The sequence below is a fragment of the Eucalyptus grandis genome, chromosome 3 (assembly GCF_016545825.1).
Source record: "Eucalyptus grandis isolate ANBG69807.140 chromosome 3, ASM1654582v1, whole genome shotgun sequence".
NCBI lineage: Eukaryota > Viridiplantae > Streptophyta > Magnoliopsida > Myrtales > Myrtaceae > Eucalyptus > Eucalyptus grandis.
The window spans coordinates 51,292,957-51,402,191 of record NC_052614.1 but is presented as its reverse complement, the minus strand read 5'-3'; the positions used below and the strand labels follow the sequence as shown (position 1 = coordinate 51,402,191).

The following is a 109,235-nucleotide window of genomic DNA, read 5'->3' as shown; positions in this document are numbered from 1 at the left end:
ATTCTAGGTCAAAACCAATTGTTTTTCTCAAAACAAATAAATGTTTACCCCAAAAATTAAGAAAACATCACAATGAATAAGAGTTTCACAAATTCATCCATATGACGAAAATTTTCATGATAGGACCAATTCCCACATTGACCACATGATCTTTGTAACTCATTAGTAGCATGTATTTAGTTAAAGAATCAGTTAACAATAATTAATTGCGAACATGTTCAATGACCACTTTGTACTTTTTTAACATGTTTTCATATGGTTAAATACTTAATGTTAATGTGCTTGCTTCGACTATCACTTTTGTGGTTTTTAGCCAAGAAAACCATAATTGAATTGTCACAAAATATCCTTAATGGCTTAGCAATGGAATCCACAATTCTAAACCCAATATGAAATTCTTCACACACTATGCGAGGTGGCCTCAAAACAAGAAACGAACTTTGTCTACATATACATAAGCATATAACTTTTTGCACCTCAAAGGTAGCTTATTATCTTCTTTGCAACTTTTCAGTGGTTCATACTGGATTCTCAACATTCCCACGGCAAATGCAATGTCAAGTCGAGTACAAACCATATATCAAGCTTTCGACAGCGGAAGCATATCGAATGTTTTTCATTTGTTCCCTTTCTAGACATTCTTTGAGCAATAATTCAAATTGAACCTGTCACCATTTACAATGAGCGCTATACTTGGACAATAATCTTTCATCCGAAATCTTTCTAAAATTTTATTGATATAATTTTCTTGAGACAGTCTTAATATACTTTGAGGTCTATCTCCAGGGATCTTAATACTATTCAATAAGATACCTCACCTATATTTTCATGTCAGAACTTTTAGAAAGAAATTATTTCACTTCATGTAGTAACCATTTATTATTGGATGCAAGTAAATTATATATAGAGTTAATAATCCCCTCATCCAATGATAAATGTGTGAATATCTTTTTTAAACTGGTAATGAATCTAACCGTGATCTTTCGAATATTTGACTCGATTGCATGATTTTTCTAATGACGATGACAATTGGCGGCAAACTCTCCGACTGAGCAACAACTCCACCACGCGAAGATTAATGCAGAGAGCCTTCATTGTATTTTTGTTTTTGGGGATGAACAATGCTTATTCTTCCTCGCTTTACCAAAAAAAAAAAAAAATCTTTACCAAAAAATGCTTATTCTTCCTCAGTTGGACGACTCATCAGGCGTGGATAATTCAAGAAACTTCTCTGCTCTTCTTCTCGACCACCCCTCAAAAACTTGAGGAACAAATTGTTTGGACAACTTTGGGGGAAGAAGGTAAAAAAGAAAAAGAATTTTTTGTTGAATACTATACGTGATAAATTTGACTTATATGAGACAATCTTAGCTTGCTTGCATGATATTAGCAAATGGTATTAGAAGCTTATATCTTTGGAAGGGAAAAACAATTGTCACTGAGAAAATGTTAAAAAAAAAAATGGGAGAAAAGAGTTTAAGATGGTAATCTCGATTGAAATTTGTAATTCAACATTCGTGTCGACTTGCATCATTGTCCAGTGTCAAGCTTTATCATTTTTATAAGAACATAGATTGAACTTTTAGTTTCAAGTGATTAAGTTTGAAAAGAACCCTAAAGAATTTTCAAGTAAGGAGGGGTGAATTTTCTAATTTTTTTTTTAATAGGATTGTTGAACCATTCGTGAGGTTATTTCTAGAATTTACCTAAACTTTTCACAAAAAAGACAAAATAATTGCAAATCCCAGTCAAACGAAAACGCATCTAACGATTAGTTAATTATTCCAGACAACAGGTGTGGGTATCAATCCCATCTGTGATCCTTATTCACTCACGCCACTCTCTCCCTTCTTCTCTTTCGGTTATGTGAAAAATAAATGTTGTTAAATATATTGAAACCCCCTTTTTTGAATTATAACAAAGTAACAACATGACAAATTTTTGTTTTATCTTTTATATAATTAATTATGTTCAATATAAAGTGCAGGGTAAAACAATTCATAGTTGGGTAGTTTTAATACCTCCATCCTTGTACTTGCAATCTTATTTGACATTCGAGTGCATTCATCATTTAACAAGTGCAGGGTAAAAAGAAGAGCTTCTAAGCTATTTATGCTTCAAGCTCCTCGTCCATGGGACCTAGTCCCTCCCTATGACCCTACCAGACTCTTCGATAGTCCAGGGTGAGTAATCACCCATACTCCAAATTAGACGGTAGACCCGTCAGTATTTGGAAGAAGCTACCGAGACACTCATACTTCACTTCATGTAGCCCTCTTCTCCTTGCCTGACAATCTCCCATTTAGGGACCTGAAAAATTTAGTTTACAACGGGGTGAAATCACATCTCAGCGAGTCTATCCCTTAAATTCTGATTAGGATAAAAGTACACTTTACATGCAATCTAATCACATTTCTCACAACTCTCTTAATACCAACATTTTCCTCTATGTTAGTGTCAATCAAGTCGTATATAATAGTATCGAGATCACATATCATATGAATATTTAACATGTGTATATGTAAAGGCATAAATATCAACACAATTACATGGGCCCCTAATTATCAAACTAAATTGTTATGGCACGTCACATACCGCACCACACAATTATGTCTTCTAATTAGGTTCCTCACTTTCAATCGTTCATGGATCTCAACTAATTTCATTTCACTTGCCCTAACCAACGCAACAAATAGCGATCTTCTAGCACAACCGAGAATCGTCTCGCACCATCGAGTATGGCAACATCTATATCTAGACGGCATTCCGATTAAGAGTATCGGTCCAGCCTCCACTACGACCGGCATTTGTTGACTTAGGGCATTTTTTGAAAGAGCATCGTCCGACCTTGAAGGCTCGTGATGGGTTATCATGTCATGTATGCATTCACTTAATGTCATAATTCAATAATCAATTGCATATTTCATTCACAACATCAAACAAGCGAATTTCGAACAAGTAATACCTTAAGAACGATTGCAATTTACTATCAACCGAAACCAACATAAACTGTCTATTTGCGCACTTTCAAGTTTAACATCAGAAATCCAATCAAACAAGTTCGAACAATTCTCAAACTTGAGTATATTGTAATGGACACATAGATGAACATTTTCCATGAAGACACCGAGACCAAGATCCTTCTAGATTCGGCACAGTAAATCACTCAATCCAGCACCAAAACTAGGTCCATTTTCAAAATGTCTATTATCCAAAACTAGCTTGGTTTGGGGTCTAAAATATGTCTGTTTGATCTGAAATTTGAGTATGTTAAACTATAAGATATAACAAACAATTTTTATGAGGAAACCATTTGAAAATTCTAACTCTAAGGGTTGGTAAAAACCCCTGGAACCCCTAAATGTCACAATTTCCAATACAGTCCGAGTTTATGTTTAAAGATAACGAAGCTGAGACCTTTTTTGAAATCCCCAAAAATCCTAAGAAAAATATATGTGATGGCTGAAGATGTTTAAAACATTTCTTAAGAAGAAAGTATCCTCAAAATCGCAATACATTTTGTTCTACAAAAATGACAAATAGCAAACGTCTAGGAATTAGTTCTGTAAAATAGCCTCTGTTTTTGACTAATCCATCTCCTAGGGTACTAATCTCATTAATTAAACTAAGACTAACCTATTCTAAGGCTAATCTAACTTTTCTAAACTATCACTAAGCTATACTTAATCTAATCTAAACCATTCTTAATTTATTTAAACTCCTAAATAGGTGTAATTAGCCCCTAATTAAAATTTAGGAAAATAACTTACTTAACCAAGGAAATCCAAAGCTACAGTTGCTGACTTAGCGGTAGCAGCTATACTGTGACCTCCAAAGACGCCAGAGTGGCTCCATTCAACTTAAAACAGGGCTGAAAAGCCCTTGGCTCACGGTTGAGAGAGCTTGCCCTCTGTCAGTGGAAGTCGAGCAGTGAAGGAGTTGCAATCGCAAGGGCACAGCTATGACACGACAGCGTTGGCTCGCTTGTTAGTGGGTTGGTTTAAATCCACTTGTGTTCCGGTAGCTAAACGACAACACAAGCGGAGGTTTTGGGCTCTTTGGTGACGAAGATGAGTTGAAATAGAGGAAGGGTGAGTTGAGGTGTTGCAACAACACCAATAAAGGTAGCTACAAAATTTTTGACACAAGGAAGCTAGTATGGTGCCTGTCCTAGTGAGATGCCGGCTTGCTGGTGAGGGGGTTTGATCCACAAATAAGTGCCAAGACAAAAAGAAGTGGAACATAAAGGACAATTCAAGTTGTGACCGATTGTTGCACCTGGTTTGGCGAAACCGAAACAGGGAACTCCTCTGCTTTTTTTGCTGTTGTTTTGAGCAAGTCAGCCAAGAGGAAGCCGAAACAATGGATTGTAGCTTGATGAGGAAGAATACAAGGGCTTTACGGCTGAGAAAAGAAAGGGAAAAAGAAAAGGAAAAGAAAGGAAAAGGAAAATGAAGTGTTGCACGCTGCAAGGGGGGAAAAGGAACACACGGATGGGGATGAGAAAGAAGAGGAAAAAAAGACTATGGGGGACCACTTCCCCAAATTCCACAAGGCATGAGTCCTTTTTTCCATGGAAAACTTGCTCCTTTCATTATCAAGTGACCCACCACATCCAAACAAGCTTATACCCTCCAAATGAAACTCAAATGATGATGAAATTCCCATTGGTTTACATAGCTCCGAATTTACATGATTTCTAGAAGCTTTCTCTTTTTCCATTTTACCATTTCACAACTTAGTTAATAAGGACAAAGCCTCATTTATATCCTTATAATTCCTCTCTCCCAATGTTCCATAATAAAGGCCAAAAATCCATTTAAAATATGGCCTCTCTCCCATTCCTTTAATTTGCTGCATTTGAATCTTTTTCACCAAAAATTTCGATTGTCAATGAACCTTGGAAAGATGTAACAATATTTCTAAAATTAATTGTGATACTTTAAAGTTCTCAATTTCTGAAATCGGAATAAATTTCACAGTTAAATTCAGTCAGATGTGGTTTTAGTGCGACCTTAACTATGGGGTAGTTTTTGGGAATTTTCGGTGCAATTGACCGATGGTTGATTACTTTTGAACCACAATGTACATCTCTGACTCATTGGCTACTCTCAATTGTCATGAAAATCTCAAGATTTCATATACGAGCACAAGGTACCAAAATGACAGAAAAATCGGTTTAGTGTCGATCAACGAGAATTTTGTAATTAAGTGGAACCACCCATGCCTAATTACATACCTTAGTTGAATCAACATATTTCCGGTCTCTGATAGATTTTTAACTGTGCCACAATAACCTTTGTAGAGTAACACGGTCGAGCAGCCGCTTTCTGGTCAAATTCTCAAGTCTGTTGCACCAAAATCCTTTAATGACTTGCCCAACTAGTCTAGTTATCTCATGAGTGATCGGCTCATAGAATAGCATTATAGGCACGTCGATGAAAAGCGCAACTTATTCTATTGAAGACAGAAGTAGAAAATCAAACTGTCACAGTAATAAGACAATTAATGCACCTTTGAAGAAAGTACCCCATTTTATGTCTTCTAGAATTCTCTTCATATTTCTCAGTCGCACATCATTAAAAAAAAAAAAATTCAAAGTCACCACCTCTGGCCTTCTTTAGAATTCTCCATCTAGATGTAAAAAAATAATAATAGATATTTGTATTAGAAGAATATGGAAGGTTAGAAAGTTTGTTGAAGCACCAACTTTGGCTGCAATATAAAGGAGTAAGGGCTTCATATTTGGTGTGTGGAGTAGAAAAGGCTCCATGATGGGTGTATGTTGAGTATTTTGTTCTTATAATAATAAGAGAGTTTATTATAGTCACATTTTTTAAATTCTACATGTTAATATCCATTTTAATTTGAGAAGTGAAACCAACCATTGATATTCTCCAGGCTAGATCGTAAAACTCATGGATGTGACGCTCTAATTCAAAAAGCTCAATGCACGAGCTTAAATGAAGAGCAAGGAAATTTGCAGCTCCACCTAGTTGTGTGATTTGCCCATAGAATTCTTCAGGACATTCTAAGTTTTCTCCAACTGAGAGCATGCTATTGAAAAGGTGGGAGTACTTGTCTAGGAATAATCCTAGGCTTCATAACTCAAAATGCAATTTCCCATCGTAGGGGGAGATGCATTTCGTGAACTTTGTGGACAGAGCATCGTCACTATGACTTTCCCCTGAAAATGTTTTCCCTCTTCAGCAAAACTATCTTTGATAGATCTCGCGTTGATGCTTATATTACAGCCACACAAAGTTGAGGTGCTCCACTTGTGCATAGATAAAGAATTGCTTGAATATGCATTGGCTAGTTGTGTCCTCAATTGAGAAAACATTGATCGAGTTTTGTCTTTGTTGGATATAAGCTCATAAAATATCTTTTGTGCAACTTCTGTCTCTGCCGAGTTATGTCTATTTATTATACTATTTAGTACTTTAGCCTTCATTCATTGGATCATACTAGAATTTCATGTTGCTTTTTGATGATTCTAAATCTATTATGGCAATTTCAACGTGCTTATGTCTTTTGGCTTTTTTAGTTTTTATACAAGAATTTGGATCTTCTCAAAGTCGCTCTCAATCATCTCTATCTTTAGTGAACTCAATTTGGGCACATTTGGTAATTTGCTTTTAGAATCGGGATTCCTTATGCTTTACAAGTGTCCTAATTGGAGTCATGTGAAGTTCATTCGAGGTATGCAATTGTCCTATCCTTATCGTTTCTAGATGATTTTTACTATCAAGATTGACCCAACTAACACGCAAAAGTGATGGATTAGGGCATTTATGCGGAGTCCGAAACAGTCCATGGGATATTCGATCCTCATCTCAGTGTTTCTTGTCCTCGCTTTAGGTGATCAAAAGTATTTACTTTGAAGCTGGTGATGGAGCATTCTCAGCTATAAGCATTCTACTGAGGACTGCTGGAGTTTTGGAGCCTGGAGGGAATTTGCTGCAACTCCTGAATGGGTTTTTTTTGTAATAAATTGAGGTGAAACGTATGCGTACCATGAAAAAGACAATGAAATTAGTATCAATGTAAACTTTTGCTAGGTGTGCGAACCCTTTTTCCATGCCTAAGTGTAGAAGTCAAATTTCTGTGATTCGCAATTAATAATGAGATCACATTCAAGCGGGATTATAGATTTTCTTTTGTCGAGATTGATTGTTATTATTCTACCTAATCAACTTTTGTCTTCATTAGTATCCTTAGGGTGCGTTTGGTAACATTTCTATTTAAAAATTGTTTTTGGGAACATAAATAAATAAAAAAAAAAAAAAAAAAGTGTTTCGTTCCCAGGGAACAATTTTTGAACAAAAAACGCGTTTGGTAAATCCGTTTTAGAAATATAAAAAGAATAGAAACACGTTTAGTAAGTTTGTATAATTTTTTTTATTTATTTTAATTTTTTAATATTTTTATTTTTATTTTCTATTTTCTTTCTTATTTTTCTTATTTATTTTTCCTTTTTTCTTTTTTTTTCTTTTTCCTTTTTCCTTTTCCTTTTTTTTTCCTTTTTCTTTTTTGGCCGGTCGCCGGCCGCCCCCTCGGCCATGGCCGGCGACCGGCCGACGAGGGCCGGCGGCCTCGCCCGGCCACGGCGAGGCTCGCCGACCGGCCGGGCGAGCTCGGCCTCGCCGGATCTCGGGCGAGATCGAGCTCGCCCGGCCAAGCGTGAGTCGGCCTCGCCGCGCCGTGCGACGGTGACCCGAGCCACACCGTTGTCTCCCTCCACCGCATCGGCGACCGCGCTCGACACCTCCTTGCCGCCACCGCATCGGCGACCGCCCCTCCGCCTCACGCCCGATCGACGCATCTGCAGGTCTCGAGCCTTCGTTCACCACCGCCGCATTAGATCTCACCACGCCGTGACCCACGACTTCGAGATCCGCTCGATCGTCGACCTCGTGCCGGCCCACGACTCGACCGGCTGTCCTTGCCGCTCTGCTCGTAGACGTCCGCCGCTCAAGACCCCACGGCCGAGCCCCGCACCGCAGCCGCCGTCGCCGCCCAGCGACCCGCGACCCAGCTACGTCACCCGCTCACAGGTGGAGACGCTTGCAGCGGCTGTCGGTGCCGGAGAGGTCGACGGTGGAGAAGCCGGATGGTCTCGAGACAGAGGCGGTTGTCGGCGCCGGAGAAGACGACGGTGGAGACGCTTGCAGGAGGAGAGGGTCGCAGGAGAACACCATTTTGTTTCTTTTTTGTTCCTCAAATATGTTTCAGAAATAAGAAACAAGAATTTTTTGTTTCTTATTTCTGTTCCCTTTTTGTTTCTGGGAACAAAAGAACAAAAAAACAGAAATTTCTGTTCTTCCTTTTTTCCCAGAACAAAAAAACAGAAATTTCTGCCAGCCAAACGCACCCTTAGTGACCCTTTTCACGTCATTACCCCTACCGGTTCGTGAGATGGAGCAATTTACACGACTAGGTCAAGAATTGCGTGATCATCCCCTTGTCTTTTTTTTGCGCAAGATGATGAAGGCAAGGATGATCCTAACTCGATCCGACGAGCTTCATGCCCCCTATCCTACAGCTGAAGATGATCCTTTTACAACGAGACCCGTAGGTTGTGCTCAAGTGGTCGTCCCTCGGCAAAACTTCCACCTTGCACTAAATCCATTGGAGAGAGCAACCCTGTGACTACTCCACAAAAATCAAATGCCAATTGGCCTTTAAGATGCAGCTTGATTGTGGCCCGTCTAAATTAGACCACCACTAGTTATGACAAGATCACCGGTTGCCCAATCAAGCTACCACATATCTCAACCAAGCCACCACACGTTGACAACCAGTTGTTGAGGTGCACTCATACATGAAATATTGATCAAAAGACTCGGTAAACTAACTTGAGCAAACTCAAGTCAAGAATCTCGGCCCCTTAGCCTCTATCCGTGTGTGCTGGTCCATCTCTTGATAGGAGCTACGATTGACATACGTAATGAACAAATGACTTTTAAAAAATGAAAGTTCGGATCTCTTCATGGTCAACGTTCAGTTCCTCAGACACGCATACATTATGACATGTACGTTAGACTTGTGATTTCATCACTACACGCTTACATAAAAGGTGTTGTTCTTAACTTAGAAGTGGCAAACGGGTTACATAACTTCTCCAATGGACGTGTCATATTTGAGTTATTGCACAACTTACAAGCTATGTCTTAAATTGGAACTAAGTCTAATGCAACACGACGATGATATGACATGAAAATACAAATCAAATTCCTGAAACCCCTAATCTCAAAATAAATGTCATATATGTTTCTTCTTTATCTAATCTAAGCTTAGAGGAAAATCATGTGATTTATGTTAGAGAATGCATCACTCATCGGGTTATGGTTGCTCATTTCATTCGTCTTACTTATTTTTCAAGTTATATCACTAACGACAAATAGGACGAGAGCGCTTACATTATGAGTAGGACATTTTGATATTGTGAATTTTTGGGTGTAAATTGTTTATGTTTGAAGTGAACTTCTGAGTTTAGTTATTGGTTGGTGATATAGAAACTCTGGGTCATGAAATAATCATATGACTCATTTAGCAATTATGCAAATGTATATATTTTGACAATAGGTTGGTGATGGTTATGTTTGAGGTTACGTGATTTGGATAAAAGGATGGTTGTGTCATTATCCCTTTTCTAGTAGAGTTGGGGTTGTGCCACTACAACAAACCCGATGACATATCTTACCCTCAAACTCTCATAAGAGGGGAGAAGAATACCAAAAGTGCCAAAACCTTCGTATGATGTTCACTTGAGTGTCAAAAAAAAAAAAAAAAAATCGTTCACTTAAGTATCGCATTGGAGTAAAATCGATCATTTGAGTGCCATTTTTTACCAAACGTTCTATGTGAATTTTTTTTTATTAATTTCCCATTCTAGCGTGGATTTTTTTAAAAAATTTTGAATTGATTATTAATTGTCTACATTAGGGCCAACAATGTCACATAGGACAATCAATGTCCATGTCGAATTTTCTGACGAGACAAATTGGAATTGGCACTCAAATAATTGATTTTTCAAATTTGTAGCAATCAAGTGAGCACCACACGAAAGTTAAGGCACTTTTAGTGTATTTATTACAAAAATGCTTATATATGTGTCCTTTGAAGGAGTGATTATTTAAACATTTGAGGAAATTATCAATTTAGTCTTATACCTATTGTCACGCCCCGAACCTCGAGCGCGCCAACATCCCACCATGGTCATGCAAATGCGACCTTCCCAGGTAGTGTCGCCGACCCCATACATTTATTAATGAGCAAGCGGAACGTATTATAAAACCCCTGACAATAAAACACGGGATAGAAAAGCAGGAAACAAAACCACAACAAACACTTCCATAATTCAACAGAGTTACAAACAGAGGTCTACGGCCAAAAGTCTACAAAAGACCAGCTCTTAAAAATGAATTGTCCTACGACCTACAAGTCGGACACGTTCTCTAATCTTACGACTTCACATCTGCAACTCCTCAATGCCAACCAAAGCTATCTGGCCACTCCGTCCACCGGGGACCTGAAATTTTAATCCCACAACCGGGATGAGACGATGTCTCAGCAAGTTCAACCCCCTAAACCCCTATTAGAAAGAAAATACGCCCCGGGTGGCCTAGCCACATCACACAGAAGACTTACCTCGCCTCAGCCTTCATCTGCAGGTTAGCACAATTTATATAATTCAACCACGTACAATTATGATAACCAAACAACCATGGCTCAATCACATTATCAAACAATTCAACCACTTGGATCGTCTCAACGATCAATCAACTCGGCCAATTACATGTCACTCTAGCAATTCAATTACCACTACCCATCTCGACCTGATAGGAAGATTTAGTAACCAAAGTGACAATCACGGCCCCACTGCACGATCAATCGGTGATAATTCACGGCCTCATCAGGCACGACATCTAATAGGTGGTATTTCACGGCATCATCGAGCACGACCTCTAATAGGTGGTATTTCACGGCCTCATCGGGCACGACCTCTAATAGGTGGTATTTCGCGGCCTCATCGGACACGACCTCTAATAGGTGGTATTTCACAACCAACCGCCCCTCAATTTCCACATTTAGGATTTTATAAAGAATCATCATAAATCGAAATCACATTCAATTCGCCACAACCAATCATAAATATCAAATTCTAAATGCACAGCAACGATCGGCACGAAATTTTGAGCAAATAAGGTCCCAATGAAAATTTTCGGAATTTAATAGACAATTAAATTTATTCCGAAAATTAATTAAATAATAATATCCATAGTTTTCGAAATCCACACTCAATTCATAATATCCAATCATCAATTTCAAAATCCGAATGTACCGTAGCGACCGGCATGAAATTCTGAGCAACCGGGGTCAAAAATAATTTTTCTGATTTTTTTTTATAATAATATTTTAATAATTTCGGATTATAATATAATATAATATTTTCCAGAATTTTGAAGCACTTAAATAATTCAAAACTAAAATCATTTTGTGTCACATCAAGGCTTAACTTTAAATAAACTCTCTTAGCATTTAATTAAACATACTTTAGATTAAACAAACATCTTAATCTAAATCATAATTAAATCAACTAAATTAACCACCTAAGCTTAATCAACTTAAGCTAAGCACACCTAAAGCATAATTAACCCTCTAAGCGAGGTTTAGTGAGCTAAACTAACCGGATTAGCGAGCCGAGCGGACCAAAACGACGAGGGCGACACGAGGATCGACTTTCCTCAAAGCGGGCCGAGCATCCGGGCTCGGGAAGGCAGCCAAAACGGCCCACGAAGGGGCTGCCATACCCATTTTCGCAGCTACTGATTTGGGGCTGGAGGAGGCGGATCCGGCGCCGGTTTGGGCGGAGGAACGGCGGAGTAGACCGGCGAGGGCTTGGAGCTACTCGAAGAAGCTGCTGGATCTCGTTTGAAACAGGGGCGACGGCGTGAGGGGGCTGAGACGCGCGGGCAGCACCGCGCGCTAGGGCGACGAACGGCGACGGGCGGAGGCGTGCAGCTGCTCCGACGGTCTTTGCCAAGGCGTCCATCCCGGATCTAGGATCTCGAGCAGAAACGAAGATGGAGAGAAGGCTTCGACGGTGAGCGGACGCACGGCCGCGCGCGCGAACGGCGGCGACAACGACGGCATCGGCGGCGGCGAGCGACGAGCGGCGAAGGAGGCGGACGGCGAGGGACTGCTTCGGCTTCTTCCTCTGCAATTTTCTGGTCTTTCGCACAAAGAAAATTGAGGAGAAACCAACGGAAGGGAGAAGGAGACAAGAGGGAGGAGAGAGAAGGAGGGGGCCCTTTTTATTTTCTTTTTCTCTTTCTTTAATCCCACCCAATGGCCCACCATGACATCAAGTGATGTCATGCCCCACTATCTCCAAACCTCTCACAACCTTTTCCAATGGTTGCAATTCCATTTTCCGCCGAGGTCCAATTCTTGTACACTAATTTCTCCAATTCCATTCAATTCTCTTCCAATTGAGTCCAATTGAAGTTCATAAAATTAATCCAATGTTACCACACTTCAATTCACATCTTCACTTGTCCATAGAACCAACTTAAGTCCCAAAAGTACGACCGAAAGCGGGCCTACTAATTTCTCGAGCCAAATTAGCCATTCTCTGATTATTTTGCTGAAAAGCTCGGCTTGCATGAAAAATCTTCCCAAAGATGATTCAATGATCTTGAAATGATTTGTGACACACCCAGACTTCCAATTTCTAAATTCGATCTCAATTCCACGGTTAATTTCACTTTGGCACAATACTAGCACGACCTAACCTACCGGGTAGCCTTTAGAAATTTTCATGCATTTGACCTGTGGTTGATCATCTCAAGCCACAATGTACATCTTTGAAACATTGGCGACTTTCGGTTGTCGGGGTAATCTCAAGGTTTCAAATACGAACACAGGGTACCCAATCGACAGAAAAGTCGGTCCAGTGCCGATCGACAAGAATTCTGCGATCTGGTGGAATCACCCACACCTGATCACATGCCTCTATCGAGTCGACCTATTTCCGATCTCTAATCGATTTTAATTGTGCCGTAATGACCCTTGCGGACTAGCTCGGTCGAAATGTCGCTTCCTGGTCAAATTCTCGAGTCTGATGCATTAGAAACTCTTAACAGCTTTCCCCCGATAGACTAGTTTCCACATGAGTGGCCAATTCAAGGAAAAGAACTATATGCGTGCCAACGAAATGCCCGTATCAATTTATTGAAAATAGAATTGGAAAATCGGGATGTCACACCTATGGTACGGATGTCAATTCAATTTTAACTTCCCTATTTTGTCAATATAGTCGTACACATTTATGCAATATTTAAATGTAATCTTTTTCGCCAATTGTCATCACAAATTGCGACATGGAAATCAATAAATTGCCCATGTCAGCACGCCACTTAGGATGACTGGTATTGACTAGACACCACATCAGCGATTTTAGGTGGCAATTAACGAGAAAAAGTACATTAAAATATGGCGCAAAAATTAAGGATTACATTGACAAAACAAAAAAAATAGGGCTGATTAAGCAAAATAATTAGTTGTTGACAAAATAATTATGACAATTGTAATTGCATTATAGAACAATCTAATCAAACCTTTGGCAAACACTTTTTTTTTTTTTTTGTCAATTCTAAATGCATCATAATTTCCAAAGAAAGAGAAGAAAAAAGGTAAGAAATAATTTTAAATATGGGACTTGTAAGAGATATTATGGTCAATTTAAGGTGAAATGGAGTGTCGGGAGTCGAAAAATGGATGGAAAAAGCACAAGTCTTTATGCATTTATCCTTTTTACATCATTGTTCATTAAAATGTTAGACCTAACCTACTTATTTATATTTGAGTTGATGCAAGTAATATAAGGAGATAGTGTAATGAACTTCTAGAGTCAAGGACTATATGGTGGTTTGGAAAAAGGAAAGGTGAAGGAGGTAATTTATAATAAATTTTACTTATGTATTAATACATAATAATTTTTTTAACATTTTAATTTTGATCTTTGTTGAAAAATAAATTTAAAATATTTTGAATTTTATATACAATGGGCTTCATACATGAGAAGTATCTAGTTTTATATAAGTGGTACTGCCTTTTATTAATATGTCTTATAATGAATTAATTAATGTAAGGCATTTGTCTAGGTGGGACCCTTATGGTAAAGTTAGTTGCATTGGCCCTCCCCAACCTTTTTTACTTATAAATAAAAATGTTGGGATAAGTATAGTAGGAGTGCCATAACTTTTATATGGAGCTTACTTAAGTGCCATAACTTTTCGTTTCGCTCACTTAAAATGCCACTAAAATCAATCATTTTAGTGCTATTTTAGGCAAATCGTCCTACGTGGATTTTTTCAATAATTTACCATTCCCATGTGAGTTTTTATTTTTTAAATTTTGAATTTACATTAATTTTCTAACGAAGCCACGTAGGACAACTGATGTCCACATCGGATTTCCTGATGAGGCAAATCGGAATTAGCACTTAAGTAATCGATTTTTCAAATTCGCAGTATTCAAGTTAGCGAAAAAAAAAAGTTTTGGCACTCAATTAAGCGCCCTACGAAAGTTTTGGCACCCCCGATGTTTTTCTCCCCTCATAAGAGAATGCTATGAGAAACTTGTGTTTTCTGTTAATATACCTAGTGATAACAAGATATAACAAAATGGACGAAGCCATAATTTAAACCGTCGAAGTTGCAGATTATTGTCAATTAATCCCTTAGCATCTCACTTTCCAAATTGAGTTTAAATCTCCCTCATCTTATCATCATTCAGGTTAATTTATTTTCTAGTTAAATTTGCATCTTTAAACTTTTTCCTCTTTCCATATCTTAATATAAATTATCAAAAACATACTAGTGTCACAACCAAGAGGTTCCCGTGGCTAAAGGATTGTGCATTTTCAAAGAAGATCTCTCGAGATTGCCATGGTTTCTGCCAAGAGAGCTTCTGGAACGTTCCAAGGGCGTGTGATATGGTAATTGTGCCGAGGTCTAGAACTCTCTTGCCATTAGTGTCGGTAGTTGGTAGGTTGGGCGGCACAATCATGTTCGCCGAATGAAATCTTGATCAATGATTGTAATTGAGGGCCTCAAGTATAAAAAGGGGTGCCCTTCCCCTCATTTGTATCAATTTAACCATTCAGTAATCAAATGCTCCTTTCTCTCTTCCAAAGGTTCTCTAATCCAGGTGAGCGAGCGAGCGAGCGAGCGATCGATCCGAGCAAGGCTTGACTTAGGTGCCATAGTCACGATCCCAATCGATTGGCCTATGACACTAGCATGTGTCTTCTAAATAGTCCTATTAACATCTGTGCTAAACTAAATTGATATATTTATCAATCGAGGGTTGACATGCGGAAAAAATCAGTATAAAACTAATTCTAACAATACGTTTCACTCATTCAATGGGAAAATTAGCAAAATAAATATAAACCCTATTGCATGGATGCCAATTCAAAATCTATTTTATTTTATTTTTTGTTGGAGTGGCTGGACTACCGTTTATTTTAGCTTTAATAGTTTTCTTCAATTTTTACAACTCCCAAGTTTGATTTTAATATTTTTAGCCAAAAAAAAAAAAAAAAAGCTTGACTTTAATATAACGGAAGGCACTAATTTGTTTTAAAATAAGCATATATCGGTATACATTATATGTAACAGACCCTAACTTTTATCCTCCATCGTCTTTTCTCTCTATTTCAACTTTTCTTTCTCTCTTCTTTTTTCTCCCATTTGCACCCCAAGCTGCTTATCTTTACCAATTTCCCCCTCGCCGTCTATATGGCCTTCTTCCTCCTCTTGCTGAGCCTCGCTGGGCCTACTTGCGAATGTCAGATAGGGAAATACTGATGGGGTTGTGGCTTCCAGGATTAGGCATGCTTTGGAGATTTGGACTGTAACAGATTCCACCATCATAAGGTATGTATCTTCTTTCTTCTAATCTTTTTGCCCTTTTTTCTATTATCATTTGACATGTGTATGCTTTTTCTTATAGACGTAGACAAGCGATGTACCCTCTAATCATGGGTATAGCCGAATACATGAATGCATTGGGCCTCAACAGTCTTGACTTTACTCAAAGGCTTTATAGATGTCTAGCCCTCGAGCCCCCATTGTCAGAAGATGGGTGAGAGCAACTATTCGTGGGGGCGGTGAGATCCCAATTAGCTATCACGATGCTGCGAATCAGCAGGGGACGAGGGTGGCAGCGATGATGGCACTCAACTCTAGTAGACTATCTAATCGAATTGGAGATGGATCCAACCGATTTTATGGCAAGATCAGTTCAGAGACCTATGGGAACGTCTCATTTTACATGCATGTGGATCATCTCCTTTTATGAAGTTTGGCTGGGATGACTGCCATCCCAGCCATAAAATTGGTCATCAAGACTTTGTCATCTCATTTCACTTTTTTTTCTTTTTGTCATCTCATTTCACATTGTTTCGGCATGAGCCTTCAATACAATTTAGCTGGTGGACATCACCAATTTCTTGTCATCTCATTATGAAATGAGGCTGGGAGGTTGTGAGGTTGGATTTTGAAGTTAAGTACAGTTATTATAACTTCTTTGTTTACATTTATAATAACTGTAATCAACGGCATTTCATCTTCTTCGTAGGAGTCATTCTAAAGGTATTGGCAGCTAACTGTGTGAATGAATCCATCGAGAGAAGTAGGTCAAAAAATCGACGGCGAAGACGTGACAATTTGTTCAATAAATAAGAGACTTGTGGAAAGATTAGGATGGTGGACGATACGCCTTTTTTTTTTTTTCTAATTGGACCTTCAAGTTAATGGGTGGAGTCAACCTAAAGCTTGGCCGCAAACTATGTTGAAGAATCCATATACAATATAAGGTCAAAAGATCTAGAAGCGCAGGAAGTGCCTTTCTTTGGTTATGATTAATTGGTCCTTTAAAGAGGGAAAATGTTGTTATTACTAAGGATTTTTGTAAATAAATGTTTCCAAGACACTTATCAACCATCTCAACAAAGAAAAAAATTGTCATATTAAATGCATCGTTTTTCTTTCTCGCATGATAAATATATCCAAAACAAAAACATCATAGAAAACGGCCAGTAAGTATCCCTTTCATTTCTTAGATGCATATTATCTTCTTAGCTTATAACTCCTTCAAAAATTATGTCCTCTTCTGATTAGGGTGCGACATTGTTCATGAAAAATTTACGAAGGTATGAGACATTGCACAAGATGGCCTCTATTGAGTGAGAATCCATGCTATGGGAAATTCATTTTCGCAAGCATATGTCAAATGTTACTTTTAAAGAGTGATGTTTTCCTCCAACCTGGCTGAGAAAATTGCGTGCTTGTGTTCTTGACATCAAGTAGCAAGCAAAAGAGCGCACTTGACGCACAAACAATTTGGATGTGAGATATATCTGAATTGTTTAGCTTAGAGCATAAATAGGAAAGATTTGTCACTTATGGCTCTGTTCGTTTCGCGGAAAATAATTTACAAGAAAACATTTTCCGGATTTTCCAGTGTTCGTTTCACGGAAAATGAATTCTTTGAAGAAAATGTTTTCCATCAAAGGAAAAATGTTTTCTAAAGTAGGGAAAAATGTTTTCCACTTTTAAAAAGTGAAAAACATTTTCCTTACTTGATCTCTCTTATCTCACACCTCTACAAATCCTCACTTCCTCCTCCCATTTCTTCTTTTTCTTCTTTTCTTTTTTATTCAAATTATTTTTAATTTTATTTTTCTTTTTTAATTTGAATTATTTTTAATTTCCTTTTTTTCTTTTTTTCCTTTTTTTTTTTCTTTGTTTCCATTTTCTTCTTTCTTGACTAGTTGTTGGACTAGGTGAACCTCAAGCTCGTCGATTTCAAACTCACGCTCGTCGATCTGGTGAGCCTTGAGCTTGACGCTCGCGCTCATTAATCTAGTGAGCGGAAAATATTTTCCTTACTAATACATCGGAAAATATTTTTCGAAACATTTTCAGGTTTTAGCCAAACACCAGAAAATATTGTCATTTTCCTAGAAAATGACTTTCGAAAAATATTTTCCAGAAATGGCCAATTTTCCGTGAAACAAATGAACCCTTACATTTGAAAAGTCTTCAAGATTTAAGAAATGATGATTTAAAGTATTAGAGATTCACCTCACATTTAAATTTTGATCTTGTTCCTCCTCAGCTGATGATATACTATTCTAATTCACGTCGACTTTTCATGAACTTTTAAGGTTTTGGCACAAGCTCAAGCATTCAGCTTTTTGCTTGGTGTCATTAAGAAAAATCATAATTCACAATTCATGATTGCGTGGAGATACAGTGTAATGATATTATCAATTGATCATTAGTATGGGAATTAGGGCTTACTCGATTCATTCCCTTAGCCCAAGCCACTTACCTCACGTAGGGGAGGCGATCTTTTTATATATTTTTTCTCCATTTTGTTTATCTGCTCAATGTTCCACGAATATCTATTTAATATTTTGGAGTGGCTTGACCACCGTTTCTTTTAGCTTTAATAGTTTTCTTCAATTTTTACAACTCCCAAGTTTGATTTTAATATTTTTAGCCAAAAAAAAAAAGCTTGACTTTATATAACGGAAGGCACTAAATTTTTTTAAAATAACCAAATATCAGTATCTAACATTATATGTAACAGACCCTAATGATTTTATTTATTTATTTATTTTTTGGTGGTCGACATAAAAATGGGGTTAATGATTACAGAAGTTAGCCGGATGTTGAGGGATCTGGGGAGGCCGCATCTTGGTGGACCTCAGCGGTGGTCGATCTTATGGGCCGGGCTGATGCTGGGATGCACAGATATGGGTCCTCCTGGGCTTGAGTGAAAGACTTGGCCCAACCCAAGTTGATGGTAGGACGTTGGATTAGCTTGAATTGAAGGGGAAGCACGGCGCATCCACGGGGCACGGGGCACTGTAATTGAGCTATTATTCCGATCGGTTTGAATTTTGAAAATGCTTAGAAAAGCATTCATTCTTTCTTTTTCATTCATGTTAAGGGAAGGGACTTTTTTTTGTCCTTTGCCGAGCTGGCGTCATTTTTAAATTTTTAATCATAACATTTCTCGATTTATTCGTATGCGTTAAAAAAAAATTCAAATCAACCCAAAAATGAAGCACACGCCTATTGTAGCTCTTATTCATAACCCCAATCAAGTAAACCTCTATTATCCCATATTTATCATATTTATTCGAACCCGAATAAAATTATGTAATTAGATTTTTTAAATTTATCGTGCTACTTCAATTAGAAAAACTAGGTATCATTATATCATTTTTTTTTATTATGTGGTAGAGAGATAAATAAAGCTACCTTGTTACTAAAGGTTAGAATAACAAAATGATAGAGAGAAGGAAGGTTTATGTAATGACCCGATCCGTCGAGGACATGAGTGATCACTAAGGTTCTGGGGCTTGGACAAAGTGCAATTCCAACTCGAGGATGGCAAAGGGGTCAGAAAATGAACCAAATCCCTCATCGCCTAGATATAGTAAGATGAAATATCGCATATGTGATAGCACTTGTTTTAACTTGCAATGAGTTTTGAGCGAAACCCAGAAGAACAAAACCATGCGGGCTATGGTCCAAAATGGACAATAAACTTGGGGTTAACATTATGGTTTCAAAGCCAAAAGCCCAGCCGAAATTGTGTGGTTTGGGACAAACCAATTGGAAGTTGAGGCTCAAACAAAGTGCATCCAACTCAAGGATGGCAAATGGGGTAGCAATAAACCGTGGGATGAGGTAAAGTATCATATATGTGATGGCACTTATCTTAACTTACAATGAAACCTTTTTCTGGACGAAACCCAAAGAAGAAAACCGTGCATGCTGTGATCCAAAGCGAACAATATCATTACTAATGAGACCTGGGTTTGACAGTAATTATTTGAAAGAAAAGATCGATTCTCAAATGAAAATAATGAGAGATAAGATAAAACTATTTGGTGAGTATCAAGTATTTGAACGCCCACAAAATATATATATTTTGACGGATTATTTATGATATATATATATATATATATATATATATATTTTCGACGGATTATTTATTCGGGCAACAGCAAAATCCTGAGAAAATGTATGTGCAAAAGGGGTAGCTCAGTAATAAGCAAGGGAGACAAACTAAACATGAGTGAACATCATCCCAGCCACATGCGTCTATCCAAGGTTGTCCGAAGCCCAAATTGTGCGTCCGAGGTTCAATCCATGCCTGTGTTCCGGCCCATATCGGGCCCAAGATTGACTCCCCTTCTCTCTCTTGCTGTAATGAGCAGTGAGAATCCACGCTCGAACTCTTGCAACCGGCTCTCTCTCTCTTTCTCTCTCCTTCGATGGCTCCGATCGCGAGATCTCTGCCGGCGCTCTCGGCTGGATTCTTCTTCCTCATCCTCACCGTCGGAGCGGCTGTTGTGTCATCTGGGTATGATCTTTTTCTCATCCAATTGCTTTCCCAAGCTTAAAGTTCTGTTTTTAGCTCTTCCTTTTTGGATCTCCTTGGGTTCCTTCCTCACCCGATCGAAGGCAGGAACTTTAATGGCAACGGAAGATTTTAATTGGGTTTCATCTTATCTTAAGCGGACCCCAGGAATTATGCTTCTTGTCCAAATTATATGCTGCTTCTCGTTCGTTCGTTCGTTCGTTGGTTTTACTAAGTCTGCTGCTTCTCGTTTGATTAGCTGTCTTTAACGTGGTTGGGTCCGTCCTCGTTTTGCAGGCCTACCGATGGTTTCACGATTAATGGCCGCGTTAGGATCCCCGGTACGATGTCGAATCACCCTTGGGGCTGTCCTTATGTTGATTTTCGTTTGCTAATTCGTTGCTTTGTGTGCGGAAGTTTTCGTTTTTGTAGGGGTGTGATTCTGATTGTAGTTTGAGTATTGCATCGGGTAGAATTTGCTGAATGCTTGATTCTTGCGTCTGGAACCACTTAAAAGTTTAAAGTGCATATTAGAACTTTATTTTTCAGCCACATGTATCTATCAATCGTCCAAGACAGACGATGCGGTAGTGACGACCATTGAGAGTATGAGCTAATGCTCGAGGTAGCATTGGGAGCTTACCAATTTGGTGCTTGAGTTTCTTTTTTAGGTCTTTTAGGGCTCCTGGGGTTGGGATGAGGCGGGTCTTTTTGAGTTCAAAGAAATTGTTTGGGCATCGTCATGTTTTCCGCATAGTATCATGTTTAGAGCAATGTGTTTGATGACATCTTCTGTATACGTAGATTAGTATGGGCTTGTTAGTATTTGACTGAGATATAATAAATATTGCTTACAATCAATTATAAGATCGTCTCTTTATGGAATCATGTGATGGTGAATTTACTCAATTTACCATCACAAAAGAGAGGGAAATGTCCAACCTTGCTGCAAATAAGTTTTCATCATATATGATAGAAGTAGAAGAGAAATAAAAGATAGGTAATGGCACTCAAAAATATAGCCTGCTTGGTTACTCAAATGGAGGCAAATAGTTTTCACTGGAAAATTTTGATCCTTCTGCTTTTAGTTCTCAGTTGTGGTAATTATATATTTAATCTTCCTTTCAATGCAACCACCCTTTTTCTCTTCTTGACCCAAATTGCAAATGCTTTGGCAGGAGCTGGTGCATTTGGTCTTCCGGGAAAGATATCAGATGCTAAAGTTACACTCAATGGTGGCAAGAGAATTACTTTCCTTAGGCCAGATGGATATTTCTCATTGTATCCTCTTCTTCAACTGTAGCTGTTTTGTTCCCAATGCTTCCTATAACACCTTCCACCTCTCCTACTTTGTTTCACATGAATTCTTTTGACTTTTTAAAGCCAAGTTCATAGGGCTTCCTTTCTCTGATTCTTTAAATGACTTGCTCTATTACCGTTTTTAAGCTGTACTTAAATTGTCACGAGCTGATATGGATGAAGATGATGGCAATATGCTTGTATACGATCATGTCTGGCATGAGAATGTTCCTTAATTCGTATTTTGAAAAAGCCATAATATCTCGGCTGGGACGCATCTGATTGAGGTGGCTGCCATTGGATATTTCTTTTCGCCGGTGGGTATGATCTTAATTTGCTAGTTATCCACCAGATTCAATCACTGTCTAACTTCAACAAATTCATTGCTTTATAAATGCTCAGGTACGAGTTGATGTCAGTGCTAGGAATCCTGGCAAGGTGCAGGCTGCCCTGACAGAGAATAGGAGGGTCTTGAATGAGTTGGTTTTAGAGCCATTGAGAGAGGAACAGTACTACGAGGTTGATTTGACCAGAACCTAGTCTTATTGATGGTTCTACTAACATGTTTTGTTAACTTCTTTCCTTCAAATCTTGATTTAAACAGATTAGAGAACCCTTCTCCATAATGTCCCTGGTGAAGAGCCCGATGGGTCTGATGGTTGGTTTTATGCTGATTGTTGTTTTCCTAATGCCAAAGTTAGTTGAGAACATGGGTAAGTACTCATTCTTGATATCATAATCCCAGCATAGTGATCTTAAGGATATGCAAGTATTTTGCTGGTGTGCATCATATAATTTGCTGTCAACCTAGTGATATTGTGTTATATTTCAGCCTCTTTAATCAATTTTCAGTTAAGTTGGCTTTCAAACTTTTTTCATCTTGTTTGTCCTTTGATCAATTTGCTTGTTTATGGTAATAGATCCCGAAGAAATGAGGCGAGCTCAAGAAGAGATGAGGAGTCAAGGAGTTCCATCTCTTTCAAACTTGTTGCCTGGAGCGGCAAGGAGCAACTAAATGTAACACTCTGATTACTAGGGACCTCTCATTGTCTTTGGATGGCATTTAAATCGCCAGGAGGAATCACGTGGCTGAAACATTTACTTGTGAAGAACTTTTACTTAGGGGAGGATCTAAAAAGCATTTATGGAAGCATTTTCTCTCAAACCTTTTAGTGGATGTTTTGATTCTTGCTGGTTAATTTAGGGATGAAATTGTTTATGTTGGTGGTTGAGGCACGCTTTGAGTCACCAGTGGTGTACCTTTATTAGTAGATTTGTACCTTTGCTATGTTGTACAATTAGCCACAAAACAGGAGATATATACGGTAGTTGATCCATTTCAAAGAAGTTTGCGACTAATGTCTGATTGGTGGGTCAGGAAAGACACTTATATTTTTGTGAGTGATCCAAAGCATTACTGGAAGGGAAAAGTAGAACCATTCTGGCCTGTCATAAACACTCTGAATTTTATTAATTGACTGGCCTTCACTTGCAAATGAATCCAATTTTACCTGTGCTTGTCACAATCTCTCCAGAAAGTCATTATCTACGAGGGTTGCCTCATAGTTATGATTACAAATAGCAAATTCACTGTGCCTATGGTACTGGACTATATGCATGCGGGGACATTCATACTAGGAATCCGAGCAAATACCACAGAGAATGGAGCCACCGTGATTGGATCTGAGTGGCTTACATATATCGGATCGAGGGAAGGAATGTTGCCAGATGAGTCTATGTTTAGAACTTTTCGATTGAGAAGCAGGACTTGGCTCTGTATATTTCCTTCTTTGGCATTCAAGTGATACTCTTCTCTGATGTTCCCATCATTAGATGATCCTCTTGACATACTGGCAAATCTTGTCCTGTGATTTTGGCTCTCGTGTTTCAGAGTCACTGTTCCTTTACTGGTTACATTTTCAGTTGAAACGTGAACTTGGACAGTTGTTTTACCATCAAGGTTGATCAGCAGCAAAGTGATACCAGGCTGTTGATATCAAGAAACAGAGTATTAGCCAAATACACATGGTTTATCCTCTTGTTTCAAGAGTAGAAGACACTTAACAGAGTTCTTTGAGCAATGAGCATAAGCACGGATCTTATCTGTGCCCGAGAAGCTAGTTAACAAAACTTCGCTCCCCATCAACTTATGCCAAAGAAGAGCACTGCAGAGCACAAGTGAAGCATTGGCGTCAGCTTGAACGTTTTCTTAATTCATTCAATTTGTTTGTTCATTTAACACGATAATGTTGTCAATCAGATGAATCTGGTTCTTCCGCTTATCTCTCTTATCAACTTTGGATTGGGACCGGCCTTAATACTGACCAAAGCTGGTTATTTCTTAGTTTAGTGTCTCCACCGATTTCGAAACAGTTTATCTAGTATTAGAATTCTAAGTTGAATTGGATTAAGGCTTAAGCTAAAATAACACGACTAGTCTACCTGTAGTAATCTGGGTTTGGGAGAAATGTTTGAGTGTTTAGCAAGCCATAGTTTCCACCGATCAATGTCTGTCTGCAGTATGTTTTTGTATCGTAAGTGGCCGCCATTCCTAGTTGGTCCAAGTACCTATACAACATAGACGGCATAAAATTCCTTAATCTCGTGATCTCCTCATCAGAATCATCAATGTAAGTAGTTGACGTGTAAGAGTCTTATTTTACCAGAAACTGAACACAAAGGAGTTAGTGACAAGGTTGCGGCCGCTATTATAAGCGCCTCCAGCTTCACCAACCCATGCAACTGCCGAAGTTCCAGAATTCTTCAGAAGAGTCTGAAGACTGCTGAATGTTCGCACCGCACCATCGAGATAAGAAGGATTGAGGATCTTGTAAATAAGGTGATCATCGACTCCTACATAATTCAGTTGAACTTGATGAAGATGAAGCACAATGTCTCAAAATAGTATGGTCCAACAAAGGTCTGATCCTGAAGTGATATTACCTGGACCAAGGTTATAAATGTGGTGGGTGACAACTTGAAGAGTTTTACTTGTTTGATCTATAAAATGGGCAAACCAATCTACATCAAAGAATCCCCCTGGTGCCAGGACTAGTGGCTTAACTTCGAAACCTGCGTATATTTCTTCCACTAGGTGTTGAAGGGTTTTTATATCTGATGCATACTGGTGGGCTGAAACTCTTGCTCCAACTCCGTGTCCACTTAGTTCATTGCCTAACCAGCAAGAAAAGCACAGATTTTAAAGACACGGTGCGTCACAGTTGACAAAACACTACAGAAAAACTTCAGGAGTAAATGTTCATGCAACCGTATCTTTTCCACCTTCACTACGCTTACCAAGCTCCCAACCGAGGATAGAGTAGCCTTTATTGACAGTGTACTGAATAAGAGATTCGGCATTACTGGAATTCCAGGGCCCATTAACAAAACTGTCCGAACCTATTATCCTGCCGTATAATGCATTCAGCCCAAATGTGACGGCTGACCTGTAATATATGCACAGCACCATCAATGTACTTAGATATTTAGGACACGAGAGGCTTCAAATTCATGCCATTTGTGGAACAAATGGTAAACATAATCTTAGCCTTAGGCCTACCCCGTCTGCTTGAAAAAAGAGTTCAGCTCATCCCATCGGGCCAAAGGTAAGCATCCTTGTGAGAAACCAAGAAATTCTGAGCTGTTCTTGGTGAAGATGCCGCAAGGTCTGTCATCACCCTGTGTTTCATATACTACTTTATCTTGCAAGGTCCCCCCTATTCTAATCCTCAGGGGTGAAAAGGCTGCAACACAGCATAAATGTCTACAACTTTAATTTGAAGTACCAAGATGATGTGACATGTTGAAATTGTTCAATGAGGATCAGCATGCACGTTCGTATACCTTTTACGGCATTTAGCAGAAGTGTGTTTTTCAGATCCTGATGAGAGACGATCACGTTTGAGAAGCCAAGACTTGCAGAAGGAAAGTTATAATAAACAAAGGAAATGCTAACGCCATGCTTGTCAAATACTCAAATTAATCTCTCTTGATTACTTTTTCTCTTTTGGTGGTTCTGTGCGAGCAGGTGGGCAGAGTCCAGACCTAAACTCAAGTATCTGTACGTTATTGAAGATCCTCCTCCTCCTCCAGAAGCTCCATAATTCACATAACCCCACAAAAACCAACACAGAGAGAGAGAGAGAGAGAGAGAGAGAGAAGAGAGAGAGAAGCATACCAAAGTTTGGAGGGTGGCTCTTCCCCAGCTGCAAGTGCCATAATCACATTTTTCAGGAGGCCACCAATCCAAAGTGGCACAGATGTAATCATCGTCTGTCTTAGCAACGGATGCTGTTCCATTGATGAACAAAATTCCGGCACTCTGTGAAACCGGTAAGCTGGAGTTGTAACATACCCAGAGCACCAAAACACCCGACCCCACGAGAACAAGCAGAGACGCTGCCCTGCAGTACATTTAAACGATGGCAAGAACAGTCTTAGGCTCCAAACAAACTCATGGGTTGAGGAAGCATGAGTGCTTTAGTTGCGGTCTTCTTTTCGCAGTTGAAGAACCATCTTTGAGACAGTGGATGTCAAAGGAGAGGAGAAGAAAAAGCTGAAACTTGAAAGCTGTGTTCTTTGAAGGGTCCGCAGAGAAATAGTAGTTTTCTCGATACTTTAGATGTTCTACTTCCGGCAATTAAATTGAACACTAAGCATAATTGTTTATTGAAGCTAGTACCACCGTTGCGTGCATGCTTAAGAATATGAATTTGTAATGGTATTATACAAATATACACATATTTTTTCCAGAATTTTTTGGATAATGATGAACTAGTGGTGGAGTGCCGGTGCTCGTGATTGGTGTTGAGAGAATAGATGCTGTGTAGATCAAAGAAACGAAAGCTCAATGGGCAGAACCGAAAAGAAGGAAAAAAAAAAAGAAAAAAGAAAAAAAGGAGCATAGAACATTCGATTCGTCCAACATGTAATAAATCATGCGGATTTAAGTCTGCCAAGTGTCTTATCATGGAAAGTGAGGTCACTTGTGGAAAGTGATTCGGACAAAATTGAACAGGGACCCAATGACTTAAAAAAGCAAATTAGGGGAATCTAGTTTCATACAGTGAAATATAAAAGTCAAGAGAATGAAATTATAGGGTGCAAGGCAGATTAAAACCCCACATATTTTTAGTCTTTTTGTAGTGCCGCATCGCCAGTTTCATGTTTCCCTAAATGAATATACATATAACAGTACCCTATATGCATTTTGTTAAATCAATTTATTAAACAAAAATCCAAGGAAAGGTCAAATTTATGCTCTAAGATATACCAAAAAGTTATTGATCTCAACCAAATAGCACGCCTTTCAAAACAATAAACCTAGAAAGGTTTATTATTACACACCAAAATAAGGCCTTGAAAGATCCTTTTAATGTTCATTGATCATGTTTATCTTGTTCAGAGCTCTTCCCTTTCCAATTAGAAAAAATTGGATGGAACATATCACAATCAAATCACTAGGGTGAATTCTCTGAAAGCAAACTGTCCTAGGCAAAGTGGTCGCTTCTCAAATGAAAGTCATATTTATAATGACAGAAACAGTCTTGGATTTTAAAGAACTCCAAGAATCAAGAGGACCACTATCTAAGAAAAATGAAAAAGGGCTATACTGCTACCGACTCAAGGTCCTTATGATCATTTGACCCAAAAAAATTTTAAAAAAAAGGTCCTAATGATCACTACAATTTCAAAAAGGGTCTCTATTTCATAGTTTTGCCAGTTATAAGCAATCTTAAGGAGAGGAAAAGAACGAGTGAAGTATGCTTAATGCAAATGGACAACCCAACATGATTGAAGGATGTAAATCTTAAGTGGTAACATTTTTCATTTTTCCTTTTCATTAGGAAACAGAGGCCTACCACTAACGCAGGAAGGTTGCAACTTCGAATGACAATTTGAGTTCGTCAAGTTCTAAGTGTGAATACCTCTAGATCCCAGGTGGTTTTGGTGCTCAGCATCAAATAACATCTGTAACCACATTTGCTATTGATAAAAATCGACAAGAGGCATCTTTCGGAGGGATTGTGCATTCAAATGGCAGTTATTAACTGTGCAGGTAGGTTATAGAAATCATTACTTCACATTTGACATCTTTCATCTACGTTGAGAGAGACAAATCATCCTTAGCTTCTTCCTAGACATAATGCGCCAATCTGATTCGGTACTTGAAAGTCAGAGTCAGCCAATTTTGCTAACTGGGAAGGTTAATTCATATGGTTGTATGCAACTTTTCTTGGGCATTCGATCTGTTTGTCAGGATGGAAACATTGCTAGCACACCAGATGTGCAAGGTCATTAAAATTGCAAAAAATTTGAAACTCCAGTGGCCAGTAAGATTTGATAATGGCAAGTAATTTCTCAGAGCGTAAATCTGCATTATAATTTATTGCACCAGAACCAGAAGCTTTACTCATATGTCACCCTTGAGTTGGGATATACACATAACAGATTGATAATTCCATCATCCCCACGACACAGCCAAAACAAGCTATATGCAGTTTGACTTGTAATGCCAACATGGAACATACTTACGTCACCAATTTGGAGTACAGCTGGTCTTTATTAGCACTATTAATCGTATGAGATGTGAAATGACATGCTAAGCCAATGTAATGACAACAATATGATCACTGCACCCATTTCCGAGGACTTCAATGAAGATTGAACATTAGATCTAAATCATAGACGTGGAACAGTTGACTTTGGACTCTAGACTAGCGCTAAGTGGTATGAACATCTCATCAGAGAAAGCTCGTTCAGCATTAGCAGTCTCTTTAATATTTTTGATCTTTTGGCAGGTTTGGGAGGTTTAGGGATGCTAAAAAGGATACTCAGAACATAAGTTGGATAAATTTACAGATTCAAGAAGTGATCATGATGCAGATAGTGATTTGCTTATGTGTATAACTGAATGTGTGTGGATCTGAATGCACACCACTTTGCACAGAGAGCAGATTGGTCTGACGTATCCAAGAAGAAGAAGCTGGCTATGAACTTCTCACAAACTTACATAAATTTGCATAGCAAAGAAAGGAAAAAGAAAAAAAACAGCAACCAAAAGAATTTTTATCTGTAGATTACAGCAATTGAAGATGCTACAAGTATCTACAGTTCAGAGAAGTAATTCCATTGTGTGTGTGTGTGTGTGTGTGTGTGTGTGTGTGTGTGTCTTGAACTATCTGCAAGCTGTGACATTCATGCTAGAAAACTGAGCAAATACAACAGAAAATGGAGCCACCGGAATGGGACCTGACATGCTCACTTTTGTAGGATTTAGGGGAGGAATGTTCCCAGAAGAATCAACACTAAGAATTTTCCCATTGAGAAGAGTGACTTGGCTGTGCAAGTGTCTGTCTTTAGCTGTCAAGTGGTACTCTTCTCTAATGTTTGCATCGAATATCAACCCATTTGGAATGCTGGAAAATTTACTTTTATGGGAACGGATTTGTGGTAGCAAAAGTATTGTCCCATTAAGTATGCAAGGCATACTTCGTGAGCCACTGAAGGTGTTCTTTTTTCATTTACATTTGTACCTCTGCTATGTTGTACTATTAGCCATGAAACGGGGGATATATACGGTAGTTGAGTCACTCAGAAGAATTTTGCTACTAATGTCTAATTGGTGTGTTAGGAAAGGCACTTTATTGTGAGTGATCCAAAGCATTACTGAAAGGGAAAAATAGAACCACTCTGGCTTGTCATGAAACACTCTGGATTTTATTAATTGACTGGCCTTCATTTGCAAATGAATTCAATTTTACCTGTGCTTGTCACAATTTCTCCAAGAAATAATTATCTACAGTGGTCACCTTATAGTTACAATTACAAATAGAAAGTTCACTGTGCCTATGGTCCTGGACTATTTGCATGCAGTGACATTCATATTTGGAATCTGAGCAAATACAACGGAGAATGGAGCCACTGTAATCGGATCTGAGTGGCTTACATTTATCGGATCAAAGGAAGGAATGTTGCCAGATGAGTCTGTGTTTAGAACTTTTCCATTGAGAAGCAGGACTTGGCTCTGTATATTTCCTTCTTTGGCGGTTAAGTGATACTCTTCTCTGATGTTCCCGTCATTAGATGAGCCTCTTGACATTCTGGCAAATTTTGTCCTGTGATTTTGGCTCTCTTGTTTCAGAGTCATTGTACCGTTACTGGTTGCATTTTCAGTTGAAACGTGAACTTGGACAGTTGTGTTACCATCAAGGTTAATCAGCAGCAAAGTGACACCAGGCTGTTGATATCAAGTAACAGCAGATTAGCCAACTACTTGGTTTATCCTCTTGTTTCAAGAGTAGAAGACACTTACAGAGTTCTTTGAGCAATGGGCATAAGCACGGATCTTATCTGTGCCCAAGAAGCTAGTTAATAAAACTTTGCTCCCCATCAACTTATGCCAAAGAAGAGCACTGCAGAGCACAAGTGAAGTATAGGCATCAGCTTGAACTTTCTATTAAATCATTCAATTTTTTTGTTCAGTTAGCACGATAATATTGTCAGTCAGATGACTCCAGTTCTTCAAATTATTTCTATTTCTCTTTTCAACATTGGATTTGGACCGGTCTTCACACTGAACAAAGCTGGTTATTTCTTAGTTTGCAGTCTCCACAGGCAAAGCTATTCCATTACCACTCGTAACAGTTTTGCATTATGTGAAATATATCAAAGAGAGAAATAGGACTATTAGGAAAGTATCTTTTATCCCTTTCCTTTCACTCATCTAGGGGTTAGTTGAGTTGGATTGAGGTTTTAAGCTAAAACCACATGAGTAACCTACCTGTAGTAATCTGGGTTTGGGAGAAAATTTTGAGTGTTTAGCAAGCCATAGTTTCCACCAATCAATGTCTGTCTGCAATATGTTTTTGTATTGTAAGTGGCTGCCATTCCTAGTTGGTCCAAGTACCTACACAACACAGATGGCATAAAATTTCTTAGTCTCATGATCTCCTCATCAGAATCATCAATATAAGTAGTTGATGTAGTCTTATTTTACCAGAAACTAAACACGAAGGTATTAGTGACAAGGTTGTGGCCGCTGTTATAAGCACCTCCAGCTTCTCCAACCCATGCAACTGCCGAAGTTCCAGAATTCTTCAGAAGACTTTGAAGGCTGCTGAATATTTGCAACTCACCGTCAAGATAAGAAGGATTGAGGATCTTCTGAATAAGGTGGTCATCGACTCCTACATAAATCAGTTGAACTTGATGAAGATGAAGCACAATATCTCAAAATAGTACTGTCCAACAAAGGTTTGATTCTGAAGTGATATTACCTGGACCAAGGTTATAAATGTGGTGGGTGACAACTTGAAGAGTTTTACTTGTTTGATTTACAAAATCAGCAAACCAATCTGGCACAAAGAATCCCCCAGGTGCTAGGACTAGTGGCTTAATTTCAAAACCTGCATATATATCTTCCACTAGGTGTTGAAGGGTTGTCATATCCGATGCATACTGGTGGGCTGAAACTCTTGCTCAACTCCATTTCCACTTAGTTCGTTGCCTAAACAGCAAAAAAAAGCACAAATTTCAGAAACACAATACTCAACAGTTGAAAAACACTGCAGAAAAACGGGAGGAAAAATTCTGATGTTTCTGTCATATCTTTATGCAGAGTAAGTTAATTCGATGGCTCTACAGTAATATATTAAGCTGGCTGGAAAACATATATTTTCCATCTTTCCTGGTCCATGCTAAGACAAGAACCTCTATACTTACCAAGCTCCCAACCAAGGATAGAGTAGCCTTTATTGACAGTATACCGAATGAGAGATTCAGCATTGCTGGAATTCCAGGGCCCATTGAACAGAACCATCCAAACCGATTGTCCTGCCGTATAATGCATTCAGCCCAAATGTGACGGCTGACCTGTAATATATGCACAGCACCATCAATCTACTTAGATATTTAGAACACGAGGGGCTTCAAATTCATGCCATAATCTTAGCCTTAGGCCTACCCTGTCTGCTTGAAAAATGAGTTCAGCTCATCCCATCGGGCCAAAGGTAAGCATCCTTGTGAGAAACCAAGGAATTCCGAGCTGTTCTTGGTGAAGATGTTGCAGGTTGACTGATCACCCTGTTTTTCATATACTACTTTATCTTGTAAAGTCCCTCCCATTCTAATCCGCAGCGGTGAAAAAGCTGCATTACAGTGTAGAAACTAACTTCAATCTGCAAGTACTGAGATGATGTGACATGTTGAAATTTTTCGCATGATCGCATACCTTTTACAGCATTTATCAGAATTGTGTTTTTCAGATCCTGGTCAGAGAACATCAATTATGAAATGCCGAGATTTGTAAAAACAAAACTGTAATTACAAAGGAAAATGCTAATGCTTATGCCATTCTTGTCAAAAACTCAAATTAAGCTCCCTTTTGATTACTTTTATCTTTTGGGGGCTCTGTGTGCAGAAATTGTCCAGCGCTAGTCTCGAGTATCTGTACATGACTTGAAGATCATCCAGAATCTCCCAATTCCATGTACTGCACACACACGTGCCCACACACCCACACACACGGGAGAGAGAGAAAGCATACCAAAGTCAGGAGGGTGGCTCTTCCCCAGCTGCAAGTGTTATAATCACATTTCTCAGGAGGCCACCAATCCAAAGTGGCGCAGATGTAATCATCATCCGTCTTAGCAATGGATGCTGTTCCATTGATGAACACAGTACCAGAAAGAACATCCCCAGAAATTCCGGTACTCTGCGAAAGTGCTGAGCTGGAGTTGTGATGTATCCAGAACACCAAAAAACCCAACCCCACTAGAACAAGCAGAGACCCCATCCCCCAGTACATTTACACAATGGCCAGCACAGTCTTAGGCTCCATACAAATTATTTGATTGAGCAAGCATGAATGTCTTTGTTGCTATCTTCACTTGGTAACTGAAGAACTTCTTGGGAGACGCAGGACGTCAAAGGAGAGGAGAAGAAAGTCGAAACTTGAAAGCTGTGATCTATGGAGGGTCCGTAGATAAACAGTAGTTTTCTTGATATATTATATTTCCTCTACTTCCAGGTCAACTGAATTGATCACTGTTCTCTCGCGAATCCTAATTTTTTTATGAAGCTAGTACAACGTGCACAGTGATTGGTTAAGAAGATGCTTTTCTAATGACATTATGGAAATATATTTATAGATATACTTTTTGCTGAATTTTTTTTTGATAATGATGAACTAGTGGAGGTGTGCTGGTGCGCATGACTGGTGTTTGAGAAAACAGATGCGGTTTAGGCCAAAGAAACGCAAGCTCAAGCCTAGAACATTTGATTCCTCGAACACGAATGGAAAAAATTATGCAGATTTAAGTCGCCAATTGTCTTATCATTGAAAAGTGAAGTCACGATTGAAAAGACATTTTGACGAAAACATTGAAGGGGGACCCAATGACTTGAGTGGATATGTGGGGGAGTCTAGTCTCACGCTGGGAGCTAGAAAAGTCAGGGAATAAAATTATAGAGTGCAAGGCATGTTAGAAACCCACACATTATATAGTCTTTTTGCAGTGCATGTATCCCCAGTTAGATGTTTCCCTGAATGGATATAAATATGACGGTACCCTGTGTGCGTTTCTTTAATCAATTTATTAATAAGAAATCCAAGGAGAGGTCAAACTTGTGCTCTAAAATATACCAAAATGATACTGATCTCAAGCAGATGGCACACCCTTCAGAACAATGGACCTGGAAAAGTTTATTATTCACGTTCATTGATCAGGCTTATCTTGTCCAGAGCTCTTCCCTTTCCAATTAGAAAAATTCGGATGGTCCATATTACAATCAAATCACTAGGGTGAATAATTTGTCGGTATGCTCTTTGGAAGCAAACTGTCCTAGGCAAAGTGGTCGCATCTGTAAAAGGAAGTCAATACTCATGATAACAAAAACGGTATAGATATCAAAGAACTCAAAGAATCGACCGAACAACTATCTAAGAAAAATGGAAAAAGGCCATATAGTAAACATCTTAAGGTCCTCATGATCACTAAAATTTCGAAAAGGGTCTCTATTTCCATACTTTGGTCAGTTAAAAGTAATCTCAAACGGAGGAAAAAGAACGAGTAAAGTGTGCCTAAGGCAAATGGACAACCCAATATGTTTGAAGAGCATAAGTCTTTAGCTTTAACTTTTTTCATAATTCCTTTTAATAGGAAACAGAGGCCTAACACTAGCAAAGGAAGATTGCAACTTGGAATTACAATTTGAGTTCATCAAGTTCAAAGTGTGAATAACTCTAGATCCTAGGTGTTTTCGTATGTACACCACATTCAATATTAATAAACATCGATGAAAGATGTATTTGGGAGGGATCGTGCATTCAAATGGCAATTGTTAATTTGGGCAGGTAGATAATAGAAATCATTACGTCACATTTGGCATGTTGCAAATATATTGAGAGAGCAATCATCCTTAGCTTCTCCTAGACATGACACACCAATCTGATTAGGTACTTAAAAGTCATACTTAGTAGGAAACAGAGGCCCAACACTAACACAGGTAGGTTGCAACTTTGAATTACAATTCGAGTTCATCAAGTTCAAAGCGTGATTATCTCTAGATCGCGGGGGTTGTACACCACATTTAATATTGATAAACATCGACAAAAGATGTCTTTGGGAGGGGTTGTGCATTCAAATGGCATTTGTTAATTGTGCAGGCAGATGATAGAAATCATTACATCACATTTGCCAACTTGCAAATATATTAAGAGAGCGAAATCATTCTTTGCTTCTTCCTAGACATTACACACCGATCTGATTAGGTACTTAAAAGTCAGTCAGCCAACTTTACTTACTGGGGAAGGTTGGATCATATGGTTGTATTCATATTCATCTCATGCAACTTTTCTTGGGGAACGTGATCCATTTGTCGGGATGGAAACATTGCCAGCACACTGGATGTGCATGTTCGTTTGCAAACAATTTAAAATTCCAGTGGCTGGTAAGATTTGGAAAATGGGTAGCAATTTCTCAGAGCTAAATAGGCAGTATAATTTATTGCACTAGAATTAGAAGCTTTTCTCAAATAGCCCTCTCGAGATGGGATATACATTAAATATAGATTGATAATACCATCATCCACACGACACCCCCAAACAAGCTATATGCAGTTTGACTTGCAATGCCAACATGGGACGTATTCAACTCACCAATTTGAAGTACAGCCGGTATTTACGAGTTAATACTTCTATTTGTATTGAGGTGACATGCTATGCCAATGTAATTACAGCAATATGATCAGTGCACCTGCTTCCAAGGAATTTAATGGAGATTGAACATCAGATGTAAATCATCGAAGTGAACAGTTGAATTTGGGCTCTAGACTAGCGCCAAATGGTGTGAACATCTTATTGGAGAAAGCAAGTTTAGCATTAGCAATCTCTTTCTTATTTTGGATCTTGTGGTGGGTTTGGAGGGTTTAGGAATGCTAGAAAGAGTAGTCAGAATATTAGCTTGACAAATTTACAAATTTACAAATTTAAAAATTTGGGAAGTGATTATGATGTAGATAGCGATCTGCTTATGTGCATGATGTTGGAAATTTCCTATAATATGGGCTTACATTAATTAATTGATTTTATATTTTAAATAATCGGGTTAATGGATATTTTAATATTTGTTGAATCCTAAAGTGATATGATTGAATTGGGTATTGGCATCTATTAATAACGGGTCTAGTTGAGCAGCAAAGTGTAGGCAATTGTATTTGACTGAAGCCCGTAATAGAAATGGCCCAGTTGACACGCTGTTGATTAGAGTTTATTATGTCCCATCTCTAGCCTATAAAATGGTAAGTTATATCTATCAGTTACTTGAATCCCATTGAAAGCTACTATATCGAAATAGGTCATAAAGAGGACCTGCATGAAGCTGGAATCGCTAGTAATCGCCGGTCAGCCATACGGCGGTGAATTTCGACCGCCCGTCACACTATGGGAGCTGGCCATGCCCGAAGTCGTTACCTTAACCGCAAGATTTGCCGATTTTGAAGTCATAACAAGGTAGCCGAAGGTGCGGATCACCTGGCTTGTTGGGTATTTTGGTTTGACATTGCTTTACACCCAAAAAGCTTTTCGAATTCCGTTATCATAGTTTTATTTTTCTGAAATCTCTCAAACAGGTGTTTTTACAATTTTACAATCATCTATGGATCCGTTTGTTCTTAACTAATTAATTGTTCATGAGAATAATTTTCTACACATGAGTGATTGTGTGTGGATCCAATTGCACACGGCTTTGCTCAAAGAGCAAATTTGTCTGACGAATCGAAGAAAAACAAGCTGGTTAGGAACTTCTCACAAACTCTCATAAATTTGCATAGCAATGAAAGGAGAAAAATACTTTATACAGCAATCACAATAATTTTTATCCATAGATTACAGTTATTGAAGGTGTTACAAATATCTACAGTTTAGAGAAGTATTTCCATTATGTGTGTGTGTGTCTTGAACTATCTGCAAGCTGTGACGTTCATGCTAGGAAACCGAGCAAATACAACAGAGAATGAAGCCACCAGAATGGGATCTGACATGCGCACTTTTATAGGATTTAGGGCAGGAATGTTCCCAGAGAATCAACACTAAGAATTTTTCCGTTGAGAAGGGTGACTTGGCTGTGCAAGTCTCTGTCTTTAGCTGTCAAGTGGTACTCTTCTCTAATGTTTGCATCGAATATCAACCCCTTTGAAATTCTGGAGAATTTACTTTTACGGGAACGGATTTGTGGTTGCAAAATTAATGTCCCGTTTCCTGCACTGTCTTCAGCGGAGACATGCACTTGTGCTGTGGTGTTTCCATCAAGATTGATCAACAGCAATGTGACGCCAGTCTGTCATGCGTGGAATTTTAAGATGTTAGAACATAGTTCAGGATATGATGGCTGTAAATTTAAGAATAGACATTACTCACTGAATTCTTTGAACAATGAGAGTAAGCACGGAGTTTGTTTGTGCCGGTAAAGTTAGTGAATAGCACATTGTTTCCCATCAAACGGTGCCAAAGAAGTGCACTGCAATAACGGTAATGCACTCCATCAACACATCCTTATTTCCTGCTTTCTCCATTATTTTTCTTCAGTGTCATCTTTTGTTTTGTAAATAAGAAAAGGACAAAAAAAAAAAATCCCTTTAATCATTTTGATCTCATGACTGACCTGTAGTAGTCCGGGTTTGGTTGAAATGTGCTGGAGTTGAGTAAACCATAGCCCCCGCCAATCAATGTCTGTCTACAGTATGTTTTGGTGTTGTAAGTCGCTGCCATTGCAAGTTGGTCCAAATACCTAAACAATTTTCAGGGAAAATCAGGCGTAAACATACTCATTGACTGCTAATAAAAATCATGAAAAGTTTTTCTTGAAAATCTTGGTAATATGGAAAATGGATGAAGAAATGTGTAGGACAAAACTTACCAAAAACTAGACACAAATGCATCGGTGACAAGGTGATGACCACCACCATAAGCCCCGCCTGCTTCTCCAACCCATGCGACTGCCGAGGTTCCTGAGTTCTTGAGGATACTTTCAAGACTACTGAAAGTCTGAGCCATGCCATTGAGATATGACGGATCCAGAATCCTACTGATGAGGTTATCATCGTATCCTACATGGAACAGACAATTAAGATACTTCACTATATCTTCTGATGTTCACTGAAGAATGTGTTAAACAAGCTAATCACACAAAATTGGGCAGTCGAATGTCCAAGATTAAACAAAAAGTAATAGATGCAATTTCCTTATGGTGAAGTACCTGCACCGAGGCTGTAAACGTGATGGGTGACCACTTGGAACATTTGCGTTGTGTGATCCACAAAATCCTTGAACCAGTTGGCATCAAAGAATCCACCTGGTGCTAGGATTAGCGGCTTAACTTCGAAACCTCCATAGATATCATCCAATAGGTTCTGGAGGGTCTTAATGTCAGATGCATATTGTTGTGCCGAGATTTGTGCTCCAATTCCTTGCCCACTAAGTTCATTTCCTAATAGACCAGGAATATACTTGGTCAGATACAAAGATATCCATCCAACTTATGCAGGAGTATGTCAGACTCTCCAATTTTTGACATCATAAGAATTTTTCAAAAGTAGACATGAATATGCTCCATCATTGGAGAAGTTAACTCTTCAAATGATATACAGCAGCTAAATTGGGAAAGACAGATTAATGTGCCTTGACACTTCATGGCACACAGTGAAGTACTAATTCCAGGAAAGCTTCATCCAGTATGAATAATGTGAATTGGAGCCTTTGATAAAATATAATTTAGAAGTTTCTGGTTTTCATGCTATGGAAGCTTTTAAGTATAAAGAATTTGCTTCTCCGTAGGACTATAGACTCTTGGAGTACCTAACTAAAAACAATCTTATATGCCTCAGGCAACTACAAGGCCAATTGCTTTTGCCTTTTGGTAAATTTGAACCAATTTTTCCTTTTTTTTTTTTTCTTTTTCATTTTTTTTTTTTTTCTTCTTTTGGCCGGTCGCCGGCCAAGGCCTTGGCCGGCGGCCGGCGGGGCCGAGCTCACCCGGCGGGCGGGCGCGGCCTCGCCGGCCACCGCTGTGCGAGGCCGAGGCTCGCCGCCGCCGGGCGAGCTCGGAAACAGAGGCCGGATCGAGCTAATCAAATTCTATCGTATATCATATTTGGTAATGCTAACCTATCCTTTTGTTGATTCCAGAAAAAAGACCTTTGTGTTCCGAAACAAGAAACACAAAATGAAACACAAAATTTGTGTTTCTTGTTTCTGTTTCTTTTTGTTCCCGAACAAAAAAACAAAAAAGGAACAGAAACGCACCCAAACGCGTTTCTTTCTTTTCCTAGAACAAAAACAGAAATTTTTGTTCAAAATAAACAGAACGAGCTAATCAAGTTCTATCGTATATCATATTTGGTAATGCTAACATTTTTGTTGATTCCTCTGATTCCCCTTAGAAGGTTGGAACAACATATTGGATTAAGCTTCTGAAGAAAATTTTTTTTTTTCTTGAGCTGAAATTCTGTTTAGAGTTCCTAGCAATAATTTATGTTTATGAGAGCCAGTAACGAGCATCACTACGCGTACCAAGCTCCCATCCATGGATGGTATAGCCCTTATTCACAGTGTAACGCAAAAGAATCTCAGCATTGCTTGAATCCCAAGGTCCATGGACAGATCCATCTGAATTCACAGTCCTTCCATACAAGGCATTCAAACCAAAAGTGACAATAGCCCTGCATTTCACAGAATTGACAGACTTTAAATCAGTTAACAAAGAGTTAAAATATGCGTCAGCAATGTGAAGGATCTTATCCGTACATGATCGTTAAATTTCTGAAAGAGGAAAATTTGTTTTTACCCTGCACGCTTGAAAAATTCATTAAGCTCGTCCCACCTAGACATGGGCAGGCATCCTTGAGAGAAACCAAGAAACTCCAAACCATCGATCGATTGGGGCTTGCAGGGTCCCTCATCTCCTTGTACATGGTATATCAATTTATCTTGTAAGGTGCCTCCCATTCTGATTTTTAACGGTGAAAATGCTGCAAAACATTAGTGCTGTTCAATAGAAATCAAACAAAATGGAGACAGCACGAAACATTCACTACGCCTGCAAAATTTGAAGAAATGACTTCTTACCTTTGATTGCATTCAACAAAATGGGATTGCTGAGGTCCTACGTATAGAGCAAAGATAAAGAAAGTGAGTGAACCAAAAGAGACAGCAAGATATCGGGCAAATACCAGAATCAGTCACAGGTTGCAACTTCCACACACACATGCACACATACTCATTCTCTCACAGACACAGAGAGAGGAAGTCCTGACCAGAGTGAACAGAGTGGCATTGCCCCAGCAAGTGCCCTGGTGACAAACATCAGGAGGGCCATAATCCAAGGTGGCACAAATGAAGTCATCATCAATGCTAGCAATGGAAGCAGACCCATTAATGAACACACTCCCATCAACCACAATCCCTGAGAGACCTGTGGTCTGTGAATCCACAGAGTAGTGATGCAACCAGACGACCAAGAAACACACACCCACAAGAACAAGCAGAGACCCCATCCCACAGGACATGTAACTCTTGGATTGGATCACTCCCAATGCCTATTGCGTAAATCTATGTCCCTTCTCTCCTTTGGTCACTGAAGACATGAAGGGGTCACAAAGAGGAGAAGAGAATGAATTAACGTTTGAAGCTTTCGTTTGAGCTCTTGCTTTGGCGAAGGGACAGATAGAAATGGCTCTCTGTGTTGCCTTTATATATTTTTGGGGGATTCAACGTTGGCCCATGGAAGTCTTTTCGCGCTTCATTTGACCTCATATTTTATATCAAGTAAGTGGAACAACTAGATATAATTTGTTACGATGTATGTTTAGCTATCCAAGGATAATTGTCCAAAATATCCTCAATTTATTGTGCAAGGTCAATTCAATCATCAACCTTTTGATTATACTAATTTAATCCTAAGCATTTTTATTATTTACCAATTTAATTTTAAATATTTTGACGAATTGTCAATTTAATCCTTTCGATCAATTTTTGACTGGAAATAGTTAATGTGAACAAAGTTTGCATTTTAAAAAAAAAAAAAAATTTATCCTTTTGGCCTATGGCCAATACTAACCCATGGTCAACAAGGGCCTCAATGCCCTCGCCTTCCCCCATAGCCAAGTACCATGATGACTGATCACAAGCTAAAGGGAAAGAAAAGATTAAAAAAAAAATCTTTAAAAAAAATGCAAAATATATCAACATTAGCATCGATCATACCACATAAAATTATCTACATCTATGTCAACAATTTCCAATCAAAATTGGCCAAAATGATTAAATTGACAAGTTATCAAAAAATTTAGGACTAAATTAACAAATTAAAAAAATATATATATATGATTGAATTGATCGCCATATAGTTAGTTTATGACTTTTTGGATAGTTTATTGAGCTTGTTCCTTTCAATTGGCCTTTGGACTTGGAGGATGATTGTCAATGAGATTCTTTTGTTTTGTATTTTCTTTTCGTTGATTTTTTTTTTATCAAAGATAGTATTGTTCGACAGGTGAAGGAGCTGATGAGAAGTTTCATTTCCTTTGGCCACTATTGGCCTTTGGAAATATCCTTGCGAATTCTCTTTTAACATATTGTTTTCCCTATATATGCTTATAGAAACATGATGGTGTAAGCATGATGGTGTTATAATATTTAAATAATAAACCCCGCATTTATTTAACAGTTCAAACTTTTAGAATAATTAGCAGTAATCTTATAAAATAGCATATGGTGTCAAAGTTGGAGGTCTTGAGTTCAAATTTTTTCAGACCCCATTTACCACTCCAATGAAATTTCCACACTTAGTACTAGTTAAAAAAACCAGACTAACCGTAGGAGGAAATGTTAGAATATTTAAATAATAAATCATGCATTCATCTAATAACTTAATTTTTTATAATACTTGATAGTGATCTCATAAAATCTCACATACAACTTGCTACAACTTGCTAGAAATTGTTTAAAACCTTCGAAACTAGAACATTAGGTGAAGCACATATATTAAAAAAATTGAAAATAAAAAAATATTCGATGGAGGATCCCATTTCTGGTTCTTTCATTATCTGAATGTAAAGAAAGGCATTAGAAACCAGTGAAAAAGTGCTTGATAATAATGTTAAGACTTTTCAGAGCAATAAGAACCCAGTAAAGACTCATGTGTCAGATAAAATGGCGAGGAGTGGGTCTATTTTGCTTGCTTGTTTTCATTAACAAACCGTTTTGAGTACATCATTCTATTGGAACGTCGCGGTTGAGTCGACTTGTCTCTTCTTCTTCAAGAGTCTTTGCACCACACTCGAACAGCCGTAGCAATAAGGAAAAGCTGCAGATGTATCATCGCATGTCCAAAACCGAAAATTCCAATAAGGAGCCCCTAATAATTGAGAAGGGAATGATGTCAAGTTTTGCTCTTCCTCGTTCGCGTTCGAGATCAGGAATCCCCAGATGGAATCTCCACTGATTGGATCCTCAGTTAGGATGATTACTTTCTCTAGGACGATAATTAGATAAAACTGTAGTAGTTGATGATTGTTCAGGCAGAGATGAAGGAGAGGTTCAACTTGGAAAATAAACAACCGGCGCTTGTTTCTTCTCGAAGGACGTTGAATCATGCGTTGGCGATCTGCAAGACATCCCTTAAAACGGGAACAAAAGCTTCAATCTCGATGGCTCCCGCACTCTTACACGTCAAAGCTAACCTAACTCTTCAATTATGATATCAGGAGTCTTCGGTACCACATTAATAAAACCCTATTGAACGTTGCCATTTATACCAAACCCTTCATGGTTTTTGAGCCAGAGAAATGTGCCAACCTTGTCGTTCATGTTGTGATTATGGCATTAAAAATTTTGTTAAGACTCATTCTACTATTCTTTCCCCCCATTGTAAAACCAAATATGCATTGGCATATGAATATGAACATCGTCTCACCGCATATAATTAAGGGGAGCTTGTAGTGGGATAAAAGGAGAGTTTGAAAAATCGAACTTTTGAGAGCATTGATAAGATGAAAGTGCGGATGTTGCAAAATCTAAGCGTTAGAATAGGGTGTCCTTTACATTTCGTATGTTATTGCAAAGGATTACACAATACAGATAAAAAGGAGTTTTCACTAGAATCCTGAAGTAAATAAACAGCTACAAAACGGATGAAATCACCAATTAATTTAATGCGTCTTATCTTACACGAAAGATAAGATACCTACCGCAACCGGGAGTTTCCATGCGATTTCTGAAGCCTGCTAATTTGACTTGGATTAAGAAGCAGGATTAGGTGACTCAGGTGTTAACATGTTGAAGGCGCAACTGAGGTATCATCTTCTGGTGCATATCGATAATTTAGAATAATCTCTTCATAACATGGGTCAACGTTTAAACCTTGAACCAAAGAACTTAGACAAGGCTCTTGTCAACAACTACCCTTTAGGCACACATTTTGAAAATTGAAAATACCCATTTTCGGAAAAAAGATACTTGATGGCCAAAGAAATAACTTTACTTACTCCACATAGCAAAAAAATTAGATCTCCAAAGCATGTTTGGATGCCACTTAGCAAGTATAGTAAGGGCGTCATTTGACATATGTAAGAATCCGCCGGCTGCGACTTGTCAACCTTATCGCCAACTTTGAGAATATGCATGAAACAGATGAGGTCGTGCAATAGCCAAGGCACATGTTTAGCTTTCTTCAATAATGGTGGCCTCAGAAAAAGAAAAGAGCTCTCTTCAAGAATTGATTCCTTTAAGAACGAGGGTTTCTAGGATGTCCCCTGGTCAAATGCGTTCCTAAGAAGGTATTTTGGCACGAAGATGGAAGGCCATTATTCCCCATGACTAGTATTAAAAAATTACTCCTCATCTTTATCTCCGGCCCAAACTAAAAGTTTTACTTTGACGAAATCCAAGGCTCAAACCACAAAAAAAGGGGGAAAAATAAAATTAAATGGAGGCTTCCATTTACGTAAAGCGTGCTCGCAAGGGGGTGCATGGGACTGACGATGGCAACATAAAATAAAACTTGACAACTGTGCAGGAGATAAGATGATAATGGTCTTCCCTAGATTCGCTCCAATATTCAGATCGTGGCGTGAAAGTCGGTGAAGAAATCTAATCGTTCCCATTTGGGGAAGGTTCGATGCTTCTCTTCTGTATATTCCGATGATATTCTTGTATTCCCGCCCACGGTTTGACCATTGAGAGAAGTGGAAATTACAGTTTTTTTAGTACGCAAGTCATCCTCATGACAGCAACTCGCGTTCAAGTTTGCAGCGTGCCGCCCTACACACTTGAGTCAACCCTGACACGTCTTGGTTGGCCGAACAAGCAAAAGGGTGTTCTAGGAAAGCTTGATCCGAGACAGGTAGAAAGAGTTCTTCAGAAAGTTCTTAGAGGATACGTGTAGGGAGTTGTATTCAGCACATGTAGTGAAAAAGGACCCGGTGGTCTTTTATTCTTTTTCCTTCAAGTTATAGCCTATTGAAACCAAGCAAGCATTTATGGAATCATGAGATTTAGAATCTCACCTGGCCCGATAATTATTTCGTCTAATTGATTATGAGGTGAGAAGATTGATTTGAGTCATGAGTATCAGTTGAATAGGCTAAGAACACGTAGACGAGTCATCTAAGGACAGCCAAATTGGTCAGGTCAATGGGTAATCAAATCTTTCCTAGGGTGAAATTCGAACTTTTCTTCTTAGCTCAACTGAAATGGAGTTTTCACCTTTCTGACCCTGATAAAAATAGTCAAATTTGGCCGGCGTTGAAGCTTGTAGGGAGAACGTGACTTTAAAGAGAATGATGCCTTGTAAATTGTATAATTTTTGTGACTTTTCAAAGGTCTAATCTAACGGAAAGAAGTTGGTGAGAACACAAACCCGATCTGGACACATCACTTGATAAAAGATGAGGATGTCGTTAAAGCTAGTGTGCATTTTATAATATGAGTAGAATCAGTCAGTTCGAATCTTAGCTGACTTCAAACGTAACTAATTTGGTTTTTAATTCCAGAAAATCATAACTAAGACCAATAGGGTTGGTTTTAGGTTTCAGCAAAATCCTTGTGGGAACACGGGAATAAATAATATAAATATATGTAATCCTTGCGGGTGAGTTCTCTTGTTTCCCACTTTAGGGTCAATTTTGCATTTTGATTGGGGGCATTCTCATGCAATGTGCGGTCTTCTAGGAAGTGGCCCATTTGTAGCCTCTTGCTGCTTAAAAGACAATAACCCAACATTAAGTGAGCCCAAAGAAGAAAAGATCTAATCATCAACGGGCCTAAAGCCTTGAAATGAAAACCATGCACAATGCATTAGTGACCTGACAAGTGACATAATAATCTAGAGCAGTTATTGCATTTTCCAAGCGTAAATGTGGCTACATCTTTAGGCCTTTTTGGACCAGAGCAGTGGGTATAGCAGGACAAAGGGCGAGAAAATTGTACAGACTCGTTCCATAGGTGATAAAATGGACAAAACCAACAACTCGGCATCGCTTGTGTTAGATCCCGTGCAGTTTAATAGAAATAAATGTGGATTTTAGAGATTTATGATATGTAATCGCGTCGATCCTGATAAGATGAGTTTAGGTTATACTTGCTGGAGATCTCTTTCGGTAAAACCCCGATGCATGCTCATGTAATTTCTAGTTCAACTTTTGCTTCTCTTAGGTTTTCTAGATTTATTAAAAAGTACGTATTTTTGTAGGTTAAATATGTGTACATGTCTTATAACGCATATAATATTGTACTCATGTAAATGTTTTCAATTTTTCAACTCCTTTCACATACATTTTTGAGTCATGTAAAGTTTGTAGTTGTTTACACACATAAAATCCAATATAGTTACGTCAAAACTATATAGCTAGATATAGGGGAAATTGTTCAATCAATTGTAAACTTATTATATGGTTATCAATTCTAATTTTGCCCATTTAGTTCTAATTTTTTGGGTGAAATTTCAATATAATCATTCTGATTACTTTTTGTCAAAAATCATTGACTTAGCGGTGTGCCGCATAAGACGGCCAACGATAACTAGGCTATCAGGTCAATGATTTCCAATGAAAATTAATCGAAGTGATTAAATTGAAATTTTACACAAAAGCTTAGGATTATATTGGTAAAATTGAAAAATTTAGGATTTAATCGACATCCATAATAATATGTTTAGAACTTATTAGGTAAATTTCCCAATAGACATATTTTTTTGCTAAATATAGATAAAAACACATACTTTTCTGATATATTATTAGATAGTGATGAATGGTAGGGAAATTCAGCATTTCTTTACCTTCTATGGTAATGATAGTATAGCATGCATGTTTTTTATACGAAAATTTATCGAATGTAAACTCACTATGATGCCTATTTTAGATTATTATCATATTGTTGCTCTTTCTTTTCCGTATCTTTTGTACAGAATTGATGATATATTGTCCACGAAACATCTTCGTGTCTTATACTTTCCTAATAGAGCTCGAGACGACTGTCATTTGTCTGAGGAAAAGCAAAGAAACGTCGTGGGGATCCAAGATTTACGCCAGGTTCTGAGTCAAATTCAACTCATCTAAGACTATCATGCGCGATGGGCGATCAAAGAAGGAAACCCTAATCAATGCTAGATAACTTTCTGGTTTATGTCCTTCCTCTGGCGGGAACTGTACTTCTATTCTTTTAAAGCTCTCCGCAAGCTCCACATTTCTGTGTGCTAGACAAAGCGCAATGGCAAGAATCGTCAGCGTCGCTGCTCGGTTCGCCATTTTCATGTTTGGTCTCCCTTTCAGAGGGGAGAGCGATTAACGTTGCCCATGGTTCTTGATTTCGAGGGACGCGAATGCTGAGGTTTTGTCGATGTTTCTTTTCAGGGACATGTTCCATTCCAGGGGCTACTGAGATTCAGTGCGGCCACACCGTGCGCAACATCGCGATAACGCAGAAAGAAGAAGGGATCGGCAAGGGCAAGAAGCCCGAGTGGAATGTGACCATCAGCAACCCATGCCTGTGCACCGTCCTGGACTTGACCGTGACCTGCAGAGGGTTCGACCCGTGGCGCAGAAGATCGAACCCTCCATCCTCGCGAAGCAGGAGGACGTTTGCCTCGTCAACAACGGGGATCCGATCCATATGAACGATGCCGCAACTTCACCTATGAGAATGATGTTTCTTTCCCGTTTGAAGTCAGCGACGGCCTAAGCGGATGTTCTTGAACTTTGTAGGGGGTGGCTTGATTTACATGTTGCAGAAATAAGATGTTGGTTTATGCAGAAATAAGATGTTGGTTTTTTCACTTCACTGCTGCTTCTATCTATCGTATTTCCTTTCTACTGTCGACTTCTTTTTCTTTCTAACATTTTTTACCATGCTTTCGATGATGTTTCTTGACTTTTTACACGAATAATCACACAACTATATTCGATGTTGGTATAATATTAATCTCCATCTTAAAACTTTCTGAATTCTGAAAAACTTTCCAATTTATAGGATCCACTTAAAATGAAAAGTGGAGAGCATTGTTGAAATAAGCTCATGCCATCAGATCAAAATTAAAATTCTATCCTTCGAATGTCACTGAAAGGGAAGAGGCTTAGAAGAACCTGTGAGAAAATATTGGGAAATTTCCTCTTCTCCCAACTTTGCATCTTATTCAAACGTTGACTCGCCTTATATAGCTAAGATTAAAGGTAATACAAAGTTTTTTCCGACCAGTATGTCCAACAAAGCATATTACACAAGAGTGGCAAGAAATATTACAACTTATTAGACTAAAGCTGAAAAGAGTTGGTACAAACTCAACAAAGTTTACAACCTTAATTTTATTAAAGTAGTCTCCTCAACTCTGAAAGATTCCTTCACTTATTGATGGGTTCATGACTTGAGTCGAGATTACGATTTTCATTGGAGCTGAAATCGGGTTGCCACATGTCTTCAACACGAGATTCTCCGATATCTCCTGGGTCTTGCAAAAAATCCATTGTTTATGTTTGATTTCACTTGTACTCATCTAATGTATGGTGGATGGCATATCGGGACATGCCATATTTATGGGAATAGTCCAGTGACATTTTCTCTTGATAAATACTCATAAACTTCAAAATAATTTAATTATCTTCCCATAAGATCCTCTGAGATTCGCAAGCATCCAAAAGATATGCACAATTTAGCAATTGGACAAGGACGATTGCTTCGTCTTACTGGGCAAAAAGTGTAAAAGCTTCCACTATTTGTTGAAGAAAATATTGGATGACTTCAGGGTTTGGATTCTGAACCTTTGTACTTCAGTTTAGTGGAAAATAAATTTTGCCAATAAAGCGAAAGGAAAACCATTTAAGAACGTCTGCAGAATGTTTAAGATAATATTTATAAAGACCTTCAGTGAGAAAAGCGATAATGATCCTATAGACAATGGCTGTGGAAACTCAATGGGAACGGTATAGTTATGAAACAAAGAACGATATATCTATTATTCCACTAGAAAGTCAGTGATGTCGAATGTTAAGACATGGATGAATTGAACGGGTAGTCTGGATTCATTCCTAATTGTCTGAAAATATGCTCATGTAGAGGAATTATTGATGGCATCAAATCTTTCTCTCTTTTTTTCCTCCTTTAAAAGTTTGGGACTAGACCCATCAAATAGATAGGTGGGATCAGATTTGAATTGAGTTAAAAATGGTTCGGCTTAACAAATTCAGTGACCCATACCAGCATATCTAGGAAAACTTATAGCCAAACTAAAGTGAAAGTGCGAAGTGAGTTAAGATGAGATTTAGGGAGGTCGAGATAGGATGAAAGAGAGTCAAGTGAGTTGCTTCTAAATAAACTATAAACTTATTTATTAGCCATTTAACATATATATTATGTATAAACCCATTTCTGACTCATTTTTTGGATAAAAAAAAAGGGTTAATGTCCTAAAAAACCCCCAAATTAGTACACATGTGACAAATTTATCCAAACTAAGTTTTTGACCACCAAAAACCACAAACTAGTATACATTAGACAAATCTACCCCAAACTAGTATATTTATAACAAATTTATTTTACCGTTAAATTGATAAGTTTGACTATCATGATGTACCAGATTGAGATTTTACTTTCCATCTGTCCTAAACTAGGACTCCTAGTTATACAATTTTTGTGGTTTTTTATGGTATTAACCCAATTTAACGAATGGTATATTTTTCACAAATTTACCAATTTTGGGTTTTTTGGCGGTCAAACAAATTGGTTTTAGTTTCTACCCAAAAAAATGGTTTCGGTAAATTTATTGCAAGTATACCATTTTAGAATTTTTTTGTAATTATTTCAAATAAATGTGTTACAAGTGTACCAATTTGAAGTTTCTCGTAGTCAAAAAATTTGTTTTGGATAAATTTGTCACACGAGTACCAGTTTAGAATTTTTCAAGTATTAACCAAAAAAAAAAAAAAAAAAAAACTCATACAATAACTTAGCCCATTCGATCTAAACCCATTTTGACAAGTCTAACTCCGGATTCATTCTCATACTAAAACAGTTATGATGCTTTTAACTTCAATTATTAAGCAAACTCAATTGGAAGGAAATCAATATCAACCCCAAGAAATATGGCACGTACGGAAATATTACACTTTCTATAAACACCATAAATAGGCCAATAATCTCCCATTCCATGTCATCGCAGAGAAAGGAACCTAGGGAAGGGGAGAAAAATAAGAACGGGGCTGAAGATACAATGACAGGCATCAAGTACTTGCTCGCAATTCTTCTCCTCAGTTTCATCACCAAAGGTAGAGATTGCCCTGCGGCTCTAATGATCTGGACATTTCACGTCCGCTCTTCAATTGCGATATGTGTATTCATGTCGAGTGCTTCTTGGTTTTTGTTCGATTTCAGGGCTGTGCGCAAGCTCTTTGGAGAACATCACCGTTGGGACCGTCCGAACCGGGGAGATCATACAGGGCAAGCCGCAATGGAGCGTGACAGTGATCAACAACTTTGCCTGTGCCCAGAGCGGCATCAAGCTTGAGTGCGCCGGGTTTCAGAGCACCGAGCCGGTCAATTCCTCAATTTTCGCAGAGCAAGGGGATAGATGCCTGGTTAACAGTGGAAAAGCCTTGGCACCACAGGGCTCGGTCAGCTTCTCTTATGCTTGGTATCCTCCGTTTCTTTTGAGGCCAGCCGAGTCGATCGTGGTCGGTTGCTGAAACCAGTTGATGCAGAAAAAGCGACAAGAAAGTCTCCATGGTTTCCCTTCATATCCATTTGCCATATTTACCCATGAATAAATTCTCTCTCTCTCTCTATCTCTCTCTCTCTCTCTCTCTCTCTCTCTCTCTCTCTGTGGATTTGGGTCGACCTTTGAGTCAAAGATGTCGAGGACGTAATGCTTCTTAAACGTCTCTCTCATCATAAATTATAATTAAGTGCCGGAAATCGCTACCACTGTATGACATAACGCTTTGCCATCATTAAATGTTTCATTTATTGTAGCTACGCAAGGCGTCGTAAATCACAAAGACGTTATCGTAAAACAAGACTCGGTAAACACGTTACAAAGTGTCAAGACTCTAGACGATGTTCCTCTAAGCACCAGACAATATCCTTCCACGAAACTTTAGAAAGAAATTCCTCAACAAGTCCTCAAGCTATCACTCCATACAACTTCCGAGAAGACGTTCACATACATAGAAACTGTCGAAGCGCACTGCTTGGTATCTTACAGTACTTTCGGAGTCCATATCACATTTCAGTACAATAGCTTATTCTGCCGAGGACCCACTGGCAAGCATTTGATCAAATGGAGGAAGAAAAGTAACAAACTCGTCCAGATAAAGAGAAAAGGAACAAACCCATCCGCGTAAAGTCAAAGAATTCAAAACCAATTTGCAGCTCATCTTTTAACAGGTATAGGAACAATCTAAGAAACTAAACATGGTAGATGAAAAGAGAGAAGAAGAATGATCACGACGGTAATACAGCGACTACTACAATTATTGAACAGGGGTCCCAACAAAAAGCTAAGCGTCTCTTCTAATGCAAAGAGGCAAACATACAAACCCAAATCCCCCAATTCTAGCCTAATACTAGCAAAAACCTTCCCTCCAAGTAGCAAACACCACATTAAACACGAGCCACTAGAAGCATAGTACAATCTCATTGTCTCTTCTTTGCTGGAGGTTGAGGTAACTCATCCTCATCATCATCATCTTCATCTTTCTCATCGTTATCCTCTTCCTTCTCTTCACCAACATCATCGTTGTCGTCATCTCCACTTCCCCACTCTCCATTGGCCTCAGGCTCATCCCTGGATCCCCTTCACCCTCACCCTCTTCACCCGAGCCATCCTCTTCCTTGCCTCCATCATCATCCTGGTCATCACCTTCGTCGTCGTCCTCATCTTCATCATCCTCAGTTTCGCTGCCATCTGTGCTCTCGGGACCTGGTTTCTTCCTAGCGTGCAGCTCAGAAATGGCAAAGCTGAGGAAAAGGCATCAACGTCATGTTGCCTTTGGTAAGTAATCCCGAAAGAAGGGAGACGGCAGTTGCTTCACTACTAACCTTTGAGATGTGTCCAGCTCTTTTGGAAGGATGCTGACTGCACCAGTCAAAGGTTTCATTTGACATTTTTTACCACGCTTTCGGTGATGTTTCTTGGCCTTTTACACGAATGATCATATGACTATATTCGATGTTGCTATAATATTAATCTCCATCTTAAATCTTTCTGAATTCTGAAAAATTTCAAATCTATAGGATCCACTTAAAGTGAGAAATGGAGAGCACATTTGTTGAAATAAGCTCATGTGTTCGGATCAAAATTAAAATTCTATTCATCAAATATCACTGGGCCTAAAGGGAAAAGGTTTAGAAGAACCTTTGAGAAAATATAATAAAATATTGATAAATTTTCTCTTCTCCCAACTTTGCCTCTGATTCAAACGTTGGCTCGCCTTTTATGGCTAAGATAATGGGTAATACAAAAAAATTTCACAGCTAGTATGGTCAATTAAGAGTATTACAAAAGACCGCCAAGAAATATTATAGAGTTATTAGATTGAAGTTGAAAAGAATCAGTACAAACTCAATAGTATAATAAAGTTTACAACTTTAATTTTATTATAGTATTCACGTGAATTCCAAAAGATTCTTTCACTTATTCACAGCACAGGTGATGACTTGAGACGAGATTAAGATTTTCATTGGAGCTAAAATTGGGTTGCCACATGTCTTCAACATAAGATTCTTCGATATCTCTTGGGTTTTGCGAAAAAACCATTGAATATATTTGATTTCACTTGTACTCATCTAATGTATGGTGGGCGGCATCTTGGGTCATATGATATTTGTGGAAATAATCTGATTGCATTTCCTCTTGATAACTACTCATAAACTTTGAAATAATTTGATTCTCTTCACATAAGATCCTTTGAGATTCTCAATATCGTTCATGAATTTCAATAAAGTTGCATCCAAAATATCTGTACAATTTAGCAATTGGACAAGGACAATTGCTTCGTCTTACTGGGCCTATGGTGTAAAAGCTTCCATTCTTTGTTGAAGAAAATATTGAATGACTTCAGGGTTTGGACCTTTGTACTTCAGTTTAGGGGAAAACAAATTTTGCCAATAAATCAAAAGGAAAACCATTTAAGAACGTCTGCAGAATGTTTAAGATAATATTCGTGAAAACCTTCAGTGAGAAAAGCGATCATTGTAATATTTGACTTTTCAAATTAAGTGGTGGGACCCACTTTTGTTTAAAAAATACAAAGAAAAGAAAGAGGGTTGAAAAAGTCAAATAAAAGGGGGGCGCTTTTACTCTTTTAAGCCTGAACCATTCCGGGAAGAGAGAGAAGAAAAAGAAAGAAACAAGGAAGAAGAAGAAGGAAGAAGAGAAAAGAGGTTTCTCTTATGCACACTTTTGGGACCTCACCGCAATATTCGATAAGCACTCGCAACCTTCGTTCTTCCAATCGAAGTAGTTTTGAACTTAAGGCTTGAAATTTGAACTATTGGATATCTATGCGATGGAGTTTAATTTTTGAGCCGTTAAGCTGCGTATACATAAAACTGATAGTTTAGGGTATTGTGGAGATATAAGATCAAAATCTTGATTTAAGTTTATAGTTTGCCCGAAATAAAATTTCAAAGTTTCCCGGCATGCCATGAACAATGAGCGTCTAGCAGATTCAGGCCGGTATTTTGTCGGTTTTCGATTTGATTTTAGAACGGTCAAGTTAGGCTTTTCATAGTATATTTGAAGGACCTTCTATTAACTATAAGTATGTTTGGAACGGGATTTGGTAAAGAAAGTTATAGGATCATCAAGTTTTGTACTCAAATTTTGTGTTGCGAACAGCTTAAATAATTACTTTGAATATGTGACTTATTAGTGCATAGGGATTGTTTTGTTAACGTTTCAGCATAGTATAGTCATTTCATAGAGGAGGTAGCGTATTACCTAAATTTAATGTTGTTTCTCACTTATTTAATAGGATTGCGAGATCGACGGCTCAAGTAACGTGTGTTATTTGATTTTGGGACATCCCCAAATAAGTAGTACTGATGTCTTCTTAGATTTTATGAAACTCATGTATTAAGATAAGGGTAACTTGACATATACTTATGTATGGAAGTGAGGACCCATTTGTTATATAAAGATGGATGGAGTATTTGGTACTTTTGAGTTATTGTAGGATGATTCAACAAAACTTTATGTGATGACTATTGAAAAATGATATGTGTTGTGTTGAGGAAATCAAGTGTGATATAAACAGGTAAAAGACTAAATACTATACAATAACAAAACTTCATGTAAATCACCTCTAGAACCTTGTAGTCAATGGCTAATTGTTACATGGTGACTTGAGTCACTTATGAACCACATCTAGGGCCTTGCACTATTGACATGCATGGTAAAGAGTTTACACGATAATGTAATTTCGTTGGAGCTACCTCTAAGGCCTTATACTACTGTTGTATGTGAAGTAAGGACTAAGTGCTACACAATAATATAAATTTGTGAGAGCCACTTCTAAGAACTTGAGTTAGATATTGAGTGTGGAATAAATTGTAGATATGAGATAGGACGAATTCGATTATTGAACTAAACCAGTTATACCTATTTTGATATTATGAATGAAGGGAAAATTCTCCTATTTGATATAACTTGGTTGAAATCATATATAACGCATTTTATTCATGCAAGCTATTATATTTTGATTTGACATTAATGAATCATTTCTTTGAGTTGGCAACAACTAGGATGAGAGTGCCACTAAAAACTTTTGAGAGTTATATTTTGGGGTATGGCTTAAAGAGTTGTTTATATAGTTGTTGTAAATTGTTGGGTTGGCTGAGTTCTAATTGTACATATTCTTTTCGGTGAACTATAGAAACTCCGATATTATAACCGAACTGTTGGTTTATCTGATATGTATATATATTTAGAGATATATATTTTAATATCAAGTAGTTGGTTAAATTTGAGGCTATGTCATTCGTGTGGAAGGATGGCCGTGTCATCCTATTTTATAATAGTTTCGGGCTGTGACAATAATGATCCTATAGATAATGTCCATGGAAATTCAATGGGCATGATATAGTTATGAAACAAAGAACGATACTACTGATGTCAAATGTTAAGAAATGGCTAATTGAATTGGTAGTTTGGATTCACTGCTAATGGTCTGAAAATATGTTCGTTGACAGTTTTAAATTTAAATTTCATGCAAAGAGTAGAGGAATTATGATTGTGTCAAATCTTTTTTTTCTCTCTTTTAAATGTTTTGGACTATTTTTGAAGGGCTTACTCATACTTCGAGTAGACCCATCAGATGAGGATGTGGGATCATGTTGGAAATGATCTGATCCAAATAAACCCATGTAACCCATTTTAACCAATTTCTATTCAATACAAATTATAACCAAACTAAAGTGAAAGTGCAGAGTAAGTAAGGGTAAAGAGAGAACGAAGAGAGCATGTAAAAGTGAATTGAGTTTACTTGAGTGTTAAACTCATTTATGACCCATTTAACGTCAATATTATATTTAAATCCATTTATGACACATTTTTCTTAAATATAACTAACTCATACAACAACTCAAACCAAAATTCATTCTCATATTAGAAGAGTTATTGATGCTTCAACCACAATTATTAAGAGTAACTCAATTAGAAGGAAATCCATATCACCCCAAGGAAATATGGCACGTACCAAAATATCACTGTGTCAATACACACCATAAATAGGCCATAATCTCACTGCCATGTCCTCGAAGAGAAAGGAACCTAGTTAATGGAAATAGAATAAAAAATAAAAAGAACAGGGTTGAAGATAAAATGACAGGCATCAAGTCCTTGCTAGCAATTCTTCTTCTCAGTTTCATCACCGAAGGTAGAGACGACCCTCCGGCTTTAACGATCTGGACATTTATGTCCGCTCTTCAATTGCGATATGTGGGTTCATGTCGAGCGTTTCTCGTTTTTGTTCCATTTCAGGGCTGCGCGCAAGCCCACCTTCAGAGAACTTCATTGTCCGGACCATCCGGACCGGGGGATCATACGGGGCAAGCCACAATGGACGGTGACAGTGATCAACAACTCTGGCTGTGCCAAGAGCGGCATGAAGCTCAAGTGCGCCAGGTTATAGAGCACCAAGGCGGTCGATCCCTCACTTTTCGCAAGGCAAGGGGATTATTGCCTGGTTAACAGTGGAAAAGCCTTGGGCACCACAGGGCTCGTTCAGCTTCTCTTATGGTTGGTATCCTCCCTTCCTTTTGTGGCCAGGCGAGTCGTTCGCAGTCGGTTGCTGAAAACAGTTGATGCAGGAAAGGGGAGAAGAGTGTCTCTATGGTTTCCCTTCAAATCCGTGTGAAATACTTACCCATGAATAAATTCTCTCTTTCTCTCTGGATTGGGTCGACCTTTGAGCAGCAGAGGCTATCGAGGTCGTAATGCTTCTTAAATGAACGTCTCTCTCACCATAAACTCGAACAAGTGCCAAAAATCGCTGCCACCGAGGGACAGAACGCTTTGCCATCATTGACATGTTCCGTGTATTGTAGATCAACGCAAGGCTTCCTAAATCACAGAGACAATATTGTAAAACAAGACTCTGTAAACAATTTACAAAGTGTCAAGACTCAGGACTAAACTTCAGAAAAGAAATGCCTCAACAAGTCCTCCAGCTATCACTCCAGACAACTTCTAAGAAGACATTCACATACATACAAACCGTCGCAGCGCACTGTTTGGTATCTTCCGAGACTCTCGAGTAGACGTCACATTTCAGAACAATAGCTTATTTTGCCTAAGACCCACTAGCAAGCACTCTGGGATTTGACCAAGTGAAGGAAGGACAGTAACAAACTCGACGGCATAACGCGAAAGGGAACATATCCGTCCAAGTGAAGCCAATGAATTCATAACCAATTTGCAGCTCATCTTTTAATCTGGAGAAATGATATTAATATGTATAGGAGCAATCTAAGAAACTAAACATGGTAAGCGAAAAGATCACGACGATAATACAGCGATTACTAGAATTATTGAACAAGGGTCACGACAAAAAGCTAAGCATCTTTCTCTAATGCAAAGAGGCAAACATACAAACCCAAATCCCCCAATTCTAGCCTAACACTAGCAAAAACCTACCCTCCGAAGAAGCAAACACCACATTAAACACGAGCCAATAGAAGCATAATACAATCTCATTTTCTCTTCTTTGCAGGAGGTTGAGGTGACTCATCCTCATCATCTTCATCTTCATCATCCTCATCATCTTCATCTTCATCTTCCCCATCATCGTCATCGTCATCATCGTCGTCGTCATCTCCACTTCCCCCCTCTCCATTGGCTGCAGGCTCATCCTCTGGATCCCCTTCCTCCTCACCCTCTTCACCTGAGCCATCCTCTTCCTCGCCTCCATCATCATCCTGGTCATCACCTTCATCGTCGTCCTCATCATCATCATCATCCTCAGTTTCGCTGCCATCTGTGTTCTCGGGACCAGGTTTCTTCACAGCATGCAGCTCAGAAATGGGAAAGCTGAAGAAAAAGCATCAATGTGATGTTGCCTTTGGTAAGCAATCCAGAAAGAAGTGAGACAGGGCAGTTGCTTCACTACAAACCTTTGAGATGTGTCCAGCTCTTTTGGAAGGATGCTGACTGCACCAGTCAAAGGTTTCATCTGGGCAAGTCATAAGCAAAAGAAATGAAAAAAGCCCGATGTTCACGAAATTAAAAAAAAAAATTATATACCCACACCAAATCATAAGCATCTTTACGGAAAGCCAGTGTTTAAGAAATGCACCAACATCACAGTACCACAAAGGGAATGCCTTAGATAACTTCATGAATGCTGGAGAAGAAATTATTTTGCCAACAACGTAAGACCCCTAAGCTACCAAATGCTATAACGTAAATGTAAGTGTATAAGGGAAAAATGTTGGAAGCTAAATCCAGATGATATTTAAGAGACAAATGTAGATGCAAACAAGATCAAGTAATGTGAACAAAACTCTGTAATATGTACAGAGACAAAGAACAATTTGCTGAATCAATTTGAAAAGACCAACAAGAGCGCCTATGTATGCCACTTCTCCAGGATAAAGAGTATAAGGCACAAGCACAAGATACAGTGCATAATGAAGATTTTGTAAATAATATTGATTTATTGCCAAAAACAGTGATATTAATTTGAAGCAAGACTTCATCCTTATCTTGTAAGTTGAGGATGTTCAGGAAATAGTAACCCAATGGCAAGCATAGTGTTTTTGAAACAAATTCACTGGCATAGAAAAAACAAATAAAGAAAGCAATTTCCTTTCACCCGCTGGACCTTGATTCAATCCATGCACAGACATTGTTCTTTTAATTCTCTAACATGTCACATTATCCAAATTAAATTTTGAATTTTCAAAACTTGTTAATTATCACAACAAAGATGACAAATGCTGGAAGATAAATGGTGCTCGTATATAGATTTCACACAAAGGCAGTGGATCAAAGTAAAAGCCAATTATGTACGATAAAATAAATAAAACTCATGTCAACCAAAAAATTATGAGAGAAAACATTATGACATGGGACAATGAGAATGCTATTTGAAGTTTTTCCACTGAGTTAGCTTCATTCCAGCATACAGATTATTATCATAGGTTAAAACTAATATGGCAGGTGAGAAGGACTAAAACAAACTGCTCTGCCACACAGGATTTCAGCAGCATATTGAATTCACCGCAAGATGTATCGCCCGCAAAAATTGAAGAAAGTAGACTGACATATCGACTCCATTTGCAAAGGATTTCTTTTTAATAAGATTACAATGCCTTAAACCAGCAAATCTATTTACGTTGAAGTTCTCTCGAGAATAGTAGCTGCGAGATGCGAACCCATCAAATATTATCTCAAGGTACAGACATCCAGTAAGATTCCCCTACCAATTACGCATTACAACATGATAAAATATACCTGGGTCTACTAATTTAATGAGCTCTTTCTTCAATTTGCAAAACTTGGGGCTAACTTTTGCTTTGACTTTTTTTTTCCTTTTTAGTAAAAAGCTCCTCACTTTTGACTGGCTATAAGTACCAAAACAGCATGGCGACCACGTATAATCCCCGAAATCACCTCCAGGACCTAAATTCACGCTAACAGAGGCTCAAGCAAGCGCAGAATCGCGCAGAGTCGCGGCCAGAGCAAGAGCAAGAGGCAACGGCAAGGCCCGAAAACCCGAAAACTCCAGACCTAAACTCCAAAACATAATAAAGACAGCGAATTCGCCCACAAGCAGTAAAAAGAACGAATACCCAGAAGCAGAAAACCCATTTCTCCGGAGCACAGAGCAGAAAGACAGTGCATCGAGATAGCATCGAAATGAGCTGAAAAAAGTGGACCGTACCATCATCAGGAGCGAGCAAGCGAGGCCGTTGACCGCGACGACGGCGGCCTCGGCGGCCAGGGCCTCGGCGACGGAGCCGAGGAAGCCGTCGGAGACGGCGGCGTTCGAGCACACGGCGTCCATTTGCTAGGGCAGCGGCCGCTGCGGCGGAGAGAAGCTTCGCGATGTAGAGAGAGAAAGCTAGAGAGAGAGAGGAGGGGGGCCGCGGATCGGATTAGAGAAGGAGCTGGACGGGATTAGGGTTTTGCGAAACGGGGGTTTTTGCTTGGGACACGGTGGAGAATACGCCGAACTCCGAGGGCAAAAGAGGGAATTGGCCTCCGGACCCGGGTGGGCTCACTGCGTCGCGGTCCAGTGAGTGACTCGGTGAGTGGGGGTTTGATGTATAATAAACAAAATATCTCTTTACTAATTAAAAACAAATAATATCTACAAATGAGAAGCGCCAAGAAATGTGTCCTATGCATTGGAGCGTCAATCTTTTGCCTAATCATAATGATGAAGAAAAGGGAAGATCATTTTTTGCATATTGTAATATCATTTATGTCAAATATTAAATTCTATTATTTCTAGATGATCTTTTTTCGAGCATCAATTCGTAAAAATTATGAAAAAAAATATGATTATTGTAGCTACTGATTGGAAGTTTCCCAAGGAAAAAAAAGTTAGGATGAGAATGTTGATAAGGGGGATGCAATTAGAATTTAGTAAGTTCACTATGAGATAGAGAGGGGCTTGAAAAAGGGCATTAAGATTTTTTTTTTTTTTTGTGTTAGAATAAAGAAAAAAGAGATACATTTTTTAATCTTAAAATAGCAATACTAAAATGTGGAAAGGACAAGCTCTAATAGATTCTCGTATCATTTTTTTCATAGTAGAACTAGCATAGGAAATAGAGGTAGGCATGGTCTCATAATAGAACCTGGAACTTGAGAGCTAGACCGATAAGAACATGTTTGATTCAAAGTTCCAAAGTATATAGAATAGATTATATGTTCCAAAAATTAAAAAACATATTTTGACAAGTAGATTTTAGGTTCTAGGTTTTAACCTAGAACCTAGACTAGGAACCTATAACCTCAAACTTAGAGCAATTTTTGTGTTTTTTTATCTATATATTCACACAATCTTTCGGTATTCTATGACATTCAATGATAAATGTATAATTTGAAACCACAAATATGAACTTTCATTTTATGATTGGACTTTTATTTTGTTAGTATTCCATATATTTAGTGTGGTTAAATATAAGTTATAGTTAGTGAATTGTAACAATAAGTATTCATCATTAAAGGCGATAATTTACTATGATCATTTAATTAATAATATATGTGAAACTTGGATAAACCCTAGAACATGTAATGGGGTAAGTTCCAAGTTCTAAAAAATAAAAAACCTATTCCAATAAATAGGTTACAACTTCCAAGTAGAACTTATATGAAACCTGGAACTACTAACTTTTAATCGGAAGATTGGGTAGCTATAGTAAAAAAGATGGTGATGCGAGATAAAAACATCACAAAAACCATAACTTTTGTAAGACGTTCACTTGAGTTTCATTACTTTTTTTTTACCACTTAAGTGCCATAATTAAATAAATATATATATATATATATTTATATTTTAGGAGCATAACTTTCAATTGACCACTTAAATGTCAAGAATTTAAAAAAAGTTCACTCAAGTGCTAGAAATCTAACATAGTATATACACTTTTGTTAAATATTTTTGAAAAGTTATGGTACTTAAGTGGTTGATTAAAAAGTTACGTAATACTTTAGTAATCAGTTATAACGCTCAAGTAAGTGTAAAAAATAAATATATATATATATATATATATATATATAGCACTCAAATAAGTGACCTACAAAAGTTATTCCATTTGTATGTCCTTTTTCCATAGTGATGTTTAAGGAGATTGTTTCATTTAGCAAGCATCTCTCGTGACTTTCACAATCAACCGATCTAAATTTACTAGCACAATTTTCTTCATATATTGGGAGTAGAGATTTTTTTTTTTTTTTTTAAAAAAAAAAAAAAAAGAGCTAAGAAATCTTAAGAGGATATTCAAGAACAATAAAGGCTCTAACCATATTTTAACTAGTGAAATGAAAAGATATTCTAAAATCTAGAAAATAAAGTAATTATGGAAACTCATGAATACTATAAAGGACCGTCCTACGTCGATGGAAAGTTGAAAAACTGGAATGCTTTATAAACCCAAGTTAACTAGTAAAAGTGAGCGATCTAGGGTCGGTCCAAGTTCTACTTAGAACCTACCCGATCATGACAGGTTCTATATTTTTGGAACCCAAAATTTGCATTACATAATTTAGATCTTAGAACCTACTCTATCAATCAATTCCAAGATCAAGTCTAAGGTCTACTCAAGAACTAGCCAATTTCTTTTTCTTTTGTTTCATTTTTTCTTCTATTTTTTTCTTTGTTAATTAAGCAAAATGGAAAGTGAATGCAATAATAAAAGTGTGCATTTGTCAATACCAACAATCTACAAAAGATGAATACGTAAAATAAAATAAACAATAAAAAATTTAAAACATATAACATAAAAAGATTCCCAACCAAGCTCTTCGATTATTGGTTTGGTCCTTACTTAGGAACGGAGAGCCGAACAACCAATTTGTTTTCCTTTTTTTTTTTTAAGAACCGTGGGAACTTGAAATTGAACTGCACAATTTTAGTTCCTTTTTTTTTTTTTTATGGAATCAGGAATAGTGAGAATGTGAAACTGGACCGGTTCCTCCGGCCGATTTGGTTCAGTTCGATGTTCCATTATGAACCCATGCTTACCCCTAATTAGATGTATTAGAATTCAAAGTATCGTTGCTTGGGCCATCAATGTATGGCTCCAACTCATAAGCTCCATTGAGCTGTACACTCTGTCAAGCCCACTTGAAGGGTTTTAGCCCAAAACACATTGCCGAAACCCATTTTGGCTTTCCACTCGCAATTTGATTTTAGTATATTTACAAATTTCGAGACACTTTTCAATTTGTTAGTATTATCTAGTTCTAAATCAGGTACTCTCTCTCTCTCTCTCTCTCTCTCTCTCTCAATAAAGATATGGAAACGTTAATATATATATATGTATACTTCGGAAAGGTCCTTTCAAATAAGACTAGTACGCGCAAGCAAAGAGTAGAACTTCAAATCCAATATGCAGTATCTTGTCGTCCACCCTCGACATGATGAATGGCTAGGCTTAAGCCCAAAGAATATGAACAACAAGCATGCATCCGGGTATTTACGTGGTAGACGGAAAGGTAATTCCTTCTGGGCTGAATTTCACAAGCCAATGGAGATTAAAATTGTGAATGTCCAATTCTTCTCTAAAGAAGGATTGGGTCAATAAAGAGATGTGATCCATTTCTTAGGAAAAAATACAAATTCCTATATCTATTGCACTTGTATCAATTTAGTTCTAAATATTTCAGTTTGAACCAATTGAATACTAAACATTTTGATAATTTTATAATTTAGTTTATCCGGTCAATTTTAACTAATAATCGCTAACGTGGATGCCGGCTGTACTATATGATGGCACGGCCGATGCTGACATTAATAATTTTTACAATATCATTTTTAAAATTTTATTTTCTCTTTTGTTTTTTTTTTTTTTTTTTTTTTTGTTCATTCTTTCTTTGCTAGTCTTCAGACCTTGGTGATGGCCGGCAACTAGCCAAAGGTGACAATCGACAAAGGTTGCCCTCATCATATCCGGCAAGATTGAGCCTCACTAGAGGTTAGCGAGGACCAACCTCGAAAGCTTCAAACAAAGGCAACCCTCGCTAATTGTTGCTTGTGGTAGGTCGCTGGCCATAACCAAGACCCAACCACCAACGGAGGAAGAACCCAAAAAATAAAAAATAAAAAAATTCAGGAAAAAAAAATTAGTCAAGTCAAACTCCGGCTGTGCCAATAAGATGGTTGGCATCAACGTTAGTGATTTCCAAAAAAATTAGCCGGATAGATTATATTGACAAATTATCAAAAAAATTTAGGATCTAATTGATTAAATTAAAAGTTTTAGATTTGAATTAATACAAGTGCAATTGGTTTAAGACCTTTTTATAATTTTTCCCATGTCTTCTAGGCGGGCCTCATTTGACCAAGATGAAGATTGATCATTTGAATCATCTAATCTCAGCTGGCCTTTTCTCTCAGTTAGTCGAAGACTCTCATCTCAAAACTAGAATACCAAAGCACGCGAGCAAATCCATCTTTGGCCATGGATCACGTATTCTCTGCCCGGATAATATGGAGATACCATGGACATCATCTGACGATCGGTCAGCTCGCTTCGGAGATAACATGAACCGATTCTGTCGGCACGAAACTTGTGACATGATTTCAAAGAAAGGAAACTATAATCCACTAGACATCCAAAGCGGAAAATGATCATCAAGTCATATCATACAAAGTGAGATGCAAGCACGCATATGTCTCTATAATACAGATGAAGGAAACAATCGAAAGAACCAAACAGAAAAACTGTCACATGACCCGGAAAGAGAGAGAGAGAGAGAGAGAACTAAGCCAAATTAGTTCTTGCCGGTGGTCTTCTGGTACTTCTCCTTGATCCACTGGATGCCGACGGAGGTTCCTTCTTTGACCTTCTTGACCCCGTCCGAAGCGGCGGTCTTGGTCTTGACGAGGCCTTCCCCCATCTTCTCCTTGTACTTGGCCGTCGTGATGTTGCTCGTGGTGCTTTTCTTCTTGTCGTTCTCCGCCGGAGCTGGGTCCGGGTTGTTGTCCCACTGGTCCGCCCACGACGTGCCGTACGAGTCGCGCCCCTCCATGTTCAGCAAAATCCTCCCCAGAGAGAACCTCAAGACCTGCAACTCTTGAGAAAGAGAGAGAGGGAGAGAGAAGGGAATTACTGTAAATGCTTTTCTAGATATCAAATAAAAGGCATGTGAGTTAACTAGACCCTCTTTGTCAATCCAAATAAGGGTGAGAAAAATATCACCATTGACAATGATGGAAACTTATCCACGACGTGGCATTTGCCTCGGATAGAGAATTCAGGTTTGCGCAAAAGGATATGCCCCAAACACCGGAATGGGAATAAACATCTAACTAGGAAAACCCTAGATAGGAATGTTCTGTATAAGGAAGCAAATCATCGTGAGTTGTTAGAAAATCCAAATGTAGTAGGGAGAAGAGAGTCGTGCCTAGATATCCAAAAATGAGAAGAAAGGTGTGTCTTGTGTGTGGTACATTTCTTTTCTCCCTGTAATAGATATATGCAATCTCAATCATATGGTCCCCAAATAAATGGAGGATGTTCTCGTGGTGCTTATTTGGTAGTAAAACCTGTCCTTTGGATTACGCTTTGCCCAATTACCATTCCAAGAAACCAATATTAGGATGCATATTCATACTCGATCAACTCAGACCATATCTCAGCTAGTTGCCAAAAAATTATGTCCAAACTCGTCCAAATGAACAAATTTCGCTACAGTTCAAAGTTTAAAAATGAGATTTCCATAATAGAATGCCATTAAAAGAAAAAAAAGCTCCAAAAGCGATCTAAATTTTTACAAATATTTACAATGATGTAAGAACAAAAATTATGTGGAATTTTTCCCATTGACTATTAGGAAATAAATTTTCAAAAGCAATCTTCTCCGCCGGACAAGTATTAAGTAAACGGTACTTGCATCGAAAGAGATTAACGACACAAAAATTGATGCCGCTTGTGGAAAGTATTTATCATTCGTCATACAAGTGTTCAACTACTTAAATTACATGACATGGAGAGTGATATTGCTTGCGGAAAGTATTTCCTCTTTCGCGGTAGAAATTCCTAAAGATATATGTAATTAAAAAAAAAATTACGCGTGAGCAAATCTTTCAGGACACCTGACAGCAACGGAACCAATGTTTTGATTGTTCCTCTTTTTTATTTTCCTTTTCTATATGAAAACAAGAAAGCTTCTCATTAAAAAAATATGAAAAATGATTATATAATGATCTTTAATCTATCGTAGAATGATAGTCAAATTTGATTAAGAAAAATCAAATTATAAATAATTATAAAAGTTATTATAGGATCGAATTTTTTAAAAAATTTGTAATTTACAATAGAATTTTATTCTCACATTATCTCTTGTTGTGCTAGCAAAGTTAGGCTGTGGCCAAATCTGGTGTTACATGTCAGACAGTGTCCACGTCACCCTTGCACAGTCAGACTGTGCATATATAAGCGCCTGTGCTTGCGTGTAAGAAGCACAGTGTGTTCTCTCTGCATATTTCTGTGCGAGTCGCCAACTTTGCTTCGCCACCGTCACTCTCCCTATCTCAAGCTGAAATTTTACAGGGTGCCGTGAGAGAGATCCACAGAGAGATCTCTTTCTTCTAAGACAAAAATTCATCGACGCTAGGGTTTGATCATTCTCGTTCTTGTTCCAGGTTACCTTTTTCCTTGTTTTCTTGCCTGAATTTTGCCTTCTGACCCAGTTCCCACGCTTTTGTTATGAATTTTCTTCTTTCATTTGACTGATCAACCCAAGAATTTTTTTTTTTTTTTTTTAGAGGAAAAAAGGCCAACTTTTTATGGCTTTTGCTGCTCGTTCTTGTAAAAAAAAATGAGGCCTTTCTTTGTCTACAACCCCTTAGAGATGATGCTTGCTTGATTCTTTTTTCTTTTTTTCTTTTTTCCAGTCATGAGCGCTTCGTAGATCCTTTCACTTTGATGATGATGGGGCTTCTTAGCTTCTTTGGAGATCATTTTTTGTTCCGATCATAGAGTGTACGGCATGTCACGTTGATTTTGATCAAGTTTGAGAAAAAGGATTTGAAAGTTTTTACTCAGGATGGACATTCAAATACATGTTCGGGTTTTCGCTTCTTGGTTTCTTCTATGTTTGATCAGAACAGTTCCTTTGCCGATAAATCCGAAGATTGACCAAAATCTAATAATGCACGGCTCTTTACATCGTACAACTTGCTTGAGGTCGGAATTTTATATGCACTAGAGATAAGTAAGAGATGGTCACTTTTTATGTGATCGAACCACCATTTTTTGTTTCTGGTAAAATGGGGGGAAAAAGAATTCATCTCTTGTAAATTTCCTGTGCCTCGTTTCGATGCGGAGCGTGCACTAGACGAGAGTTCATTCTCCTTGACGAAAAGAACACTGATTTGTGTATCTTAAAATTTTCGCAGCTAGGAGACTGTCCAAATGGTATTGCCTGATACGCCTGGAATGCCTCATCTTGGTGCCCATCTGATCTTGATTATCTTACAGTTCTTGAAAGAGCGCGGCTACAAAGAAGCTGCACATGAGTAAGTTTGTCGATGGGGATTGTCTCTCGAATCTAAGTCAATATAAGCAGACTTCTTGTTTCTTATGGACCAGACTATTTTTTTTCTCTCTGCTAGGTTGGAGCGGGAATCGGGTGCGTATTTTGACTGGGATTATATGGAGGAGCTTATACTGGAAGGGAGGTTGGAAGAGGCAGAAAAGTACCTTTCTGGTTTTACTCAGCTGGAGGACAACAGATTCTCAATGAAGATCTATTTCGAATTGAGAAAACAAAAGTACCTCGAAGCTTTGGACAGGTAATATTGTTGTTTAAGGAATCTAACGATTATCATGCATGGATATGTCACATGTATGTGTCTTTTCCATATCCGGTTCGCATCTAAATCTCGACGTTCTGATGAATTGGTCAAATATTTTGGCAGCAATGATGTCCCAAAGGCAATGAATATACTCAGGAGCGATCTAAAAGTTTTCAAGGCAAATAAAGAATTATTCGAGGAATTGACTGAACTCGTGGCGTTGGATAATATACGGTATTAACTAGTTCGAGTGATTGCTTCTCCATATGGTCATATATTTATCTAACTTAGCATTTGTTATGGGATATATTTGGATTCAACAGGAAAAACAACAAACTTGCCTTGTACTCTACAGAGGATGCGAGAAGTGCAATAAGGTGGGAAATAAAGAAGGATATTGAGCTAAATCCTGCTCTGCAGGGAAAACTTATTTTACCTGGATTCGAGCCATGTAGGTTGGGGTACATTATAAACCAGAGGTGATTTCCTTAACCACTATCCAAGTTAGGTATCATCGCGCAGGAATTACTTTTCCATTTTGATTCACATCGGCGATAGTGGAATGGGAACTATTAAATGCAACCATTCTTTTCTGACTTTCCTTAATCACATTTCCGCCGTGGCAAATGTGGACATAACAGTGATGTTGCCTGGAAATTTACAGCTTGAATTGGCAGCATTCCCATTGTACGTATCCAGTACCAAATCCTGTGATACATACGATTTTGGCAGACCACTGTTGCCAACCTCCTAAAAGTCCGGTTGTCCCACCAGCAGATGATGCTTTGGCAGTGAGTTCCTTTTCCATTGGAAGCTTATTTTCTATCTAAATTTTCTAAGGAGATAAATGGTCCTGCTGTGCTTAATGACCTCTCTGGATAAATTCATGATATCAAATGTAGTTAAGTTAATCCAATCCCATTAAAACATCTTTGAAGATGGGGGAAGAACCACCAAAATACCTTCTATTACATGTGTAGGTAACATCAACGGATGCTCATCCTGCTCTAAGCCAGCAACCAGCATCAGAGGTCCTTGATGACCTACCCATGAAAGTTATCCAGACATTGAAGGAGGAATTGTACCCGACAGACATCGATTTTAGTCCCATTCAGCAGACATACCTTTTAGGTTAACTTTGATAAACAGGCTGCTCTTTCTCTTTTTTTGAGCTTGCAATAAGCGTGATCATAAGTTCAAGCTCTGTAATTCAGATTTCGTTTATCTAAACATTTAGTTGGTACTGGAAATGGAGATATCGGGATATGGGAAGTTGGTTCTGGCGTGAAACTGTTCTCTGACAACTTTAAGGTCTGGAATATGGAAGCATGCTCTACCAAGTTCAAGGTATGTACCATATTGACTAATATCACCATCCATGTAGTGAATACAATCGCATCCATCTTCATGAACTAATTCTTGAGAGTTCTTTAATTATTTAGGAAGCTATGATTGGAGATTCAAGTATTTCTATAACTCGTGTAAATTGGAGTCCAGATGGTTTATTGTTTGGTAAGCAGACATGCAAATTCAAAGATGCTTCTTCTTAGAATATAAGAATAATTACTTACTTTCTGTCTTGGAAAAGGCGCTGCATATTCGACACACTTGGTTCAGATATATGTTTTTGGCTGTGGCAATAATGTTAAGCCACAACTGGAGGTATAATGCTCATTTCCTTATTTTGAACAAGTATTTGCGGGCTGAGCATACTAGTTACACCAACTTCTGATGTCTAGATTGAAGCTCATGATGGCCGTGTGAATGATCTGGCATTTTCTGCCACCAACAAGCGGCAGTCTCTCATAACATGCGGCAATGACAGGACTGTCAAGGTTTGCTTGAACCTCTATTTGCATGTACATAAATGACATTCTTCTTCATTTCATGACATGAATAATCAGCAGTGTATTTGACAATGCTTATGCAGGTTTGGGATGTGATGGATGGAGTCAAGCGTTTTACTTTTGAAGGTCATAATGCCCCTGTTTATTCTATCCGCCCACAGATGAAGTCAGGCATTGAAGTGAGAACAGCAGTTCACCTGCTTTTCCATTAATCCTTTACGATTTAAAATATTAGCTGACATCCTTGTGTTTTTGGCGAAATTTTATTTCCTCAGTTTATCTTCTCAACATCTGTGGATGGCAAGATAAGGGCATGGCTATATGATGATTTTGGGGCCAGATTTAATCACAATGCACCTGGCCGTGCATGCATGGTTATGGCTTATAGTAATGATAACAGGAGGTTTGTTGTGCTGGAGATTGAACTGATCAATTTTAATGCTGTGCTATTACGTAACTCTTATGGATGCTCCAATTTCTTAAACGTCTACACTTATCACTTTTCAAGGCTTTTCTCTTGCGGGTCGAATAATGATGGAGAGTCATTCCTCGTTGAGTGGGATGAAAGTGAAGGTTCCGTAAAAAGAACCTATCAAGGGTTGGGGAAATGTTCTTTGGACATTGCACACTTCCATACAGCCAAGAGCTTGTTAGCAGCCGGTGATGACCATATGATCAAATTCTGGAACATGGACAATGTCAAGCTTTTGGCAACTACTGATGCGGAAGGCAGCCTGCCAGTAAGTTTGAGAAATGATTTTCTGTCACTTCAAAATGCTTTTGTGTGTTTGTGCATGCACGCTTGTGGGAGCATTTAAAAGATTATTAGTCATATTTTTCGATAAAGCTTTCCAATTACCTTTTTGGAATTATTTCAAGGCAAGGCCTCGCATCCGCTTCAACAAGGAGGGAAGTCTACTGGCTGTCATTGCAGATGGAAACACTATAAAGATTCTGGGCCCTAATAAGGCTTCTCAATTGCTCAAAACAAGCAAAAGTGGCTCTCTTATTGCCGCTAGTGTTGCTTCAGAATCTCCAATGATGGTCAGTGTTTTCGAATCTCGTGATGCTTCTGTGCGATCATTTCATTTTCTGGCCTAATGCTTTGATGAACATCAATACCAACTCCAATATAAAATAACAGTATATAGATAGAAAGGGAGATGAAGTGTGAAGCCATACATGTGCATGTGATGAAGGGGTGAACATGCCTGAAGTCTATTTTGCAGGATGTGGAGGTTCATGCAACTCAAGGTGGCTCTTCTTGACACATGGTGAAGCACCAACTTCTTCAAGGTCTGTGTTTCGCGATGTGATGTTGAGCGTGGTCTGGGCGGCGAATATATTAGGACTCCGTGCATGTTTATTAGCTTGTTGCAACCCGAGAAAGAGAGATCTGGTGAGAGGGTTGATAGAAATAGTGTGTTGTAAGAGGAGCTACCTTTTGCTAATTAAGCATGTAATTCCAAAACTTTGCGGACCAGGAGGATAAACATGGTACAAACCCTTGCAAGATGCAGCTTCAGATGTAATCCTATTCGGTCCCAAATCTTGCAAATTTCAAAATGCCGTGATCCGGTAAGACTCCCATCAACGATCATGCATTTTATGCAACACATCCGTGTGAATCGAGAGAAATGGTACTGCTATCCATAGAGGAACCAACAGTCTGAATCAAAATCCAAATGTGAGAGATGACTGCACGCTAAGCAATCTTGAAGAACAGGAACAGCTTTGCCTCTCTTATGATAAATTACCCACTGCAACTCCACAGACCAGCTTTGAATAGTTGTACTCCATCAACATTTTGCTATAAATCTAATCCAAACCCCCTTTGCAACTACACAACCCATGAATAAATTGTCTCTCCTTTTGAGATGAGAGCTGCGAAGCACACGGGTTAAATCCATTATGCCATACTAGTTGGACATACTATGCTACATGTTTTCATTTTCTTATGTGAAAACAAGAAAGCTCCTTATTAAAAAAAAAATGAAATACGTTGTCACCAAATTCTATAGTACCCATAAGACAGCGTCCACGTCACACTCGCACAATCAGTGACTGTGTATATATATAAGTGTGTGCGCTTGGGTGTAAGAGGCACATTGAGCTTTCTCTGCATAATTTTGTGCGGATCGCCAACTTTGCTTCACCACCGTCGGTCTCCCTTTCTCAAGCTGCAATTTCCAAGAGTGTCTATGAGAGAGCCACAAAGAGATCTCTTTTTTCTAGGGAAAAACTCATCGACGCTAGCATCACAGTTTTCTTTCCTCCTTCTTCCTTCTCCCTTATCCGCATAACTCCACCATCGCCATCTGCGCTTGCACATGTCCTTCACCAAACATCATCATACCGTGAACCCTCGTGCACCTTCGCCCTCCTCGCTGCCGTGGTTGACCCGCCGTCCACCTCCACTATCTCGCACTGCCCGCCCTTCTCTCTGTCTCTCTACAACTCTTACTTTAGGCAGCGCGGCCTCGGACTCCGATGTGCGGCCACGGCTACCTCAGGCTGCGGCGGTCATGACCTCAAACCTGAGGCCATGCTGCCTCAGATCTCAGGACGCATGGCGCTGACCTAGGGCCGAGAGGGGTGTGATGGACAACGCAGCATGGTAGTGATGGATGGAGGGGTGACGCGGCATTGATAAAAAAAGAAATTTACATTATCAAAAATCCTCAGCTATTTTTCACAAAGAACGAAAAACTCGGTCAAATAATTTTCTGATCAGTCATAATTTCGTTTTAGAGTTTCATGAGATCTAGTACAAGATAAGACTGTTTCTTATTATTAAACATGACGGCGGTGGACGATCATTCTCAAGAAACGAAAGCGACGTCAGAAGCATATGATAATCTCTCTCTCTCTCTCAACAATTTCTTTAGACCTTTTTTTCTTAACTTTACTATTTTGATTAAACTGGTTGAAGGTGATTTTATTACAGACCCATTAAAACCAATCTTTTTTTATTATTTTTCTTTTACAACCTATATTTGAAAGGTGAGGTGACTCAAATAAAACCTGACTAAATAAATTTGTGTTAAAATATGAGTTTGTGATCCATTTTTGACATTCCTACTTTGATTTAGATATGACAGAGCCTATCAGTGTATATAAATCATCACATCGCCTACTTATAAGTAACACTAGGAGGCTGCACATGTCATTCAATTGATGCAACCATAACCGATGAAAAAGATTATATTCTAGTAGTGTTAGATTCTATGTAGTTTTCATGCGAATATGGAAGGCTAATCAGCTCTTTTGAGTACCAACTTAGATAATTAAAATAAACAAGAGTTGCAATGTTATACATATATAGGAGCATATAATAAATAGGCGAATTTCTTTGGCTCTATTTTACGGTGATTGTTCTGACATCAACCATTTTGTTTCCTTCAACTACTGTCTTCCCTCTTTAAATTGGCAAAAGATACACTTTTTAGTTTGCAATACGCATGGACTTTAATAGTGTCCTTTGAAATGGCACACTCTCAGATGCAAAATTCATGTACTTCACCTAAAGGGCAAATGCATGACAGATTATCTCAATTGGTGTTTACATCTCCCATCACAGGTGCTCATCAATCCAAAATCAATGGGGTAAATGACAAAATGCATGGTTAATAACATAGCACGAAGGTCAACAGAGACTTACATCATTCATTTTAGATGGATGAACACCTGTAGTACGAGATGATAGCGCAGATTAAGATAATCCATCTTGCACTTGCTCTTTGGCTGAAATAGGTAAGATTTGCAACTTAGGATTTGGCATTTCCAATGAAAATTGTTAAATCTCCTATCATCAGGTCACTAATTTTCTTGACCTTCCAATGCTAAACAAGCATTAGCCTCCATACACGGTCTTACGATTTTGTAGAGACCTATGTTTTTTATAAACAGTCACCTGGGATTGGTCATATGACCCTTTGTGAGGAGGCCCTTTCTTCCGAAGTTATGAGGCTATTTTGGCCTTTTGACCTCATATTGTCGGTGGATCTTGAAAATATGAAACAAAGATCCTTCTCCAAGTTGTACATACGACTTTCACTAGGACTGAGTGATTGTTTACCAAGAAGGCATGTGTCCACAAAGTCGTAAGGCCATGTATGAGGGCTAACGTGTGGCTAGTGCCGGAAGGTCAAGGGAGTTGATGATGAACTCTCTATTCTAAGTTTTTGGTTTAGATATGACAAATCCTATATTCAAATCATAACTGTGCTTTCTTAAAGTAATATAGAGAGCCACACATGCCATCTTATTGATGGAGCCCTACCCAATGTATATGAACAAAGCAATTGATAAGCATTAATGGTGATTATCGTGTAGAAATATTCGGATATCATGTGTTTCTCCAAGGTGAATGGTGACAACATACCTATTTATCAGCATTTCAAGATATGTATATGTCTTGACCAAAGAGAAATAAGAGTTGGTTCCTTTGCTTGCATTGAGCATTGCATTTGCATTGACAATAAGATATGTTGGCCATCTTTATTATATTTAATGGGGATAAGAACACTACAAGGGTCATAACTTTTATATGGCGCTCACTTTAGTACCATAACATTTTAATCTATCACATGATTGCAATGACTTTGAGAAAACATTCATGACAAGTTTGAAATGTTGGATTTGCCAACAAATGATGTGAAGGCTTTTTAAAAGTTATAGCATTCAAGTAATCAATTGAAAAATTATAGGATCAAAGTGAATGTTGCATGAAAATTATAGCATTTAGATTATATATGTACTGTCTTTTTCCATAGTTAATTTGATCGTATTAAGTCTTAATAATACTTCAAAAATTGCAAATGCCATTCATCCAATTGATGAAGCCTTATTTGATGTACATGGACCAAGTGCTTAGCATGCATTCGTGGTGATTAATACGACTGAAAGGTTTACATATTGAGTGCTATACGTTCCTCCAAGGTAGACATAAAAAACATGTCTACTTATTAACATTTCAAGTAATGTATACGTTTGATCATGTAGAAGTAAAGATATATTTCCTTTCTTGCACTAAAAAAGGGGTTGTTTGCATTTTATAATAAGATGTCACGACTAATGAATGAAATAATGAAGCTAAATTGATCGTTCGGTATGGTTAATGTAATTAAGTTGTTTTTGATGATGCCTCACAAGAAGCAAAAGCCATTTATGGAAGTCAAATACCCAGAATCTAGCATTAATACTATAGTGTAAAGAGCATTTAATTTTTTGTTATGATATACTTAAAAGATAATGATCAATTCATGTCCTAAAATCTCACATTTGAATAGATACATCCATAAAATTGTTAGTCTCTTGATTTTTATCCTAGTTATAGTATTTCTAATCACGCGTCCACCTATTTTTGGCATATAATTTAATTGTCCACCTAAATATTATCAGTGCTAGGTCACATTCCTTAAATTTGATTGGAATTCTCGATTTTTTTTTTTTTTTTGGCTATAAAAGAGGAATTCCTTATCAATTATAGATAATTGTATATTGTCAAATCAAGTAAAAGTTTTAGAGCATCCTTGCTACATTAGAACTTGATCGCTCAATATTGAGATAATATTAGCAAATGTCCTCTTCTTCTTCTTTTTTATTCTAGCATTGTTTCAATTGATAAGCTAAATTAAAAAAATTCATTATTAAGTATTCAAGTTCCATTTATATTGATTTTTTTTTTTATTTTCTTCAATAAATAGAATGTGGATCAGCATTGCTTTCAAACGCAGCCAAATTGAATTTGATAAACTTCATTTTCAATATTTTAGGAAAAAAATGGCACAAAAGTGCATTTATGTGTTTTTCCAAATTTCACTTGACCCAACTCATTTCAAGTTTCCTTGGCAATAATCAATATACCTAAGGTTCATGTATTAAACATTTTTATGGGGTTTTTACATTTATAGAAAAGACTCTATTCTAGAAGGGTTAGATTCTATTTAGCTTTTTCGAAAAGATGGAAGGTTAATTAACTCATTTGGTTACCAACTTAGGTTATTAAAATACATGAGATCTATAATGATGTACTAATATAGGCAAGATAATAAATTGGCAAAATTGTTTGGGTATATTCATCATGTTAATGTCCACCATTTTCCTCCCTTTATATACCATCTTCTCCCTTTCAATTGGCATACCACACATCTCTTGGCTTCCAAAAAATATCGACTCTCAAAGTGACTTTCAAAATGGCAAACCTTAACATTTCTCCCTTACCAAAAGAGCAAGTGCAGGATGGATTGTCCCGACCTATGGAATCTTCTCCTTTGACAAGTGTAGGTCCACCAAAAACGAGTGAGGTAAGTCTTGATTGACTTTCATGCTAGGTTACCGGCCATGTATTTTGCGATTCAAGTACAAAGAATTTGACCCCCAAAAAAAATACAAAGAAATGGATTTTCTACAACATATATTTAAAACAAAAAAACAAAAGTGATGAATGGTGAAAGACGAGATTAACATTCCAATGCTCTCTAGGTTCTTCTTTGGTTTACATTAGAACTAAGAGTTGAATTACTCAAATGATCTATCATCTAGATCTATACATTGATTCTACAAACCTCATATAGATTGGAACATCTATCATCTTAAAATATATTTTCCTTGTCTAAGTGCATGTAGACCTAATTGTTTACATACTTTGTGAAACTAACAAATAATTGTTGGTTGAATTTTACAACGTATAAAATGTCTAAAATATTCTTAAATCTTTTGTTGACAAATGAAAATGCTTGTATTTAAATGAAAATGCTTATATCTTTTCTTTTCTTTTTATGTCCAAATCTTATTGATAAGTATGTAGAATAAAAAATTTATGTGTACAAGAATACGATTTTGAGAATGACAAAATTGAAATTGCCAATAGGTTTCTAATATACATTGGAAGAATAGATAATATTGTTATAGGGTTGAAAGTTTGGACGTATTACATTTTGCAAAGATTGATGCATGAATAGTTATTCGTTGAACAATAAAACTAACGGCAGTTATATGAAATGACAAAACCGTTATTAGCTTTTGTAGGTAATTAGACCGTTAATTTTATTATGGTAAGCATTATCAATATGTACGAAATGTTTATTTCTTTGATATCGTGAGTATAGTTGAAGATCCTATTTTCTAACATATACCGTTTCAAATCGGTTGGAAGCATTTAATGATGGTTATAATTGTATATGCACAATTATTTACTTTACTCATGTTTTGTCATTCTCTGTCTCTTTCATCCTTATAGGTCAATTGGTCTTTCTCTACTTCAAACAACTCTTGTGTTTTAATAGGAGCGAATGAACCATGTGGCTCAAAGAAGCTAGACGTTCTTAACCAAAGACGTCATGATCGTTTGTATACATCACTTAAGGCACTAGTCGATGTAAGTGTAGTTTATATTAAGTTTTGAAAATATAAATGACTAATGTGAGTTTTATGTTATCCTTCGCAGCTTTATGAGGTAGAGCATAACATAAACTCAATATTACCAATATATAGTATGGTTTACATTACTAAGAATGATAGTCAATGTAGTGTAAATTAATTCTTTGTTAAGTTTACATGAATACACGTAGTTGATGTAATTGTTATGTGATATTTTGTGAGATAGACCATGATATAAATGAAATTTTATCATTATAGAATAATTCATTTTTGTGAGGTTCAACCCTTAGTTTTCAAATGCCAATATCCTCATGAAAAAATTGATAAGTGACATATACGATGAATGATCCACAAATTACATTGTGAGGCGCTCAATTTCTTTATCTTGATGCCTATGCATATTTGATAAGCTTACTAAATTTTATTTGTAAGAAGTTACAACTGCACAAATTAGGTATGAACATAATACATATATTTCCAATTCTTTGACTTTGACAATAATTCAAAATAGCACATGCTTCAATGATAAGATTTACCAACATTGATAATTTGTGATTGCAGAAAGTTGTTTCTCAATTGAGAAAAAGTATTTCAAATCATGTACTTGACTCGAATCGAATATTGTATCAATTACCTCAAGACAATGCAGGGGAAAATGTCTTGACCTTTAAGGTAATATTATTTAAATGATTTGTTTGAACATTATTCATGTATGCATTTTGGAAAGCATCTCTTTAATTAAAGTGTATGGTGATTTATAGTCAACATTGATCTTTTATTCATATTTATGCACACTTTTTTATAACTAATGATATTTAACCAATGCTCATTACAAATGACAAATGATCAAATCCTAAGTACAGACAAATCCATTTGTATCCATGGAAGTCAAGACTAGGGCCAAATCCATAGTTGTAGGGCAAGAGATAGTATCTTTCGTACTCCCCCCGGACTGTCTAGCAGACTTAGACAATGTTACTTCTTAAATTTCTTCTTTTTGCTTTTATGTTTGAATGCATATAAATACCGCATTCTATATATCTAATTATCTAATTATTTTCATTTATATGATGTGACTATTATTTATTGATTGTAGAACATCCACCATCAATCTTCAATGGAAAAAAGGCTTCAAGGGTGGAATATTGTATGTAGACAACGTGCAAATGGAAAAATAGACATGGTAATCATATATTTAAGAAATTTCATTGTTACTGTTTTCCTTTAAAAGATTGACAATTCGAAAGAAGTACCATAGATAAGATTGATTTGGTTTCTATAAACATTACAAGAAGATGAAATGGATCATAGTGATATATGTTAGTTGAAATAAGTAATAAAAACTTAGTTTTACGTTATCAAATATTTTATTATTAAGTGTACTTTACTACCTTTGCACATAACTCTTATAATTTTCGGATAGTAATGAAGACAACCAAATTTTATTATCTTTGCAGTACTATCATCATGTACGGTCGAAAAGGATGTTTCGCTCAACTGTTGAGGTTGTTAAGTTTATAACAGAGGCTTTCATTGAAAGTAGTTATCTACAGGTGAGTTATAAAATCATAAAATAAGCAAAATGTGAATCAAAGTTATTTTTACTTTACGATTAGTGTGTGACTTCATTTGAGTGACAATTTAGGAGCAAAGTCCTACTTCTACAATGAAAGGTTCAAGGAAAAGAAAGATATCTTCCAAGAAGAAAAAAAAATTCCTCCCTCCAAGCCATTGAAGATCTCTAGTGCAGAGAAAATCGCTGTTGAATGTTTTTTAAAAGAATCGTACAACAACCTCGAGAATATCCATGGTAATATATGGGCAGAACCAGGTTTGTCCTCGCTAAACAAACTTAACAACTTAAATAAAAACATGAGCTCATTATATCTAATTATTTATTTGATTGTCTTTATAGAAAATGAAGAATTGGAGAAATATTTGAGGCTAACTAGTGAGAATGAGGAATTGGACATTAGAACTTATTTGTCAGCCGATAATGGAGAAGGTGGAAAGGTACTCAATCCGTTATTTTCTTTCCTTTTGTTGTTGGCAACTTATGAATTTGTATGTATCTATATTTTTATGTTTTGTGTGCATTCACATTTGTTTTCTGATTATGTAGAATTATATAATTTATAATTCAAGAATGTGATTTTGCGGATGAAAAAATTGAAATTGACAATAGGTACTTTTTGCTAATATACATTGGAAGAATAGATAATAACGTTCTAGGATTGCCGAAATGATTGTATTATCTTTGCATAGTTCGATATATGAGTCATCTATTTTTTTTACATATATTGATCTTATTTCCTTTAATCATGTTGACAAAGTTCATTGTTCTCTAGTAGTCGTAATGTTCGATATGAGGAATAATATCAATGAAAGGAAATGAGTTTCGTATACATTAATAATGTACACATTTAAACTGGCAACCCCAAAATATTAGTATATATTTTTCCGATATATAGAAATTTAGTCCAACATATAGAAGTTATCAAAATGCATAAGTACAATTGCATGATAATGTTCAAATAAAAAGAAATCTATATTAGGGTTATATAATGAATATAGTTGAAGATACTATATTGCAGGATATATTTTCTCTCGTTTTGCATCATTAGGTAGCATATACTAATGGACGTAATTGTATATGCTTTAATAATTTCTTCACTCATGTCTTGTACTTTTCCTTTTCTTTCATTCTTGTAGGTCAATTGGTCACTCTCTACTACAAACAAATCTCAGGTTTTAATTGAATCAAATGAAGCATGTGGTTCAAAAAAGCTAGATGTTCCCAATCAAGGAGGAGAACAGGATCAAGTGTATACATCAGTTAGAGCAATAGTCGATGTAAGTTAATTTTCTATAAAATCTTTCTAGATGCAAATATTGTATAATGTTTATTTTGTTATCTAATATTTAATGAGATAGACATTAAAATAAGTGCAATTTTACCATTATAGGACACTGTTGTTTGAAATCCACATTTTATGGAGTTCAATACTTGTTTTTGAATATGGATATCTTCATGAAAAGATTGACTTAGTAATATATTGCAATGCACATGATTCATTCATCTTGATTTTAGAAGTATATTTGATAGACTTAGATGTATTAATGAAGTAAGTAACTAGATTTCATCTGTATAAAGTTACAACAATAGAATTCATGTATAATAAGAGTACACATGTTTCCAATTCTTATGACCCATTCATTAATAATAAAGTGTACTACTGATGATTCTTTATTGTAGAAAGTTGCTCCACAATTGAGAAAAAGTTCAAATGAGGTGCTCGACCCGAATCCAATATCATATTGTTTACCTGAAAATTATGGTGGGATAAATGCTGCTAAGGAAACATTAATGAATTATTCTATACAGGTGAGTTATCAAAACCCTAAATAATTAAAAGGTGAACTGGCTTTTTTTCTTAACACTTAGTATGTGATTTCATTCGGGTGCCAATTCAGGAGCTAAATATAACTTCCAGTGAGGAAGAAGAAATTCCTTCATCCAAGTTGATTAAGATCTCTAGTATAGAGGAGTTTCCAAATGCTCCATCTGAGACTAGCAAAAGGGTTGACAAGAGTGTTGAAAAGGCAAATCCAGAAATGGACATTAAACTTTTTCTGGAAGAATCAAGCAACTACCTCGCAGACTTCTTATCTACCGAATTGGGGGCACAAGGTTATTCCTTTGAAGCCAATCTTAGAACTTAAGAGAAAAATGCTATCCTTATATCTACTAATTATTTGATTATTTTTGTTAAAGAGAGTGAACTTGAAAGGCCGAAATATTGAATTCAAGGAGTGAGAACAAGGATGATGCATTCAGTGATGAAGAGGCTCATACATGAGGCAAATCTACTTGAGGGGAGGATTGCTTTGATTAGTTGAGAAAGACAACCATCACTTTGCAGCAGCTCAAGCATCCATAATTCAAGAGAAGAGGCTAAAATGACATGCATTAGTTCGAATGTTTCTTCACAAATATCTACTTTGGTTCATCTAGTTGGTGCAAGTAAACTGAGTTTATTTACGTTTATTCATCATACTCGTTGGAGGATATCTTTTTCTCTGAACTTTTGTTATTTGAACTATGAATATTAAGCCTAGTTTGTCAACCGAGAAAAGAGAAAGTGGAATGGAATAAAGCCTTGTTTGAAATAAAAGAAATTGTCTCTCATATAATATCTCAATTGGTGTTTACATCTCCCATCACAAGTGCTCATCAATCCAAAATCAATAGGGTAAATGACAAAATGCATGATCAATGACATAGCACAAAGGTCAACAGAGACTTACATCATTCATTTTGGATGGATGAATACCTGTAGTACGAGATGATAGCGCAGATTAAGATAATCCATCTTGCACTTGTTCTTTGGCTGAAATAGGTAAGATTTGCAACTTAGGATTTGGCATTTTCAATGAAAATTGTTAAATCTCCTGTCATCAAGTCACCAATTTTCTTGATCTTCCAGTGCTAAACAAGCATTAGCCTCCATACACGGTCTTATGACTTTGTAGAGACTTATGTTTTTTTATAAACAGTTGCTTGGGATTGGTCATTATGACCCTTTGTGAGGAGACCCCCTTTCTTCCAAAGTTATGAGGCTATTTTGGCCATTTGACCTCATATTGTGAAGTGAATCTTGAAAATATGAAACAAAGATCCTTCTCCAAGTTGTACATACGACTTTCACCAGGGCCAAGTGATTGTTTACCAAGAAGGCATGTGTTTGCAAAGTCGTAAGGCCATGTATGGGGGCTAACGCATGCCTAGTGCCATAAGGTCAAGGGAGTTAATGATGAACTCTCTATTCTAAGCTTTTGGTTTAGATATGACAAATCCTATATTCAAATCATAACTGTGTTTTCTTAAAGTAATATTAGAGGGCCACACGTGCCATCTAATTGATGGAGCCCTACCTAGTGTATATGAACAAAACAATTGATAAGCATTAATGGTGATTATCATGTAGAAAGATTCGGATATCATGTGTTTCTCCAAGGTGAATGGTGACAACATACCTATTTATCAGCATTTCAAGATATGTATATGTCTTGACCAAAGAGAAATAAGAGTTGGTTCCTTTGCTTGCATTGAGCATTGCATTTGCATTGACAATAAGATATGTTGGCCATCTTTATTATATTTAATGGGGATAAGAACACTACAAGGGTCATAACTTTTATATGGCGCTCACTTTAGTACCATAACATTTTAATCTATCACATGATTGCAATGACTTTGAGAAAACATTCATGACAAGTTTGAAATGTTGGATTTGCCAACAAATGATGTGAAGGCTTTTTAAAAGTTATAGCATTCAAGTAATCAATTGAAAAATTATGGATCAAAGTGAATGTTGCACAAAAGTTATAGTATTTAGATGATAAATGTACTATCTTTTTCCATAGTTAATTTGATCGTGTTAAGTCTTAATAATACCTCAAAAATTGCAAACACCATTCATCCAATTGATGAAGCCTTAGTTGATGTACATGGACCAAGTGCTTAGTATGCATTCGTGGTGATTAATACAACTGAAAGGTTTACATATTTAGTGCTATATGTTCCTCCAAGGTAGACATAAAAAACAAGTTTGTTTATTAAAATTTCAAGTAATGCATATGTCTAATCCTGTAGAAGTAAAGATCCATTTCCTTTCTTGCACTGAAAAAGGGGTTGTTTGCATTTTATAATAAGATGTCATGGCTAATGAATGAACTAATGAAGCTAAATTGATCATTCGGTATGGTTAATGTAATTAAGTTGTTTTTTTTATTATGCCTCACAATAAGCAAAAGCCATTTATGGAAGTCAAATACCCAGAATCTAGCATTAATACTATTGTGTAAAGAGCATTTAATTTTTTATTAGGATATACTTAAAACATAATGAGCAATTCATGTCCTAAAATCTCATATTTGAATATATACATCCATAAGATTGTTAGTCCCTTGATTCTTATCCTACTTATAATATTTCTAATCACACGTCCACTTATTTTTGGCACATAATTTAATTTTCCACCTAAATATTATCGATTAGGTCACATTCCTTAAATTTGATTGGAAATCTCTCTCTTTTTTTTTTCTTTTTTCTTTTTTGCTGTAAAAGAGGAATTCCCTATCAATTATAGATAAATGTATATTGTCAAATCAATTAAAAGTTTCAGAGCATCCTTTCTGCATTAGAACTTGATCGCTTAATATTGAGATAAGATTAGCAAATGTCCTTTTTTTTTATTCTAGCATTGTTTCAATTGATTATGAAAAGCTAAATTTAAAAAAAAAAAATCGGTATTAAGTATTCAAGTTCCATTTACATTAATTTTCTTTATTTTCTTTGATAAATAAAATGTGGATCGGCATTGCTTTCAAACGCAACCAAATTGAATTTGATAAACTTCATTTTCAATAATTTAGATGGAAGGTTAATTAGCCCATTTGGTTACCAATTTAGGTTATTAAAATACATGAGATTTATAATGATATACTTATATAAGTGCAAGATAAAAAATGGGCAAAATTATTTGGGTATATTTCATCGTGCTGTTCTAAATGTCCACCATTTTCCTTCCTTTATATACCATCTTCTCCCTTTCAATTGGCATACCACATATCTATTGGCTTGCAATAAGCATCAACTCTCAAAGTGACTTTCAAAATGGCAAACCTTAACCTTTCTCCCTTACCAAGATAGTAGGTGCAGGATAGATTGTCCTGGCCTATGGAATCTTCTCCTTTGACAAGTGAAGGTCCACCAAAAATGAGCGAGGTAAGTCTTGATTGACTTTCGTGCTAGGTTATCGGACATGTATTTTGTGATTCAAGTACAAAGAATTTGATCCCAAAAAAAAAAAGTACAAAGAAATAGATTTTCTACAACATATCTTTAAAAAAAAAAAAAAAAACAAAACAAAAGTGATGAATGATGAAAGACGAGATTAACATTCCTATGCTCTCTAGGGTTCTTCTTTGGTTTACATTAGGATTAAGAGTTGAATTACTCAAATGATCTATCATCTAGATCTATGCATTGATTCTACAAACCTCATGTAGATTGGAACATCTATCATCTTAAAATATATTTTCTTTGTCTAAGTACATGTAGATCTAATTGTTTATATACTTTGTAAAACTAACTAATAATTGTTGGTTGAATTTTACAACGTATAAAATGTCTAAAGTATTAATAAATCTTTTGTTGACAAATTATGAATTACATATATGTTTGTATTTAAATGCAAATGCTTATACCTTTTTTTTTAAATGTCCAGATCTGATTGGTAAGTATGCAAAATAATAAATTTATATGTACAAGAATATGATTTCGAGAATGACAAAATTGAAATTGCCGATAGGTTTCTAATATACATTGGAAGAATAGATAATATTGTTCTAGGGTTGAAAGTTTGGACGTATTACATTTTGCAAAGATTGATGCATGAATAGTTATTCGTTGAACAATAAAACTAATGGCAATTATATGAAATGACAAAACCATTATTAGCTTTTGTAGGTAATCATACCGTTAATTTTATTATGGTAAGCATTATCAATATGTATGAAATGTTTATTTCTTTGATATCATGAGTATAGTTGAAGATCATATTTTCTAACATATACCGTTTAAAATCGGTTGGAAGCATTTAATGATGGATATAATTGTATATGCACAATTATTTTCTTCACTCATGTTTTATCCTTCTCTATCTCTTTCATCCTTATAGGTCAATTAGCTTTCCTCTACTTAATGGGAGCGAATGAACCATGTGGCTCAAAAAAGCTAGACGTTCCTAATCAAAGACATCATGATCGTTTGTATACATCACTTAGGACACTAGTCACTGTAAGTGAAATTTCTATTAAATTTTGAAAATATACATGGCCAATGTGAGTTTTATGTTAGCTTTCGCAACTTTGTGAGGTAGAGCGTGACATAAACTCAATATTACCAATATATAGTATGGTTTACATCACTAAGAATAGTAGTCCGTGTAATGTAAATTAACTCTTTGTTAAGTTTACATGGATACATGTAGTTGACGTAATTGTTCTATGATATTTTGTGAGATAGACCATGATATAAACGAAATTTTACTATTATAGATTAATTCACTTTTGTGAGGTTCAACCCTTAATTTTCAAATTCCAATATCCTCCTGAAAAGATTGATGGTGACGTATAAGATGAATGATCCACAAATTATATTGTGAGACACTCGATTTATTCATCTTGATACTTATGCATATTTGATAAGCTTACTAAACTTCATTTGTAAGAAGTTACAACTGCACAAATTAAGTATGAACATAATACATATATTTCAAATTCTTTGACTTTGACAATAATTCAAAATAGCACATGCTTTAATGATAAGATTTACTAGCATTGATAATTTGTCATTACAGAAAGTTGTTTCTCAATTGAGGAAAAGTATTTCAGATCATGTGCTCGACTCAAATCCAATATCGTATTGATTACCTCAAGACAATGTCGGGGAAAATGTCTTGACCTTTAAGGTAATATTATTTCAATGATTTGTTTGAACATTATTCACGTATGCATTTTGGAAAGCATCTCTTTAATTAAAGTGTATGGTGATTTATAGTCAACATTTCATCTTTTATTCATATTTGTGCACACTTTTTATAACTAAGGATCTTTAACCAATACTCACTACAAATGACAAATGATCAAATCCTAAGCACGGGCAAATACATCAGTATCCATGGAAGTCAAGACTATGGCCAAATCCACAATTGTAGGGCAAGAGATAGTATCTTTCATACTCCCCCCAGACTGTCTAGTAGACTTGGACAAGGTGACTTCTTGAATTTATTCTTTTTGCTTTTATGTTGAATGCATTTAAATATCGCATTATGTATATCTAATTGTCTAATTGTTTTCATTTATATGATGTTACTATTATTTATTTATTGCAGAACATCCACCATCAATCTTCAATGGAAAAGAGGCTTCAATGGTGGAGTATTGTATGCAGACTAGGGGTGATCGGGTCCAGGGTAGGTAGGGTCCGGACGCAGACCCTATACCCCAACCATATTATAATCGGTTCCCCTTTTTTGGACCCTGTACTCAACCCTGTTTGGGTTAGACCATGTACCCGGACCACCCTGTTTTTCCAATCCGGTTCTAGGGTCAACCTTGTTTTCATTGAACCTGTTTTGTTACCGTCTGATATCCTATACGTGAAACTCTCTCCACCCTGCTCTTTCCATCTAACCAGGGCTGCCCACTCTACACATACATTTCCGATCAAGCAAAAGGCAAAGAATCAACATGGATGCAGTGAACAAAGGCGTAGCACGCTATTAATACAAACCTAAAAATTAGTAAAAGAATGCACTTAATTTACCAACATAGAGAAACAGCATCAGAGAGGAAGCTCATTTCCAAGACATTCATTCGAATGTGCAAAATAATACATCATAGCAGACACCCATATATGCAAATTCAAGAACAGCAATACACACATTCAGAGGGACTTGCAACCACCTAATTCACTTGTATAAAAAGGACAAATGGCAACGTGCAGATAGTTTTCAATTTTAAAAAATAAATGATTTGATATTACAGCTGCAACTTCATATCACAACTGATTCCAATTCCATTTATTCTCTCAACATCATTAAGCAAAATGATTGAAAAGAAAACTCAGCTCAGAGGATACTGCGGGTGAGTTTGGGAACTACTTTTGGGGAAAGTCCTTGGGAAAATGCAAAAACCTTAGAGTTAAAGGTGTTTTTTAAAATGCAACCGTGTTTGGTAAATTGTACTTTGAAAGCCCCTTTGTAAAGTACTTTGAACAAAATAATGTTTGGGGAATTGCATTTACAAAGATCTTTGTGATAAAAAAAAAAATTGGCAAAAGAAAAATTAAAAAAAATTGACCGGCAAGGGCAGCGACCGCCGGCGACCTCCGGCGACCTCCGGCGACTTCCGACTACCTCCGGCGACCTCGAATATGAGGCGGTGAGGTCGCGCGACGCCGTCGCGACCTCCGGCGACCCCGGATCTAGGGCGGCGAGGTCGCGCGACGCCGCCTCGACCTCAGGCGACCCCGGATCTGGGGCGGCGAGGTCGCGCGACGCCGCCTTGACCTCCAGCGACCTCGATCCGGGGCGTCGAAGTCGCGGGAGGACCTCGCCGCCCCGGATCTGGGTCGCGGCGGGGTCGCGCGACCTCGCCGCCCCGGATCTGGGGCGGCGAGGTCGCAGGAGGTCGCACGGCGCCACCGCGACCCAGATCCGTGGGCGGCGAGGCGCGACCCAGATCTGGTCGCCGCTCGAGCCTCCGGCACCAGATCTGGTCGCGACCAGACCTGCAACTAGGTGGGTCGCGCGGCCCCGGTGAGCTTCGTGCGGAGGTCGCGGTGCGGCAGGCGACGGTCGCCGGTGACCGCGTGCCTTTTGGCCACCAGAGCTGCGACTTGCGGAGGTCGCCCGAAGCTCCGACGAAGATCACGTAGGTCGCGGCGTCTCTTTACGCCCGGAGAAGATGAACAGTGTCGACAAGGGCACGCATCCGGAAAATCCAAAAATTCGTGAGGATAATTTTGGAAAAAAAAAAGTGTGAACAGTGCGGGCGTGGCATGCCGAAAATGCCGAAAGCCCAAGGCAGGTCTCCCCCTGCCTTGGGCTTTCAGCCTTCAAAATGCAAACTTTCAGCTAAGGATCTTTAGAAATTTTTTTTTTTTTCCCAAACGCCGTTTTTAGCCCAAAGGGCTTTGGAAGCCCAAAGTAGCTTTGAAAAGTCGAATCCAAACGCAGCTGCTTAGCTTTCGACGACGAAAGCTATGTCGGATCCCTGCGGATTTCCACCTCACTGAGCGTAGTAATAAGCTGAACCCGAGTCTCGACCACCTATAAACGCATCCCTCATGAATCCCTCACGACAACACGCGTGAAACTTCAAAGCTGCCGGTTCTTTGAACCCATACATCAATCAGCCAAACGAACAAGACGACAATCGATGGAATCAATGACGTATTTCGGAGGCAGAGGGCTTACGTCGGCGGATCTGATGGCTTTCCCTCGCGGATTTCCACTTCACTGAGCGTAGTAATAAGCTGAACCCGAGTCTTGACCACCTGCAAACGCATCCCTCGCGGATCCCTTGCGAAGACATGCGCAAACTTCGAAGCTGCCGATTCTTCGAACCAAGACAGCGATCGGCCGAACGTACAAGACAACAATCGATGAAATCGACAGCAGATTTCGAATGTGGAGGGCTTACGTCGGCGAATCTGATGACTTTAATGGCGTAGAGCAGCCCAGCTTCCGGGTCGATCGGGATCTTACGAGCTTGAAGAGAGATTGAGAGAGAAATACTGCTACAATTGAGAGAGAGGAGGCAGCAGAGAGGGGGGGCAATTGCATGAAAAGAGAGAGACTAAGAGGGGGGCAGAATGGTTAGGGTTTTATTTTTTTAGTAATTTCTGAAAATCGGGTCCAAAACCGGTCCGATTCCAGGTGGGTCTTCTCTCGGAACCGGGAACCAGACTGGTTCTAACAGGTTCCCAAAATTGGAACCGATTCTTGGACCGGTTCTACCAGGAATCGGTTCCTGGACCGGTTTTCTGGGTGGTCCGATCCGAGTTCCAGGTAAACCCAGTCCGATTGCTCACCCCTAAATGCAAACGACATGCAAATAGAAAAATAAACATGGTAATCATATATTTAAGAAATTTCATTGCTATTGCTTTGCTTAAAAAGAGCAACGATTCGAAAGAAGTACCGTATGACTGATTTGGTTTCTATAAACATTACAATGGGGAGCAATGGATCATAGTGATGTATGTTAGTCAAAATGAGTAACAAAAACTTAGTTTTACATTATCAAATACTTTATTATTAAGTGTACTTTACTACCTTTGCACATGACTCTTGTAATTTTCGGATGGTAATGAAAACAACCAAATTCTATTATCTTTGCAGTACTATCATCATGTACAGTCGCAAAGGATGTTTCGCTCAACTGTTGAGGTTGTCAAGTTTATAATAGAGGCTTTCATTGAAAGTAGTTATCTAGAGGTGAGTTAGAAAAACCTAAAATAAGCAAAATGTGAATTAAAGTTATTTTTACTTTACGCTTAGTGTGTGACTTCATTTGAGTGACAATTTAGGAGCAATGTCCTACTACTACAATGAAAGGTTTGAGAAAGAGAAGGATATCTTCCAATAAGGAAAAAAAAATTCCTCCATCCAAGCCATTGAAGATCTTTAGTATAGAGAAAATCGCTGTTGAACGTTTTTTTGGAGGAATCGTACAATAACCTCAAGAATATATGTGGTAATAGATGGGTGGAACCAAGTTTGTTCTCACAAAACAAACTAACAACTTAAATAGAAACATGAGCTCCTTATATCTAATTATTTATTTAATTGTCTTTATAGAAAACGAAGAATGGGAGAAATATTTAAAGCTAAGTAGTGAGAATGAGGAATTGGACATTATGCCTTATTTGTCAATTGATAATGGAGAAGGTGGAAAGGTACTCAAGCCATTATTTTCTTTCCTTTTGTTCTTGGTGACTTATGAATTTGTATGTATCTATATTTTTATGTCTTGTGTACATTCACATTTGTTTTATAATTATGTAGAATTATATAATTTATTAATACAAGAATATGATTTTGCAGATGACAAAACTGAAATTGGCAATAGGTTCTTTTTGCAAATATACATTGGAAGAATAGATAATAATGTTCTAGGATTGCCACAATGATTGTATTACCTTTGCATAGTTCGATATATGAGTCGTTATCTATTTTTTACATATATTGATCTTATTTCCTTTAATTGTGTTAACAAAGTTCATTGCTCTCTAATAGTCGTAATGTTTGGTATGAGGAACAATACCAATGAAAGGAAATGAGTTATGTATACGTTAATAATGTACACATTTAAACTAGCAACCCAAAACATGAGTATCTATTCTTCCGATATATAGAAATTTAGTCCAACATATAGAAAATTATCAAAATGCATGTGCAATTGCATGATAATGCTCAAATAAAAAAAAATCTATATTAGGGTTATATAATGAATATAGTTGAAGATCCTATATTATAGGATATATTTTCTCTCGTTTCGTATCATTAGGTAGCGTTTACTGATGAACATAACTGTATATGCTATGATAATTTCTTCACTCATGTCTTGTATTTTTCTGTCTCTTTCGTCCTTGTAGGTTAATCGGTCACTCTCTACTACAGACAAATCTCGGGTTTTAATTGAATCAAATGAAGCACGTGGTTCAAAAAAGCTAGATGTTCCCAATCAAGGAGGAGAGCAGGATCAAGTGTATACATCAGTTAGAGCAATAATCGATGTAAGTTAATTTTCTATAAAGTCTTTCTAGATACAAATATTGTATAATATTTATTTTGTTATCTAATATTTAGTGAGATTGACCCTGACATAAGTGCAATTTTACCATTATATGACATTTTGTTTGAAATCCACATTTTATGGGGTTTAAAACATGGTTTTTGAATATGGATATCTTCATGAAAAGATTGACATAGTAATACATTGTGATGCACATGATTCCATCATCTTGATTTTTGAAGTATATTTGATAGACTTTGATGTATTAATGAAGTACGTAACTAGATTTCATATGTATAAAGTTACAACCATAGAATTCATGTATAATAAGAGTACACATGTTTCCAATTCTTATGGCCCACTCCTTAATAATAAGGAGTACTATTGATGATTCTTTATTGTAGGAAGTTGCTCCACAATTGAGAAAAAGTTCAAATGAGGTGCTCGACCCGAATCTAATATTTATATTGTTTACCTAAAAATTATGGTGGGATATATGCTACTAAGGAGACATCAATGAATTATTTTGTACAAGTGAGTTATCAAAACCCTAAATAATTAACAGGCGAATTGGTTGTTTATTTTTTCTTAACACTTAGTATGTGATTTCATTTGGGTGTCAATTCAAGAGCTAAATATAACTTCCAGTGAGGAAGAATAAATTCCTTCTTCCAAATTAATTAAGATCTCTAGTGCAAAGGAGTTTCCAAATGCTCCATCTGAGACTAGCAGAAGGGTTGACAAGAGTGTTGAAAAGGCAAATCCAGAAATCCACACTAAATTTTTTCTAGAAGAATCAAGCAACTACCTCGCGAACTTCTTATTTACCGGATTGGAGGCACAAGGTTATTCCTTTGAAGCCAATCTTACAACTTAAGAGAAGAATGATCTCCTTATATCTGCTAATTATTTGATTATTTTCGTTAAAGAAAGCGAACTTGGAAAACCGAAATATTGAATTCAAGGAGTGAGAACAAGGATGATGCATTCAGTGATGAAGAGGCTCATACATGAGGCAAATCTGCTTGAGGGGAGGATTGTTTTGATTAGTTGAGAAATACAACCATCACTTTGCAGTAGCTCAAGCATCCATAATTCAAGAGGAGGCTAAAATGACATGCATTAGTTCGAATGTTTCTTTACAAATATATGATTTGGTTCATTTAACTGGTGCAAGTAAATTGAGTTCATTTATGTTTCATTCATCATACTCATTGGAGGATATCTTTTTCTCGGAACTTTTGTTATTTGAACTATAAATCATTAAGCCTAGTTTGACAACCAGGAAAAGAGAAAGTGGAATGGGAATAAAGCCTTGTTTGAAATAAAAGAAACCGTCTCTCATATATTTTCCCGCACGTAATTTCGATATGCACCCTACACTACACAAGAATTTATTCTACTTGACAAAGAAAAAGATTCAATTATATTTTTTGAAATTTTCGAAAACATAACGCCATCCAAATAATATTGTCAGTTATGCCCAGAATGCCTCATCTCAATGCCCTCCTAATCTTGACTATCTTACAGTTCTTGAACGAGCACTTCATGGGATAATTTGAAAGTGAAAATGCTCACAACTCGAACAACTCAAGAAAGAAAGAGATCAAAAGGTTTTTCTTTCTTTTTATTTCACCTTATTATAAATGATCGCAAAACTTGCCTTTATATAAATCCATTACATGACTCTTACTCTTGAATGATTCATAAATATATCAAGCATTCCAAGGAGATGGATTTATGGGGAATTAACAAAACATTAAACTAGACAGAGAAACATGAAACTCTTAAAGTAACACTACAATACGACTATCAATTTGTGCACCAGTCTTGAGAGAGTTGAACAGACATCAATATCAAACTTGTAAATAGACAACCAGGTAGCCAATCGACAACCATGAAATCGATCACTTGTCCACTGAATCAATAACCTTTCTGCATAATTGGAAACTTCAACTTGTTAAATTATAGCCGAAATGAATTTGGTTTAACTACCAACAGTACAGGGACAAAGAAGCTGCATATGAGCAAGTTTTCTGACGGGGCTCCTCACTCGAATCTCAATCAATATATTAGTAAATTGGGTTTATACTAAAGGGCATAATTGTCATTGTATTGTTTTAGCCCTAAACCCTATGTATATATTGTAAATTACTTAATCAATGCAAGTGAGTTCGCCCAATCTCTACATGGTATCAGAGCGGCGATTCTTGGAGCCCATCTCTCACGTCTCGAAGAGGCCGTAGCATTGATGTCGATCAAGCGCTAAAGCTTTTTTTTTCACTCCAAGTTCAAGGCCTCCCTCTCGCTCAGCACTTTGCTCTTGCAATCTCATCTCAAGTCTTGACTTTTGCCTCTTCTCACAAGTTCTTTTTTTTTTTTTTTTTTTTTTTTTTTTTTTTTTTTTTTTTGAGCCTCTTCTCACAAGTTCAAGAGCCAATTGTGAGTCACAATTTGTGATGACAATCTCATCAGAGGCTTTGTTCATCTTCCTCCTAACAAACATCCCATTGGATGTAAATGGGTTTACCGAATCAAATATAATTCTGATGGCACCATTGAGCGTTATAAGGCTCGGCTCATTGCAAAGGGTTACACTCAAACAAAGGGGATTGATTACCATGACACATTTGCGCCTGTTTCTAAAATGGTAACTGTTCACACTTTATTAGCTCTTGCTTCAATTCGTCATTCGCGTCTTTACCAATTAGATGTGAATAACGCTTTTCTGCATGGTGATCTTGACGAAGAGGTCTACATGAGGTTTCCACCGGGTTTTCATACTAAGGGGGAGAATTTAGTTTGTCGACTTAAGAAATCACTCTATGGCCTTAAATAGGCATTGAGGCAATGGTTTGCTAAATTATCTTATGCACTACTTGATGTTGGTTTTCAACAGTCAAAGGTGGACTATTCACTTTTTACATTAGTCTGTGGTTCTCTCTTGACCATTGTCCTTGTTTATGTTGATGATTTGGTTATAATGGGTGATGATGAAGTTATGATTCAACTTCTCAAACGATTTCTCGACACACAATTTCATATTAAGGATTTGGACACTCTCAAATATTTCTTGGGCATTGAAGTTTCTCGTTCCAAGTCTGGGATTTTCTTGTCACGAAGGAAATACACTCTTGATATTTTGTCTGACATTGGTCTTCTTGATACTCTAGTGGAACCCAATATACAATTTTCGAACTCCTCTCCAACTCTTAAGGATCCAGGTTCATATCGACGACTTATTGGTAGATTATTATATCTTACAGTAACTCGTCCAGATTTACTCTTTGCAATGCAACATCTTAGTCAATTTATGCACTCTCCTCATGAAGACCATTGGAATGCTGCCCTTCACATTATGCGATATCTCAAGCATGATCCTGGCATTATTTTATTTTTCCCATTTGATTCAACTCTCCAACTTAATGGTTATACAGATTCTGATCGGGCATCCTGTTCTACATCTCGATGATATGTTTCTGGCTACTACAAGTTTCTTGGTTCTTGTCCTATCTCATGGCGTTCCAAAAAACAAACCATTGTTGCCCGTTCCTCAGCAGAAGCTGAAAATCGTGCCATGGCGTCTGCCGCATGCAAAATCACATGGCTTCACATGCTTCTCTCGGATCTCCATGTCAACACTACCACTACCAATCTTTTTTGTGATAATAAAGTGGCCATCCACATCGCCACTAATCCTGACTTCCATGAATGAACCAAACACATCAAGATTGACTGTCACTTGGTTCGTGAAAAAATTCAAGATGACACTTTGCATACTCTTTATATTCCCAGTCACTCCCAACTCATGGACTTGTTCACGAAACTGGTCGCACGTGATTTATTTTGTAATTTTAAGAACAAGTTGTTGATATGTTTACATTCACCAACTTGAGGGGGAGTATTAGCAAATTGGGTTTATACTAAAGGGCATAATTGTCATTGTATTGTTTTAGCCCTAAACCCTATGTATATATTGTAAAATACTTCTCCAATGCAAGTGAGTTCGCCCAATCTCTACACAATATAAACAGACTTCTTGTTTCTTATGAACCTGATTATTCTCTTCTCTTTGGTAGGCTTGAGCGTGAACTCAGAGTATATTTTGACTGGAATAATTTTTTAGGAGCTGATGCTTAATGTGAAATGGAATGAGGCCGAGAAGTATCTTTCTGGTTCACCAAGCTCTACGGTAACAGATTCTCAAGGGAGATCTACTTCAAATTGAGAAAACAAAAATATCTTGGAGCCTTGGACATGTAAAATTGTTTTTAAGGGAATATAATGATCACCATGCATAGATCTGTCACTAGTGTCTTCTTCGTGTCCGGTTCGTATGTAAATCTTAACTTTCTGATGAATTGTTCAAATATTTTGGCAGCAATGATGTCCCGAAGACAATGGAAATACTCGAGCGATCTAAAAGTTTTGAAGGCAAATAATGACTTCTTCGAGGAAATGGCTGAATTCTCAACATTGGATAACATCTGGTATTAACTTGTTAAAGTGATTGCTTCTCCACTGGTCATATATCTACGTTACTTATCATTTGTAATTGGATTCATATGATTTCAACAGGACAAACAACAAACTTGCCATGTCTCGAAATACACAAAATGCAAGAAGTGCAGTAACGTGGGAAATAAAGAAAGATACTGCGCTAAATCTTGCCCTGCGCAGTAATTTATTTTTGCATGGATAATGGCCGCATAGGTTGGGGCATGTTATAAGCCAGAGTTAATTTCCTTAACCGGCTTCCAAGCTAGCTATGATCACGCCGGAATTACTTTTCAGTTGTATTTTTACAAGGCAAGTACCGCGAGAGTGGAATGGAAATCACTGAATGCAACATTTGCGTCCGGCTTTTCTTGATCAGTTTCTGCCGTATACTGTGAAACTAACAGCTTTAATGGCAACACTCCCGTAGCGCCTAATCCTGTACCAAATCCTGTGATACATAGCTTTCGCGGACCATCAATGCAAACCTCCTGATCGTCCTGGCGTCCCACCTGCAGATGATGCTCTAGAAGTGAGTTACTTGTGGAAGCTTATATTTTGTAATTTTTTCTAAGGAGAAGTGATCCTGCTTTGGTTAACGACATCTCCAGATAGATTCATGATACCAAATGTTCTACACAAGCCATTTATGTCAATTTCATCCCGCATCTAGTCCATCCACAGTAACTCGTGCTTCAGAGCCCAGGGCCACAATTTGTCTGTCTCATGCTGCTTAAATGCTAACTCAGGTGATCACTCAAACCATTCAATGTATCAGTGCAGTGTCTACCACTGTTTTCTGACCGACCCAACTGATCTTTTGGCCGATTTAATCGGATATGAGGCACCTATCCCCTCAATTTTGTAATCATTGGTTTTATCCTTAGTGGAATATTCAAACCACAATGAAAATTTGCACTTGGCTGAAAACCTTTTGGAGGGCCCTGCAGGTACTCATGACTTGAGGGTTAGAGGGCCCTTGAAGAGGTAAGTCAATTCAATCCCATTAGAACTTCTTTAAAGGGGGTTAAAAAAATCGAAATGCCTTCCCTATAATGCGCATGTGTAGGTAACATCAGTGGATGCTTATCCTGTTCTAAGCCAGCAACCAGCATCACAGCTCCCTGATGACCTGCCTATGAAAGTTATACAGACATTGAAGGAGGAATTGTACCCAACCGACATTGATTTTCATCCTATTCAGCATGCATATCTTTTAGCTTAGTTTTGATAAACGGATTGATTTGTTTCCCTTTTTTAAGCTCACAAAAAGCACAACTTTAAGCTCCGTAACTCTCATTCTGTTCATCTTCTCAACATCTGTGGATGGTCAGAAAAGGGCATGGCTGTATGATGATTTCCGGGCCAGACTTTATCATGATGCCTTCGGCCTTTAATGCAGCTTATAGTAATGATGATAACAGGTTTCATTTGCTGGAGATTGTGCTGATCAATTTAAATTCTTTGCTGTAATTGCAACTCTTATAGATGTTCTTTTTTATTGCATTCACTAATTACTTATTCAAGCTTTTCTCTTCCGGGACAAATAATGATGGAGACTCATTACCTGTTGAGTGGGATGAAAGTGAAGGTTCCATAAAGAGAAACTATCAAGGTATGGGGAAATGTTCTTCGGACATTGCACACTTCCATACAGCTAAAAGCATTTTAGCGGCCGGTGATGAGCGTGTGATCAAATTTGGGAGCACAGAGGATGTTAAGCTTTTGAAACTACTGATGCAGAAGGCAGACTGCCAGTAAGTTCACAAAATGAATTCCGGTCACCTCAACAAGCCTTTATGTGTTTATGAGAGAAATTATAGGTTATTTGCGATAGTTCTGCTAAAGCTTTCTGTCTTCCGTTTTGGACTTACTTCATGGCAAAGCCTCATCTCCCCTTCAACAAGAAGGGAAGTCTGCTGGCTGTCATTGCACATGGACACAGTAAAAAGATTTTAGGCCCTAATAACGCTTCTCAATTGCTCAAAACAAGTGAAAGTTGCTCTGTTATTGCCGCTAGTGTTACTTCTGAACCTCTGAGGAAGGTCAGTGTTTTCAAATCTCCTAACGCTTCTTTATGATGTTTTCTTTTTCTGGTCTAATGCTTTGATGAACATAAAAACCAACTCCAACATAAAATAAAAAATGAATGAATGAATGAATGAAAAGATACGATGAAGTGTGAAGCCGTGAATGTGCTTGTGATGAAGTGATAAACATGCATGAAGTTAATTTGTAGGAATGTTGAGGTGCATGCAACTCAAGGTGATTCTTGACAAATGGTGAAGTACAAAGTTCTTCAAGGTCTCTGTTTGGCAGTCCAATATTAAGCATGGTCTTGGCGGCGATTCATTATAATGATGTGCATGTTTATTAGTTTGCTGAAAGCTGAGAAAGAGAGACCTGGCGAGAGGATAAAATAGAAATGATGTGTTGTAAGAGGAACTTTTTGTTGCTAATTAAGCAAGTGTGTTATTCCAAAACTTTGAGGACCCGGAGGATTAAACCTGGTACAAATCCTTGCAAGATACAGATTCAGATGCAGCTATAAACAGATGTAATCTTATATTGTCTCAAATCTAACTACTACACCTATATAAACTCCAATTCCTGTCAATTTAAATACATTGCGATGCAGTTAGACTCGTCTCAACAATATTTTGCATTTTATGCAAGACGTTGGTACTAAAGTCTAGAGAAATGGTATTGCTATTCACCAAAAGAACCAGCAGCCTGAATCAAATAATCCCTTGAAATCCATATATGATATGTGGCAGCACACCAAGCAATCTTGTAGAGAAGATTCGAATATCTTTGCCTCTCATATGATGAACTACCCATTCCAACTCCTCAGACCAGCTTTGAATAGTTGTGTTCATAAAACATTTGCTACAAAGTCAATACCAAACCTCCTTTGCAACTTTACCATCCATGTATAAATCATCTCTGCTTTCGGGATGAGAGCTACATAACAGACACGTTACATCCACTGAGGCATTTCACTTGGACATCCTGTCCTCGGTAGCTAGCCTATTCAAAATAGCCAACCACCTGATGAATCTAAGCTTGGTGATGTTATGAGTGAACCAGATGAGTTTGGGCCAAGGAACTTTCCCAGCTTTGAGCATACAATGACTGATTTCATTTTAGTAGCTTTCACATCAACCTCCACATATGTCTTGGTAGAATTAATCTCCCCCTTTCTCTCAGATGCTTTTTTGAGAGCACTAATAGCACTGGCCTTATAATTTAGACCGGCAGGAGTCATCATAGTATAGGAACAATCTCCAACTCGAGGCAACAGTTATTCTGAATTCCTCAATTTCTAATGCAGTCAAATTGTAAGAGGGACTTGCTCACTTTTATGTGTGGCGAGAGCAAATCAAAAGTAGTAGCGTCTTTGTACTTCACCAATATAGTGCAATTTGCATTTATCCATCATTGTCTTCTCAGGCTTTTACAACCACACTCTTGTCGAGATTCTCTGCATGCTTTTATAAGCAGGTTAATATCAGTACAACTTTTCCTGTCACCAGGGATCAAAGTTGCATCCTAAGACATATCCATGTCACAGTCATGGAACATTGCCAGGGATGAAGTTGCATCAGGATATATCTCCATGTTAGACAGTCATGGAACAAAATGTCAAAATTTAAAATAAATCTCATGCAAAATCTTCTCTTATTCTCTGTGATGGATTTATGAGATGGGCCTGAGTTGGCCCGTCCGCCCAAGTTGGGCCCAAAAAGCCCGGCCCACGGAAATAGGGCCCGTGGATGGGGGAAGGTATAAAAGGGAGGAGAGAGAGAGAGAAAGATGCACCTTTTGGCACAATCAACGTACGCTTCTCTCCCGCGCGTTTTCTCTCCCGAAGAACAGTAGGCATATGGCTTCCAATTTCTTCCCTTCAAGGCTTCATCGACCGGATTCTCTTCCTCCATTGACGACGGTGTTTAATCTGTGGCTAACAAGGTACGCTCGAATCTGTGGTGTGCTTTACGATCGGTGATACGTGTTTTCCCGGGCTTCGTCTTCCGCATTAAATTAGGGGTTCGATTTAGTGTCGAATCCGGTTTTCGGGGATCAGTCGTTCCCAACATTGGTATCAGAGCCCTAGTTCACGTTTTTCCCGATCAATTCTGATGTTTTTGATTGATTTTTCGCAAAAATGTTTTCGGCCGTACGGATCGGGCGACAACTCCCGACACCCGAGCGCTCTTCGGCCATTTTTACATGTTTTCGTATGTCAAAATCAAAATCTGATGGCAAAGGGAGAAAGGGGGCGTCGAGACGAGTCTGGCGGTATGTCGAGCGCCGCCGGGAGACGAGGCACGCGCCCACACGCGCGGCCGGAAGGCGATGCGCGTGGGTGCGACGCGCCCGGAGGCGCTGGTTCGCCCAGGCGCGTGTGGCACACGCGCCGGTGGCGAACCGGCGGGCGCGCTCGCCGCCGGCGACGAACCGGCACGCGCCGGTCCACGGACCGACGCGTGCTGACGTCAGCATGACGTCACCCAACGGTCGGGCAACCGCCGGGCCGACGTCATTGATGACGCGCGATGACGTCGGTTGGCCGAGCGGCGACCCGACCCGCGAACCGACCCGACCCGACCCGACCACGAAGGCACGCGCCCGGCACGTGTCGGATGACGTCCGCGTGACGTCATTCCCGCACGCGCGAGGCACGTGCGGTCGGTCCGTCTTGCGAGCGGTCCGACCGGCCCGTCCGTCCGACCGGTTCGACCGTCGCGACCGGTCCGACCGGTCCGACCCGCGCGACCGTTGACCGACGACCGTTGACCGTTGACCGACCGTTGACTTTGACCGTTGACCCGAAAAAAAAAAAAAAAAAAAAAAAAAAAAAAAAGGAATTTGTTTCTTTTTCAATTATGTCTATGTGGGTTGTAGGTAATCCATTTTTATTCTGCATTTGTTGCATGAATCATGGAAATTTATGTATTTTCCATTTTGTTTATTATGGATTATAAGTGATCCATTTTAGTTCCATTTGTTGCGAAAACTATGATGCGTAATGCACGGATACTTGCAATCCCGAGAACGGACGAAGGAAGAGCTAGACTGAAAAGGCTGATGAAAGAGTTAGCTGATTTTCGGTGGCTTGATGGTGATTTAGTATCACATATGGTCAAGGTCAATCGGATGATACGAAATCATCAATAATGGTTATCTTATGCCGGATTTTGAGAAGGTGCCGGCTTTGTTGAACACTCTTCCACCTGAATGGCAAGCAGTGTTAGATCGGCTATGGGAGGTCAACATGGTCCCGGGTTATAGGAGGCTGGTGGAAGCTTTTGTAAGAGAGTACTATAGGATTGAGTTGGCCAAAACTTCAACCCTTAGATTGTGCGCTACGTGGCGCAGTGAATGCGCCTTGGTGGCGACATGAGAGCTCTCCAAAAGTTTTTCCATGGTTGGCAAATGTACCTTCGGTTTTCTCAGATGTTTTGGCTGATAGATTAGAAGAGACATTTCCTAATTATTTCTTAGATTAATTGTGAGATTTTTTTTTATAGATGTAAATATCTCTTTCCATGTTGATATTTTTCTTTGTATATATTGCTTAGTGTAATGTATAGTTGTATTATGTGAAAGCTCATTATTCTATTGAATGTTAGATAATATTTGCTTTCATTCTGGCGATTCTTGGGTAGTTAGTCAGTAGTTATAGAAGTTTTGTGACTTCATAGAATTGATTTTGCATATGACAATCATATTAATGATAATTTTAAGTTAGGATTTTTGGAGGATGATTGGAAACATAGTGACCTTTTGATTACTCAAGCCTTACTTGAAATTATTCATTAATATGATGGGTCTATGTAAATAGGAATGCATAAATGATAGGCATTAATTATTCGTGCATGTATGTCGATGTGTTGGGACGATGGTTTCAAAGATTTAAGAACGTGATTGCGATATGAACGGCAACTATTGTGAAATATTGAATATGAAGATTCAATATGTGCTGGAAAAGCAAGAAGCACTAGAAGCTCTTGACCATATTATGGAAGATCTTGAGGATGCTGTGCGCCACCTTGAGCTGGTAGAGGACCGCTTAACGGCATGTGAGCTGAGAATAGATATTTGCAATGCTGGTTCTAGCTCATAAAAGGTTTTTTGAGCTCTAAGCGCAAGCGTATTGATTCGTTCACTATGTGGGAATGCAAAGGATCAAGTCCTTATTGCAAGAAATCAAGAGTTAACCAACACAAGAGAGGAAAACGTCCTCAAGTTAAGAAAATGTCAAGGGTGAAATGTTACAACTGCGACAAGAAATGTCACTATACTTGCGACCGTCGTGAGCCAAAGAAGGCATACACCTCTTGTACATTTGAGAACTTTGCTTATGTGTCAAGTTCTGAATTATTGGCTGAATCCAATCCTTTGTGGACTGTAGATTCGGGAGCAACAGACGATGTAGCGAAGGATAAAGGATCCTTCGTGGAATTCCGACGAATACCAACCGGAACCGAGTGGATCTATGTGGAAAACAACTCCGAGCTGAAGTTAAAAGGATTGGCACCCGCCAACCGAACATGTGTGGTGGACGCAACTTGTTCCTACATGATGTTCTAAATGCTCGAGATTCGTCGAAATTTAATTGTCTGTTTTGATGTTGGTTAAGCTTGGTTTTGGTATGAACTTCCATAATAAATGTGTAGATTTGTGTTTAGATACAAACGCTATGGTTGTGGTCACTTTCTAGATGGTTTTATTGTACTAAATGTTGACTGTGATGATGTCAATATGTTATCCCCTTGTTTCACGTCTTCTATCTTATATGATAATGATGTGAATATGATGGCATGCTAGACTTGGTCATATGGGCCAACAACATATGAAAAGACTAGCCAAAAAGGGCTTATTGGGCAATATTGAAAAAGTTGATTTGTCCATATGTGAGCATTGCCTAGTAGGGAAAATGACAAGGAGACCATTTGGAAAAGGTAAAAGAGCTGAATTTCCTCGGCATTTAATCCATTTAGACGTCTCATTCAATAAAAGTGAAAGGAAGGCAATGGGCTGTTTGTTTCATCACTTTTATAGATGATTCTACTTGATTCGGATATGTCTATTTGATTTCTCATAAATCTGAAGCATAAGTTGTTTTAGAAGGTTTATGAACCTGGTAGAAAATCAATTAGACAGGAAAATAAAGGTATTTAGATCCGATCGAGGCTGAGAATATTTATCTGATAAGTTCAGAAAATTATGTGATGAAAAAGGAATAGAAAGATAGTTGTCTATTCCATATACTCCTCAACAAAATGGTGTTGCAGAGAGAAGAAACAGAACCTTCTTTGGAATGGTTAGGTCCATGATGGCGTATGCTAACTTACATATCACTTTTATGGAGTGATGCGTTGTTAACTACTGCCTAAATACTTAACCGGGTGCCTTCCAAATCAGTTAGTTCCACTCCATATGAGTTATGGATAGGTAGAAACCGGACTTAAGTTTACTTAAGCCATGGGGTTATGCTGCCTATACTCATATGTCCTCTCACAAGTTTGGGAAATTGAGTCCCATATAAAAGTAGAGTATTTTAATGAGATACTCCGAACACTCGAAAGGGTATGTGTTCAAAGATGAGCAGGAAAGTGGGAGAATAACTGAATTTGAATCACGAGATGTCACATTCTTAGTGGATGAATTTTCCTAAGAAGGGCGAAATAGGAGAAGATCACTCCCTATTTGAAACCTTGGATCTAGATAATGATATTGGTTGAGTTCATCCAAGTGGGAGTAATATGAGAAGTGATGAATTGAATTCAACTCATTCTCAATTGCAACCACCTGATGTGACGACATCATCATTACCTAATCCAAGTGGGAGCATAATGGGGAATGATGTGCTAAGTGTACAATCTCCCATATGGCGAATAAGTCGCCAAAGTATTCCCCGTCGACGTTTTGATATTGAAGGGGAAACTTTTATGGTTGCTCCACAAGATGAGGATGAGCCAAGAAATATTAATGAGGCTCTAAATTGCCCTAGTAAGGAAAAATGGATTAATGCAATGGAAGAGGAAATGGAGTCAATGAAATCAAACCAAGTCTGGGAATTGGTTGATCTGCCAAAAGGACGCAGAGCTATTGGGAATAAATGGGTTCTCAAAATAAAGCGAAAGGCTGATGGCTCGATAGAAAGGCATAAGGCTCGCCTTGTGGCGAAGGGGTATAATCAATAGGAAGGAATTGATTATGAAGATATTTTTTCTCCTATAGTAAGATTTGCCTTGATTCGCATAGTTTTGGCAATAGTGTTTAGTATGGATCTTGAGTTACATCAAATGGATGTAAAGACTGCTTTCCTCAATGGAAAATTAGAGGATGAAATATATATGGAACAACCTGTTGGTTTCATAGTGAAAGGCCAAGAAGAAAAGGTATGTCGACTTTGGGGGTCGATATATGGCCTTAAGCAGTCGTCAAGACAATGATATGTACATTTTCATAATGCCATAATGGCATATGACTTTACAATGATAGATGAGGATCATTGTGTATATATCAAAAGATCCAAGGATCAATTTGTGATCATATCATTATATGTTGATGATATACTAATTACTGGAAGCAATATGGAGCTAGTCAATACTGTCAAAAGTTGGTTATCTTCCAAATTTTTGAATTGAATGATATGGGATTGTAAACCCATTGACGCTCCTATTGCAAAAGGTGAAGGATTGAGCCATAGACTGTGTCCAAGGACTCCACAAGAGAAGGAACAAATGAAACATGTTCCTTATGCTAGTGCTGTTAGAAGCTTGTTGTACGCTATGATGCGTACAAGACCTGACATATGTTTTGTAGTTGGAATGGTGAGTAGATACTAATCCAATCCAGGTCAAGCACTTTGAAAAGCCGTTAAGAGAATACTGAGGTATCTAAAGTGGACTGCTGATTATATGTTGAGTTATTATGGAAAGGATCTGCGACTCTAAGGCTATTCGATGTTGATTGGGGAGGAGATTTAAATGAAAGGAAATCTACCTCTAGGTTTGTTCTCTTACCGAATAATGGCACCATGTGTTGGAGCAAAGAAGAAACAAAAGTACATAGCCTTGTCCACGATGGAATTGAGTTCGTGGCATTATCAGCAGCAGTATAAGAAGATGTTTGGCTTAAGAGATTATTGGATCATTTAGGTGTTATTGGAAGTGCTGCAGATTTGTTATTAGTTAACTATGATAATCAAGCAGCAAAAGTGTACACTAAAGATCCAAATATCATGGCAAGACCAAACATATAGATACCAAGTATAATTTTGTCATGGATATGATTGCACGAAAAGATGTGAACTTATAGTACATACTACGCATAGAATGGTAGCGAGATCCTATGACAAAGCCATAACCTAGAGATGTGTTTTGTGGCCATGTGAAATATCTAGGATTGCGTAGAGGATGATGTACTGAATATTGTAATTTTTCCCTAAGTGTTCACATATGATGAATTTATGTTTTTCATCATTAATGTCTATGAATCTTTGTTTGATCTTTATGCATCTTAATGCTCAGTGCATTATTTTAAGTTAGAAGAAGTATGTCGGACAGATGAGATTAGCCCACTCACACGGGTAATCGCCTCTATTTACTGTGTGATAAATAGATATGAGACTGTTTTTAAGCTTATTATCTAGGTGATAATCGAGAGCTCAAGCTTAAAACACGTATGTCGCCTTAATGGGTGTTAAGATGAGGACATAATACTTACTATGTCCGAAAGTAAAATACCCCACATATTTTACTTTATCTGTCTATGATGCCGATGTGAGTTCGATGAATTTAGTGAATGAGTAGATACGTGAACTCAAGTTAGACATTGGGTATGTCTGAACTATCATCTGTACGGTATTGAAAGGTGTAGACATACGCTCCATGGGAAAGGAGTTGATACCGTAATACGTATTTCATACTACGTATGCATGAGACGACCAATAAGAGTGGCAAAAGTTTGATCTCAACTTTTTTTTTTTTTATGTCGTGTGAGACTCTTGAGGAAAAGAGTTCCTCAATTTTTAGTCCCCTCATGACTCTTACTTATTCTCAAGATTTCTATTTAGTGTTTGCTATCTTAGGATGTTGCCAATGGTCATGAGTTTTGATTCGATCTAATGGGACATTTCTAGAAAAGCAAGCTGAACTGAAGTTGAGAGTTTGAAGGAAAGAGGAAGACCGATTTTGGAGAATCACATTGTAGTTTTGTATTCACCGGTTAACCAATTATGACTGTCTTTGTGATAATCATAATTGTGAATACAATATATATATCATTGTTTGAAAGAGATCAATAGAGATATAAATATGATCAATCGATCTAGGGTACTGCATACTAAATCTACTCAGAGTGTGATGCCCATTATGAACTGTTATATATTCCTAACGGATGTATGGCAACGAGCTCTCAAAGTATGCTGGTCGCACGGATTATTCACCGGTATGAATGTTGAAGAGAGGAAAAGAGGATTCTGTTCGGTCCACCATGTTAAGAGAAAGTCTATGATGGATTTTTCTCTGATGAGGCTGAGTAGGGCCTGTCCGCCCATGTTGGTTTTGTACCACCATGTGCGAGTGGGAGATGATGGATTTATGAGATGGGCCTGAGTTGGCCCGTCCGCCCAAGTTGGGCCCAAAAAGCCCGGCCCACGGAAATAGGGCCCGTGGATGGGGGAAGGTATAAAAGGGAGGAGAGAGAGAGAGAAAGATGCACCTTTTGGCACAATCAACGTACGCTTCTCTCCCGCGTTTTCTCTCCCGAAGAACAGTAGGCATATGGCTTCCAATTTCTTCCCTTCAAGGCTTCATCGACCGGATTCTCTTCCTCCATTGACGACGGTGTTTAATCTGTGGCTAACAAGGTACGCTCGAATCTGTGGTGTGCTTTACGATCGGTGATACGTGTTTTCCCGGGCTTCGTCTTCCGCATTAAATTAGGGGTTCGATTTAGTGTCGAATCCGGTTTTCGGGGATCAGTCGTTCCCAACACTCTGAATCTAAATTCAGAAGGAAATTGATAATCTTCTCATGCCATCGTATGAGAAGCTATGCAATTCCCGTTACCAAATTCTAGTCTGAAGTGGGCAACAAACTGGTCAACAGTGCCAACCCAACTTTGACAACGTGAGTTTAGATGTCCTGGAGAAGCCGTGCATGGGTTTATCACATGCTATAACTATTTAAGGATGGTAATTAGTAGATTTTCCATCAAACGGTTTTTCAAGAATACCGCTATATTATTCAGTACAATATGCAGATTCCTTTCAGATGGGTGGTCAGCCTCATTACAATTTCTAGATATATTCTTTATAACATATTCTTCCACAAACATTGGTGCAAAACATTTAGAAGTTACACTATTAAAAAATTGTGTATTTTGTTTATACCATGTACAGATTCCACACACTTTAGTGAACTCAATAATGATAGTGCTCAAGACTCTCTGGTTGACAAACTCATGAATGACAGGGTTCAAGCTGTTACATAGATATGTTTATGATTGCAGACAATAAATTGAGTAATCATGCCTGGCTGGTGAGTCGAGCAAATTGAAGGATGTGGATTCCCAACTCAATTTGTCCATTGCTCAAGGAAAATCTGTAGCTTTCGATTCTAGCGTTACAGATCAGTGCCTATCCTTGCTGCTCCCTCCAAGTGTAAAGATAGAGAAGATGCAAGATCCTCCCAGAGTTCTCAGCATTTCGACTTCATTTTCCACAATTCTTTCCAGTTCTGTTTTGTCAAATTACAAGTAGGGCTGTAGTGGTAATTGTGCAATATTGGACTTTTATTGGTTCTTGATGCGTTTCTTTGTTTGACCACAACACCGGCTGATTTCTACTTTTTAAGTGTAAAATGAATCCTTGTTGTGTTGGAATCCATACTCCAATATTTTATGCTTGCAAATTGATTATAAGTTCTATTCTTACATATCTTAACAGGACAAAATGTGATGTTTAGTTGGGTATAAACGGGGAAGGAATTGTGAGCCAGGTACTGATTGGGATTGTACGGTTAAGTCTACTACTACTCCTTTATTTAGATTGAATGGCGCTAGGGGTGTGCAACGGAAACTGCCCAAACCGGGACCAGACCGGACCGGACCAGACCGGCCAGTTTTGGGTGGTTCCCATGGTCGGCGGTTCGGTTCCCTGTTCCAAGGTGGGAACCGGACCAACCGAACCGACCAAATTTGACCAAATTTTTTTATATATAATTTATATACATATAATATATAAACACATATAATATATGAATATTATATATGAAACTTGTTGCAATCGGAATTGCAATTGAGGTAACAACCTCTTATATGGCCAATAGACCACCAAAGCTCTTAGAAAACTTATTTTTTAGTTTTATTTTCTCCTCGACGTGGGATAAGGCTCTAGGAGTTCCTCATGCTCACTCTCTCTCTTGCTCCCCTCACTTGTAAACGATAAGGCACTTCAAGCCTCAAAGAGTCTGACATCGACTAAACATTCAAAGCATAAGAGAGAGATTGTCTATAAAACCTAAGCCAAGCACAGATTTTACTTAAATTATTCATGGCTTTTATGCTTAAAATTAAGAGTGAAACACATAAATTATAATTAATATTTACGCAAATGAAGTTTGAATATTTTGCACGTGAAAACATGTGTGAGTAGTTTTATTAGATCGCCCGAGAACCAAATTGGATTGATCGGTCTGGAGCATGGTCGTTCTTTAATGAATGGTCGTTATTTAGTGAAAAAAGAAAGTGCCGATTCTATGGGACCGAACCAGACCGGACCGGAACCAATGGTCCAGTCCATGGTTCCCAAAATTGGGAACCGGTTTTCCCGGTTTGGTTCCCGGTTCCAAGGTGGAACCGGACCGAACCGGGAACTGATCACCCCTAAATGGTGCAACTTGATGCTTCAGAATATGGACATTCTCATTTAAGATCCTTAATGATAGATTATTTGATGCATTTTTTGGAATTATTTAGAAATAGTAGAAGAAACTCATGGCTTCATTCCTTCCTAGTGCAGATATCGAGGCCGATCTGGTGTAAGTGCAGGCAATGCAATTACAGAAATGGCATTAATCTGCTGTGGAAATTGCCAGAGAGTCACCTCAACTCAAGTAGCAAGGTATCCGTTACTTATCCCGTTGTGCTTCCAAATACTCTTGAAAAGGAAATGAGTGAGAACTCTCACTAGTGTTATTTACGGGAAGACGAACATAGGCAAGGACAAGGATTCTTCCCGAGCTATGCCAACCTAAAAAAGGGTTAAAACTGACGGCAAATCACCTGAAGAAAACCGCTCCCTAGAGAATGTACTATTTTCTTGCTTTGTAAAGAAATAATTTGTTTCTTCTGTCTGCATCAGGTGGGATGAGATCTGATCGGTACCATGACCATTCAAGGTATCTTCTGTATGAACTAGGCACTCCACTCATGTTTATGCATTGCGGCGAAATTCATTCCAGTTCACGCCAATTCTCTACATTTCAGTGTTTCACCAATTGTTATTTAGATCAGCTGCAATGAGAATCCACCTATTTAAAGTTATTCTGCTATGGTTCTATTTCTAGTATAGACTGCCAAAGTTTGCACATATTCTGAGTTAGATGTGATCTTATCTGGATCTATTTCTTTCGTCTTTGTATAATCTACCCTACTAATTCTGGCTTTATCTGTCTAGCTGGCTGCTTCACAAAATTTAGGTGTTCACTTTCTAACTTGCTGATCATGTGCAGACAATGAAGATGTTCACGCCCTCGGCATCAGCAGCAACATGTCTTGCTCTTAGTCCTCAGATGCTTTCGGCCTGCAGGACTCCACTGTCATATTCTATCAGATTCGTGCTCAGAAGGTACTAATGACTTCTCCAATTATGTCATGGTCCTCAAAACTTGTTTGCGAGAAGTCGCTGGTAAGTTTGAAAACAGCTTCTTTTTGCAGGCAATAACCGAGCTTGAGGATCATCAAGAAAGAATTTCTGGACTAGCCTGTTTCCAACGTTTTGAATGTACTCGTTTCTTCTGGGGCAGTTGCTGAGGTTGGTAACGATATAAGACAACACAGGCACCAAGTTGAGGTTACTAATCCTCCATTTAATCCAATAGCTAATCATATTGAATTTTCTTTTGGTTTAGCAGTCAGGTGCGCGCATTCTGATGATGTTGACTAGCTATGGAGATATATTTGCCGCGTATGATATTTTATAAAAGGAACATTTTCCATTCATTGATGTGATACTCCTTCCCTTTCTTGCATGCAATTTCTATTACCCTTCCTGTAATTGATTTCGCTAATGATGTTAATTGATGATGGAGATAAGTCTTCTATACTTAGGTATTTCATATAAAGAAAATAATATCCAATCATTTTCCATATGGGTTGCAATACTAGCGTTTCTTGCATGCAATTTTAATTACCGTTCCTGTAATTAAACATGGAAAGTTGAGCTGCCTAGTGCATTCAAATGGCCATCTCTGTTAAAGCACTCGCCCACTCTCATGCTTCTAGAGTGGACGATCTAAAGCTTCTTTTGACTGCTCAATCAAAAGTTCGAGTAAACAGATGGATCATCGGAAGCTGATTCCAATGGGTTATTGCGCATGAATCAGATTTAACTTGTATCAGCATCTTCAACAATCCAAATATAAAGCTAATGCTCATGTCGCTCTCTGGTATGGTTTCATGAATTGTCGTTTGGATACTCGCAATTGTGTGCGAAAGAGAATAACCATATCGTTCCGTGTTAAACACTCAACAAGTGCAATCCTAACGGTCCTAATCCTGCTTATGAAACATATCAGTGTTCTAAACTCAAACTCCGAAAGGACTAAAGAAGCAGAGTCAAAGAAGGGAGTGGGGAGATAGAACTCACTAGCTTTTTACCATCTCCATGGTCAGGTAGGGAACATCACCATGAGTTAGCATAGCAGAGCAACAGATCCGTCAACTACATTTTCTGTCGACGCCATAATTGTTTCAACAAAAATGAAGGAAAAGGGAAATGCAACATAACCATAAGGCAGTGAAGCATGAAAAATGACATGTAAAGAAGAATAAAAGTCTGCTATCTTTGAAACCATGAAAGTTTTACAGCTGAAACAACCACAGTCTAAAGCAAACCACACACACCATTGCAAATGGTGATGTGACCCAAAATAATTTCCCATTATTTTCCTTGAGAATAAATCGAATGAAATCAAATCAAATACCCATGACCCACTATCTTAACTATGAATAAAATATGCTATATGCAATCCAACCTCCGCGATGCACACAAAAATGTATCCAGCTTTACAGCAATCTCTAAAACTCAGAGTCCCTCCGAAATGGCATGGGACTGACTTCCGTCCTTTGCACCCTTAGCAAACAACGAGCTATGCACAAGAAAAATGCATGAAAAAGTACCTGTGACAATCAGAGAGATTAAAAACAATAATTCGTCAGTACAAGTATGCTTGTCTTGTCTATCAGATGGAGAACAGAGCAAATTCGCAGGTTACTGCCGAATCAAGGATACCAGTGAAGTCATCCTCTAGATAGTCACATAAATTGCCACATGTGAAATTACACAGTGAAGCAGTGTTCAGAAATCTCTACTGAACCATAGTCACACTCTTGGGGATATTTAAAGGGAAATTGGTGACAAACTAGAGGCTTGGCCAGAAGACCTCATAACCAACTAAATAGCGGGATTGGCCAGGATGAAAACTGGATAAAGTAATGAGGACCATCCTACCTTGGAAGAGAAATTAGATCTAACTAAGAAACAGTAAAGCATCTCACTGTCCTCCATTTTATGGGTGCATTGCATCACAATTTCAAAAGCCACTTACATGAAGCATTCATGTTACATGCAATATCATTCCTACATTGCAAGTGTTCTACTATTTCCTCTATTTTAGCTTCTTTTTGAGATTACAATCTTTCCATCACTACTCATCTAGAACTATTTCTTTCCACAAAAGCTTCGCCAGTATTCTTCTTCAACCAAAATACATTCCTAAAGAACCAGTCAAACAACTGACAATCAAGAAAGGTTGCTGAATGTTAACAGCTGATTAATGAATTGAGGCATTCCTAATACAAGGCATCACAAGACATCTTTCTGGAAGCGGGACTGTTATATCATATGGAGAATCCATGTGCTTTCATATTTATAGACTTAGATGTAAACACTTCCAAAAGACAAAATGTACATCTATGCCAATCCCCCTTTAAATGCCAGCAGCATGACAATATTTTCAAGAGTTCCCCATAACTTCTCTCTCCCCCCTCTCCCCCAAGCCAAGCACGAGTGAGATAAAAGAACAACCAGCTCTCCCACTTTCTAAGGAAACTTGAATGTATCAG

General features: G+C 37.9%; 9 protein-coding genes across 10 annotated transcripts in view; 3 read left to right on the top strand and 6 right to left on the bottom strand.

Annotated features, from left to right (window-relative positions):
* The first annotated feature begins 20,300 nt into the window (after positions 1-20,300).
* LOC104437645 (ER membrane protein complex subunit 7 homolog) lies at positions 20,301-23,115 on the top strand. Its single transcript, XM_010050634.3, has 7 exons — positions 20,301-20,460; positions 20,755-20,798; positions 21,636-21,738; positions 22,010-22,073; positions 22,159-22,275; positions 22,361-22,469; positions 22,677-23,115. The coding sequence occupies exons 1-7, from the start codon at positions 20,372-20,374 to the stop codon at positions 22,769-22,771; spliced, it is 621 nt and encodes a 206-aa protein (XP_010048936.2). The 5' UTR covers positions 20,301-20,371; the 3' UTR covers positions 22,772-23,115.
* Positions 23,116-23,203: 88 nt separating this feature from the next.
* LOC104437646 (heparanase-like protein 3) lies at positions 23,204-26,582 on the bottom strand. 2 transcript variants are annotated; one of them, XM_039309059.1, is made up of 9 exons: positions 25,934-26,582; positions 25,600-25,636; positions 25,316-25,499; positions 25,039-25,202; positions 24,700-24,930; positions 24,420-24,609; positions 24,199-24,324; positions 23,822-23,921; positions 23,204-23,743 (listed from the first exon to the last, which is right to left on the bottom strand). In XM_039309059.1, the coding sequence occupies exons 1-9, from the start codon at positions 26,168-26,170 to the stop codon at positions 23,366-23,368; spliced, it is 1,647 nt and encodes a 548-aa protein (XP_039164993.1). In that variant the 5' UTR covers positions 26,171-26,582; the 3' UTR covers positions 23,204-23,365. The 2 variants fall into 2 exon arrangements, with proteins under 2 accessions (XP_039164993.1, XP_010048937.2); XM_010050635.3 differs by having other exon boundaries at positions 25,054-25,202; positions 25,934-26,580.
* Positions 26,583-29,453: 2,871 nt separating this feature from the next.
* Positions 29,454-33,158, bottom strand: LOC104437644 (heparanase-like protein 3). Its single transcript, XM_010050633.3, is given in 11 exon segments — positions 29,454-29,995; positions 30,071-30,170; positions 30,539-30,664; positions 30,755-30,944; positions 31,035-31,238; positions 31,241-31,264; positions 31,480-31,564; positions 31,566-31,629; positions 31,721-31,904; positions 31,988-32,024; positions 32,303-33,158. Coding segments are annotated over 11 exon segments (1,653 nt in total). The 5' UTR covers positions 32,564-33,158; the 3' UTR covers positions 29,454-29,617.
* A 2,932-nt stretch (positions 33,159-36,090) lies between these two features.
* LOC104437643 (heparanase-like protein 3) lies at positions 36,091-39,988 on the bottom strand. The gene is given in 10 exon segments (XM_010050631.3): positions 36,091-36,338; positions 36,341-36,593; positions 36,674-36,773; positions 36,918-37,043; positions 37,173-37,362; positions 37,512-37,742; positions 38,825-38,973; positions 39,099-39,282; positions 39,380-39,416; positions 39,568-39,988. Coding segments are annotated over 10 exon segments (1,644 nt in total). The 5' UTR covers positions 39,820-39,988; the 3' UTR covers positions 36,091-36,216.
* Positions 39,989-48,947: 8,959 nt separating this feature from the next.
* On the top strand, positions 48,948-49,482 carry LOC104439859 (uncharacterized protein At1g05835). Its single transcript, XM_010052873.2, has 2 exons — positions 48,948-49,065; positions 49,172-49,482. Exons 1-2 carry the CDS (start codon positions 48,948-48,950, stop codon positions 49,480-49,482), a joined length of 429 nt encoding a protein of 142 aa, XP_010051175.2.
* A 6,238-nt stretch (positions 49,483-55,720) lies between these two features.
* On the bottom strand, positions 55,721-58,418 carry LOC104437642 (prostatic spermine-binding protein-like). The gene is made up of 3 exons (XM_010050630.3): positions 58,183-58,418; positions 56,411-56,469; positions 55,721-56,327 (listed from the first exon to the last, which is right to left on the bottom strand). The coding sequence occupies exons 1-3, from the start codon at positions 58,303-58,305 to the stop codon at positions 55,991-55,993; spliced, it is 519 nt and encodes a 172-aa protein (XP_010048932.2). The 5' UTR covers positions 58,306-58,418; the 3' UTR covers positions 55,721-55,990.
* Positions 58,419-62,636: 4,218 nt separating this feature from the next.
* On the bottom strand, positions 62,637-63,082 carry LOC104437641. Its single transcript, XM_010050628.3, has one exon. It carries the CDS (start codon positions 63,000-63,002, stop codon positions 62,745-62,747), a length of 258 nt encoding a protein of 85 aa, XP_010048930.2. The 5' UTR covers positions 63,003-63,082; the 3' UTR covers positions 62,637-62,744.
* Positions 63,083-65,389: 2,307 nt separating this feature from the next.
* On the top strand, positions 65,390-70,203 carry LOC120291941 (protein TOPLESS-like). The gene is made up of 15 exons (XM_039309760.1): positions 65,390-65,493; positions 65,590-65,769; positions 65,896-66,006; positions 66,096-66,251; positions 66,437-66,563; positions 66,753-66,903; positions 67,010-67,119; positions 67,215-67,284; positions 67,361-67,434; positions 67,512-67,607; positions 67,703-67,798; positions 67,895-68,022; positions 68,128-68,359; positions 68,499-68,663; positions 69,721-70,203. The coding sequence occupies exons 1-15, from the start codon at positions 65,390-65,392 to the stop codon at positions 70,201-70,203; spliced, it is 2,283 nt and encodes a 760-aa protein (XP_039165694.1).
* A 37,699-nt stretch (positions 70,204-107,902) lies between these two features.
* Positions 107,903-109,235, bottom strand: part of LOC104437640 (protein PHOX4) — a 4,170-nt gene continuing 2,837 nt past the window's right edge. Inside the window, exon 4 of the mRNA XM_039309759.1 lies at positions 107,903-108,290. The gene's annotated coding sequence lies outside the window, so the exon portion shown is untranslated. The remainder of the gene's footprint in view (positions 108,291-109,235) is intronic.

What these genes read in the sequence shown, in the direction of transcription:
- LOC104437646 (XM_039309059.1), bottom strand. Translation starts at nt 26,170, where the DNA reads ATGTACTGCAGGGCAGCGTCTCTGCTTGTTCTCGTGGGGTCGGGTGTT. An exon ending in TCTTTTTTCAAGCAGACGGG is followed by an intron (nt 25,203 to 25,315) that starts GTAGGCCTAAGG and finishes CATATATTACAG; the next exon opens with GTCAGCCGTCACATTTGGGC. An exon ending in TCCTTTGTGTTCAGTTTCTG is followed by an intron (nt 24,325 to 24,419) that starts GTAAAATAAGAC and finishes TATGTTGTATAG; the next exon opens with GTACTTGGACCAACTAGGAA.
- LOC104437645 (XM_010050634.3), top strand. Translation starts at nt 20,372, where the DNA reads ATGGCTCCGATCGCGAGATCTCTGCCGGCGCTCTCGGCTGGATTCTTC. An exon ending in TGGCCGCGTTAGGATCCCCG is followed by an intron (nt 20,799 to 21,635) that starts GTACGATGTCGA and finishes ATGCTTTGGCAG; the next exon opens with GAGCTGGTGCATTTGGTCTT. An exon ending in TTGGATATTTCTTTTCGCCG is followed by an intron (nt 22,074 to 22,158) that starts GTGGGTATGATC and finishes ATAAATGCTCAG; the next exon opens with GTACGAGTTGATGTCAGTGC.
- LOC120291941 (XM_039309760.1), top strand. Translation starts at nt 65,390, where the DNA reads ATGGTATTGCCTGATACGCCTGGAATGCCTCATCTTGGTGCCCATCTG. An exon ending in GCAATGACAGGACTGTCAAG is followed by an intron (nt 67,608 to 67,702) that starts GTTTGCTTGAAC and finishes ATGCTTATGCAG; the next exon opens with GTTTGGGATGTGATGGATGG. An exon ending in AGATGAAGTCAGGCATTGAA is followed by an intron (nt 67,799 to 67,894) that starts GTGAGAACAGCA and finishes TTATTTCCTCAG; the next exon opens with TTTATCTTCTCAACATCTGT.
- LOC104437641 (XM_010050628.3), bottom strand. Translation starts at nt 63,002, where the DNA reads ATGGAGGGGCGCGACTCGTACGGCACGTCGTGGGCGGACCAGTGGGAC.
- LOC104439859 (XM_010052873.2), top strand. Translation starts at nt 48,948, where the DNA reads ATGTCATCGCAGAGAAAGGAACCTAGGGAAGGGGAGAAAAATAAGAAC. An exon ending in CCTCAGTTTCATCACCAAAG is followed by an intron (nt 49,066 to 49,171) that starts GTAGAGATTGCC and finishes GTTCGATTTCAG; the next exon opens with GGCTGTGCGCAAGCTCTTTG.
- LOC104437642 (XM_010050630.3), bottom strand. Translation starts at nt 58,305, where the DNA reads ATGGACGCCGTGTGCTCGAACGCCGCCGTCTCCGACGGCTTCCTCGGC. An exon ending in CTTGCTCGCTCCTGATGATG is followed by an intron (nt 56,470 to 58,182) that starts GTACGGTCCACT and finishes TGACTTGCCCAG; the next exon opens with ATGAAACCTTTGACTGGTGC. An exon ending in GAGCTGGACACATCTCAAAG is followed by an intron (nt 56,328 to 56,410) that starts GTTTGTAGTGAA and finishes CTTTTTCTTCAG; the next exon opens with CTTTCCCATTTCTGAGCTGC.